Source organism: Leopardus geoffroyi, chromosome X (genome assembly GCF_018350155.1).
Source record: "Leopardus geoffroyi isolate Oge1 chromosome X, O.geoffroyi_Oge1_pat1.0, whole genome shotgun sequence".
Lineage (NCBI taxonomy): Eukaryota > Metazoa > Chordata > Mammalia > Carnivora > Felidae > Leopardus > Leopardus geoffroyi.
In genome coordinates, this window is record NC_059343.1 from 62,707,822 (window position 1) to 62,852,000 (window position 144,179).

Consider the following 144,179-nt stretch of genomic DNA (forward strand, 5'->3'; position numbering starts at 1 on the left):
CACAGCTTCCTAGCTCATTGATAAACTGTGGCCTGAGAACTTTCATGGAACCTCTTTTCCCTCTGCACTTAGTCCCTAATTTATTTCATCATTTCATATTTCTTAAAATGGTATCTGTTTGCTGACAATGCTAAAATTATATCTCTAGCCAAAACTGTTTCTTAAATTCCAGACTTAGATATCCAGTTGCCTCTTCAACATCTCTGTTCAGCCGTAGAATAAACCTCTCAAACTCAACATGTCCAGAACCAAACCAATCTCCTCCATCTTCCAAAAAGAAGGCATAAGCACCCATCCACAGAGAATAAGCACCAATGGCTTAAAGACCACATGAACCAACCCAAAGAATAAAAGGAGTTAGTATAGTGATGAGTAAGACACTGCCCATATCGTTAAAGCCAGGTTCTTTTCCAAAGGGGAAGCTGGACTTTAACTGTCTCCTTTCTTCCCACCAGAGCAATCTGGGAGAGCACAAAAACATTTAATCTCAGGCAACATGCAATTAAAAGTAAATACAAATTCAAAAATGGTTTGTGATATGTTTTGTTTCATTGATAGTTACTGTGAGGGGTAGTGGGAAAATGGAGGTAAGATAACCCCAAAACTGATTATCTTTGTTTAATGACTAGAAGAGGGTGGACTAGTCATAGGGAGGTAAGAGAAGAGACAGTATGAACAGGAAGCAATTAGAAAGGAAAAAGTAAGGATAACCAGACCCTGAATCCCCCTACATCTTGAAGTTCAGGCTCAAGAAAATCCCCAAAATTACCAAATATGGCCTGAGGAGGCAATTGTACCCTCCCCTGCTCTCAAAGCTCTGAACTCTTTCCTTTCATAATGGTCAGCTACAAATAGTCTGGCCCACAGTGTGACTGAACTCTATTTGTAACAGACTCCTGAGCTCTTGTCTTTTTAGAACTGCTCTGTACAGGACATAACCAGTTCAATGAGGTAAGATGGGTTGTTAGAGAGTACTGGACTTTGAAAAAAAAAAAAAACAGTACTGGACTTTGAATCAGAAGACCTGGGTTCAAGGCCCAGATACTTTCTATCTATGAGAACTTACCCCAAGCTTGGGCTTCATTTATATTATATTAAAAATAAGAGGGGGCACCTGGGTGGCTCAGTCAGTTAAGCATCCGACTTCAGCTCAGGTCATGATCTCACAGTTTGTGAGTTTGATCCCCGTGTTGGGCTCTGTGTTGACAGCTCAGAGCCTGGAGCCTGCTTCGGATTCTGTGTCTCCTCTCTCTTACCCTCCCCAACTTGTTCTCTGTCTCTCTCAAAAATAAATAATTGTAAAAAAAAAATTTTTAATAAATAAAAGGACTACATTTGGAGTAATATATCTTCTTCCAAGCCTGTAGGAATCCTTCAGTGTCTCAGTCCCACTACGTGTTTTTACTACTTTCAGTCAGCCCCATTCAGATCTCTGTACTCCACTCCAGCAAATATACAAAAAAGTGAAACTCCTGTAGAAACCACTAGATGTGTGCCTCTCTCATTAAGGTTTAGATATAGAAACCTATTAATTAACCCTCACTCATTTTTAGATGGGGAAACAAGAAACTAAGGCCCAGAAAAGAAATGTAATTTTTCTATTGCCACATAGGAAACTGGTAGCAACAAACATTGCTGCCCAGACTTGAAAGGGAACAATCTGTGAGTGAAGGGTGGTTGATGGGAGCTCTCACAGGAAATGATCAAAGGGCCAACTGGGACATGATAAGGACACAAAACAACATGGAATTAGCCCTTGAATGGGAATGGAGCAGTCCTTCTACCTCTAGTTCTACCTCTGCCACTAATTAGCTGTGTGGCCTTGGATAGGTTCCTTCACCTTTTAGGATTTCAGATTCTTCATGAGTAAAATAAATGACTTGAAGTAAACATTCTCTAAGGATCTATTCCCTACTGTTCATACTCTGTGTGATATGATTCTGAGCTGAGCTCCTTTCTCTGAGCTTGAGTTCCTGATGTGGCTGTTCCCAAGGAAACTTACAGCAGACTGTGAGGATAATAAGACACCTGGATATGTCTTCTCCTTCTTACCTGTTTTCCTTATGGACTCATTCTGAGCCCTAGAGACTCACACTGAAGCATCATCTCATCTTCAAGGCCTTCTCTGACTCCCCAAAGCAGAGTTAATCACAGCTTCTTTTGGGCCACTATGCTTTGTATAAATGCTTCCATAAAGCACTATTTTTTCTAACTTTGCCTTTCAATTATGAAATTAATGAAATCGCTATAAATATGGGAAAGAATGAAAGTTGGGGAATAGGAGATCAAAGCTGCAGTAAAGTGTTAGAAGGTTTAAAAGCTAAGCAGAGGCCTTAACCAGATGAGGGTACAATAGTGAGCCAGTGATAAGAGCAGTTTTGTGCAAAGTGCTCATTAAGGGAGAATAAAGATGTGGAAGTGAGAATGATCCTGAAGTATAAGTGTCTGCCTGTGTGCTGAAAGGGTGGGGGAAATAATGAGAACCCAGACCTGACTTTTTGTGGCCCACACTAAACTACGGGCATTTCATGATCTATTTTATGTTAGATGGACCCAAGTAAAGTCCTCTAAACCATGACAGGTGGTTTTTAAAAGGTGTCTAAAGCAGCTTCAAATGGGAGCATGAAGACAGGCTGGGCAAGGGAATTGGGGACAGGGATAGGACTACTATCAGGTTGCAGTAGGGTCAATATCCCATTTTGCTTTGGACCACTTAAGGGGTAAGAAGGAATGAGAATAGCTGGATCCAAGCCTCTACTCACAATGCACTGTGGTACCTCAGGAGTCAGCTCAGGGATTGCCCTTATACACACATACCCCTGGGAACCCTTAGGGCTTTCACACACAAGGGAAAACCAATCTTCCCAGTAACCTGTGAAAATGTCAGGCAGCTGAGAAACCCCTAAAGAGAAGATTCAGAAAGTATAAGAGGGTTCATGGAATGGCTGGGCACAGTGACCAGCAAAACTTTTGGACTCCTACTTCAGGTGGGCTTGACCTGGTACTGCCAAACAAGACAGAAAAGGGCTTAGTTTGGTTTTGGCCTGACTTCAGAGTGGGCAATAAGTGCCCACAAACAGTCTTCTATGGAGAAAGAAAAAGTTTTCCTCTGGAAAATAGTGGCCTTTAGCACATTCCCTAAAATGACATCAACCAGGGAACAGTGCCAAAAATGTGACTTTCATGTTTCTGCAGCAACAATTTCCTCTCCCTACTTGCTTTTTTTCTTATATGTATAAATAAGAGAACCAGTCAATCGTTCAAAAAATAAGAACATCTTAAATAAACACTTCCAGGCTTTGAAAGTAGTAATTATTATTAGAAGCAGGTGACTATGCCTCTTTAAAATGTTATTTCATGTATCTTTTTTCTGGTTCCTTAAAGGAGATTTATATATGCAGCCATGCTGAACTGAAATAATAAAGGCTGACAAAATGACCACACCAAAATGGATTTTTTTCCTACTTGATTTATTTCACCAACTTTGTGCATGAATATTCCATTTGGTCTGCCCAAAGACTCTTAAGCCAAAGGGCAAGGGACTGGAGGTCATCCAGCCCATGGTGACTGAGAATAGAATCAACCAGGGCAAAGAAGGAGTACAGAAACATCAGGGAAGCCCAGTTTTCTGACTGGCCCACTTTTGTTCAGACTTACCCAGAGTCACCCTAAAGTCTAACAATGAGGGAAAAGTAATATTCATTGTTCAGTATTTGCCCATAACCTCTATTTCCTCACTCTCATTTCCTTAATCTACCTTTCTTCTTGAGCCATAGCATTAACCTAAACTTTGGAAATGATGTATGAGTTACTCCATAACTACCTGGACTGCTCTTTGTTTCCTCTCCACCAATCACTTGCCTCATCAGCTTTCCCAGTATGACAGAGCCTTAAAAAGCGAACCCAGCTACACAGCTCAGGTCTAGTTGCATCATAGGCAACAGCCTTTCACTGTGACCTTTATAGCTGGGGCTATAAAGAGAACTAAAGTTCAAAAATGTTTCTATCTACTCAGGTGGGAGGGGAGGGTTCTGATTTACCTAGAATAGAATGGGCTACTTACAGGTTCATACTTTATGTAAATAGCCTTCTATGCTGCTAAAAGACTTTTGCCCTGTGGCTATTATGTTTAAGCAGTTATCTAGCTGAGGGAGAGCTTCCTCACTCCAGGAGGTGGCAATAGAGATGATAAAATAGAAGTCTCTGTAGTATAAGTCTGGAGTGAAATTTTACTTCACAAAACATGTATCTTCAGTCAGGAGTCAGAGAGCCAAGAAATACCAGCTAAGTGTTTATATCAGTGATTTATTGAAAGTCAAAAACAGGTGAAATTAAGCTGGGGCCAGTTTTTCAGAGTCCTGAGATTCAAGAGCCAACCTAAAAGACCATATATTTTCTTACAGAACTCTGATGACGATATTATCCATTTCTTTAACATAAGGATATCCTTCCAAAATTGTATGAGAATCAAAAGAAATGTTGGAAGTCCTTGGGCCTTGCCAGCATACCAGCTCTAATATGTATTGACTTTGTCTGGAGCCCATCAAAACAACCCATAGGGAAATAGCAGGTACAAAAACCTCAAATATGGCCTGATTCAATTTGTATTTTACAGATTTAGTTAAAGGTTCGAATTGTCATTAGTTCTCTGGACTTAGCCCCTCAGAATAAATGCTCCAATCAAAAGACATAAGGTATTATAATGGATAAAAAAAAAGCAAGACCCATCTATTTGCTGTCTAGAGGAGACCCACTTTAGACCTGAGGACACCTTCAGATTGAAAGTGAGGGGATGGAGAAACATCTATCATGCTACTGGAAGTCAAAAGAAAGTGAGAGTAGCCATACTTAGACAAACAAGATTTTAAACTAAAGGCAGTAGTAAGAGATGAAGAAGGACATTATATAATAATTACAGGGTCCACCCATCAAGAAGAGCTAACAATTATAAATGTTTATGCACCCAGTTAAAAGCACACAAATGCATGAAACAATTGAACACAAAGATAAACAGTCTTATTGGTAAGAATGTGGTAATCACAGGGGACTTTAATACTCCACTTACAACAATGGACAGATCATCTAGACAGAAAATCAATAAAGAAAGAGTGGCCCTGAATGATACACTGGACCAGATGGACTTGACAGATATATGGAGAACTTTTCATCCTAAGGCAGCAGAATAAACATTCTTCTCAAGTGCACATGGAACATTCTCCAAGACATATCACATACTGGGTCACAAAACAGCCCTCAATACATATGAAAGAATTGAGATCATACCATGCACATTTTCAGATCACAATGCTGTGAAACTTGAAATCAACCACAGGAAAAAGTGTGGAAAACTTCCAAATGCATGGAGGTTAAAGAACATCCTACTAAAGAATGAATGGGTCAACCAGGCAATTAAAGAAGAAATTTAAAAATATATGGAAAGAAAACAAGACAAAAATATGGAAACAAATGAAAATGAAAACACAACAGTCCAAACCCTTTGGGATGCAAAAAAAAGGCAGCCCTAAGAGGAAAATACATTGCAATACAGGCCTATCTCAAGAAACAAGAAAAATTCCAAATACAAAATCTAACAGCACACCTAAAGGAACTAGAAGCAGAACAACAAAGAAACGCTAAGGCCTGCAGAAGAACAGAAATAATAAATATCAGAGCAGAAATAAACAATATAGAATCAAAACTTAACAGAAACCCATGGAGGAGGGGAAGGAAAAAAAAAAAAACAAAGAGGTTAGAGTGGGAGAGAGCCAAAGCATAAGAGACTCTTAAAAACTGAGAACAAACTGAGGGTTGATGAGGGGTGGGAGGGAAGGGAGGGTGGGTGATGGGTATTGAGGAGGGCACCTTTTGGGATGAGCACTGGGTGTTGTATGGAAACCAATTTGACAATAAATTTCATATATTGAAAAAAAAAGTAAACATTCCTACCATAAAAAACAAAGAAACAAACAAAACAGTAGAACAGATCAATGAAACTAAAAGCTAGTTTTTGAAAAAATAAACAAAGTTGATAAACCCTTAGCCAGACTTGTCAAAAAAAAGAAGAGAGGACCCAAATAGATAAAATCATGAATGAAATTGGACGTATCACAACCAACCCCTCGGAAATACAATTATCAGAGAATACTATGAAAAGTTTTTGCCAACAAACTGTACAACCTGGAAGAAATGGACAAATTCCTGGACACCCACCCACTACCAAAACTCGAAGGGGAAGAAATAGAACATTTGAAAAGACCCATAACTAGTGAAGAAATTGAATCAGTTATCAAAAACTCCCAAGAAATAAGAGTCCTGGACCACATGGCTTCCCAGGGGAATTCTACCAGACATTTAAAGCAGAGGTAATACCTATGCTCCTCAGGCTGTTCCAAAAAATAGAAATGGAAGGAAAACTTCTGGACTCATTCAATGAAGCTAGCATTACCTTGATTCCAAAACCAGACAATGAACCCACAAAAAAGGGGAATTACAGGCCGATATCTCTGATGCAAATGGATGCAAAAATTCTCAACAAGATACTAGCAAATCAAATTCAACAGCATATAAAAAGAATTATTCACCATGATCAAGTGGGATTCACTCCTGGGCTGCAGGGTTGGTTTGATATTCACAAATCAATCAATGTGATACATCACATTAATAAAAGAAAGGATAAGAACCATATGATTCTGTCAGTAGATGCAGAAAAAGCAATTGACAAAATACAGCATCGTTTCTTAATAAACCCTTGAGAAAGTCAGGATAGAAGGAACATACCTAAACATCATAAAAGCCATTTATAAAAATCCAACAGCTAATATCATCCTCAATGGGGAAAAAATAAGAACTTTCTCCCTGAGATCAGGAACATGACAGGGATGTCCACTCTCACCACTGTTGTTCAACATAGTGTTGGAAGTCCTAGCCTCAGAAATCAGACAACAAAATGAAATAAAAGGCATCAAAATTGACACGAGAATTCAAACTTTCACTTTTAGCGACATGATACTCGACATGGAAAACGCAAAAGACTCCACTAAAAGTCTGTTGGAACTGATACATGAATTCAGCAAAGTCGCAGGATACATACTCAATGTAAAGGAATCGTTTGTATTTCTATACACCAATAAATTAAGCAACAGAAAGAGAAATGAAGAAACTGATCCCATTCACAATTGCACCTAGAACCATGAAGTACCTAGGAATAAATCTAACCAAAGATGTAAAAGATCTGTATGCTGAAAACTATAGAAAGCTGTTGAACGAAATTGAAGAAGACACAAAGAAATGGAAAAACATTCCATGCTCATGTATTGGAAGAATAAATATTATTAAACAGTCAATACTACCGAAAGCAAGCTACACATTCAATGCAATCCCAATCAAAATTGTACTGGCACTCTTCTCAAAGCTAGAAAAAAAATCCTAATATTTGTATGGAACCACAAAAGACCCCGAATAGCCAAAGTAATATTGAAAAAGAAAACCCAAGTGGGAGGCATCACAATCCCAGACTTCAGCCTCTACTACAAAGCTGTAATCATCAAGACAGTATGGTACTGGCACAAAAACAGACATATAGACCAATGGGATAAAATAGGGAACCCAGAATTGGACCCACAAATGTATGGCCAACTAATCTTTGACAAACCAAGAAAGAGTATCCAAAAGAAAAAAGACAGTCTCTTTAGCAAATGGTGCTGAGAGAACTGGACAGCAACATGCAGAACAATGAAACTAGGCCACTTTCTTACACTATCCACAAAAATAAACTCAAAATGGATGAAGGACCTGAATGTAAGACAGGAAACCATCAAAACCCTAGAGGAGAAAAGAGGCAACAACCTCTCTGACCTCAGCCGCAGCAATTTCTTACTTGACACATCTCCAAAGGCAAGGGAATTAAAAGCAAAAATGAACTATTGGGACCTCATGAAGATAAAAAGCTTCTGCACTGCAAAGGAAACAACAAAAGGAAAAGGCAACTGATGGAATGGGAAAAGATATTTGCAAATGACATATCGGATAAAGGGTTAGTATACAAAATCTATAAAGAACTTACCAAACCCAACACCTGAAAAACAACCCAGTGAAAAAATGGGAAGAAGACATGAATAGACACTTTTCCAAAGAAGACATCCAGGTTACCAGCAGACACATGAAAAGATGTTCAACATCAATCATCATCAGGGAAATACAAATCAAAATCCCATCTCACATGGGTCAGTGTGGCTAAAATTAACAACGTATGAAACAACAGATGCTGGTGAGGATGTGGAGAAACGAGAACCCTCTTGCACTGCTGGTGGGAATGCAAACTCGTGCAGCCACTCTGGAAAACAGTGTGGAGGTTCATCAAAAAATTAAAAATAGAGACGACTTCCAGTCAGCGTGGTCTGCATGCCATCTGCGAGTTTCTGACTTTCCTGCTTTCCAGGTAACATATGGCGAAAACCTTATGGAGTAAGTGGAAAAGGAAGATGCATTCTGAAAAGAGATAAAAGGGTGCCCCACACGAACTCAGCAGACTTAAAAGTATTCTTAAAATAGATAATGATGTTTTAATGAAAGATGTTCAAGAGATAGCAACTGTGGTGGTACCTAAACATTGTCAAGAGAAAACTGAATGTGTGGTACAAGATGAAAAAGATGACATGAAGATGGAGACTGATATTAAGAGAACCAAAAAGAGTCATCTAGACCAGCATGGACAATACCCCATATGGATGAACCAGAGACAAAGGAAAAGGCTGAAGGCATAGTGAGAAAAAGGGAAGGGGAAAAGCAAAGCAAAAGCAGTAAAGGCAGCAAAGGGTTTGGCCTGGTAGACTCTTTAAAAACTTGAAAAATCCTACATGGGACAGGTCTTCGATTAGAATGTATATGTGGATTTCAACTTTCATCAGATGAAAAGTGTGTTCCCAGATTTACCTTGGTCTTTCTCTTCAAACCCAACTTAACTCCTCAAATTTGTTTTGGGAGCTTGATAAGATATTTTTTTTGATAAATGAAAGCAACACTGATATTTTAATTGGATGCTGTCCAATGTCCAGGGGTTCTCAGACATCAAAATTCTGTCAAGTGTTACTGTGGTTGTAGTTGTTTTGGTCTCCATACAGATAAAAAAAGATATTATACTGACACATTTGAGCTAATTCAGGTTTAAAGAAAACTTACACAACTAAAAATATTTCAGGGTATCTTATAAGAACTACTTCTTTAGAATTTTGATTTTGTTTAATTCAGAATAAAAGATATTTTGTCTAAAAAATTTTTTTTAAAAGAACTACCCTACGACCCAGCAATAGCACTACTAGGAATTTACCCAAGGGATACAGGAGTGCTGATGCAGAGGGGCACTTGTACCCCAATGTTTATAGCAGCTCTCTCAACAATAGCCAAATTATGGAAACAGCCTAACTGTCCATCAACTGATGAATGGATAAAGATGTGGTTTATATATACAATGGAATACTACTTGGCAATGAGAAAGAATGAAATCATGCCATTTGCAGCAACGTGGATGGAACTGGAAGGTATTATGCTAAGTGAAGTAAGTCAAAGAAAGGCAGATGTCATATGTTTTCATTCATATGTGGATATTGAGTAACTTAACAGAAGACCATGGGGGAAGGGAAGGGGAAAAAATAGTTACAAACAGAGAGGGAGGGAGGCAAACCATAAGAGACTCTTAAATATAGAGAAAAAACTGAGGATTGATGGGGGTGGGGGAGAGGTGAAAAGGGTGATGTGCATTGAGGAGGGCACTTGTTGGGATGAGCACTGGGTGTTGTATGTAAGCAATGAACCACAGGAATCTACCCCAAAAACCAAGAGCACACTTTACACACTGTATGTTAGCCAATTTGACAATAAACTATATTTTTTTAAATAAAGAATAATTCAAGCAATATATATCAGTGATTAAGTGCATGACTTTCATAATCACAAACCTAGGCATAAGCTTCCTTGATGTATGATACAGTGTAAGGTACTCAACCTCCCTATACCCCAGTTTCCTAATTTATATTATGAGAATAATGATAGTACCAATTTAATAAATTTGTGGCAAGGATTGGGCTCCTGGGTAGCTCAGTTGGTTGAGCGTCTGACTTTGGCTCAGGTCATGACCTCATGGTTTGTGGGTTCGAGCCCCGCATTGGGCTCTGTGCTGACAGCTCAGAATCTGGAGCCTGCTTCAGATTCTGTGTCTCTCCCCACCTCTCTTCCCTCCCCTGCCTGCACTGTGTCTCTGTCTCTCAAAAATAAATAAATATTTTAAAAATGTAAAAAAAAATTGTGGCAAGAATTAACAAAACTATATACATGTACACGCATATACCTGTACATACACACACACACACACACACACACACACACTCACACACACACCCCAATTCATGAAGTGCTTGGAACATAGTAAGCAACCAATAAATGGTAACTATAATAATCATCTAGATGATTATCTATTAGGTCACAAAATATATAAAGCTTAACTCACAGACACAATGTAGAACATTATAGATATCAAATGTGATGAATCTATGTCCACGAGGCCTGTATCTGATTTAGCATGCCATCCTACAAGTCCAGCGATAACACTGTTAGCCCCAAAAGAACCAGGTTTGTAAAACTAGAGGTAGTAAAAAGTAGGTTAGGCAAGTCAGGGACACAGATTACATTGCACATCTTACAGATCAGGACTTCCCTATTCTTTATGATGAAAATTACAGTTGTCTAAGTAAGGGAAGTAGAAGAATAAAAGGAATATTTGCAAAGGTTAAATGCAAGAAAGTGCTAACAGGCTTGACCATGGTCTCTTTTTTCCCCGTATGCTGTGCCTTTTATTCCTGTGACTTATTCATTCCACATCTGACAGCCAGTATCTCCCACTTCTCTTCACCAATTTTTCCCAGCCCTCCACTGCCATCCCCTCTGGAAACTATCAGTTCTCTATATTCAGAGGCCTGCTTCTTCTTTTTAGATTCCACTTATGAGTAGAATCATATGGCATTTGTCTTTCTCAGTCTAACTCCACTTAGCATAATACCTTCTAGGACCATCCATGTGTGTCAAATAGCATGATTTCAACCTTTTTTATGGCATATATATATATATATATATCACATCTTTCTTATCCATTCATCTATTGATGGACACTTACGTTGCTTCATATCTTGGCTATTATAAATAATGCTGCAATAAACATAAGGGTGCATATATCTTTTTCAATTAGTGCTTTCATTTTCCTTGAAAATGTCCAATAGTGGAATTATTGTATCATAATGGTATTTCTATTTTAATTTTTTGAGGAACCTCCATATTGTTCACATTGGTTGCACAAATTGACATTTCCACCAATACTATATGAAGGTTCCTTTTTCTCCACTTCCTCACCAACACTTGTTATTTCTTCTATTTTATTTTGCCATTCTAACAGGTGTAAGGTAACATCTCCTTGTGGTTTTGATTTGCATTTCCCTGATGTTTAATGATTTTGAGCATCTTTTCATGTGTCTGTTGGCCATCCATATGTCTTCTTAAGAAAAGTGTCTATTCAGGTACTCTGCCCATTTTTTAATCAGTTTTTTTTTTTTTGTTTTGGTGCTGAGTTGTATAAGTTCTTTATGTATTTTGGATATTAACTCTTTTTAGATGTATCATTTGCAAAAATCTTCACCCACTTAATAGGTTTCCTTTTTGTTTTGTTGATGGTTTCCTTTGCTGCACAGAAGCTTTTTATTTTGGTATATTCCCAATAGTTTATTATTGCCTTCATTTCCCTTGCCAGAGAAGATATAGCTAGAAAAAGTTTGCTACTGCTGATGTCAAAGAAATCACTGCTTATGTTTCTTCCTAGGAGTTTTATGGTTTCAGGTCTTTAATCCATTTGAGTTTATATTTGTGTGTGGTGTTTGAAAGTGGCCCAGTTTCATTCTTTTGCATGTAGCTGACCAGTTTTCCAACACCATTTGTTATAGAGACCGTCTTTTTCCCATTGTATATGCTTGCCTTATTTTTGGAAGATTAATAATTAATCATATAATCATGGGTTTATTTCTAGGCTTTCTGCTCTGTTCCATTGAACTATATGTCTATTTTTTTGGGCCAGTACCATACTGTTTTGATGACTACAGATTTGTAGTATATCTTGAAATCTGGGATTGTGATGCCTCTAGATTTGTTTTTTTGTTGTTGTTAAAATTGATCTGGATATTTGAGGTCTTTTGTGGTTCCAAACAAATTTTAATATTTGTTCTAGTTTTGTTTAAAATGCTGTTGGTATTTTGATGGGGATTTCTTTTTTATCCAACAAGAAGCCATAACTTTATTAATGATAGAAACAGTACAAATTTCAAACCAAGCTTCAGTTATTCTTATGAAACACCAACAAATGATCCTCATTTTCAGATGGTTATGTTGTTAATTCCATAATAGCATTTACAATGTCATTACTGTTGTTCTTCAGGGCTTTGCTCTTGACACATTTGCTTGCGACATGACAAATTCTATGTCCTTAATATTTACACCTGTTCTAAAAACCTCATCCTTTTCACTTTCCTCTTGTACAGTTGGAGTCTGTGTGTTTTCCTGAATGTTGAAGTCAGCTTCACCTTGAACTTTGAATTTCTCAGCAGCTACTAGTTGTGCCTCTTGACATAAATCCAATTACTTGGCTTCCCCTAAAACTATGTAGATATCAGAAGCTGGGTGTTTGTAGACATCTGGTTTTGTGATGACAAAGAGAATATTCTTAGGTTTCTGGACAGTGACTCGTAACCTGTTGAAGACTCAGTTTGGACATAGCCTTCCATGCCTTCTTTTCATTCTGTTGTGCTTTTTCTGACTGGTTCTTCATTGATTTCAGCTGCTGCTGCCAGTTGAGCTTATTGCATATTTGCCAGTGTGGAATCCTGTTCCTCTAGCTATGGTAATGATTCATCACTATCAGATTCTTTTTTTTAATTTTTAAAAAATCTTATTTACTTTTGAGAGAGAGAAAGAATGTGAGCAGGGCAGGAGCAGAGAGAGAGACACAGAATTGGAAGCAGGCTCCAGGCTCTGAGCTGTCAGCACAGAGCCCGACGCAGGGCTTGAACTCACAGTGAGATCATGACTTGAGCCAAAGTTGGCCGCCCAACCGACTGAGCCACCCAGGCGCCCCATCACTGTCAGATTCTGCTCCAGACCCTGTCTCACAGCCTGGATCTGTGGAAACTCCTACTCTGTAGCGAGGTTTTAGGGACTTCACCAGGCATTTTGTGCAGGGAATGCAAAACCAAGATTGCGGCAGAGAGTGAGCTAATAAGGACTTCATTGAATATGTAGATTGCTTTGGGTAATGTGGACATTTTAACAATATTAATTCCTCTAATCCATAAAAATGGAATATCTTTCCATTTTTTTGTGTCACTTTAATTTCTTTCATCAAATGTTTTATAGATTTCAGAGTACAGGTGTTTCACATTTTTTGTTGTTTCAAGGTATTTATTCTTTTGAGGGCAGTTGTAAATAAAGTTGTTTTCTTCATTTTCCTTTCTGCTACCTTGTTATTAATGTATAGTAATACTACAGATGTATGGGTATTTATTTCGTATCTTGCAACTTTACTGAATTAATTTATTACTTCTAGTAATGCTGGTGGAGTCCAGGATTTTCTATGTATAATATAATGTCATCTGCAAATAGTGACAGTTTAAATTCTTCTTTAACAATATAGACACTTCTGAGGAGCCTGGATGGCTCAGTCAGTTGAGTGTCTGACTCTTGATCTCAGCTCAGGTCTTGATCTCAGGGTCATGAGTTCAAGCTCCATGCTGGGCGTGAAGCTTACTTTAAAAAACAATATAGATGCCTCTTATTTCTTTCTCTTGTCTGATTGCTGTGGCTAGGTCTTCCAGTACTATGTCAAATAAAAGCTGTTAGAGTGGACATATTTGTCTCATTCCTGATCTTGGAGGAAAATCTCTCAGGTTTTCACCATTGTGTATGAAGTTAGCTGTGGGTTTTTCATATGTCCGTGGTCTCTCTTTAAGTCTTTAAGTTTTTTCTAGTTCAGGATCTTCTGAAACCTGGACTTAATCTCTTCTACATTATTATCTTATTCTGGTCTAGTGATCATTACTCCATGCTCCCTTTCTGCTACTGCCCAAATCCTCTGCTCTTTACGACAGAAAAACATCTTTAAACTATCACCTAGAGTCACTGTATCCACTACTTTACCTAAGTTTCTAAACTCAAACCCACTCCAATTGGAATTAAAAATTAAAATTCCACTGAAATTATTCTTTTCAAGGTCACTAATGGCATCTATATTACTAATAGGTAGAAACTTCTTTGTCCTTATTCAAGCACTGGGAAGCAATCACTCTCTCTTATTCTCGAAATACTTTTTTCTTTTATCTTATTGTCACAATATTCACCTGGGTCTCTTTTTACCTAACTGGCCTCTCCTCATTTCCCTTACTTATTTCTCTTCCTCTGTTCAATCTCTAAATGTTGGTATGTCTCAGTGTTTGAAACCCCTCTTTCCCATCCACACTTTCTCTCTAGAAAATTTTATGCAGCTGCACAACCATATACAAACCATCTATACGGGGATGGGACTTTTTTAACTATATTCCTGAACTCCAGACTTGTATATCCAACTACTTAATTTATCTCACCACTTGTATATTCAATAGGCATCTCAAACTTAACATACCCAAGCAGAAATCTTGATGTCACAAACACACAAAACCTGATCTTCCTCCAGCCTTTCCCACCGCATGAAATGGTACTACTATCCATCAGGTCACTCAAACAAACAAACAAAAAAGGGAATAAGCCTTGATTCTCTTCTTTTAGTATAGTCCTAAACCAAATCTGCCAGACTTTCCTATGAATTTTTCCTTGAAAGAATATCTCAAATCCATCTATATTCTTCCATATCTATGGCTAATACCCTATCCAATAATTTCTCTTGCCTAGATTGCCACAATAGCCCCCTGACAGGTCTGCATACTTACATTATTACCTCAGTATGGTCCATTCTACAAGAGCAGTGAAGGTCATCTTTTTCAAATATAAGTTAGATTATTTAATTACCCTCCCTAAAGACCTCCAAAAGCTATCTATTACTATCATTTAAAAATCAAAATATTTTAACACAAACAACTAGATCCTATTTGATTTGTTTCTACCCCATTTCATGTCATACCACTACCTCTTTATCACTATGCTTCAGCCATACTAGCCTTTCTATCCCACTGACATGTAACACTCTTAGTTCTTCCTCTGTCTATAAAGATTTTTCCCCAGACTTCACATGGATGGGTTCTTCTAATCATCCAAATTTCAGTTCAATGTCACCTAGTTACTCTATATCATATCACCTTGTTTTCTTTTACCTTAAAACTAATCATTATCCAACATTATCTTCCTTTTTTATTACCAGTCTACTCCCATATAAAACCATAATATAAGCTACACAAGAATAGGGACTTTGCTATCATGTTCAACATTATATTCTCTACCTCTAGAACAGTGTTTAGCAGTTAATAAGCTCCATGAAGTCAGAATTGTGGCATGTTTATCACTATATCTTCATGGCCTGGAAGAGTTCCTGATGTATAGTAAGTACACAGTAAATATTTGTTGAGTAAATAAATAAATAGTGGGAATGAAATAAATATTTGCACAATTAATCTCAGTCTAAGGTTAGCCAAGTTTTGATTTAGACCAATTACTTGTCTTAGGCTTAATACTGTACACAGTGTGAGCCTTGAAAATATTCATAAGATACAAAGAGAAAGTAATCCTGTAGATATCACTCATTCCTTGCTTTAATCATCAATCCTCTTCCGTTTAGAGACACAGGTTCCTGTCTCTCTCTAACACCTCTCTTTTCCATCCATTTTCCTAAAAATTTTTACCCACCCACACAACTCTTACAGACCACTTTTTGAGAATAAGTCCCACATTTTAATTATAATACTAGTTAGCCTTCACATTCAGCTATTACACCTTAGGTGCACAAAATTTCCTAACACCACCCTTGGAGATGAACATTGACCATTTCAGAAGAATCAGTTTAGGATTTTCCTAGGAGTGTCAATGCTTTCAGAATATGCTTGATGCTAAGGAAGATAATACCATTGATGGTTGGATAGAACCAAGGAAATTTTCCACATGCCAAAGAAAGAAAGAAAAAGAAAACACAGAAAAGACAAGAAAATTAGAAGACTGTCATGGAAGCCCAATAACTACATAATATGACTCACAGAAAAATAAAAGAGAAAAAAATGGGGATTAAATAATCAATGAATTTTTTAAATTATTCCAGAACTGAACAATATGAGTTACTGGAATGAAAGGGTCCACAAATTCCTGGTACAATGGGTAAAAATATACCCGCATTGGTGTATAATCATAAAATTGCATACCACTGGGTACAAAAAGACCACAAACTTCTGCAGACAAAAAAAGGTTTTATCTAGAATCAGTATGGTAATGAACTCATCAATAACAGCACTGAGGCTGAAAAACAGTTAAGCAATGCTTTAAAAATTCTAAGGGACATTTATTTCCATCGTGAAACTCTATCTCCTAAAGGACTAATTAAGTGTGAATGCAGAATTTAAAACTTTTTCAGACATTAAAGAATGAAAATAATTAATAAATGCTTTTCATGTACCTTTTCTCAAGAAGCTAATAACAGATAAACCCACTAAAATAAGAGAGGAAACCAAAAACAAAAAAAAAGAGGACCCTAAGTTCACTTTGTCCCATCAGGATAACTAACACAGAAAATGACCCCAAAACTGGCAGAACACAATCACCACAGTTAACTGTAGAGGGGTAGAACAAAAAGGGTAGAATGGGCAGAGACACAGTTTGGAACCAAACTCCTGGTAAGACTAACCACAAACAGGAGGGACACTATAAGCTTTGAGAAGGTAGAGGAACAAACCCTATGTCAGGCAACCCAGACGTGGGGTACCTGCAATAAGAAGATGAATCCCCATAACACTTGGCTTCAAAAACCAGTGAGGCTTAACTTTACAGGTTTGAACAGCCAGCAGGGCTTCACTCTGAGTATTTTAAAAATAAGCAGACTTAGGTCTGGGACAGCCAGAGGGTGATAGGGAACTGAGTACATACTCTTAATGAGACAGTATAATAAACAACCCTTCCAAAATACAGCATGGAATCAGTAGTTTGAAAAGCGCTTGAAATATATGAGGAGATTTATTTACTAAACTCAGGGTGTGCACAGGAAGGGCAGTGATCTTTAGGAGACTTTTCCCAAACGAAAGAGCTGGTGGGCACTATTTCTCTCCCCACCCAGCCTAGATGGCTAGACACCTGTGGGAATTAGCATGACACTCTCCACCTAGCTTGCCAACACCATGTACTCTGCACACTTCATTCTTTTGTGGATTCTACCCATATAAACCACCCCATTTGGCAGTAGTCCATCCAAAGTGGTTCCTGATACATCTTATTCTGCAAGTAGCCATAACAATGACCAGCACCACTCCAAAGTGACTCCTGCCCAGGAAAGGGAGAAATAACCATACACATGAATTCAACTTCAGCCCCAGCAGTGGGTTGGAGGCAAACATTTGATCTGACTGCTACCCCACCCACCAACAGGGGGAAGCACAAGGATAAAGACCTATAGTTGCAGTCATTGCAACCCCAACAGACAGACATCTGATCTAACTGCAGACCATCCTCTCAGGGAACAATACAGGAGAGCACCCTGTATTTTGGTGGCACCAAAGCCCCAGAAAATGAGGTTGAAGGCAGGCATCAGCTTTGACCCAAGTACAGGCCCAGTGTAGCCCAAGACTGTTCCTTAACAACAAAGGGAACAAACTCTGCCAACAGCAAGCAAAGTGGTCCATTGCAGCTGAATGAAGGGAAATATGGTTCAGCCACAATAGTAGAATGCAGACAACTCACATATAGGACACCCCTGAAGCACCCGGTTCTGGTGAACAGGGGACATAATTCTACAGGGAATTTCAGGAACTTTTCTTGGTAAGGTTACCACTTTCAAAAGCAAGAGATATAGCTCACTTTCTTAATACACAGAAACAAACACAGAGAGTTAAACAAAATGAGGAAACAGAGGAATATGTCATAAATGAGGGAATAGGATGAAATCCCAGCACAATAGCCAAATGAAACAGATAAGTAATGTGACCAATAGAAAATTCAACCTACTGTTCTTAATATACTTACTGGACTTGAGAAAAGAGTGGAAAATCTCAGTGAGACCTTCCACAAAGAGATACATCATATTAAAAAGAACGAATCAGAGATGATGAACTCAATAGATGAAATTAAGAATATTCTGCAGGGAATCAATAGTGGATTAGGGGAAGCATAAGAACAAATCAGTGAGCTGGAAGAAAAAGTGCTAAAAAAGCAACCAAGCTGAAAAACAAAAACAAAAAAAGAATAGAAAGTAAGTATAGGTTAAGGGAAGGGTGCCTAGGTAGCTCAGTCAGTTAAGAGTCCAACTCTTGATTTTGGCTCAGGTCATGGTCTCACGGTTCATGAGTCCAATCCCTGCATCAGATTCTGTGTTGGCAGAGCCTGCTTGGAATTCTCTCTCCCTCTTTCTGTGTCCGTCCTTGCCCCTCTCTTTCTCTCTCTCCCTCTCTCAAAATCAATAAATAAACTTAAAAAATTGGTTAAGGGAACTCAACAACATCATAGAGCATAATAACCTTGCCATTATAGTGACCCCAAAAGAAGAAGAGAGAAAAAAGGTGAAGAAAATTTATTTGAAGAAATAATAGCTGAAAATGTCCCTAATCTGGACAAAGAAACAGACATCCAGATCCAGGAGGTACAGAGATTTGCCAACAAGATCAACCCAAATAGGTTCACACAAACATAATTAAAATGGAAAAACAGTAGTGATAAAAAAATAATTTTTAAATTAGGAAGAGAAAAGAAAACAGTTACATACAAGGGAAATCACATAAGGTGATCCACTGATTTTTTAGCAGAAACTTTGCAGGCCATAAAGGAGTGGCATGATGTATTCAAAGTGCTGAAAGAAAAAAAAAACAGCAACCAAGAATACTGTATCCAGCAAGACTATCATTCAGAATTTAATGATAGGTAAACAGTTCCCCACACAAATAAAAGTTACAAGTGTTGATCACACTAAATCAGCCTTACAAGAAATGTTAAAGGAAATTCTTTGAGTGGAAAAATGCCAAAATCAGAAGTAAGAAAATTAAGAAAGGGGAAAACTTCAGTTAAATCGAAACACAATAAAAGTAGTAGATTAATTACTTATAAAATCAATATGGAGGTTAAAGCACAAAAGTAGTAAAAGCAATTATATCTATAAAACTCACTCAAGGGATTCATGAAATAAAAGGATGTAAATATGACATCATATACATAAAATGTTGGGGGAAAATAAAATTTAATGCTTTCAGAATGGGTTCAAACTTAAGCTACCAACAATTTAATACAGACTGCTATATGCATAGGATGTCGTCTGTCAACCTAATGGCAACCACAAATCTAAACCCTATAATATGTATGCAAAAAATAAAAAGAAACGAATCCAAGCATATCAGTAGAGAATATAATCAAAGCACACGGAAAGAGCAAGAGAAGAAACAGAGAACTACAAAAACAACAAAAGAAAACAAATAACAAAATGTCAATAAATACGTATCTAACAAGAATTACTTTGAATGAAAACGGACTAAACGCTCCAATAAAAAGACATAGGGTGACTGATTGCACAAAAAGAACATACACTATATGATTACATTCATACCTGGAATTTAAGAAAAAAAAAATCAGCATAGGGGAAAAGAGAGAGAGAGAGAGAAAACAAGAAAAAGACTCTTAACTAAAGAGAACAAATTGATAGTTACCAGAGCGGAGGAGGGTGGGACCATGGGTTAATAGGTTATAGGGATTAAAAGGTGCACTTGCTGTGACGAACACAGTGATGTATGAAATTGTTGAATCACTATATAGCACACCCAAAACTAATATTACACTGTATGCTAACAAACTGGAACTTAAATAGAAATGTTTTTAATAAATAAATAAATAAATAAATAAGACACAATCATATGTTGCCTACAAGAGACTCACTTCACACCTAAAGAAACATGCAGATTGAAAGTAAAGGGATGGACTTAGATTCCACCCACATCTGCCTAAATAACCCAGAAAACAGCCAGAAGACTAGCAGAATGAACTGTCTGGAGCCAAGCGTAGACAAGAGGTGCAAGGAAGAGGGTAGGAAGGGTGCAGAGATTGTGCACACCACATGGACTGGTGGTAGGGAGCCAGGCGGTGGAGGGGCAGCCCAACCAGCAAGGCAGAGCCCCCAAGTCTGACTTGCAAAAGCGGAGGGGCCAGACCCCATGAGTTCTGACAGCCAGCAGCACTTAACATCTGGAATGTTAGAAGTCAACAGCTCTGCTCCAAGAGCGGGAGGGCGAGAGGACAACAGGAGGAAGAGTTGTTGAGCCTTGGAAGACAGAGCTTGGCTCCACGGGGAATAAAGGTGTTGGCCAGCGCACTCTCCCTCTCCCATTCCCCAGCCGAAATCCCAAAGGGAACCAGTTCCCATCACCAAACTTGCTTGCACCGCACAAACACCTGATGCTGTACTTCTGAGCATCCATCCCTCTGAAGGCTCTGCCTCCCTCCTGGTGCTGCAGGACCCCTCCCGCAGGAAACCACTCATGGCAAAGCAAGCTAAGCCTGCCCCTCCCACCTCTGTGCACCTTGCAGATTCACCCCGGCTAATATGCCAGATCCCATAGAAGCAGCACCACAAGCCTGGCAATGTGTAAGTAGCCCAGACAGGGGCCACACCACTCCACAGTGAGTCCTACCCTGGGAGAGGGGAAGATAAGGTACACACCAGTCTGACTGTGGCCCCAGCGGTGGGTTGGGGACACACATTGGATCTGACTGTGGCCCCGCCCACCAACACAAGTTACTCCAGACAGCTCAGGGGAAGTGCCCCACAATTCTTCGCCACTCCAGGGACTATCCAAAATGACGTAACAGAATTCTTCTCAAAAGAAACTCCAGGAGGTAGTGACAGCTAACGAATTGATCAAAAATTATTTAAGCAGTATAACGAACCATGAATTTAGAATAATAGTAATAAAATTAATCACTGGGCTTGAAAAAAGCATAGAGGACAGCAGAGAATCTATTACTACAGAGATCAAGGGACTACAAAACAGTCATAAGGAGCTAAAATTGCTATACATGAGGTACAAAATAAAATGGAGGCGACCACAGCTCAGATTGAAGAAGCAGAGGAGAGAATAGGGGAATTAGAAGGTAAAATTATGCAAAAAGAGGAAGCTGAGAAAAAGAGAGATAAAAAAATCCAGAAGTATGAGGGGAGAATTAGAGAACTAAGTGATACACTCAAACGGAACAATATCCATATAATAGGGATTCCAGTAGAGGAAGAGAGAGAAAGGTGTTGAAGGTGTATTGAACAAACCATAGTTGAGAACTTCACTGATCTGGGGAAGGAAACAGGCATTGAAATCAAAGAGGCACAGAGAACTCCCTTCATATGTAACTTGAATTGATCTTCTGTGTGACATATAGTGAAACTGGCACAATACAAGGAAAAAGAGAAAATTCTGAAAGCAGCTAGGGATAAACATGCTCTAACATATAAAGGGAGACCCATAAGACTAGTGACGAATCTATCTACTGAAACTTGGCAGGCCAGAAATGAATGGCAGGAAACTTCAATGTGATGAACAGAAAAAATATGCAGCCAAGAATCCTTTATCCAGCAAGTCTGTCATTCAGAATAGAATGAGAGAGAAAGGTCTTCCCAAACAAACAAAAACTGAAGTAATTCATCACCACTAAACCAGCCCTACAAGAAATCCTAAGGGGGATTCTGTGAGTGAAATGTTGCAAGGACCACAAAGTAACAGAGACATCACTACAAGCATGAAACCTACAGATATCACAATGACTCTAAACCCATATCTTTCTATAATAACACTGAATGTAAATGGACTACATGCTCCAATCAAAAGACATAGGGTATCAGAATGGATAAAAAAAACAAGACCCATCTATTTGCTGTCCACAAGAGACTCATTTTAGACCTGAGGAAACCTTCAGATTGAAAGTGAGGGGATGGAGAACTATCTATCATGCTACTGGAAGTCAAAAGAAAGCTGGAGTAGCCATACTTATATCAAACTAGACTTTAAATTAAAGGCTGTAACAAGAGATGAAGAAGGGCATTATATAATAATTGAAGGGTCTGTCCATGAGGAAGAGCTAACAATTATAAATGCCTATGCACCGAATACGGCAGCCCCCAAATACATAAAACAATTAATCACAAACATAAGCAACCTTGTTGATAAGAATGTGGTACTTGCAAGGGACTTTAATACTCCAATTACAACAAAGGATAGATCATCTAGACACAGGATCAATGAAGAAACAAGGGCCCTGGATGATACATTGGACCAGACGGATTTGACAGATATATTTAGAACTCTGCATCCGAAAGCAACAGAATATACTTTCTTCTCGAGTGCACATGGAACATTCTCCAAGATAGATCACATACTGGGTCACAAAACAGCCCTTCCTAAGTATACAAGAATTGAAATCATACCATGCATACTTTCAGACCACAATGCTATGAAACTTGAAATCAACCACAGGAAAAAGTCTGGAATGCAAACTGGTGTAGCCGCTCTGCAAAACAGTGTGGAGGTTCCTCAAAGAATTAAAAATAGATCTACCCTATGACCCAGCAATAGCACTGCTAAGAATTTACCCAAGGGATACAGGAATGCTGATGCATAGAGGCACTTGTACCACAATGTTTATAGCAGCACTTTCAACAATAGCCAAATTAGAGAAAGAGCCTAAATATCCATCAACTGATGAATGGATACAGAAATTGTGGTTTATATACACAATGGAATACTACGTGGTATTGAGAAAGAATGAAATCTGGCCTTTTGTAGCAACATGGATGGAACTGGAGAGTGTTATGCTAAGTGAAATAAGTCATAGAGAGAAAGACAGATACCATATGTTTTCACTCTTATGTGGATACTGAGAAACTTAACAGAAGACCATGGGGAAGGGAAGGAAAAAAAAAAGAGGTTAGAGAGGGAGGGAGCCAAAACATAAGAGACTCTTAAAAACTGAGAACAAACTGAGGGTTGATGGGGGTGGGAGGGAGAGAAGGGTGGGTGATGGGTATTGAGGAGGCTACCTGTTGGAATGAGCACTGGGTGTTGTATGGAAACCAATTTGACAATAAATTTCATATTTAAGAACAAAAAAATTAAAGGGATGGAAAAACATTTATTATACAAATGGAAGTGAAAAGAAACCTAAAGATAACAATACTTATATTAAACAAAACAAACTTTCAAACAAAGACTATAATAAGGGACAAAAAAGGACACCATATAACCATAAAGGGTACAATCCAAGAAGAAAATATACCAATTACAAATACTTATGAACCCAACATGGAAGTATCCAAATATATAAAACAATTAATAACAAGCATAAAGGAACTCACTGATAATAATACAATAATAGGGGACTTTAACACCCCACTTACATTAATGGACAGATCATCTAAACAAAATCATCAAGGAAATCAAACAATTGGCTTTGAATGACACACTGCAACTGATAGGTTTAACAGATGTATTCAGAACATTGCAATCCAAAAGAGCAGAGTACACATTGTTCTCAAGTGCACATGGAACATTCTCCAGGATAGATCACATGTTAGGTTACAAAACAAATCTCAACAAATTTGAAAAGATTGAAATAACATGCATCTTTTCAAACCACAACACTGTGAAACTAGAAATCAACCACAGGAAAAAAATCTGAAAGGCCACAACTACATAAGCTAAATAACATATAACTAAACAATAAATGGGTCAATGAATAAATCAAAGAGGAAATTTAAAAATGCATGTATTGTGGTTTTGACTTGTATTTCCCTGATGATGAGTGATGTTGAGCATTTTTTCATGTGTTGGTTGGCCATCTGGATGTCTTCTTTGGAGAAGTGTTTATTCATGTCTTTTGCCCATTTCTTCACTGGATTATTTGTTTTTTGGGTGTTGAGTTTGATAAGTTCTTTATAGATTTTGGATACTAACCCTTTATCTGATATGTCATTTGCAAATATCTTCTCCCATTCTGTTAGTTGCCTTTTAGTTTTGGGTGTAAATTTAAAAAAATAGAAAATAAAACAAGTTAAAATTAAAAAATAAAAAATAAATAAAATAAATAAAAAATGCATGCAGACAAGTGAAAATGAAACACAACAGACCAAAATCTTTAGAATTCAGCCAAAACTGTTCTAAGAGGGAAGATTATAGCAATACATACCTACATAAATGAGCAAGAAAAAAGAACAAGCAAAGTCCTAAGCCAGTGAAAGGAAGAAAATAATAAAGATTAGAGCAGAAATAAATAAAATAGAGACTAAAAACACCCAATGTAACAGGTCAATGAAACCAAGACCTGATACTTTTGAAAGGTCAAAAAAATTATAAAACTTTAGACAGACTCATCACAGAAAAAAAAGACATAAAGGGGGACTCAAATAAATAAAATTAGGAGGAGAAATAAAATAAATAAAATAAAATTAAGGAGGAAAAATAAAAACCAACACCACCAATATACAAGGGAATATAGGAGAATATTATGAAACAGTATATGCCAACAAATTGAATAACCTATAAGTAATGGATAAATTCTAGAAAGATATAATCTTTCAAAACCAAATCAGGAAATAATAGAAAATTGAAGAGACTGATTACTAGCAATAAAACTGAACCAGTAAGTGAAAAACTGCCAACAAATAGAAGTCCAGGACCAGATGGCTTCACAGGTAAATTCTACAAAACATTCAAAGAGAAGTTAACACCTATTTCCTTGAATTATTCCAAAAAAAAAAAAAAAATGGAAGATGGAGGACAGATTTCAAATTCAATCTACAAGGACAGCATTACCCTGATACTAAAAACAGATAAAGACCCCCCCAAAAAAGAAAACTACAGTCCAATATCTCTGATAAACATAGATGCTAAAATTTTTAACAAAATATTACCAAACCAAATCCAAAAATGCATCAAAAAATCATTTAACATGACCAAGTGGGGTTGATTCCCAGGATACAAGGGTAGATCAGTATTAGAAAATCAATGTGATACATGACACTAACAAGAGAAAGACAAAAGCCACATAATCATTTCAGTAGATGCAGAAAAAGCATTTGACAAACTACAACATCCATTCATGATAAAAATTCTCAACAAACTAGAGTTAGAGGGAATATACCTCAACATAATAAAAGCCATATATGAAAAACCCACAGCTAACATCATGCTCAATTTTCCTCTAAGATCAGGAACAAGGTAAGGGTGTCCACCCTCACCAATTTTAGAAACCCTAGCCACAGCTATCAGACAACAAAAGTATAATAAAATAAAATAAAATAAAATAAAATAAAATAAAATAAAACAATACAATACAATACAATACAATACAATACAATACAATACAGTAAAGAAAAGGCATCCAAACTGGTAAGGAAATTTTAAAACTGTCACTATCTGCAGATGACCTGATACTGTATAGAAAAAAAAAAACTAAAAATTCCACCAAAAACTACTAGAACTGAAAAATGAACTCAGTAAAGTCTCAGGATACCAAATTAATATGCTGAAATATGTTGCATTTCTATACACTAATGATAAAATAGCAGAAAGAGAAACTAAGAAAGCCATCCCATTTAAAATTGCACCAAAAAGAATAAAATACCTAGAAATAAACTTAAACAAGGAGGTGAAAGACTTGTACTTTAAAAGCTATAGCACACTGATAAAAGAAGTTGAAGATAACAAACAAATGGAAAAAAAAATATTCCATGCTTACGGATGAGGAGAACAACTATTGCTAAAATGTCTATACTACCCAAAGCAATCTACAGGTGTAATGCAATCCTGATCAAAATACCAACAGTATTTTTCACATTACTAAAACAAACACTCCTAAAATGTGTATGGAAACATAAAATACCTTGAATAACCAAAGCAATCTTGAAAAAGAAAACAAAACTGGAGGCAACACAATTCCAGATTTCCAGATTACACAGTTATAGTTATCAAAACAGTATGGTACTGACACAAAAATAGACACATAGATCAATGGAAGATAATAGAAAAAAAAAACAGAAATAAACCCATAATACTAGAGCCAATTATTCTTTGATAAAGAAGACAAGAATATCCAATGGGAAAAATACAGTCTCTTCAATAAATGATGTTAGGTAAAGTGCACAATTACATTCAAAAGAATGAAACTATAACGTCTTCTTACACCATTCACAAAAATAAATTCAAAATGGATTAAGGACCTAAATGTGAGATATGAAACAGTAAAAATCCTAGAAGAGAGCAAGGATGTAGTTTATCTGATATCCCCTGTGGCAACATCTGTAATAAAAAAAAAAAGATCTATAGATCTGTCTCCTGGGGCAAGGGAAACAAAAGTAAAAATACACTATTGGGATTCCATAAAAATACAGAAGATTTGAACAGCTAAGTAAGCAATCATCAAAACTAAAAAACAACCTACTGGATGGGAGAAAACATTTGCAAATGACATATCCTATAAAGGGTTAGTATCCAAAATATATAAATAACTGATACAACTCAACACACAAAGAACAAAACAATCCAATTAAAAAATGGACAGTACACATGAGCAGACATTTCTCCAAAGAAGACATACACATGGCTAACAGACACATGAAAAGATGCTCAACGTCACTTTTCATCAGGGAAATGCAAATCAAAACTACAATGTGGTACTACCTCACACCTGTCAGAATGGCTAAAATCAACAACAGGATAAACAAGAAGTTTTGGCAAAGATGTGGAGAAATAGGAACTCTTTGCACTGTTGATGGGAATGCAAACTGGTGCATCCACTCTTGAAAACAGTATGAGGCCTCCTCAAAAAGTGAAAAATAGAACTATCTTATGATCCAGTAATCACACGACTAGATATTCACCCAAAGAATACAAAAACACTAATAATAAGGAACATATGCACCCCTATATTTATAGCAACATCATTTGCAATAGCCAAATTATGGTAGCTCAAGTGTCCATCAATAGATAAATGTATAAAGAAGAGGTTATATATATATGTATATATATATACACACACACACAATGTATATATATGTGTGTGTGTGTAATGTATATATACATATAATATATACATATAATATACATAATAATATAATGTATATATATGTGTGTGTGTAATGTATATATACACAATGTATGTATACATATATATAGTATATAATATATGTGTGTGTGTGTGTGTGTGTGTGTGTGTGTATATATATATATATACAATGGAGTATTACTCAACCATAAAAAAAAGAACAAAATCAGGATACCTGGGTGGCTCAGTCACTTAGGTATCTGACTCGATTTCGGCTTGGGTCATGATCTCATGGTTCATGAGATCAAGCCCAACTTTGGGGTCTGCGCACTGACAACATGGAGCCTGCTTAAGATTCTCTCTCTCCCCCCCTTCCACTCTCCCCCTACTTGCTCTCTCGCTCTCTCAAAATAAATAAGTAAACTTAAGAAAAAGAATGAAATATTGCCATTTACTATTACATACATGGAAGTAGAGAGTACAATGACAAATAAATAAGTCAGAGAAAGACAAATACCATATGATTTCACTCATATGTGGAATTTAAGAAACAAATGAACAAAGTAAAAGAAAGAAAGCATGGAGAGAGAGAAACAAACCAAGAAACAGACTTAATTTTAGAGATCAAACTGATAGTTATCAGAAGGCAGGTGGGTGAGGACATAGGTGACATAGGTGAAATAGGTGATGGGAATTAAAATGTACACTTATCATCATGAAGACTGAGTAATGTGTAGAATTGTAGAATCACTGTATTGTACACCTGAAACTAATACAATGTATGTTAACTTTACTGGAGTTAAAATTAAAAGCTTTAAAAAAAGAAATGCATATGTTTTTCCTCATCCTTTGATTGGCACACAAAGCAATAGATTAGTTTCTTCCAGATGAAGATATTCAGCAGATCAGATAGGTGTCTACGGAGGATAACTGGAATCTTGCCTGAGAAATCGCACTCTGGGAAGAAGTGGAGTCTAAGGAACTCTACCTAGAGGCAAAGGATGATGAAAATGTACCCCAACAGGTCTATTTTAAGCCCTCCCAGAAGGCCTTACGTGTGTGTGTGTGTGTGTGTGTGTGTGCGCTTATTGGCATTGGAGGTAGGAACAGGGAGATCTGAGAATGAAAACACAATCCTTTTGACTGTCAGCAATCCATCTTACCAGAAAGAAAAGGCATTTTTCATCACACACTATCCAATATCAGTCTTCTTTTCCTCACACTTACACAATCCATTTCACTTTTCAGTGCAATGGAGTCAAAGAAGAGGAGGTCAGAATAGATAAGAATAACAACAACAAAATATTGCTTCAGGGAGGATTCAGAAAAAAACTACCTGCTAAGAATATCAGTCAGTATTTTGCCTATTGTTCCTACAGTGGAGAACCTCTGGCTAACTAACATGACCCAGAACTCTAAATGTTATATGGTCCATAGCTTCTTGATACTGAATGCCTAAGCCATAAAAATACAACACAACTCTAAACATAAATCATACTACCATGAAGAACACAAGACATAAGATATCAGGGAAATATATAGTCCTTTTTTGGTAAAGAAAATAAGACCCCTTCATTGCAACCCAAGATTCATAGGAAGAAATAAGGGTTATTTTACCAAAAATTAAAAACAGAAAGGATTTCAATGTTGCATGTGGTTCCGATCCTCAGGTTGGAAATATAACATTGCTTTTTTAATCTAAACATGTTTAGCCTTTACTAAAAATTCAGAGGCGTGCCTGGGTGGCTCAGTTGGTTAAGCATCCAACTTTTGCTCAGATGATGATCTTATAGTTTTTGAGCTTGAGCTCCGCATCAGGCTCTGTGATGACAGCTCGGAGCATGGAGCCTACTTCAGATTCTTTGTCTCCCTCTCTCTCTACCACTCCCCCCTCTCTCTAAAAAATAAATAAACATTAAAAAATTCAGAAATGTTTGCCTCCTTTAAAAACTAGAGTTGCTTTTGTCTTGGATGATGGCAGAGGAGTAGGAAGACCCTAGGCCCAGCCCATTCCGTGAACACAGCTAGATAACTATCAAATCATTCTAAATATGCCAGAAATTGACCTAAAGAATGGCAGAACAAACTTTACAACTAAAGGCAGAGAAAAGGCCACATCAAAGAAGGGAGGAAGTGTAGAGATACAGTTTAGAAGAGAAACAGATTGTGGCCACTGACACGGAAAGGGAGCTGCAGTAATGTACAAGGAAGAGAGACAAACTAACACACAGGGGAGTGCACAGGAACACTGAATCCCCATAGCAATTGGCTTGGAAAATAAGAGGGGCTGAATTACATGACTTCTGGAAATGAGTGGGGTTTAATGCCTGGAGTCTTAAAGGTCAGTGGGTTTGACTGGGATAAAGCCCAGAAAGCATTACATTACTTTTGGAAAAGAGGCAGACAAACAACCCATGGACATACAGTATGGAAACATCAATCTGAAGAGCAACTGGGGCTCATGGTGGGTAGGTTACTTGCTGTTTTTGGAGTGCATCCCAGAGAGGCAGCAGTCATAAAGAGAACCCTCCAGAACTGAGGAAATGGCTGTAACCATTTTGCTCCCCCATATCTCAGCATAACCACAGGGCTACCTGTGGGAAACACCACAGTGCCAACACTCACTACCTACCTTTCTTACCCCAATCCCTGCCCCCCATGCTACAGTGCATCTGCCCTTCCCAGTCACTCTTACCCCAGTTCCAGTATGGTGGGCCTTCTCCCCCAGAACACTGGCCCAAACCACTGCCAACACCATATCTCCAAACCTGAGAGTTTTGCAAGGCCTCAGTACTGGTGGCAGTGGTGACAAGCCTCATTTCACAAGTAGACCAGAGCACACCTAGTACCGCATGCAGACCAGGATCTAAACACTGCCCACAACAAATAAAGAGAGCCTCTGCAGACAAATGGCCTGAGAGATAGAGTGGACAGAACAAAAGAACAAACACATGCAGCAAACATTGGAGACACTCTTAGAACCACCAGGACCAGGGGAACAGGGGACACTACATGGCAGAGCATTACAGGATTTCTTCATAAGACCATTACCCTCAAGAACAGGAGATGTAACTGATTTTCCTAACACACAGTAACAGGCACAGAGACTTACACAAAATGACAAGACAGAGAAATTTATCTCAAATGAAAGAACAGGACAAGACCAGATATAAGTAACATGTCTGAGTAAATATTTAAAACACTGATCATAAGGATACTCAATGGATTTAAGAAAACACTGAAGCTGATCAAAAAGGATTTAAATAATATAACAGAAAGTGAATTTAAAATAATAGTCATAAAATTAATCGCCGGGCTTGAAAACAGTATACAGGACAGCAGAGAATCCCTTGCTACAGAGATCAAGGGACTAAGGAACAGTCACGAGGAGCTAAAAAACGCTTTAAATGAAATGCAAAACAAAATCGAAACCACCACAGCTCGGATTGAAGAGGCAGAGGAGAGAATAGGTGAACTAGAAGATAAAGTTATGGAAAAAGAGGAAGCTGAGAGAAAGAGAGATAAAAAAAATCCAGGAGTATGAGGGGAAAATTAGAGAACTAAGTGATACACTAAAAAGAAATAATATACGCATAATTGGTATCCCAGAGGAGGAAGAGAGAGGGAAAGGTGCTGAAGGGGTACTTGAAGAAATAATAGCTGAGAACTTCCCTGAACTGGGGAAGGAAAAAGGCATTGAAATCCAAGAGGCACAGAGAACTCCCTCCAGACGGAACTTGAATCGATCTTCTGCACGACATATCATAGTGAAACTGGCAAAATACAAGGATAAAGAGAAAATTCTGAAAGCAGCAAGGGGTAAACGTGCCCTCACATATAAAGGGAGACCTATAAGACTCGTGACTGATCTCTCTTTTGAAACTTGGCAGGCCAGAAAGAATTGGCACGAGATTTTTAGTGTGCTAGACAGAAAAAATATGCAGCCGAGAATCCTTTATCCAGCAAGTCTGTCATTTAGAATAGAAGGAGAGATAAAGGTCTTCCCAAACAAACAAAAACTGAAGGAATTTGTCACCACTAAACCAGCCCTACAAGAGATCCTAAGGGGGACCCTGTGAGAAAAAATACCAGAGATATCACTACAAGCATAAAACATACAGACATCACAATGACTCTAAACCCGTATCTTTCTATAATAACACTGAATGTAAATGGATTAAATGCGCCAACCAAAAGACATAGGGTATCAGAATGGATAAAAAAACAAGACCCATCTATTTGCTGTCTACAAGAGACTCATTTTAGACCTGAGGACACCTTTAGATTGAGAGTGAGGGGATGGAGAACGATTTATCATGCTACTGGAAGCCAAAAGAAAGCTGGAGTAGCCATACTTATATCAGACAAACTAGACTTTAAATTAAAGGCTGTAACAAGAGATGAAGAAGGACATTATATAATAGTTACAGGGTCTATCCATCAGGAAGAGCTAACAATTATCAATGTCTATGCGCCGAATACCGGAGCCCCCAAATATATAAAACAACTACTCATAAACATAAGCAACCTTATTGATAAGAATGTGGTAATTGCAGGGGACTTTAACACCCCACTTACAGAAATGGATAGATCATCTAGACACACGCTCAATAAAGAAACAAGGGCCCTGAATGAGACATTGGATCAGATGGACTTGACAGATATATTTAGAACTCTGCATCCCAAAGCAACAGAATATACTTTCTTCTCGAGTGCACATGGAACATTCTCGAAGATAGATCATATACTGGGTCACAAAACAGCCCTTCATAAGTTTACCAGAATTGAAATTATACCATGCATACTTTCAGACCACAATGCTATGAAGCTTGAAATCAACCACAGAAAAAAGTCTGGAAAACCTCCAAGAGCATGGAGGTTAAAGAACACCCTACTAACGAATGAGTGGGTCAACCAGGCAATTAGAGAAGAAATAAAAAAATATATGGAAACAAACGAAAATGAAAATACAACAATCCAAACGCTTTGGGACGCAGCGAAGGCAGTCCTGAGAGGAAAATACATTGCAATCCAGGCCTATCTCAAGAAACAAGAAAAATCCCAAATACAAAATCTAACAGCACACCTAAAGGAAATAGAAGCAGAACAGCAAAGGCAGCCTAAATCCAGCAGAAGAAGAGAAATAATAAAGATCAGAGCAGAAATAAACAATATAGAGTCTAAAAAAACTGTAGAGCAGATCAACGAAACCAAGAGTTGGTTTTTTGAAAAAATAAACAAAATTGACAAACCTCTAGCAAGGCTTCTCAAAAAGAAAAGGGAGATGACCCAAATAGATAACATCATGAATGAAAATGGAATTATTACAACCAATCCCTCAGAGATACAAACAATTATCAGGGAATACTATGAAAAATTATATGCCAACAAATTGGACAACCTGGAAGAAATGGACAAATTCCTGAACACCCACACGCTTCCAAAACTCAATCAGGAGGAAATAGAAAGCTTGAACAGACCCATAACCAGCGAAGAAATTGAATCAGTTATCAAAAATCTCCCAACAAATAAGAGTCCAGGACCAGATGGCTTCCCAGGGGAGTTCTACCAGACGTTGAAAGCAGAGATAATACCTATCCTTCTCAACCTCTTCCAAGAAATAGAAAGGGACGGAAAACTTCCAGACTCATTCTATGAAGCCAGTATTACTTTGATTCCTAAACCAGACAGAGACCCAGTAAAAAAAGAGAACTACAGGCCAATATCCCTGATGAATATGGATGCAAAAATTCTCAATAAGATACTAGCAAATCGAATTCAATGGCATATAAAAAGAATTATTCACCATGATCAAGTGGGATTCATCCCTGGGATGCAGGGCTGGTTCAACATTCGCAAATCAATCAACGTGATACACCACATTAACAAAAAAAAAGAGAAGAACCATATGATCCTGTCAATCGATGCAGAAAAGGCCTTCGACAAAATCCAGCACCCTTTCTTAATAAAAACCCTTGAGAAAGTCGGGATAGAAGGAACATACTTAAAGATCATAAAAGCCATTTATGAGAAGCCCACAGCTAGCATCATCCTCAATGGTGAAAAACTGAGAGCTTTTTCCCTGAGATCAGGAACACGACAGGGATGCCCACTCTCACCGCTGTTGTTTAACATAGTGCTGGAAGTTTTAGCATCAGCAATCAGACAACAAAAGGAAATCAAAGGCATCAAAATTGGCAAAGATGAAGTCAAGCTTTCGCTTTTTGCAGATGACATGATATTATATGTGGAAAATCCGATAGACTCCACCAAAAGTCTGCTAGAATTGATACATGAATTCAGCAAAGTCGCAGGATACAAAATCAATGTACAGAAATCAGTTGCATTCTTATTCACTAACAATGAAGCAACAGAAAGACAACTAAAGAAACTGATCCCATTCACAATTGCACCAAGAAGCATAAAATACCTAGGAATAAATCTAACCAAAGATGTAAAGGATCTGTATGCTGAAAACTATAGAAAGCTTATGAAGGAAATGGAAGAAGATTTAAAGAAATGGAAAGACATTCCTTGCTCATGGATTGGAAAAATAAATATTGTCAAAATGTCAATACTACCCAAAGCGATCTACACATTCAATGCAATCCCAATCAAAATTGCACCAGCATTCTTCTCGAAACTAGAACAAGCAATCCTAAAATTCATATGGAACCACAAAAGGCCCCGAATAGCCAAAGGAATTTTGAAGAAGAAGACCAAAGCAGGAGGCATCACAATCCCAGACTTTAGCCTCTACTACAAAGCTGTCATCATCAAGACAGCATGGTATTGGCACAAAAACAGACACATAGACCAATGGAATAGAATAGAAACCCCAGAACTAGACCCACAAACGTATGGCCAACTCATCTTTGACAAAGCAGGAAAGAACACCCAATGGAAAAAAGACAGCCTCTTTAACAAATGGTGCTGGGAGAACTGGACAGCAACATGCAGAAGGTTGAAACTAGACCACTTCCTCACACCATTCACAAAAATAAACTCGAAATGGATAAAGGACCTGAATGTGAGACAGGAAACCATCAAAACCTTAGAGGAGAAAGCAGGAAAAGACCTCTCTGACCTCAGCCGTAGCAATCTCTTACTCGACACATCCCCAAAGGCAAGGGAATTAAAAGCAAAAGTGAATTACTGGGACCTTATGAAGATAAAAAGCTTCTGCACAGCAAAGGAAACAACCAACAAAACTAAAAGGCAACCAACGGAATGGGAAAAGATATTTGCAAATGACATATCAGACAAAGGGCTAGTATCCAGAATCTATAAAGAGCTCACCAAACTCCACACCCGAAAAACAAATAACCCAGTGAAGAAATGGGCAGAAAACATGAATAGACACTTCTCTAAAGAAGACATCCGGATGGCCAACAGGCACATGAAAAGATGTTCAGCGTCGCTCCTTATCAGGGAAATACAAATCAAAACCACACTCAGGTATCACCTCACGCCAGTCAGAGTGGCCAAAATGAACAAATCAGGAGACTATAGATGCTGGAGAGGATGTGGAGAAACGGGAACCCTCTTGCACTGTTGGTGGGAATGTAAATTGGTGCAGCCGCTCTGGAAAGCAGTGTGGAGGTTCCTCAGAAAATTAAAAATAGACCTACCCTATGACCCAGCAATAGCACTGCTAGGAATTTATCCAAGGGATACAGGAGTACTGATGCATAGGGGCACTTGTACCCCAATGTTCATAGCAGCACTCTCAACAATAGCCAAATTATGGAAAGAGCCTAAATGTCCATCAACTGATGAATGGATAAAGAAATTGTGGTTTATATACACAATGGAATACTACGTGGCAATGAGAAAAAATGAAATATGGCCTTTTGTAGCAACGTGGATGGAACTGGAGAGTGTGATGCTAAGTGAAATAAGCCGTACAGAGAAAGACAGATACCATATGGTTTCACTCTTATGTGGATCCTGAGAAACTTGGCAGGAACCCATGGGGGAGGGGGAGGAAAAAAGAAAAAAAAGAGGTTAGAGTGGGAGAGAGCCAAAGCTTAAGAGACTGTTAAAGACTGAGAACAAACTGAGGGTTGATGGGGGGTGGGAGGGAGGAGAGGGTGGGTGATGGGTATTGAGGAGGGCACCTTTTGGGATGAGCACTGGGTGTTGTATGGAAACCAATTTGACAATAAATTTCATATAATAAAAAAAAAAAAAAACACTGAAAGACATGAGTGAGTCCTTTAACACAGAAATAAGGAATAACATAGCAGAGATAAAGGGCTCAATAAACAAAATGGGAAACATGTGATGGAATGAACAGAAGGCTGTAAGAAAAAGGAATGAATTAATGACCTAGAAGACAGAGTGATGGAAAGTAATCAATCTGAACAAAAGAGAGAGAAAAAATTATACAAAATTAGAATAGGTTTAAGGAACTCAGTGACTCTATCAAATGTAATAACATTGGCAATATAGGAGTCCCAAAAGAATAAGAGAGAGAAAAGGGGGAAGAAAATTTATATGAGGAAATAATAGCAAAAAACTTACCTAATCTGGGGAAGGAAGCATACATCCAAATATAAGAGGCACAGAGACACCCAACAAGATAAACATAAGTGGAGTTACACTAAGATATATTATAATTAAATTGGTAAAATATAGTGATAAAGAAAAAAGTTTTAAAGAAGCAAGTCAAAAGAAAACAGTAACATATAAGGGAAATCCCATAAAGCTAGCAGGCTTCAGCAAAAATTTCCAAGACAGAGGGACTGGCATGACATAAAGTGCAGAATGGAAAACATCTGCGGCCAAGAATATTATAACCAGCAATATTATTATTCAGAATAGGAGAGATAAAGAATTTTCCAAACAAAATCTAAAGAAGTTCATGTAATTAAACCATCCATACAAGAAATATTAAAAGAGATTCTTTGAGTAGAAAGGAGAGACCAAAACTGACAATATTAAGTTATGAAAGACAAAAGCAGTAAAAGTAAATATTTCTGTAACAAAGGAACTCACAAAATAAAATGAGGTAAAGAATGACAACATATACCTAAAATATGAGAAGGAGAGGACGAAATGGGTCCAAACTTAAGGGACCATCAACTTAATATAGACTGCTATATGAAGAAGATGATATATACAAACATAATGGCAACCACAAATCAAAAACCACTAATAGATATTTAAAAAAGGAGAAAGAAATTCAAATATATAAACTAAAGAAAATCAACAAACCATACCAAAGAAAGAAAGACAAGAAAGGATAAGAGAAAATCATCAGAAACAACCACAAGATGAATACTAAAATGACAATAAATACAAATATATCAATAATTACTTTGAATGTAAATGGACTAAACACTCCAATCAAAAGAAAAAGAGGAGACAAAAAAAGAGGGGCAGCTAGATGTATCAGTTGATTAATCATCAAACTCTTGATTTTGGCTCAGGTCATGATCTCACTGTTCATGAAATCGAGCCCCACAAAGGGCTCTGTGCTGACAGCACAGAGCTTGCTTGGTAATCTCTCTTTTCCTCTCTCTCTGCCCCTACCCCACTTGCTCACATGCTCCTTCTCTCAAAAGAAATAAACATTAAAAAAAAAACAAGACACATCTATATGCTGCCTACAGGAGACTCATTTTAGACCTAAAGACATCTGCAGATTGAAGGTAAAGGGATGGAGAAATATCTATCATACAAAAGTCAAAAGAAAACCATAGTAACAAAACTTCTATAAGACAAACTAAGTGTTAAAGACTGTAACAAGAGACAAAGAAGGACACCACATAACAATAAAGGGGATAATCCAACACGAAGATATAATTATAGTCAATATTTATTTACCCATCATAGAAGACCAATATATATAACATAGTTAATAACAAACATAAAGTAATTGATAATTATACAATAATTGTAGCAGACATTTTTTTAAATATGAAATTTATTGTCAAATTGGTTTCCATACAACACCCAGTGCTCATCTGAACAGGTGCCTTCCTCAATACCCATCACCCACCCTCCCCTCCCTCCCACCCCCCATCAACCCTCAGTTTGTTCTCATTTTTCAGAGTTAATTGTAGCAGACTTTAACATGATACTTAATGGACAAATTATCTAAACAGAAAATCAGTAAGGAAACAATGGCTTTGAATGACACACTGGAACAGAGGGAATTAACAGATTCCAAACACACCATCCTAAAGCAGTAGAATACACATTCTTTTCAAGTACACAAGAACATGTTCCAAAATAGATCAAATATTATACCACAAAACAATTCTAAACAAAGTAAAAAGATCAAAGTCATACCACGTATGAATCTTGTCTTTTTTCAAATATTTTTAATGTTTACTCATTTTTGAGAGAGAGAGAGACAGAACGTGAGTGGGGAGGGAGACACAGAATTTGAAGCAGGCTCCAGGATCTGAGCAGTCAGCACAGAGCCTGATGTGGGGCTCAAACCCATGGATGCAAGATCATGACCTGAACCAAAGTCAGAGGCTTAACCGACTGAGTCACCCAGGTGCCCCTGTATGCATCTTTTCTGATGACAACACCATGAAACTAGAAGTCAACCAGAAAAAAAACCTGGAAAGACCACAAATACATAGACGTTACATAACATGTTACTAAACAATGACTGTGTCAAGCAGAAAATAAATGAAGAGATCCTGGGAAGATGGCGGCATACGAGGACGCTGGGCTCACCGCGTTTCCTGCTGATCACTTAGATTGCACCTACACCTGCCTAAATAACCCAGAAAACCGCCAGAAGACTAGCAGAACGGAGTCTCTGGAACCAAGCACAGATGAGAAGCCCATGGAAGAGGGTAGGAAGGGTGGGGAGGCGGTGCGTGCTCCACGGACTGTCGGGAGGGAGCCTGGGCAGAGGGGAAGCCCGCCAGCCAAGCAGAGACCCTGAGTCTGGTTTGCAAAAGTAGAGGGCCCGGACTGAGTGTGTTCTGACAGCAAGCGGGAATTGACATCTGGAAGGTTATAAGCTAACAGCTCTGCTCGGAGAACGGGAGGGCTGGAGGAAACAGGAGGGAGAGTTATTGAGCCACGGATGACAGAGCTCAGCTTGGCGGGGAACAAAGGCCCTCACCAGCGCCATCTCCCTCGCCCATTCCCCAGCCAAAATCCCAAAGGAAACCAGTTCCTGCCAGGGAACTTGCTTGCTGCGCAAACACCCAACGCTGTGCTTCTGTGGATCCATCACTCCAGGGGCAGGTCTGACTCCCTCCCGTTGCCGCAGGGCCTGTCCCGAAGCAGATCTCTGAAGTAAAAGCAAGCTGACCCTGCCCCTACCGCCCACGTGCATCATGCCAATCCACCCCAGCTAATATGCCAGATCCCCAGCACCACAAGCCTGGCAGTATGCAAGTATCCCAGATGGGCCACACCACCCCACACAGAATCCCTCCCCTAGTAGAGGGGAAGAGAAGGCACACACCAGTCTGACTGCAGCCCTGCCAACCAACGCAAGTTATTCAAGACAGCACAGGGGAAGTGCCCCGCAGTCCCGCACCACTCCAGGGACTATCCAAAATGAAGAAACGGAAGAATTCCCCTCAGAAAAATGTTCAGGAAATAACAACAGCTAACGAACTCATCAAAAACGATATAAACAATATAACAGAAAATGAATTTAGAATAATAGTCATAAAATTAATCGCTGGGCATGAAAACAGCATAAAGGACAGCAGAGAATCTCTTGCTAAAGAGATCAAGGGACTAAGGAACAGCCAGGAGGAGCTAAAAAAAATGCTATCAATGAGCTGCAAAATAAAATGGAGACAACCACGGCTCGGATTGAAGAGGCAGAGGAGAGAATAGGTGAACTAGAAGATAAAATTATGGAAAAAGAAGAAGCTGAGAAAAAGGGAAATAAAAAAATCCAGGAGTATGAGGGGAAAATTAGAGAACTAAGTGATGCACTAAAGAGAAATAATATACGCATAATTGGTATTCCAGAGGAGGAAGAGAGAGGGAAAGGTACTGAAGGTGTACCTGAAGAAATCATAGCTGAGAATTTCCCTGATCTGGGGAAGGCAAAAGGCACTGAAATTCAAGAAACACAGAGAACTCCCTTCAGACGTAACTTAAATCGATCTTCTGAACGACATAGCAGAGTGAAACTGGCAAAATACAAGGATAAAGAGAAAATTCTGAAAGCAGCTAGAGATAAACGTGCTGTAACATATAAAGGGAGACCTGTAAGACTCGTGACCGATCTCTCTACTGAATCTTGGCAGGCCAGAAAGGAATGGCAGGAAATCTTCAATGTGATGAACAGAAAAAATATGCAGCCGAGAATCCTTTATCCAGCAAGTCTGTCATTTAGAATAGAAGGAGAGATAAAGGTCTTCCCAAACAAACAAAAACTGAAGGAATTCGTCACCGCTAAACCAGCCCTACAAGAGATAATAAGGGAGATCCTGTGAGACAAAGTACCAGAGACATCGCTACAAGCATGAAACCTACGGACAACACAATAACTCCAAACCCATATCTTTCTATAAAAACACTGAATGTAAATGGACTAAATGCGCCAACCAAAAGACATAGGGTATCAGAATGGATACAAAACAAGACCCATCTATTTGCTGTCTACAAGAGACTCATTTTAGATCTGAGGACACCTTCAGATTGAAAGTGAGGGGATGGAGAACTATTTATCATGCCACGGGAAGGCAAAAGAAAGCTGGAGTAGCCATACTTATATCAGACAAACTAGAATTTAAATTAAAGGCTGTAACAGGGGATGCAGAAGGGCACTATATAATAATCACAGGGTCTATCCACCAGGAAGAGCTAACAATTATAAATGTCTATGCGCCGAATACAGAAGCCCCCAAATATATAAAACAATTACTCACAAACAGAAGCAACCTTATTGATAAGAATGTGGTAATTGCAGGGGACTTTAACATTCCACTCACAGAAATGGATAGAACATCTAGACACATGGTCAGTAAAGAAACAAAGGCCCTGAATGATACATTGGATCAGATGGACTTGACAGACATATTTAGAACTCTGCATCCCAAAGCAACAGAATATACTTTCTTCTCAAGTGCACATGGAACATTCTCCAAGATAGATCACATACTGGGTCACAAAACAGCCTTTCCTAAGTATACAAGATTGGAATCATACCATGCATACTTTCAGACCACAATGCTATGAAACTTGAAATCAACCACAGGAAAAAGTCTGGAAAACCTCCAAAAGCATGGAGGTTAAAGAACACCCTACTAAAGAATGAATGAGTCAACCAGGCAATTAGAGAAGAAATTAAAAAGTATATGGAAACAAACGAAAATGAAAATACAACAATCCAAACGCTTTGGGATGCAGCGAAGGCAGTCCTGAGAGGAAAATACATTGCCATCCAGGCCTATCTCAAGAAACAAGAAAAACCCCAAATACAAAAACTAACAGCACACCTACAGGAACTAGAAGCAGAACAGCAAAGACACCCCAAACCAAGCAGAAGAAGAGAAATAATAAAGATCAGAGCACAAATAAACAATATAGAATCTAAAAAAACTGTAGAGCAGATCAACGAAACCAAGAGTTGGTTTTTTGGAAAAATAAACAAAATTGACAAACCTCTAGCCAGGCTTCTGAAAAAGAAAAGGGAGAGGACCCAAAAAAATAAATCATGAATGAAAATGGAATTATTACAACCAATCCCTCAGAGATACAAGGAATTATCAGGGAATACTATGAAAAATTATATGCCAATAAACTGGACAACCTGAAAGCAATGGACAAATTCCTAAACACGCACACGCTTGCAAAACTCAATCAGGAGGAAATAGAAAGCTTGAACAGACCCATAACCAGTGAAGAAATTGAATCAGTCATCAAAAATCTCCCAACAAATAAGAGCCCAGGACCAGATGACTTCCCAGGGGAGTTCTACCAGACGTTTAAAGCAGAGATAATACCTATCCTTCTCAAGTTATTCCAAGAAATAGAAAGGGAAGGAAAACTTCCAGAATCATTCTATGAAGCCAGTATTCCTTTGATTCCTAAACCAGACAGAGACCCAGTAAAAAAAGAAAACTACAGGCCAATATCCCTGATGAATATGGATGCAAAAATTCTCAATAAGATACTAGCAAATGGAATTCAACAGTATATAAAAAGAATTATTCACCATGATCAAGTGGGATTCATTCCTGGGCTGCAGGACTGGTTCAACATTCGCAAATCAATCAATGTGATACATCACATTAATAAAAAAAAAGATAAGAACCATATGATCCTGTCAATCGATGCAGAAAAGGCCTTTGACAAAATTCAGCAACATTTCTTAAAAAAACCCTTGAGAAAGTCGGGATAGAAGGAACATACTTAAAGATCATCAAAGCCATTTATGAAAAGCCCACAGCAAATATCATCCTCAATGGGGAAAAATTGAGAGCTTTCCCCTTGACATCAGGAACACGACAGGGATGCCCACTCTCACCGCTGTGGTTTAACATAGTGTTGGAAGTTCCAGCATCAGCAATCAGACAACAAAAGGAAATTAAAGGCATCAAAATTGGCAAAGACGAAGTTAAGCTTTCACTTTTTGCAGACGACATGATATTATACATGGAAAATCCGATAGACTCCACCAGAAGTCTGCTAGAACTGATACATGAATTCAGCAAAGTCGCAGGGTACAAAATCAACATACAGAAATTAGTTGCATTCTTATACACTAATAATGAAGCAACAAAAAGACAAAGAAACTGATCCCATTCACAATTGCACCAAGAAGCATAAAATACCTAGGAATAAATCTAACCAAAGATCTAAAAGATCTGTATGCTGAAAACTATAGAAAGCTTATGAAGGAAATAGAAGAAGATATAGAGAAATGGAAAAACATTGCATGCTCATGGATTGGAAGAATAAATATTGTCAAAATGTCAATACTACCCAAAGCTATCTACACATTCAATGCAATCCCAAGCAAAATTGCATCAGCATTCTTCTCGAAGCTAGAACAAGCAATCCTAAAATTCATATGGAACCACAAAAGGCCCCGAATAGCCAAAGTAATTTTGAAGAAGGAGACCAAAGCAGGTGGCATCACAATCCCTGACTTTAGCCTCTACTACAAAGCTATAATCATCAAGACAGCATGGTATTGGCACAAAAACAGACACATAGACCAATGGAATAGAATAGAAACCCCAGAACTAGACCCACAAACGTATGGCCAACTCATCGTTGACAAATCAGGAAAGAACATCCAATGGAAAAAAGACAGTCTCTTTCACAAATGGTGCTGGGAGACCTGGACAGCAACATGCAGAAGATTGAAACTAAACCACTTTCTCACACCATTCACAAAAATAAATGGATATTTATCAAAAAATAAAATGGCTATTACAAAAAATGAATATTTACAAAAAATAAATGGATATTTATCAAAATGGATAAAGGACCTGAATGTGAGACAGGAAACCATCAAAAACCCTAGAGGAGAAAGCAGGAAAAGACCTCTCTGACCTTAGCCGCAGGAATTTCTTACTTGACACATCCCCAAAGGCAAGGGAATTAAAAGCAAAAATGAACTATTGGGACCTTATGAAGATAAAAAGCTTCTGCACAGCAAAGGAAACAACCAACAAAACTAAAAGGCAACCAACGGAATGGGAAAAGATATTTGCAAATGACATATCAGACAAAGGGCTAGTATCCAAAATCTATAAAGAGCTCACCAAACTCCACACCCAAAAAACAAATAACCCAGTGAAGAAATGGGCAGAAAACATGAATAGACCCTCCTCTAAAGAAGACATCCGGATGGCCAACAGGCACATGAAGAGATGCTCAACGTCGCTCCTCATCAGGGAAATACAAATCAAAATCACACTCGGATATCATGTCAAGCCAGTCAGAGTGGCCAAAATGAACAAATCAGGAGACTATAGATGCTGGAGAGGATGTGGAGAAACGGGAACCCTCTTGCAATGTTGGTGGGAATGCAAATTGGTGTAGCCACTCTGGGAAACAGTGTGGAGGTTCCTCAAAAAATTAAAAATTGATCTACCCTATGACCCAGCAATAGCACTGCTAGGAATTTACCCAAGGGATACAGGAGTGCTGATGCATAGGGGCACTTGTACCCCAATGTTTATAGCAGCACTCTCAACAATAGCCAAATTATGGAAACAGCCTAAATGTCCATCAACTGATGAATGGATGAAAAAAAAATTGTGGTTTATATACACAATGGAATACTACGTGGCAATGAGAAAGAATGAAATATGGCCTTTTGTAGCAACATGGATGGAACTGGAGAGTGTTATGCTAAGTGAAATAAGCCATACAGAGAAAGACAGATACCATATGGTTTCACTCCTATGTGGATCTTGAGCCACTTAACAGAAACCCATGGGGGAGGGGAAGGTCAAAAAAAGAGGTTAGAGTGGGAGAGAGCAAAAGCATAAGAGACTCTTAAAATCTGAGAACAAACTGAGGGTTGATGGGTGGTGGGAAGGAGGGGAGGGTGGGTGATGGGTATTGAGGAGGGCACCTTTTGGGATGAGCACTGGGTGTTGTATGGAAACCATTTTGACAATAAAGTTCATATACTGAAAAAAAAAGAAAATAAATGAAGAAATAAAAAAGGACATGGAAACAAATGAAAATGAAAACAAAATGATCCAAAACCTTTGCGATGTAGCACAAACGGATTTAAGAGGAAAGTTTATAGTAATACAGGCCTACTTCAAAGGAGCAAGAACTATTTGAAATAAACAACCTTACCTTGCATCTAAAAGAGTTAAAAGAACAACAAACAAAACCTAAAAACAGCAGAATGAAGTAAATAATAAAGACTGGAACAGATATAAATCACATTGAAGTAAAAAAGAAAACAAGCAAAAAATATAGAAGAGATCAAGGAAACCAGGAATGGGTTGTTTGAAAAAATCAATAAAATTGATAAACCTCAAGCCAGATTTATCAAAAGAGAGAGAGAGAGAGAGAGAGAATGACTCAAAAAATAAAATCACAAAGAGGAGAAATGACAACCAACACTACAGAAATACACAAATTTATAAGAGAATATAATAAAAAACTGTATGCCAACAAATGGGACAACCTACAAGAAATGGATAAATTCCTAGAAACATATAAACTAACAAAACTGAAACAGGAAGAAATAGGATATTTGAAAAGACCAATAAGCAGCAAATAAATTTAAGCAGTAATCAAAACACTCCCAAGATAATTCCTGGACCAGATGGCTTCACAGACAAATTCTACCAAACATTTAAGGAAGACCGGCATGAGGTGGTATCTAACTGTGGTTTTGATTTGTATTTTCCTGATGAGGAGTGACGTTGAGCATCTTTTCATGTGCCTGTTGGCCATCGGGATGTCTTCTTTAGAGAAGTGTCTATTCACGTTTTCTGCCCATTTCTTCACTCAATTATTTGTTTTTCAGGTATGGAGTTGGGTGAGTTCTTTATAGATTTTGGACACTAGCCCTTTATCCGATATGTCATTTACAAATATCTTTTCCCATTCCATAGATTGCCTTTTAGTTTGATTGTTTCCTTTTCAGTGCAGAAGCTTTTTATCTTCATGAGGTCACAATTGTTCATTTTTGCTTTTAATTCCCTTGCCTTTGGGGATGTGTCAAGTAAGAAATTGCTACGGCTTAGGTCAGAGAGTTTTTTTCCTGCTTTCTCCCCTAGGGTTTTGATGGTTTCCTGTCTCACATTCCGGTCCTTCATCCATTTTGAGTTTATTTTTGTAAATGGTGTGAGAAAGTGGTCTAGTTTCATCCTTCTGCATGTTTCTGTCCAGTTCTCCCAGCACCATTTGTGAAAGAGACTGTCTTTTTTCCCTTGGATATTCTTTCCTGCTTTGTCAAAGATTATTTGGTCATACCTTTGTGGGTCCAATTCTGGAGTCTCTATTCTCTTCCATTGGTCTATGTGTCTGTTTTTGTGCCAATGCCATGTTGTGTCTTGATGATTACAGCTCTGTAGTAGGGGCTAAAATCTAGGATTGTGATGCCTCCTGCTTGGGTTTTCTTCTTCAATATTACTTTGGCTATTCAGGGTCTTTTGTGGTCCCATACAAATTTTAGGATTGCTTATTTAAGCTTTGAGAAGAATGTTGGTGCAATTTTGACTGGGAGAGAAAGGAAGGAAAACATTCCAAGCAGTCTCCCTGCTCTCAGTGCAAGCCTGATGCAGGGGTAGTTCTCACAAATAGTGAGTTCATTTTCTGAGCTGAAATCACAAGTTGGAGGTTTAACCAACTGAGCCACCCAAGCACACTGAAACTGGACCACTTTAATTCATTATAAACAAAAATAAATTCAAAATCTATGAAAGACCTAAATGTGAGAACTAAAACCATAAAAATCCTTGAAGAGAGCACAGACAGTGACTTCTCTGACACTGCACAGCAACTTATTTCTAGATACATCCACTGAGGCAAGGGAAACAAAAGCAAAAATAAATGAATGGGACTAAATATAAAAAGTTTCTGCGCAGCAAAGGAAACAGCCAACAAAACTAAAAGGCAACACATGGAATAAGAGATGATGTTTGCAAATGACATATCTGATAAAAGGTTAGCATCAAAACTATATGAAAAAACTGATACAACTCAACAACACCCCTAAAAAACAAATAATCCAATTAAAACTGGGAAGAAAATATGAACAGACATTTCTCCAAAGAAGAAATAACAGATAGTCAACAGACACATGAAAAGATACTCATCATCAATTATCATTAGCGAAATACAAATCAAAACTGCAATGAGATATCTCACACCTGTCAGGAAACAAATAAACAGTAGATATTGGTGAAGATGTGGAAAAGGGAAACCCTCTTGCACTGTTGCACATGTTAATTTTCTATTTCCAAACCAGACAAAGTCAAATACAAGCTGGAAGTTCAAAACAGAATGAGTTTGTGAACAATGAAATGGGGTGAGTGAGCCTCCATTTCCCAAGATGCGTGTATAAGTAGATGTCAAATCTTCCCATGGATATGATACCCTGTTTGATACCTGAAAATTTTCCATTTTTCTCCCATCTCTGCAGCCTAATTTCTCAAATATTGCTGAATAATCAGGTGAAAATTAGGCCCTCTGTGGGCTAATCACTGAGCCAGCTGATGGGGCCCTACGCATACACTCCATCTACAAGGCAATTGGCTTCCCAGGAGGTCTCGTTCCTTTATTAATATCTCACACATTGCCTGGATCAATTTGTGCTGATTGAATTCTAGTTCATTGGATGGAACTAAGGCATACACATGTAAATAACTAGTAAACAAGCTCAATATATGTTGTATTAACTCATTCAACAGGTATTTATGAGCACCTAGAATGTGATCAAATGTGAGCAAGAAAATCATAGTTGCCATTGTGTAGTTTACTTCAGTGACTAACCAAGAGAATAATATGGGAGCTACATTAGAGTGTAACCAGATAAAGACTCTGAGGGAGGTGATAATTGTACTGAGACTCAAAGTATAAGGAAGATTCATGGGCTCCTGGGTGGCCCAGTCGGTTAAGTGTCCGACTTCAGCTCAGGTCATGATCTCACAGTTGGTGGGTTCAAGCCCTCTGTCTGGCTATGTGCTGACAGCTCGGAGCCTGGATTCTGCTTTGGATGCTGTGTCTCCCTCTCTCGCTCTGCCCCTCCACCATTCACACTCTGCTTCTGTCTCTCTCTCAAAAATAAACATTTTTTAAAAAGTAAAAAAGAAGAGAAAAAGAAAGAAAGAAAGAAAGATAGATTGATTCAGGCATGGGTAAGGTGGAATGTTGACTAGTCCAGGCAGAGAGAAACTCATGTGCTAAGGCTTTGTGGTAGAAAGTAGCTTGATGGTTTGAGATAAGGCCAATGTGGCTGGAGCATAGTGGGTCCCAAGGAGAGTGGTAAGGCATGAAGCTAGTGAGATAGGCAGGGGCCAGATTACATAGGGGATCTTTTGACTTTATTCCAAGAGGATGGGAAGACACTGGAGGCTTTTAAGAAAAAAATAACATGACATGGCTTACATTTTAAAAAGATAACTGTGGATACTATGTATAAGATGGATAGTAGATACAATGGATAGTAGCTACAATGTATATGGATTTCTGTATGCAAATATAAGTAGTAAAGTAAGTGTAGAAGCAAGGATACAGTTTATGAAGCTGTTGCAATAGTTCAGGAGATGAAATGATGGTATCTTGGACCAGAGTACTGGCAGTGAAGGCCAAAAAAAGTCAATGGGTTCAGCATTTTACAGGTAAAATCCAGAAAACTTAAAGAAGGATTAGACATAGAGATTAAGGGAAGAGGAAGGGATCAAGGATGACTCCCAGGTTTTTGGTTTGGGTAACTTTAGCCCAGAATCCCCACCCCCTGAAGCAACAAATCTGAACAAGAGAAAGAGCAAGCATTCTCCATAGTCCTCAATAAGAGCCCACAATATTTCTTATTTGTTTTATTTTGCTTTTTCACTATCTGGGTTCTTTTTGAGCTGCTTAGTAACTGCCTACACATAGGACAATCCATTGTCACAATTTTTAGGTCTATAACTTTTCTCTAAGTGTCACCTGTTTACAGGCACTGACAGGGGTCATCTGAAACTAATAACCGATGTTTCATTAGCTCTGGTTCATACCTGCATAATGGAAGACTTCAAGCCCTTGAAAACTTCTCACAAGCATTTCTGGGAGTCCTTGGGGGTATCTCACATGTGTTCACCACCAGTGCTTACACAGTTTAGTATCAAATTCCATAATTAGAGTCATTTTATCCTTTCTGGCTCCAAAATACGAAAAAAAAAAAAAAACCCTGCAATGTGGAAATAAATGCTTAATGTATATGCAAACTTCAATCACCATTACTTTCAATGTTCATAAAAAGTTGCACTACATTTGAAAACAATTTGTGGGTTTTATTTTCTCACTTCACAAGAATTCCCAAGTATGCATGATGATTACTTATAAATCATAGCCAATTGTAAATTAAAGGAGTTTGTTGTAGCCAAATAATTCCAAAAGCAACATTTAAAAAATTTTTCTAATTTTTATTGCAAAAAAATTGTATTTCATGTGTACTATGGATGCATTTTATTATGTTTGATATGATAATTAGTGGAAACTTCAAACTCTAGAGTCCCTAAAGATTTGTAAATGTCCCTACCCACAAGGAATGCCCACAGCTCTTAAAGCTATTTGCAAGTAGCACCTCCTCACTGTCACTGTGGGGAGGTGAGGTTTCTTGCAGGTACTCCAAAGCTGTAAACTTTCTTTTTCCCAAAGCATTTCTGGATTCTCTAGAGTTCTTAGGGCACCAAAATCACACTTTATTGCATACAGGTATAGGGAGAACATCTCTACTTATTGCCACACAGTATTTCTTCTCTGAAACATCTGTACGTTGTGACCCAGTGCCTCTCAGACTCCCATGATTAATCTTCCCCTTCTACATATATATTAGAGTCCATAGAGCTATCTGGTTTTCTTCCCAATCCTATATCCCAACATGAAGCTGTCTTCTCATTCTTCTCTAAACAGCAAAAATAAAATAAATTCTCTGAAGGCGAGGCCCAGCAGTGAAGACCAGCCTTCATGAATAATGGCTTAGGCTCTAGATACTACCACCAAAGATATTTCAAAGGACAAATCATTGCTTTCAACCCACACCAGTCTTTCTTTTTCTGCTGCTTCCACAGCAACTAGATTTTTTCCAGATTTCTGAAGAGGTGTTAGAGACTCTAAGAAGTGGTATGAGCCACTCTTATTCTATAAAAGCAAGGTCACTCTGGGTTGAGATTAACTTCATAGAGGTACTAGGCCTAAATTTGAGAAAAATAAACTATTTATATAGTCTACTATGTAATCTACATACAGCATTCATATACATTGTCTCATCTAATCATCACAATAGCCCTATGAGGTAGTAATAACATTAGTCCCTTTTATAATTTTTTAAAATGTTTATTTATTTTTTGAGAGAGAGATACAAAGTCCAAGCAGGGGAGGGGCAGAGAGAGAGGGAGACACAGAATCCAAAGTAGGATCCAGGCTCTGAGCTGTCAGAACAGAACCCGACTCAGGACTCGAACCCACAAACCGTGAGATCATGACCTGAGCCAAAGTTGCATGCTTAACTGACTGAGCTACCCAGGCACTCCCCATTAGTCCCTTTTAACAGATGAAGAAATGGAGACTCAAAAGGTAAACTGTTTCTCAGCTGAGATCAGAAGATGCTGTAATTTGAGTATACGTCCTCTGACTCTTTTTAGCTGTTTCTATAATATGCTTTGAGCTGGTATAAATGCATTATTAGTGGGTTTAATCCTCTAGTAAGCCCAGTGATTCCCAAATCTGAGTATACATCAGAATCATGTGAAGGACTTTAATGAATATTTAATAAACACAGATTTCTGGGCACCATCCCCAGAGTTATTGATTCAGTATGTCTGGTGTGGGCCTGAGAATCTGCATTGCCAACATTTCCCAGGTGATACTGATGCTGCTTATCTGGGGACCACACTTTGAGAACCACAAGTCTAAGGCCAGGTGCTCTGGATATAAAACCTATTGCTCTCTACACTGCAAGAATGGATACTAATCCATAACCTTACAAAGAAAATATAAGCAGTACTGAAAGCTCAGTGAGTTATTATGCAACCATTAGAAAGGATAATTATGAAGACTGTGTAGCAACACAGAAGATGCTTTAAATATGATGTTAAGGGCTGACAATAAAGAGGATAATAGAAGATTGTTAGACTAAGGTAGTGCCTTCTTACAGCATTACCACAATTCCTAAACCATACAAAGACCCCACTAAAAAGGAGAGCTACAGGACAATATCCCTGATGAACATGGAGGCAAAAATTCTCAACAAAATACTACCAAATCAAATCCAATAGTACACTAAAACAATTATTAACCTCAATAAAACAGGATTTATTTCTGGGTTGCAATGGTGGTTCAATATTCACAAATCAATCAACATGATACACCACATTAACAAAAGAAAGGATAAGAAACATGATCCTCTCAAGAATTCAGAAAAAGTCTTTAAGACAAAATATAGCATCCATTCTTGATAAAAAAAAAATCCCTCAACAAAGTAGGAACAGATGCAACATACCTCAACATCACAAACGCCATATGTGAAAGACCCACATATAGTATTATCCTAAATTGGGAAAAACTGAGAGCTTTCCCTCTATGGCCAGGAACAAGACAGGGATGTCCACTCTTACCATTGTTATTTAGCAGAGTATTGGAAATACTAGCCTCAGCAATCACACAACAAAAAGAAATAAAAGTATCCAAATTAGCAAAGAAGTCAAACTTTCACCATTTGCAGATGACATGATACTGTCTACAGAAAACTCAAAAGACTCAAAACACTGCTAGAACTCATACATGAATTCAGCAAGGTCACAGTGTATAAAATCAATGTACAGAAATCTGTTGCATTTTTATATATTAATAATAAAGCAACAGAAAAATAAATTAAAGAGTCGATCCCATTTACAATTGCACCAAAACCAATAAGATATCTAGGAATAAACCTAACCAAAGAGGTAAAAGATCTGTACTCTAAAAACTATAGAACACTTATGAAAGAAATTGAAGAGAACACAAAGAAATGGAAAAACATTCCATGCTCATGGACTGGAAGAGCAAACATTGTTGATATGTCTATATGACCCAAACTAATCACACAGTTAATGCAATCCCCATAAAAATACCACTAGCATTTTTCACAGAGCTAGAACAATCCTAAAATTTGTATGGAATACAAAAGAACATGAATAGCCAAAGCAATCCTGAAAAAGAAAAGGAAGCATGACGATTCCTGACTTCAAGCCATAATACAAAGCTGTAGTCATCAAGACAGTATAGTACTGGCATAAAAACAGACACATAGATCAATTGAACTTAATAGAAAAAAAAAAAAAGAAATTGACCCGCTATATAGCAAACTAATCTTTGACAAAGCAGTAAAGAATATCCAATGGAAAAAAAAAAGTCTCTAACAAATGGTGTTGGGAAAACTGGACAGGATCATACAGAAAAATAAAATTGGACCATTTTCTTCCACTATACACAAAAATAAATTCAAAATGGATGAAAGACGTAAATATGAGAAAAGAACCCATCAAAATCCTATAAGAGAACACAGGCACCAACCTCTTTGACCTCGGCCAGAGTAACTTCTCACTAGACATGTCTCTGGTGGAAAGGGAAACAAAATAAAAAATGAACTATTGGGACTTCATCAAAATAAAAACTTCAGCACAGTGAAGGAAACAATCAACAAAACTGAAAGGCACTTATGGAATGAAAGAAGATATTTGCAAATGACCTATCTGATAAAGGGTCAGTATTCAAAATCTATAAAGAACTCTCAAACTCAACACCCAAAAATTGAATAATCCAGTTAAGAAAGGGCAGAAGACATGAATAGATAGTTTTCCAGAGAAGACATCCAGATGGCTAACAGACACATGAACAGATGCTCAATGTCACTCATTATCAGTAAAATACAAATCAAAACCATGATGAGATACCACCTCACACCTGTCAGAAAGACTAATATTAACAACACAGGAAACAACAGATGTTGGTGAGGATGCAGAGAAAGGGGAACCCTCTTACACTGTTGGTGAGAATGCAAACTGGTGCAGCCACTCTGGAAAACAGTATGGAGGTTCCTCAGAAGGTTAAAAATAGAACTACCCTAAAATCCAGTAATTGCCACACTAGGTATTTACACAAAGGACACAAAGTACTGATTCAAAGGGGCACATGTACCCCAGTGTTTGGCATTATCAACAATAGCCAAACTAGGGAAAGAGCCCAAATGTCCGCTGACTGATGAATGGATAAAGAAGAGTCAGGGAAAGAAAAATACTATGTGAATTCATTCATATGTGGGATTTAAGAAACAAAACAGATGAACATACGTGAAGGGGAAAAAAAGAGAGAGAGAGAGGAAAGCAAACCATAAGAGACTCTTAAATACAAAGAAGAAACTGAGGGTTGAAGGAAGGAGGTTGGTGGGAGAAGGGCTAAATAGGTGATGGGCATTAAAGATGACACTTGTTATAATGAGCACTGGGAGTTCCATGTAAGTGATGAATCACAAAATTCTACTCCTGAATCCAATATTACACTGTATGTTAACTAACTAGTATTTAAATAAAAATTTGGAACAAACAAAAATAAATAAATAAGAATAGTGCCTCCTTAATTACACATGAACAGGTTTAAAGACATATTGTTGAATTGCAGACTAACTTCTATCACCTTTCTGGGCTACCTTACCCTCTGATTTATTAATCCACATGTGGACGGAATAAGAACATGTGGCAGGAAATAGAAAAGTTTGTGATCAGGCCAAGGTGCTGAAGGGAACACAGAAAAGGAGGAAAATAAGCCTTTCCTTTAAGGAGTTTGTAGTCAAGTTAGGGGTCTGAAAGAGATACATGGGGAAAACTGTGCCAAACACCATTTGTGCTAAAGCTACAAGTGCTAAAGGAATGTAAGGAAACTTATATGGTCTGAAGATGATATGGAGAAGGTAGAAGTTGAGCTTGAATAGTGAGTGGGACTTAAGTAAGAGGATAGTGGGATGGAGTGAGTACTTTGGGGACCAGTAAAGAGACTGTTTTGACTAGAAAATACATGAGAGATGAGTTTGGAAAGGCAGGAAGACACAAGACTGCAAAAAATCCTGAGTGGTAGGCCTAGAATTTGGGGGTTTAGCCTATATGCACCAGGAAGTATTTTTGAGAAGGAAGTTACATGATGAAAGCTATTTTTAGAAAAATTGTCTCTCACAAAACAGACTACAGGGCAGAAGAATGAAAGTAGGAAGACAAGGTAGGAAGTCTTTGCAATAATCCAACTGAGACTAGGAGCAGAGATTCTTTAATTAAACTTATAAATTGATGAAGATTTTATTTTTAATCTTGAAGGATGGAAAAAAATAAAAGCTGTTCTCCCTGGCTGCCTGACTATCTCTGTTCCCAAAAGTACATTTTCTTCATTGCATTTGTAATATACATGAGTTCCTTCGACCAGAGGGTAAACAGGTCATGACTCCTTGCATCTCTCATACCTGGTGCTCAAATGAGATGTGTAACCAACATTTGGAGTCATTCAGGAGTAAGGAAATTCTGACCTCATCAATACCCAGGAGATCAACCCCCTCAAACACATCAATAGATCATTTAGAACAAACAAGTGTACCAAGTTCATGTAAATGTCACTGATTAAAGCCAAAACAAAGATCTTTTACCAAATCCAAACAAGGTGTGGAAATCACACAGAAGATTGATAGCCTAACATGGCAATGCAGTTTTCCTCTCTGCCCAGAGGTCAATGATCTGAAAGACTTCTTTAAGAATTAAGAACTGCAAATTTTTATATACTTCATATGTTTAACACTTATTTTCCTAACAATAGTAGTAATGGCCACTCACAGAGAACACATCTACCACAACCAGTTCGGTTTGTATTGATTGAGCAGCCAGGAAGCACCTACTGTATGTCAAGTACTATACTACATGCTGGGTTTATGGAAAGAAAAAAGGCACGGATTCTGTCCTTCAGGATCTCATAGTAGAAGAAGAAATAGATAAAAGAGCAATGGGAAACTTCTTTACCTACATTACCAGGGGAAGTCTTTTGCAAGGCTCTATAGAAGACTTTGCTAGGTTCCTCCAGCCCAATGAAAAGAAAACCTTAAAACTCTGGCCCTTTTCCACATACATGTAAGAATTTCACGCCTTCAGCTGCAGTAGCTATCTTACATTCACGAGACAATAAGAATGAAGACAAAAATACATATACTGAAAATGATGGAACAGGATGGAAATAATTTAAGCCCTTCATGACATCATTGTGCCAGTGAATAAACCCTAGAACCAACACATCCAAACTTCTTGATAAGTAAACAAAAATGTCCTTATGGTTTAAATAACTGTTAGGGTTTCTGCTACTTGCAGAAGAAAACATTACTAAGTGAGATAAGAATTGACATTTATTGTGCATCTACTATTGGCCAAAAAGAATATGGTGCTTAACATATCTTATCATATTTAATTTAATCCTCAAAACACCACCATGGGATAGATGTTATTGTCACTTCTTTTTTTACCAGTAAAGCTTAAGAGAGGTCAGTGTATTGCCCAAGGCCACAAAACTATCAAGTGATAAAAATAAGATACAAACTCATATATGTCCAACTCCAAAACTCTTTCTTCTAAAAAATGTATTCATAACTATAATACACAATGGAAAATGAAAAGTACCTTAAGAGTTTAGAAATAAAGTGAGTCTTGAGAATTAAACCAAAAAAAATTATTTAAAAACAAGTGAGGGGTATCACAAAGGAAGTAACATTTAAGCTGGACCCTAAAGAATGGGTAAGGTTTTTTTATTTAAAAGGGGAAAATAGGGCAGAAGAATAGCCTGAGCCACTAATTATTACCTCTTGTCGTTATTTTAGTCACATCCCTTTGAGAATCTAAAGACCTTCTCCTCGAGAAAAAAAATCACATATTTCCAGGCTCACAAAGTTTTCCATATAATTTGTATATGTTCGTGGACTGCTTGACCTTCTTCCATTGATGCATAGACTCCATTGACTATAGATTCTAAACAGAAGAAACAACATGAAGCAAGTCACTAAGAAAGGAAAGCATATAAGGCATATGGATAAAGCAGTAAATACAGTTTGGCTGAAGTATAGGCTGCTTAAATATAAGTGGTGGAAATGAGGTTATAAAAATAAATAATAGTATTTGAGGGCCTTGAATGCCCTCTTAGTAAAAATGCACCAGAAGTGATGACATCAGTGAAAATGTCAGAGTAAGGAGTTCCAAGTGTCCATCCCTCCATAGAAACAAAAAAAAAAAAAAAATGAACAGAAACTCTTAGTATCAATTTTTTCAGAACTCTGAAAAATAATCAAAGGCTTATAGAAAAACAAGTAAATGCTGAATCAAGGAAAATGTGATTGGAAAAAGGTAGGAGAGCTTTGAGGCATGTTAACTAAATTTGCCCAACCAGTATTGCCAGTGAAGTAGTTGTATTGAAGATACCAGTCTGCATTCAGGTGTAGACACCTGGTTTCTGGAAGGACAGAGTGGAACATGTTCATAAAAAAAATTGAAGCAGCAGAAAGAAACTAATAAAACAATCCCGTTTACAACTGCACCAAAAATAGTAAAATACTCAGGAAGAAGCTTAAATAAGGAGGTGAAAGACCCGTACTCTGAAAACTATAAAACACTGGTGAAAGAAATTAAAGACAACAAACAAATAGAAGGACATTCCGTGCTCATGGATTGGAGGAATAAATACTGTTAAAATGGTCACACTACAACCAAAGCAATCTAGAGTTTAATGAAATCCCTATCAACATACCAGTAACACTTTTAACATAAATGGAAAAAAACAATCCTAAAACTTGAATGGGATGACAAAAGACCCTGAATAGACAAAGCAATTATGAAAAAGAAATACAAAGCTGAGAGTATCACAGTTCCAGACTTCAAGTTATATTACAGAGTTACAGTAATCAAAATAATATGGCACTGGCACAAAGTAGACACATAGATGAATAGAGAGCCCAGAAATAAACCCACAATTATATGATGAATCTTCAGCAAAGCAAGAAAGAATATCCAATGGGAAAAAGACAGTCTCCAACGACTTATATTGAGAAAATTGGACAGCAACATGCAAAATAACGGAATTGTTCCACTATCTTACACCATACATAAAAATAAACTCAAAATGGATTAAGGGTCTAACTGTGAGACTTGAAACCAGAAAAATCCTAGAAGGGAGTACAGGCAATAATTTCTCTGACATCTGCCCTTGCAACATCTTTCTAGATATGTCTCCTGAGGCAAGGAAAACAAAAGCAAAACTACACTAGTGGGACTACATCAAAATTAAAACCTTCTGCATGGCAAAGGAAACAACCAACAAAACTGAAAGACAACATACTAAATGAGAGAAGATTTTTGCAAATGACTTATCTGATAGTATACAAAACATATAAAGAACTTATAAAACTCAATACACACACACACACACACAAATAATCCAGTTTAAATATGTGAAGAAGACATGAACAAATATTTCTCCAAAGAAGACATACAGATGGCCAAAAAACACATGAAAAGATGTTCAACATCACTCATCATCAGAGAAATGCAAATCAATAGCACAATGAGATACCTCACACCTGATCAGAATGGCCAAAATAAAAAACACAAGAAACAACAAGTGTTAGTGAGGATGTGGAGAAAAAGGAGCCCTCATGTTCTGTTGGTGGGAATGCAAACAAGTGCAGTCACACTGGAAAATGGTATGGAGGTTTCTTTAAAAATTAAAAATAGAATTACCAGAGCAGAGGGAAGATGGCGGCATAGGAGGACGCTGGGCTCACCGCGCGTCCTGCTGATCACTAAGACTCCACCTATACCTGCCTAAATAACCCAGAAAACCACCAAAAGACAAGCATAACGGACTCTCCGGAGCCAAGGGCAGACGAGAGGCCCGCAGAAGAGGGTAGGAAGGGTGGAGAGGCAGTGCACGCTCCACGGACTGGCAGGAGGGAGCCAGGGCGGAGGGGCGGTGCATGGCCAAGCAGAGCCCCCGACTCTGGCTTGCAAAAGTGGAGGGGCCAGAAGGAGTGTGTTCCAACAGCAAGGGGGAATTGACATCTGGAAGGTTATAAGCTAACAGCTCTGCTTGGAAAACGGGAGGGCTGGAGGAAATGGGAGAGAGAGTGGTTGAGCCCTGGACGACAGAGCTCAGTTTGGCAGGGAACAAAGGCGCTCGCCAGCCATCTCCCTCGCCCATGCCCCGGCCAAAATCCCAAAGGGAACCAGTTCCTGCCAGGGAACTTGCTTGCACCATGCAAACACTCAACGCTGTGCTTCTGCGGATCCATCCCTCCAGAGGCGGGTCTGACTCCCTCCCAGGACTGCAGGGCCCCTCCCAAAGGGGATCTCCGAAGGAAAAGTGAGGTGAGCCTGCCCCTCCTGCCCCCATGCACCTTGCCAACCCACCCCAGCTAATAAGCCAGATCCCCAGCACCACAAGCCTGGCAGTGTGCAAGTAGCCCAGATGGACCATGCCACCCCACAGTGAATCCCGCCCCTAGGAGAGGGGAAGAAAAGGCACACACCAGTCTGACTGTGGCCCCAGCGGTGGGCTGAGGGAAGACATCAGGTCTGACTGTGGCCCTGCCCACCAGCGCAAGCTATTCAAGACAGCACAGGGGAAGTGCCCCGCAGTCCCGCACCACTCCAGGGACTATCCAAAATGACGAAACGGAAGAATTCCCCTCAGAAAAATGTCCAGGAAACAACAACAGCTACCGAACTAATCAAAAATGATTTGAACAATATAACAGAAAGCGAATTTAGAATAATAGTCATAAAATTAATCGCTGGGCTTGAAAACACTATAAAGGACAGCAGAGAATCTCTTGCTACAGAGATCAAGGGACTAAGAAACATCCAGGAGGAGCTAAAAAACGCTATCAATGAGCTGCAAAATAAAATGGAGACAACTACGGCTCGGATTGAAGAGGCAGAGGAGAGAATAGGTGAACTAGAAGATAAAATTATGGAAAAAGAAGAAGCTGAGAAAAAGAGAGTTAAAAATCCAGGAGTATGAGGGGAAAATGAGAGAACTAAGTGATGCACTAAAGAGAAATAATATACGCATAATTGGTATTCCAGAGGAGGAAGAGAGAGGGAAAGGTGCTGAAGGTGTACTTGAAGAAATCATAGCTGAGAACTTCCCTGATCTGGGGAAGGAAAAAGGTATTGAAATACAAGAGCATAGAGAACTCCCTTCAGAGGTAACTTGAATCGATCTTCTGCATGACATAGCAGATGAAACTGGCAAAATACAAGGATAAAGAGAAAATTCTGAAAGCAGCTAGAGATAAACATGCTGTAACATATAAAGGGAGACCTGTAAGACTCGTGACCTATCTCTCTACTGAATCTTGGCAGGCCAGAAAGGAATGGCAGGAAATCTTCAATGTGATGAACAGAAAAAATATGCAGCCAAGAATCCTTTATCCAGCAAGTCTGTCATTTAGAATAGGAGAGATAAAGGTCTTCCGAAACAAAAACTGAAGGAATTCGTCACCGCTAAACCAGCCCTACAAGAGATCCTAAGGGGTATCCTGTAAGACAAAGTACCAGAGACATCACTACAAGCATGAAACCTAAAGACATCACAATGACTCTAAACCCATATCTTTCTATAATAACACTGAATGTAAATGGACTAAATGCACCAACCAAAAGACATAGGGTATCAGAATGGATACAAAAACAAGACCCATCTATTTGCTGTCTACAAGAGACTCATTTTAGATCTGAGGACACCTTCAGATTGAGAGTGAGGGGATGGAGAACTATTTATCATGCCACAGGAAGGCAAAAGAAAGCTGGAGTAGCCATACTTATATCAGACAAACTAGAATTTAAATTAAAGGCTGTAACAGGGGATGCAGAAGGGCACTATATAATAATCACAGGGTCTATCCATCAGGAAGAGCTAACAATTATAAATGTCTATGCGTAGAATACAGGAACCCACAAATATATAAAACAATTACAAACAGAAGCAACCTTATTGATAAGAATGTGGTAATTGCAGGGGACTTTAACACTCCACTCACAGAAATGGATAGATCATCTAGACACACGGTCAATAAAGAAACAAGGGCCCTGAATGAGACATTGGATCAGATGGACTTGAAAGATATATTTACAACTCTGCATCCCAAAGCAACAGAATATACTTTCTTCTCGAGTGCACATGGAACCTTCTCCAAGATAGATCACATACTGGGTCACAAAACAGCCCTTCCTAAGTATACAAGAATTGAAATCATACCATGCATACTTTCAGACCACAATGCTATGAAACTTGAAATCAACCACAGGAAAAAGTCTGGAAAACTTCCAAAAGCATGGAGGTTAAAGAACTCCCTACTAAAGAATGAATGGGTCAACCAGGCAATTAGAGAAGAAATTAAAAAATATATGGAAACAAACGAAAATGAAAATACAGCAATCCAAACGCTTTGGAATGAAGCGAAGGCAGTCCTGAGAGGAAAATACATTGCAATCCAGGCCTATCTCAAGAAACAAGAAAAATCCCAAATACAAAATCTAACAGAACAGCTAAAGGAAATAGAAGCAGAACAGCAAAGACATCCCAAACCCAGAAGAAGAAGAGAAATAATAAAGATCAGTGCAGAAATAGACAATATAGAACGTAAAAAAACTGTAGAGCAGATCAACGAAACCAAGAGTTGGTTTTTTGAAAAAATAAACAGAATTGACAAACCTCTAGCCAGGCTTCTCAAAAAGAAAAGGGAGATGACCCAAACAGATAAAATCATGAATGAAAATGGAATTATTACAATCAATCCCTCAGAGATACAAACAATTATCAGGGAATACTATGAAAAATTATATGCCAATAAACTGGACAACCTGAAAGCAATGGACAAATTCCTAAACACGCACACGCTTGCAAAACTCAATCAGAAGGAAATAGAAAGCTTGAACACACCCATAACCAGTGAAGAAATTGAATCAGTCATCAAAAATCTCCCAACAAATAAGAGTCCAGGACCAGATGGCTTCCCAGGGGAGTTCTACCAGACGTTTAAAGCAGAGATAATATCTATCCTTCTCAAGCTATTCCAAGGAATAGAAAGGGACGGAAAACTTCCCGACTCATTCTATGAAGCCAGTATTCCTTTGATTCCTAAACCAGACAGAGGCCCAGTAAAAAAAGAGAACTACAGGCCAATATCCCTGATGAATATGGATGCAAAAATTCTCAATAAGATACTAGCAACTCGAATTCAATGGCATATAAAAAGAATTATTCACCATGATCAAGTGGGATTCATTCCTGGGATGCAGGGCTGGTTCAACATTCGCAAATCATTCAATGTGATACATCACATTAATAAAAGAAAAGATAAGAACCATATATGATCCTGTCAATCGATGCAGAAAAGGCCTTTGACAAAGTTCAGCATCCTTTCTTAATAAAAACCCTCGAGAAAGTCGGGATAGAAGGAACATACTTAAAGAACATAAAAGCCATTTATGAAAAGCCCACAGCTAACATCATCCTCACTGGGGAAAAACTGAGAGCTTTTTCCCTGAGATCAGGAACACGACAGGGATGTCCACTCTCACCGCTGTTGTTTAACATAGTGTTGGAAGTGCTAGCAACAGCAATCAGACCACAAAAGGAAATCAAAGGGATCAAAATTGGCAAAGACGAAGTTAAGCTTTCACTTTTTGCAGATGACATGATATTATACATGGAAAATCCGATAGACTCCACCAGAAGTCTGCTAGAACTGATACATGAATTCGGCAAAGTCGCAGGATACAAAATCATTATACACAAATCAGTTGCATTCTTATACACTAATAATAAAGCAACAGAAAGACAAATAAAGACACTGATCCCATTCACAATTGCACCAAGAAGCATAAAATACCTAGGAATAAATCTAACCAAAGATGTAAAAGATCTGTATGCTGAAAACTATAGAAAGCTTATGAAGGAAATTGAAGAAGATATAAAGAAATGGAAAAACATTGCATGCTCATGGATTGGAAGAATAAATATTGTGAAAATGTCAATACTACCCAACGCTGTCTACACATTCAGTGCAATCCCAATCAAAATTGCATCAGCATTCCTCTCAAAGCTAGAACAAGCAATCCTAAAATTCATATGGAACCACAAAAGGCCCCGAATAGCCATAGTAATTTTGAAGAAGAAGACCAAAGCAGGAGGCGTCACAATCCCAGACATTAGCCTCTACTACAAAGCTATAATCATCAAGACAGCACGGTATTGGCACAAAAACAGACACATAGACAAATGGAATAGAATAGAAACCCCAGAACTAGACCCACAAACGTATGGCCAACTAATCTTTGACAAAGCAGGAAAGACTATCCAATGGAAAAAAGACAGCCTCTTTAACAAATGGTGCTGGGAGAACTGGACAGCAACATGTAGAAGATTGAAACTAGACCACTTTCTCACACCATTCACAAAAATAAACTCAAAATGGATAAAGGACCTGAATGTGAGACAGGAAACCATCAAAACCCAGAGGAGAAGGCAGGAAAAGACCTCTCTGACCTCAGCCGTAGCAATTTCTTACTTGACACATCCCCAAAGGCAAGGGAATTAAAAGCAAAAATGAACTATTGGGACCTTATGAAGATAAAAAGCTTCTGCACAGCAAAGGAAACAACCAACAAAACTAAAAGGCAACCAAAGAAATGGGAAAAGATATTTGCAAATGACATATCAGACAAAGGGCTAGTATCCAAAATCTATAAAGAGCTCACCAAACTCCACACCCGAAAAACAAATAACCCAGTGAAGAAATGGGCAGAAAACATGAATAGACACTTCTCTAAAGAAGACATCCGGATGGCCAACAGGCACATGAAAAGATGCTCAACATCGCTCCTCATCAGGGAAAAACAAATCAAAACCATACTCGGATATCACCTCATGCCAGTCAGAGTGGCCAAAATGAACAAATCAGGAGACTATAGATGCTGGAGAGGATTTGGAAAAACGGGAACCCTCTTGCACTGTTGGTGGGAATGCAAATTGGTGCAGCCACTCTGGGAAACAGTGTGGAGGTTCCTCAGAAATTAAAAATAGACCTACCCTATGACCCAGCAATAGCACTGCTAGGAATATACCCAAGGGATATAGGAGTACTGATGCATAGGGGCACTTGTACCCCAAGGTTTATAGCAGCACTCTCAACAATAGCCAAATTATGGAAACAGCCTAAATGTCCATCAACTGATGAATGGATAAAGAAATTGTGGTTTATATACACAATGGAGTACTACGTGGCAATGAGAAAGAATGAAATATGGCCCTTTGTAGCAACGTGGATGGAACTGGAGAGTGTGATGCTAAGTGAAATAAGCCATACAGAGAAAGACAGATACCATATGGTTTCACTCTTATGTGGATCCTGAGAAACTTAACAGAAACCCATGGGGGAGGGGAAGGAAAAAAAAAGAGGCTAGAGTGGAAGGGAGCCAAAGCATAAGAGACTCTTAAAAGCTGAGAACAAACTGAGGGTTGATGGGGGGTGGGAGGGAGGGGAGGGTGGGTGATGGGTATTGAGGAGGGCACCTTTTGGGATGAGCACTGGGTGTTGTATGGAAACCAATTTGACAATAAACTTCATATATTGAAAAAATACATAAATAAGTAAATAAATAAATAAATAATAAATAAATAAATAAAATCCTTGGTTCCCAGGATTTCAAAAAAAAAAAAAAATAGAATTAGCATATGATCCAGTAATTGCAGTACTTGTTATTTATTCAAAAACTATGAAAACACTAATTCAAAAAGATATATGCACCCTTATGCTTATAAAGCATTATTACAAGAGTAAATGCAATATATATGTGTATATATATATATACACATGTGTATATATATGTGTGTATATATATATGTGTATATATATATATATAAATATATATATAACAATAATAAACATCCATAAAAAATATGAAATCTTGCCATTTGGAACAACATGGATCGAGTACAATGCTAAGCAAAATAAGTTACAGAAAGACAAATAGCATATGATTTCACTCACATGTGGATTTTAAGAAACAAAACACATGAACAAAAGGGGAAATAGAGACAAAACAAAACTACAACAAACCAGACTCTTAAGTATAGAGAACAAACTGATGGTTACCAGAGGGGAAGTGGGTGGGGGTATGGGTGAAATAGGTGAAGGGGATTAATAGTACATTTATCTTGATGAGCACTAGTAATTTATGTAATCAATGAATCACTATATTGAATACCTGAAACTAATATAACACTGTGTGTTAACTCCACTGGAAGTAAAATAACAACAACAACAAAAAGAATTATGTTTGTTGATTTTGACTTCTCTAGGGGCTCCTTGAAGGAATCATGCAAGGACACTTTTTTTTTTCATAATCACTCTTTCAGGCATTAAAGTGGCCCTGTGAAGGGCATTCCTTGAAAAGATAGAAAGGCAAATGAACAAGCTGCTACCACTGGAGGCAAAAATGTACAGCTATGCAAACATTAATATTATGAAATCTTGGCAGGAAAAACTGAAGTTACTTTGGGAAATAAAGATTGTGAAAAAGGTCTTGTGTTCTATAAACCTAAATTTTCTCTAAAAATTAAATTCTATTAATTAAAAATAATAATAAAGGATTAACTAAATGGACTTACCAGCAGATTGAGCACAGTAGAAAAATATGTTACTGAAGTTGAAGATAAATTACTAGCAATTATCTAAACTGAAAGACAAATAAAAATAAAAACAAAAAACAACAAAACTTCTTCATATTAACAATGAATCTAAGTGCTTTCCCAGTCTAGCACAAATGTTCAAAAAAGACCCGAGAAAACCCTTAGCTTTCACTCTGGCTGATCTTTATTTAGCCTCAGTGCAAGCAGGAGATGAAAGCTCAAGTAGACTAGTAAGCAGATTGGCTTAGTCTTAAAAGGGTGCCCCAACGGGCATCTGGGTGGCTCAGTTGTTTAAGTGTCCAACTTCAATCAGGTCATGATCTCACAGTTCATGAGTTTAACGCCCACGTCAGGCTCTCTGCTGACAGCTTGGAGCCTGGATCCTGCTTCAGATTCTGTGTCCCCCTCTCTGTCTCTGCCCCTCCCCCACTCATGCTCTGTCTTTCTCAAAAATAAAATAAACATTAAAAAATAATTTAAAGGGTGCCCCAAGACAAAGCCAATATACAAAGACTGAAACAGTTTTTTTTTTGTTTTTTTAACTTAGGTGTCTGCAAAAATCACACTCAAATCATTATCTGACCACTATCAAAAGGAACAGAGACATCAGAGACCATCCAAAACAAAGAATATTATTTTTTAAAATTAGTTTAAAAAATAGTCATTAAACAAACAAAACTCATGGTAAACAACAATTGCAGATGGAGAAGAATCTCATTTGCACAGTTATAACATTATAATATTCAAAATGTCCAGTTTTATCCCAAAAAAATGAGGCATGCAAAGGAACAAGAAAGTATGTCCTATTAATAAGAAAATAAATAAATAAACTGACAGAAACTATCCCTGAGGAAGCCCACAGATTGTACTTACTACTGGAGGACTTTAACCCCAGTCTTAAATATGCTAAAGGAGCTATAAGAAACCAAAGAAAAAGAATTAAAGGAAACCAGGAGAATGATATCCTAAAAATAGAGAATATCAATAAAGAGAAATAATAAAAAGGAACTCAAATACAAATTCTGGAGCTGAAAACTATAACTGAAATGAAAAATTCACTAGAGGATTTCAACAACAGATTTGAGAAAGCAGAAAAGAATCAGCAGACAGGAAGACAGGGCAATTGAAAATATTCAGTATGAGAAGCTGTAATTAAAAAAAATAAAGAAAAATGAACAGAGCCTAAGATATCTGTGGGACACCATATAGTGTACCAACATATAATATGATAATGGGAGTCCCAAAAGGAGAGGAAAGTGGAGGAGAGAATACTTGAAGAAATAATGTTTAAAAACTTCCCAAAGCTGTTAGACGTCATGATCTACACATATAAAAAGCTCAATGAACTCTGAATAATATAAAAAAGAAAAAAAGGTCCACACTGAAACACACTATAATCAAAGTGTTGAAAGCAAAAGACAATCTTGAAAGCAGTAGAAGTAATTCATCATGTAAAAGGCATAGTCAACAATATTAGCAGCCGATTTCTTAACAGAAACCAGAGACAACTGAAGGAAGTGGGATGACATATTCAAGAGTGCTGAAAGAAAAAAAACTGTCAACAAAATATTTGAAATCCAGCAAAACTATCCCATAAAAAAACAATGAGAAATTAAGGCATTCTGAGGCAAAGCTGAGAAAGTTCATTGCCAGCAAACCTACCCTACAAGAATGCTAAAGGGAATCATTCAGGCTGAAATGAAATGTCACTAGACACTAAATTGAAGCCATTTGAAGATACAGTTGACCCTTGAACACCACAAATTTCATTTGTGCAGGTCCACTTATACACAGAATTTTTTAAAGAGTTGACAGAAAAAGCCACAAGGCATTTATTTACAAGTACCCACCCCAGATTCCATGAAACCAAATTGAAAATGACTGGGGCAGAAGTCACACCTGCTGCCCTCCGAGTACCCAGGGAGGCCTGCTGAGGCCATCAGCGGTGCCGAGGGGCCCTAGACCTGTGAAAGGCTACAGGTAACACCATTTGCCTACGAGGTGGTCACGTTCAACACTCAGGGGTGCCAAATAGGAGGTTGGGCTGAAGTAGAGGAACAGGCCTGGAGGGCAGGAACAGTATTGCACAGGGAGCCCTGTGCCATGGTTCCCCCACCCAACAAGTCCTGTCGAGTGCCTGTAGCCTTCAAGCTCCTCCCAGACCAAGCATACATCCCTTCCTCTGGAAGTATCCTGGGCCCATGGCCTCCCAGAGGCTGGCACATTTATGTGTGCCCACAGCTGCCAATGATCACAGGCTGGTGTTACACCTCCAGGCATATGGGGCAGCTGTACTGCACCTCCAGGCTCTGTCACTTCTCATGGGTATTTTAGGCAGCTACTGATGTTGATCCAAGGCCACCAGGCTATGGAACATCGCCATCCTGGAGCCAGTCCCGATGTTTGCCACCCTTGTCTCAGCTGGCTACACATGGATTTTTTCAATAAATTACATACAGTAATGATAAATGTATTTTCTCACCCTTATGATTCTCTTAATAACATTTTCTTTTTGTTAGCTTACTTCATCATAATAATGCATTACATAATAAAAATAACATATAAAATATATGTTAATTGACTTGTTTATGTTATTAGTAAAGTTTCCTGTCTATAGTAGGCTATTGTTAAGCTTTAGGGGAGTCAAAAGATAGAGCAGATTTTCAACTGCACAGCAGTTGGTGGCCCAACTCCTATGTTGCTCAAAAGTCAACTGTATAAAGAATCCTGGTAAAAATAAATACTCAGGTCAATATAAATGCTAGTATTACTGCATTTATATTGACCTGAGTATTTATTTACTGTATTTGTCATTTTTGTTTCTATATCATTTAGAAGATAAATGCATAAAACAATGATTATAAATCCATATTAAGCAGTATAAAGTTGTAATTAGTGACATTGACAACAAAAAGGGTAACAAACCTATATAAAACAGAGATTTTATACAATAATGTAGCAAAGTTTATACTGTTTCAAACTAGATAGTTATAACTTTCAGTTGTTTCTTTTTTATAATGTTTATTTTAATTCCAGTTAGTTAACATGCAGTGTAATATTAGTTTCGGGTGTGCAATTACGTGAATCAAAGCTTCCATACAACACCCAGTGCTCGTTATAGCAAGTGTACTACCTGATCCCTGTAACCTATTTAATCCATGCCCTAACCCACTTCCCCTCTGGCAACTATAAGCTTGTTCTCTATAGTTTAGTCTGTTTCTTGGTTTGATTCTCTCTTTTTTCCCTTTGCTCCTTGGTTTTGTTTCTTAAATGCCACATGTGAATGAAATCATATGTGACTGACCTTATGTCACTTAGCATAATATTCTCTAGCTCCATCCACATCATTTTAAATGGCATGATTTCATTCTTCTTATGTCTGAGTAATATTCCATTGAATATATATACCACTTCTTTATCTTGTTGATGGACATTTAGGTTGTTCCCATAATTTGTATATTGTTGATAATGTTGCTATAAACATCAGAGTGCATGTATACCTTTGAATTAGTGTTTTTGTATTCTTTGGATAAATACCTACTACTGCAATTGCTGGACTGTAGGGTAGTTCTATTTTTAACTTTTTGAGGAAACTCCATAGGGTTTTTCAGAGTGGCTGCAACAGTTTTCATTCCCACCAAGAGTGAAAGAGGGTTCCCTTTCTCCACATCCATGCCAATACCTGTTGTTTCCTGTGTTGTTGATTTTAGCCATCCTGACAGGTGTGAGGTGATACCTCATTGTAGTTTTGATTTGTATTTCCCTGGTGATGAGTGATTTTAAGCATCTTTTCATGTGTCTGTCAGCCATCTGTTTGTCTTCTTTGGAAAAATATCTATTCATGTCTTCTGCCTTTTTTTAATTGGATTATTTGCTTTTTGGGTGTGGATTTGATAAATTCTTTATATGTTTTGGATACAAACCCTTTATCAGATATATTACTTGCAACTATCTTCTCCCATTCCATAGATTGCCTTCTAGTTTTGTTTATTGTTTCTTTTTTTGTGCAGAATCTTTTTAAAAATATTTTTTACTATTTATTTGTTTTTGCAAGAAAGACAGACAGACACAGTGTGAGCAGGGGAGGGGTAGAGAGAGAGGGAGACACAGAATCTGAAGCAGGCTCCAGGCTCTGAGCTGTCAGCACAGAGCCCAATGCAGCACTTGAGCCCACCAGCTGCAAGATCATGACCTTAGCCAAAGTTGGACACTTAATCAACTAAGCCACTCAGGCACCCCCAGAAGCTTTTTATTTTGGTGTAGTCCCAGTAGTTTATTTTTACTTCTGTTTCCCTTGCCTCAAGAGACATATCTAGAAAGAAGTTGCTACAGCCAATATAAAAGAGATTACTGCCACTGTTCTCCTCTAGAGTTTTTATGATTTCAAGTCTCACATTTAGGTCTTTAATCCATTAGCAAATTGGATTTAACAATACAAGAAAAGAATCGTGATTAAGTGGATTTATTCCAGTGATGCGAGGATGGTTCAACACCTGCAAATCAATCAACATGCTGCACCATATTAACAAAATGAAAGGAAACTAATCATACAATCATCTCAATATATGTAGAAAAAGCATTTGGCAAATTCAACATCCATTTATCATAACTCTCAACAAAGTGGGTATAGAGGGAACATACTTCAACATAATAAAGATCAAATATGAAAAACCCACAGCCAAAATCATACTCAATGGTGAAAAAAATGAAAGGTTTTCCTTTAAGATCAGGAACAAGGCAAGGATATCTGCTATCCACAGTTAACATTTTTATTCAACAATATATTGAAAATCTGAGCCATAGCAATTAGCCAAGAAAAAAATTAAATGCATCCAAAATTGGAAAGGAAGAAATGAAATTTTTAGTATTAGCAGATGACCTGATAGTATATATAGAAAGCCCTAGGAACCCCATCAAAAAATGATAGAATGAATAAACACATTCAGTAAGAATACCAATTAATATAAAGATCTCTTGAATTTTTATACACTTGTAATGGACTATCAGAAAGATTAGTCAAGAAAAAATACCATTTATGATTGTATCACAAAGAATAAAACATCTAGGAATAAATTTAACCAAGGAGGTGAAAGACATGTTCACTGAAAACTATAAGGCATGGATGAAAAAAAATGAAGAAGATACAAATAAATGAAAAGATTTTTGTGCTCAAGGATGGGAAGAATTAATATCATTAAAATGTCCATATTACCCAAAGATATCTGCAGATATAATGCACCCTTGATGAAAGGTCCAATGCTATTTTTTACATGAATATAATAAACAACCCTAAAATTTGTATGAAAACGTAAAAGACCATGTATAACCAAAGCAATCTTGGGAAAGAAAAAATCAGCTGTCAGCATAGAGCCCAATGTGAGCTTGAACCCACGAACCACAAGATCATGACCTGAGCTGAAGTCAAAAGCTCAACACACTAAGCCACCCAGGCGCCCCTCATGCTCTCTGATTTCTAAGTGCACTATGAAGCTATTGTAATCAAAACAGTATGTTATGGGCAAAAAACAGGCACTGAGTTTAATGAAACAGAATAAAAAGCCAAGAAGTAAACCCACACTTATATGGCCAATTAAATTTTGGCAAAGTTAACAAGAATATAAAATGGAAAAGAAACAGTCTTTTCAATAAATACTGTTGGGGAACTGGAAAGCTACATATAAAAGAATGAAACTGGAGCACTATCATACACCATATACAAAAATCAGCTCAAATGGATTACAGTCTTTTAATGTAAGACCTGAAACCATACAACTGATATGGGATGCCTGGGTGCCTAAGTTGGTTAAATGTCCAGCTTTGGCTCATGTCATGATTTCAAGGTTTATGAGTTTAAGCCCCACATGGGATCTCAGCACAGAGCCTGCTTCACATCCTCTATCCCCCTCTCTCTTTCCCTCCCCCACCTCTCTAAAATAAATAAAAACATTAAAAAAACATACCTGGTAATCTCCTTTACATTTGTCTTAGTGATTTTTTAAAATATGATTTCAAAAGCAAGGAAAACAAAAGCAAAAATAAATGAATAGGACTACATCAAAATAAAAAGTATTTGGAGAGCAAATGAAACCATCAGCAAAATGAAAACACAACCCACTGAATGGGAGAATATATCATACATCTGATAAAAGGTTAATCCAAAATATATGAAGAAATACAACTTAGTAACAATAAAATAATAGCTTTAAAAAAGGGCAGAGGATGACATAAACCTATGAGTAAGGAAAATAATAATTCAAGGTGGTGCCCAAATTCTCACTGCTAATGTGAGATTAATTTTTGAGCGGATAATAGCTGCCCCCAAAGGTGACCTGCCTACTTTGCAGGACGTCTGGGAGTCACGATCTGCCCATCTCCCTTTAACACTGAAAAAGTAGAGTGGTACAACAGTAATGAACAAGATTTAGAAGATGCTTATAATAAAGAGGATTAACCCTCGAGGTTTTACAGGCCCAAGGTCGGCAACTCCCACAGCAGCCTTGCACTTGCCTTCACTACTCCCTGTGTTACCTGAAACTTCTAAAGAAAAACATGGGCAGAGGACTGAATAGACATTTTTCCAAAGAAGATATACAGATAGCCAAAAGGGACATGAAAAGATGCTCAACATCATTAATCATCAGGGAAATTCAAATCAGAACCATAATGACATATCTTACACAAGTCATAATGGCTATTTACTTTTTTAAATATGAAATTCATTGTCAAATTGGTTTCCATACAACACCCAGTGCTCATTCCAAAAGGTGCCCTCCTCAATACCCATCACCCACCTTCTCCTCCCTCCCACCCCCCATCAACCCTCAGTTTGTTCTCAGTTTTTAAGAGTCTCTTATGTTTTGGTTCCCTCCCTCTCTAACCTCTTTTTTTTTCCTTCCCCTCCCCCATGGACTTCTGTTAAGTTTCTCAGGATCCACATAAGAGTGAAACATATGGTATCTGTCTTTCTCTGTATGACTTATTTCACTTAGCATAACACTCTCCAGTTCCATCCATGTTGCTACAAATGGCCAGATTTCATTCTTTTTCATTGCCACATAGTGTACCACTGTGTACATAAACCACGATTTCTTTACCCATTCATCAGTTGATGGGCATTTAGGCTCTTTCCATAATTTGGCTATTGTTGAAAGTGCTGCTATAAACATTGGGGTACAAGTGCCCCTATGCATCAGCACTCCTGTATCCCTTGGGTAAATTCCTAGCAGGCTACTGCTGGGTCATAGGGTAGATCTATTTTTAATTTTTTGAGGAACCTCCACACTGTTTTCCAGAGTGGCTGCACCAGTTTGCATTCCCCCCAACAGTGCAAGAGGGTTCCCGTTTCTCCACATCCATCCTCGCTAGCATCTATAGTCTCCTGATTTGTTCATTTTAGACATTCTGACTGGTGTTAGGTGATATCTGAGTGTGGTTTTGATTTGTATTGCCCTGATGAGGAGCAATGTTGAGCATCTTTCCATGTGCCTGTTGGCCATGAAGCAGCATTACTTTGATTCCTAAACTAGACAGAGACCCAGCAAAATAAGAGAACTACAGGCCAATATCCCTGATAAATATGGATGCAAAAATTCTCAATAAGATACTAGCAAATCGAATTCAACAGCATATAAAAAGAATTATACACCATGACCAAGTGGGATTCATTCCCGGGCTGCAGGCCTGGTTCAACATTCGCAAATCATTCAATGTGATACATCACATTAATAAAAGAAAAGATAAGAACCATATGATCCTGTCAATCGATTCAGAAAAAGCATTTGACAAAATTCAGCATCCTTTCTTTTTTTTTTTTTTCAACGTTTATTTATTTTTGGGACAGAGAGAGACAGAGCATGAACGGGGGAGGGGCAGAGAGAGAGGGAGACACAGAATCGGAAACAGGCTCCAGGCTCTGAGCCATCAGCCCAGAGCCTGACGCGGGGCTCGAACTCACAGACCGCGAGATCGTGACCTGGCTGAAGTCGGACGCTTAACCGACTGTGCCACCCAGGCGCCCCAGCATCCTTTCTTAATAAAAACCATCGAGAAAGTCAGGATAGAAGGAAAATACTTAAACATCTTAAAAGCCATTTATGAAAAGCCCACAGCGAATATCATCTTCAATGGGGAAAAACTGAGAGCTTTCCCCCTGAGATCAGGAACACGACAGGGATGTCCACTCTCACCACTGTTGTTTAACATAGTGTTGGAAGTGCTAGCATCAGCAATCAGACATCAAAAACAAATCAAAGGCATCAAAATTGGCAAAGATGAAGTTAGGCTTTCACTTTTTGCAGATGGCATGATATTATACATGTGAAACCTGATAGACTCCACCAAAAGTCTGCTAGAACTGATACATGAATTCAGCAAAGTCGCAGGATACAAAATCAATGTACAGAAATCAGTTGCATTCTTATACACTAATAATGAAGCAACAAAAAGACAAAGAAACTGATCCCATTCACAATTGCACCAAGAAGCATAAAATACCTAGGAATAAACGTAACCAAAGATGTAAAAGATCTGTATGCTGAAAACTATAGAAAGCTTATGAAGGAAATTGAAGAAGATATAAAGAAATGGAAAAACATTCCGTGCTCATGGATTGGAAGAATAAATATTGTTAAAATGTCAATACTACCCAAAGCTATCTACACATTCAATGCAATCCCAATCAAAATTGCATCAGCATTCTTCTCGAAGCTAGAACAAGCAATCCTAAAATTTGTATGGAACCACAAAAGTCCCCGAATAGCCAAAGTAATTTTGAAGAAGAAGACCAAAGCAGGAGGCATCACAATCCCAGACTTTAGCCTCTACTACAAAGCTATAATCATCAAGACAGCATGGTATTGGCACAAAAACAGACACATAGACCAATGGAATAGAATAGAAACCCGAGAATCAGACCCACAAAAGTATGGCCAACTAATCTTTGACAAAGCAGGAAAGAATATCCAATGGAAAAAAGACAGTCTCTTTCACAAATGGTGCTGGGAGAACTGGACAGCAACATGCATAAGGATGAAACTAGACCACTTTCTTACACCATTCACAGAAACAAACTCAAAATGGCAAAGGACCTGAATGTGAGACAGGAAACCATCAAAACCCTAGAGGAGAAAGCAGGAAAAAACCTCTCTGATCTCAGCCGCAGCAATTTCTTACTTGACACATCCCCAAAGGCAAGGGAATTATAAGGAAAAATGAACTATTGGTACCTCATGAAGATAAAAAGCTTCTGCACAGCAAAGGAAACAATCAAAAAAACTAAAAGGCAACCAATGGAATGAGAAAAGATATTTGCAAATGACATATCGGACAAAGGGCCAGTATCCAAAATCTATAAAGAGCTCACCAAACTCCACACCCGAAAAACAAATAATCCAGTGAAGAAATGGGCAGAAAACATGAATAGACACTTCTCTAAAGAAGACATAATGGCTACTTAAAAGACAAGATAAAACCAGTGATGGCAATGATGTGGTTAAAAGGCAACACTTATGCGCTGTTGGTGGCAATGGAAATTGACACAGCTACTATGAAAGCAGGTTTTTCAAGAAATTAACAATAAAGATAGTACTTACGATTGAGCTATTCCACTACTGGGTATCTATTTAAATAAAACAAAAATATTAATTTGAAAAGATATGTGAAATATATATATATACATATGTATATATATATAGGATATATATCACAAAAAATGATATCTTGCCATCTGTGATAACATGGATAGACCTTGAGGGTTTTATTCTAAGTGAAATAAGTCAGAACAGGACAAATACCACATGATTTCTCTTACATGTTTAATCTAACAAGCAAAACAAAACACAATCCCATTTCATAAAAACAGAGAACAGATTGGTGGTCGCCAGAGGGGAGGGGCATTAGGGACATGAAATGGGTAAAAGGGTTTAAGAAGTACAAATTTCCAGTTATAAAATAAATATAGTTGACCCCTAAATACTGCCAATTTGAACTGCATGGGCCCACTTATATACACATTTTTACAGTAAAGTACTGGAAATGTATTTTCTCTCCTTTGTGGTATTTTTAATAACATTTCTTTTCTCTAGCTTACTTTATTATAAGAATACAGTATATAATACTCAGAATAGTACATAATACATGTACAAAATATGTGTTAATCAAAAGTTAATAAACTGTTGATCAACTACCAGTAAGACTTATTGTCAACAGTAGACTATTAGTAAAGTTTGGGGGGAGTCAAAACCTACATGCAGATTCTTGACTCTGTGGATGTCAGGACCCTTAACCCCAAGTTGTTTAACAGTCATGTACATGTAAGTTGTGGAGATGTAATGTATAGCATGAGGAACATAGTCAATAATACTGTATTAACTTTCTGAGGTGACAGGTAGTAATTGGAAATAGTAGTGACCATTTAGCAAAATATACATATGTACACCTGAGACTAATATAACATTGTATGTCAATTATACCTCAAACAAAAATGTTTGGTAAAACAATCTATAGCTGATGTTTCAGGAGAAAGGAGGCCTTTGATTAACTTATCAATTTCTTTAATACTTATCAGTCTATTAAAATTCTTTAGTTTTACTTAAGTCAGTTTTGGCATTTTATATTTTCCTAGGAATTTATCCATTTCACCTAGGTTTTCAAATTATGGCCATTGCTTTTTCATGATACTCTACTAGTTTTACGGTTCTGTTATGTCAAGATTCATTTCCTATTTTTCATTGCATATGTTTTATGTGCACATTATATTGTAAGTTTCACCAGAGATCCATCTATCGTGTTACTATTTTTAAACAACCATAATTTGGTATTGTTTATCTCCAGTTTGATTCTCTAATTTATTTTCTCTTGATCATTATAATTTCTTCTTTTCTTTTTTAGACTTGCCCTATTCCTCTTCTTCAACTTCCTAAATTGAATGTTTACATAATTTAGGTACTATATATGATTTATTTATTTAAAGCTGCATACTTTTCTCTAAATACTGCTTGATCTATCTGATGACTTTTTTAAGATTTTATTTTTAAGTAATCTCTACACCCAATGTGGGGCTTGAACTCACAACCGTGAAGTCACGAGTTGTGAGCTCCACTGACTGAGCCAGTCAGGCACCCCTGTCTGATAAATTTTTGACATGTACTATTTTAATTATCATACTGTTTTAAATATCTATTTATATCCTTTATGATTTTCTTTAACTTAAGCATTAAAAGTATCAAAGGTAGGGGCGCCTGGGTGGCGCAGTCGGTTAAGCGTCTGACTTCAGCCAGGTCACGATCTCACGGTCCGTGAGTTCGAGCCCCGCGTCGGGCTCTGGGCTGATGGCTCAGAGCCTGGAGCCTGTTTCCGATTCTGTGTCTCCCTCTCTCTCTGCCCCTCCCCCGTTCATGCTCTGTCTCTCTCTGTCCCAAAAATAAATAAACGTTAAAAAAAAAATTTAAAAGTATCAAAGGTATATTTAGTAATATATAATTTAATAAACCAACACATGTGATTTTGTTGCTATTTTTTGTTACAAATTTCTTATTAAATTATTGTCAAAAAGTAATCTGGACGATAGTGACCCTTTGGAGTTTTCTGGGGTTTTATTTATGGCTTAGTACATTATTGCTTTTTATGGATATTCCCTATGTGCAGAAAAAAAGTCTTTACTGGTCGTGTGTGGAACTTTCTATAAAGATAATCGTTTAAGTGTATTCTATTTATTGTTCAAGTCGTCAGTATCTCTACTTTTTATGTTTGTTTTAAATTTTTTCTATTTGAAACAATTCTAGATTTACAGAAAAGTTCCAAAGATGATATTACAGAGATTACCCATATACTTTTCACTCAGTTTTTGTTAAGGGTAGCATTTTATAAACAAAACACATTTATCAAAACTAGTAATTGGTATAACGCTACTAACTAAACCACAAACTTTATTCTGTTTTTTTCCCACTAAAATCTTTATTGGCCTCATGACCCAATCAGAAACACCATATTGCATTCAGTCGGCATATCTCCTTAATCTTCTCAAATCAGTAACACTTTCTTAGTCTTTCCTTGTCTGTCGAGACCTTGACAATTTTTTAAAAGTACCGTCCAGGTATATTACAGATTGCCTGCCAGTTTGGATTTTTCTGATATTTTCTCATTTCTTTGATGTTCCTTTCTCAATACTTCCTATCAGAGGGTAAATGCTAATCTTGGGGCGCCTGGGTGGCTAAGTCAGTGGAGTGTCCGACTTCAGCTCAGGTCATGATCTCATGCTTCGTGAGTTCAAGCCCTGCATTGGGCTCTGTGCTGGCAGCTCAGAGTCTAGAGCTTCCTTCGGATTCTGTGTCTCCTTCTCTCTCTGCCCCTCCCTTACTAATGCTCTGTGTCTCTCTCTAAAAAAAAATAGGTAAACTTTTAAAAAATTATGAAAAGTAATGTTAATCTTGATGACTTGGTTAAGGTGGAAAAAAATGTTAATCTTGATGACTTGGTTAAGATGATTTCTGCCAGATTTCTCCACTATAAATGTTCTCTTTTTCCCTTGACATTTACTTTTCTTTAAAAGTGTCTAAGTTCAGCTAAGTCTAGCCTACAGTTGAGTAATATGGAATTAAGCTCCATTGTCTGAAGAAAAAAGTATAATAGAGTTTTGAGGAATATGTTAAAACTACCAGAGTAATTAATAGACTTCAGTAAGATATACTTTGAGGCTATGCCGATATATCCAGTTTCTCCCACTAATTTAAGCTTTCATGAGTGAATTTTGCCCTCAGAAATTATTACTGTGATATTATACTGCTGGTTTTCTATTTGTCTTTTTTCTACATGTATTTATTAGAATTATTTGCTAAGAAACTATTATTTATTATTTATTGATGAATTCAATCATTTTTCATATCAGCAAGATATATGGTCATTTTCCATTAGAATATAGCATAATACTCATATTTGTTTATAGCTCAAGTATTTCCAGATTTGGCCATGGCAAGCTTTCATGTTGGATCCTGTGTCCTTTGGACATGTCCCTATCTCTGCTTAGTATTTATCTGCTTGGCCATTAATTTTCTCCCAGTTTTATTGAGACATAATTGACATACAACATTGTGTAAGTTCAATTTGTACAGCATAATGACTTGACTTATATTTATTATGAAATGACTACCTCAATAAGTTTAGGTAACATCTATCTTCTCCTAGACATACAAAAAAAGAAGAAAAAGAAAACAATAGTTTTTCCTTTTAATGAAAATTCTCAGATTCTATTCTCTTAACCAATTTCACATATGTCACAAAGCAATGTTAACCATAGTAACATACATTACATTCCTAGTACTTATTTCTTTTATAACTGAAATTTGTACTTTTTGACTACCTTCATCCCATTCCCCGTCCCACCACTGCTTGCTTCTGGTAACCATAAATCTTTATTTTTTAATTTGTATTTAAATTCCAGTTAGTTAGCATACAGTATAATGTTAGCTTCAGGTGTACAATTCAGTAATTCAACAGCTACATAAAACACCTTGGACTCATCACAACAAGGGCAATCCTTAAACTCCTCGCCTATTAACCCATCCTTCCAGCCCACTGCCCTTCCCTCTGTTAACCATCAGTTTCTCCTCTATAGTTAAGAGTCTGTTTCTTGGTTTTCCTCTCTTTTTTCCCCTATGATCACTGTATATTTTTCTTAAATTCCACATATGAGTGAAATCATATGGTATTTCTCTGTCTCTGACTGACTTATTTTGCTTAGCATAATAATCTCTAGCTCCATGCACATCATTGCAAATGGCAGGATTTCATTCTTTTTCATGGCTGAATAATATTCCAATGTAAATATATACTACATCTTTGTCCATTCATCAGTCAATGGACATTTGGGCTGTTTCCATAATTTGGCTATTATAGATAATGCTGCTATAAACATCGGGGTGCATGTTATCCTTTTGAATTAGTATTTTCATGCCCTTTGGATAAATACCTAGTAGTGCAATTTCTAGATAGTAAGGTAGTTTTGTTTTTAACTGAGCTACCTCCACGCTGCTTTCCAGAGAAGCTGCAGGAGTTTGCATAATCACCAGAAGTGTAAGAGGTATTCCCTATTTCCACATTCTCACCAAGAGCTGCTAAAGTGTTGTTACTTTAGCAATTCTGACAGGTGTGAAGTGATATATCATTGTAGATTTTATTAGCATTTCCCTGATGATCACTGATATTGAGCATCTTTTCATATGTCCCACTAACAGTGTAATAGAGTTCCCTTTTCTTCACATCCTCGCCAAAACTTTTGTTTCTTGTGTTGTTGATTTTAGCCATTCTGACAGGTGTGAGGTGATATTGTAGTTTTCATTTGTATTTCCCTGATAACGAGTGATGTTGAGCATCTTTTCATGTGTCTGTTGGCCATCTTGTCTTATCTTCTTTGGAAAAATGTCTATTCATGCCTTCTGCCTATTTTTAATTGGATTATTTGTTTTTAAGTGTTGAATTTTATGTCTTTAATATATTCTAGGTACTAACCCTTTATCAAATATTTTAGTTGCAAACATCTTCTCCCATTCCGAATATTGACTTTCCGTTTTGTTGATTGTTTCCTTTGCTGTGTAAAACCTTTTATTTTTTTGATGTAGTCCCAGGGATTTATTTTTGCCTTTGCTTCCTTTGCCTCAGGAGACATATCTAGAAAAAGTTGCCACAGGAGCTCTCAAAAAGTTACTGCCTATCTCCTCCAGGATTTTTATGGTTTCAGGTCTCACATTTAGGTCTCTAATCCATTCTAAATTTATTTTTGTATGAGATATTGTATAAAGGGCTAGAATAAAAAATATATAAAGAACTCACCAAACTCCACATCCCAAAAAACAAATAATCCAGTGAAGAAATGGAAAGAAGACATGAATAGACACTTTTCTAAAGAAGACATCCAGATGGCCAACAGACACATGAAAAGATGTTCAACTTCACTCCTCATCAGGGAAATACAAATCAAAACCACACTCAGATACCACCTCATGACATTCAGAGTGGCTAAAATGAACAAATCAAGAGACTACAGATGCTGGAGAGGATGTGGAGAAACAGGAACCCTCTTGCATTTTTGGTAGGAATGCAAACTGATGCAGCCACTCTGGAAAACAGTGTGGATGTTCCTCAAAAAATTAAAAATAGATCTACCTTATGACCCAGCAATAGCACTGCTAGGAATTTTCCCAATTGATACAGGAGTGCTGATGCATAGGGGCACTTCTACCCTAATGTTTATGGCAGCACTTTCAACAATAGCCAAATTATGGAAAGACCCTAAATGTCCATCAACTGACCAATGGATAAAAAATATGTGGTTTATATATACAATGGAATACTACTTGGCAATGAGAAAGAATGAAATCTGGCCATTTGTAGCAACATGGATGAAACTGGAGAGTATTATGCTAAGTGAAATAAGTCATACAGAAAAAAACATTCCATATGTTTTCACTCTTGTGTGCATCCTGAGAAACTCAGCAGAAGACCATGGGGGAGGGGGAGGGGGAAAAAGTTACAGAGAGGGAGAGATGCAAACCATAAGAGACTCTTAAAAACTGAGAACAAACTGAGGGTTGATGCAGGGTGTGGGAGAGGGGAAAGTGGGTGATGGGCATTGAGGAGGGCACGTGGTGTCTTGAGCACTGGGTGTTGCATGGAAACCAATTTGACAATAAATTATATTTAATATAAAAATAAATGAATAAAAATTACATGGAAAAAATGAATTTATTTTTGTATATGGTGTGAGAAACTGGTACATTTTCATTATTTTGCACGTAGCTATCCAGTTTACCCAAAACCATTTGTTGAAGAGATATTGTTTTTCACATTGGATTTTCTTTCCTGCTTTGCCAAAAATTAATTGACTCTAATTGTAGGTTTATTTCTGGATTTTCTATTCTGTTCTATTGATATTTTTGTTTATTTTTGTGCCAGCACCATACTATTTTGATTACTTCAGCTTTGTAATATAACTTGAATTCAGGAATTATGATGCTTACAGATTTTTTTTCCTTTGCAAGGTGACTTTGGCTATTCTGGATCTTTTGTGATCCTATAAAATTGGAAGACAGTTTCCACTAACTTTGAAATATGTTGGTATTTCAATGGGGATTGCATTAAATGTGTAGATTGCTCTGGGTAGTATAAACATTTTAACAATATTTATTCTTCTAACCCAGGAGCATGGAATGTTTTTTCCATTTCTTTCTATCATCTTCAATTGCCTTCATCAGTTTTTTACAGTTTTCAGAGTACAGGTCTTTCACCTCTTTGGTTAGGTTGATTCTTAGTGTCTTATTGTTTTTGGTGCAGTTGTAAATGGGATTGTTTTCTTAATTTCTCTTTCTTCTGCTTTATTATTGCTCTATAGAAATGCAACAGATTTTTCTACGTTGATTTTGTATCCTGTGACTTTACTAAATTCGTTCATCAGTCTAGCAGTTTCTTGGTACAGTCTTTCAGGTTTTCTACATATAGTATCATGTCATTTGCAAATAGTGAAAGTTTGACTTCTTCCTTGCCGATTTTGATGCTTTTTTAAATTTTTGTTGTCTGATTGCTGTGGCTAGGACTTCAAGTACTATCTTGAATGCAAGTGGTGAGAGTGGACATCCCTGTCTTATTCCTGGCCATAGAGGAAAAGCTCTCAGTCTTTCTGCATTTAGGATGATATAAGCTGTGGGTTTTTAATTTATAGCATGTATTATGTTGAAGTATGTTTCCTCTAAACTGACTTTGTTAAGAGTTTTTATCATGAATGGATGTTGCATTTTGTCAAATGCTTTTTCTGCATCAACTGAAATAATCATATGGTTCTTATCATTTCTTTTATTAATGTGATGCATCAAATTGATTTGCGACTGTTGAACTACATTTGCAACCCAGAAATAAATCCCACTTGATACTAATGAATTCTTAAAAACATTTTTTACATTTATTTATTTTTGAGAGACAATGAGAGACAGAGCACAAGTTGTGGAGGGGCAGAGAGAGAATGAGACACAGAATCTGAATCAGGCTCCAGGCTCTGAGCTGTCAGCACAGAGCCCAATGCGGGGCTCAAACTCATAAACCTGAGATCATGACCTGAGCCGAAGTTGGACGCCCAACCGACTGAGCCACCCAGGTACCCCTAGCCAATGATTTCTTTAATGCTTTTTTGGATTTGGTTTGTTAGTACTTTATTGAGAATTTTTTCATCCATGTCCATCGGGGATATTGGCCTGCAGTTCGTTTTTCGTGGTGTCCTTATCTGTTTTTTTTTATTTATATATTTAAATTCAAGTTAGTTAACATAGAGTGTAGTATTGGTTTCAGGAGTAGAACCCAGTGATTTATCACTTACATGCAACACCTCATCCTAACAAGGCCCTCCTTAATACCCATCGCCCATTTAACCCATCCCTCCATCCACCTCCCCTCTAGCAACCCTCAGTTTGTTCTATTTAAGAGTCTCTAATGGTTTGCCTCCCTCTCTGTTTTTATCTTATTTTTTCTTCCCTTCCCCTATGTTCAATGTTCATCTGTTTTATTTCTTAAATCCCACTGATGAGTGAAATCATATATTTATCTTTCTCTGACTGACTTATTTTGCTTAGCATATTACACTCTAGTTCCATCCACTTGTTGCAAATGGTGAGATTTTATTCATTTTGGTTGCTGAATAATATATATATATATATATATATATATATATATATATATATATGCCACTTCTTTATCCATTCATCAGTCAATAAACATTTGGGCTCTTTCCATAATTTGGCTATTGTTGGTAGTGTTGCTATAAACATTGGGGTGCATGTGCCCCTTCAAATCAACATTTTTGTAGCCTTTGGATAAATACCTAGTAATGAAATTGCTGGATCATAGGGTAATTCTTTTTAATTTTTTGATGAACCCCCATACTGTTTTCCAGAGTGTCTGCACCAATTTGCATTCCCACCAAAAGTGCAAAAGTGTTCCCCTTTCTCTGCACCCTCACCAACACCTGTTGTTTCCTGAGTTGTTCATTTTCGCCTTTATGATAGATGTGAGGTGGTATCTCATTGTGGTTTTGATTTGTATTTCTCTGATGATGAGTGATGTTGAGCACCTTTTCATTATCTGGTTTTGGTCTCAGAGTAATGCTGGCATCACGGACTGAAAGTGGAAGTTTTCTTTCCTTTTATATTTTTTGTAATAGTTTGAGAAGAGTAGGTATTAACTCTTCTTTAAATTTTTGATAGAATTCACTTGTGAAGCCATCTGGTCCTGGGCTTTTTCTTTCTTTCTTTCTTTCTTTCTTTCTTTCTTTCTTTCTCTTTTACATTTTTTAGTGTTTATTTTTCAGAGACAGAGAGCAAATGGGGGAGGGGCAGAGAAATAGAGAGAGAGAGAGACAGAATCAGAAGCAGGCTCCAGGCTCAAAGCTATCAGCACAGAGCCCAATGCGGAGCTCAAACCCATGAACTGTGAGATCATGACCTAGGCCAAAGTTGGATGCTCAAGTTGGAGCCACCCAGGCATTCCCCTTTTTTTTATTACTTATTAAGTTTCTCTGCAGGCTATCCATATGTTCAAGTTTTCTATTTCTTCATGTTTCGGTTTGGGGAGGTTACATATTTTTAAGAATTTATTCATTTCTTCCAGATTGTCCAATTGGTTGGCATATTGGTTTTATTAATAATTGTCTTATAATTATTTGTATTTCTGAGGTGTTAGTATTTCTCCTCTCTCAGTTGTGATTTTATTTATTGGAGTCCTTTGTGTTGTCTTTTTGATAAGTCTGGCTAGAGGCTTATCAATTTTAATAATTTTTCCAAGAACCAGCTCTTCATTTCATTGATCTGTTCTATTTTTTTTTTAGTTTATGTATAATTCATTTCCATTCTAATCTTTATTATTTCCCTTTTCTTCTTCTGGCTTCAGGCTTCATTTGTTGTTCTTTTTCCAACCCCTTTAGGTATAAGGTTAGGTTGTTTATTTGAGATTTTTCTTGCTTCCTCAGGTTGGCCTGTATTGCTATATACTTCCTTCTTAGGACCTCTTTTGCTAAAACCCAAAGGATTTGGACTGTTGTTTTCATTATTTGTTTGTTTCCATTTCTTTATTATTTCTTCTTTGATTTTTTGGTTGACCCATTCATTGTTTAGTAGCATGTTGTTTGGCCTTCATGTAATTGTGGTCTTTCCAGAATATTTCTTGTCGTTGCCTTCTAGTTTCATAGTGTTGTTGTCAGAAAAACTGAATTGTATGTCTGCAATCTTTTTTTACTTGTTGATACCTGCTTTTTGACCTAATATGTGATCTATTCTGGAGAATGATCCATGTACACTTGAAAGAATGTGCATTCTGCTGTTTTAGTATGGACCATTCTGAATATAACTATTAAATCCATCTGGTACAGTGTGTCATTCAAGGCCACTGTTTCCTTCTTCTGTTTAGATGATCTGTCCATTGATGTAAGTGGGGTGTTAAATTCCCTTATTATTGTATTATTATCAATTAGTTCTTTTATGCTTGTTCTTAATTATTTTATATATTTGGGTGATTTCATGTTATGTGCAGAAATACTGACAATTGTTTTATCTTCTTGTTGGATTGGCACTCATTATTATATAGTACCCTTTTTGTCTCTTGTTATGGTCTTCTTTCAAAGTCTAGTGTGTCTGATATAAGTATTGCTACTTTGGCTTTCTTTAACATCCATTTACATGATAAAAGTTTCTGCATCCCCTCACTTTCAATATACAGGTGTCTTTAAAACTAAAATGAGTCTTTTGTAGGCAGCACTTAGATGGGTCTTGTTTTTATACTTTCTGACACACTATGTCTTTTGAGTGGAACCTTTAGTCCATTACATTCAAAGTAATTATTGACAGATATGTATTTATTCCCATTTTATTATTCGTTTTGTGATGGTTTCTGAAGTTTTCTCTGATCCTTTCTTGCTTTTTTCTTTCATGTTTTACTGGTTTTATTTAGTGATATATTTGGATTTTGTTCTCTTTATTCTTTGCATGTTTATTAGTGGTTTTAGATATATAGTTAACATTATGTTGACATATAATCTCTTCTGCAAATAGTCTATATTAAGTTGATGGTTATTCAAGTTTGAACCTATTGTTTTCTCCTCTCCTCTCCTTGATTTAGGTATATATTATTATATTTTATATCCTTTTTTGTATGAGTTTCTGACTGCATTTTACAGAAATATTCATTTTTACCACTTTTGTGTTTCCTGTCTTTACACTATCACTTTTGGTCTCCCCTTTTCACTCAGTGATACTCCTTTAATATTTCTTTCAGGCCTGTTCTGGTGGTCATGAACTCCATTAGTTTTTGTTTGCTTTGTTTGGAAAACTCTATCTCTCCTTCTGTTCTGTAGAGTATTCTTGGCTGCAAATTTTCCCCTTTCAGCACATTGAATATACCATGCCACTCCCTTTGCCCTGGAAAGTTTTTGCTGAAAAATCCTCTGATAAATTTATGAGGTTTCCCTCATATGTAAGTGTCTTCTTTTGCCTTGCTGTTTTTAAGATTTGTTCTTTGTCACTATATTTTTCCATTTTCATTGTAATATGTCTTGGTGTGGATTTTCTTTTGTAGATTTTGTTGGAGGTTCTATGTGCCTCCTGGAACTAGATATTTGTTTCCTTTACCAGATTAGGGAAGTTTTCAGTTATTATCTCATCAAATTTTCTTCCCCCTTTCTCTCTTCTTCTTGGACTTTTATAATGCAAATGTTATTATTCTTGATGGAGTTACTGAGTTCCCTAAGCTTATTCCCATGTTCATAATTCTTTTTTCTCTTTCGTTCAGCTAGATTACACTCCATTATTCTGTCTTCTAGGTCACTGATTCGTTATTCTTCTTCTAGCCTGGTTTTTGTCCCATCAACCATGTTTCTGACATCATTTATTGAGCCCTTTATCTCTGATATGTTATTCCTTACCTCTGTGTTAATGGTCTCACTGCTGCCTTCCATACTTTTCTCAAAACCAGTGAGTATCTTTATGATCATTACCTTAAATTATCTATTAGGCATGTTACTTATATCTGTTTCACTTAGGTCTCTTACTGTGGCCTTGTTCTATTCTTTCAAATGGGATAAATTTCTGTCTTCTCATTTTGTGTAAGTCCCTTTGCCCACTTCTGTCTGTTAGAAAAGTCAGCTACATCTGCTGCTCTTGAAGGGAAGATGTTATGAAGAAGAGAACCTGTAGTGCCCTGCAGTGTAGTGTTCCCTGATCCCCAGCATTTGGTGCTTCATGGAATATCTCAAATATATGTTGCATTGCATGTGCTCTGCACTTGTGTCTTGGCCACTTTGTCTCTCAGTCCAGTCATTTGCAGTGGCTTTTTCAATGTTGTGGACAGTGTTTTTTCCCTTACCTGAATGTGATGAGTTTTAACTACCTGTCTTCTTGTCTGCTTGTGAAATGAGAACTGTTGCCACATCTGCTGGACACTAAGGCCCTGCAAAAGTCCCAGGTTGGGAGATGCAGTTTAGGCTGGGGTTTGGGCCATTATTCAGGGGGAGAGGGCCAGACATGCTAGCTCTGAGGCAAGTATGACTTGGAAAGGTGTTTCCACTGGAGTGCAAGTGGTGTGGCTTGGCGTAATCAAGCTAAGTATCAAGTGTGGGCACTCTCCTGGTTCCTGCAGGCAGTCCTGTGCTGCTTATGCTTATGTTTATGCTTATGGACAGGGAGTAAAATAGCCCGTGCCTGTTCCTTTGTTCCTGGAGAGGTCTCTCTAAGATTGTTGCCTTTCTGGGACACTCTCTGAGAAGAGCAAATAACTTCTCCACTGTGTAATCAAGGCACTCTTCATATTCCTTTTTCCATACTGTGTGTCCATGGGCTGTTTCTCTGCATCTCTCCAAGAGTAGTGAAATGCCCTCCAGGCTCTCCCTGAGTCAAGTTTACTGACCATTAAAATTCTACACTTTAAATTTTTCAGAAGATGATGAAGCAGCATGGAGACTCTAGCTTGATTCATCCCTGAAATGCAGCTAGATCACCACCAAACCATTTTGCACACCTATGAAATTGATCTGAGTATTAACACAACAATTTGCATACCTTGAGCCATAGAACTTGGCATATACATGGTGTGCAGAGGTGAACTGGGAGAGAGAAAAGCTGCGGAGGGTAGGAAGTTGTTTTTGCAGAGAGAGGGCAGAGAAAATCAAGGAGGAGAGTGTGGCAAATCAGGATTGTGAAAGAAAAGCACTCCCCCTGAAAGTAGCTGGAGAGAAAGACCATGAATACTTGGAGATTAAACAACATCCTACTAAATAATGAAAGTGTTAACCAATAAATTAAAAAGTAAATTAAAAAGTACATGGAAGCCAATGAAAATGAAAACATGATAACCCAAAACCTCTGAGATGCAGCAATGGCAACTATAAGAGTAAAATATATAACAATCCAGGCCTTCCTAAAGAAGGAAGAAAGGTCTCAAATACACAACCTAACCATACACCTAAAGGAGCTGGGGAAAGAGCATTAAATAAAACCCAAAACCAGCAGAAAAAGGAAAATGATAAGGATTGGAGCAGAAATTAATGATATCAAAATTTAAAAAGAACGAATCAATGAAACCAGGAAATTGTTCTTTAAAAGAATTAACAGAATTGATAAACCCCTAAGCAGACTGATCAAAAAGAAAAATGAAAGGACCCAAATAAACAAAATCACGAAAGAGGAGAGATCACCACCAACACTGAAGAAATACAAACATTAATAAGAGAATATTATGAGCAATTATATGCCAACAAATTGGGCAATCTGGAAGAAATGGAAAAATTCCTAGAAACATATAAACTACCAAAACTGAAACAGGAAGAAATAGAAAATTTGAGCACACCCATAACCATTAAGAAAATTGATAATGGTTATGTCATCAAAAATCTCCCAACAAGAGTCCAGGGCTGCATGGCTTTCCAGGGGAATTCTACAAAACATTTAAAGAAGAGTTAACACCTATTCTTTTGAAGCTGTTCCAAAAAAGAGAAGTGGAATGAAAACTTCCAAATTCATTCTAGAGGCCAGCATTACCTTGATGTCAAAACCAGACAAAAACCATGCTAAAAAGGAGAATTACAAACCAATATCCCTGATGAAACTCAATGCCAAAATTCTCAACAAGTCACTAGCCAACCAGATCCAACAATACATTAAAAGAATTATTCACCAAGATCAAGTGGGATTTATTCCTGGGATGGAGGACTGGTTCATTATCTGCAAATCAATCAATGTGATACATCACATTTTTAAAAAACAAATGATAAGAACCACATGGTCCTCTCAATAGATGCAGAGAAAGTATTTGACAAAATACAGCATCCTTTCTTGATAAAAGCCCTCAAGAAAGTAGGGATAGAAGTATCATACCTCGAGATCATAAAAGCCATATATGTAAGACCCACCACTAATATCCTCAATGGTGAAAAGCTGAGAGCATTCCCCCTAAGGTCAGGGACAGAACAAGTATATATACTCTCACCACTGCTATTCATCATAGTGTTGGAAGTGCTAGCTTCAGCAATCAGACAACACAAAGAAATAAAAGACATCAAAATCAGCAAGGAGGAAGTCAAACTTTCACTCTTTGCAGACAACATGACATTTTACATGGAAAACCCAAAAGACTCCACCAAAAAGCTTCTAGAACTGATACATGAATTCAGCAAAGTCACAGGATATAAAATCAATGTAAAAAAAAATGGTTGCATTTCTATACACCAATAATGAAGCAACAGAAAGAGAAATCAAAGAGTTGATCCCATATATGATTGCACCAAAACCCATAAAATACCTAGTAATAAACCCAACCAAAGAGGTGAAAAATATATACACTGAAAACTATAGAGAGCTTATGAAAGAAATTGAAGAAGACACACACAAAAATGGAAACATTCCATGCTCATGGATTGAAAGAACAAATATTGTTAACATGTTGATACTACCCAAATCAATCTACATATTCAATGCAATACCTATCAAAATAACACCAGAATTCTTCACAGAGATAGAACAAACAATCCTAAAATTTGTATGGAACCAGAAAAGACCCTGAATAGCCAAAGCAACCCTAAGAAAGAAAATCAAAGTCGGAGGCATCACAAGTCAGACTTCATCTGTATTACAAAGCTGTAATCATCAAGACTGTATGGTACTGGCAAAAAATAGACACATAAATAAATAGAACAGCATAGAGAACCCAGAAATGGACCCACAAATGTATGACCAACTCATTTTCAACAAAGAAGGAAAGAATATTCAATGGAAAAATATAGTCTCTTCAGTAAATGGTGTTCAGAAAACGGGAGAGTGACATGCAGAAGAATGAACCTGGACCACTTTCTTACACCATACACAAAAGTGAACTCAAAATGGATTAAAGACCTAAACGTAAGACAGGAAGCCATCAAAATCTAGAGGAGAAAACAGGCAACAACCTCTTTGACCTCGGCTGCAGCAACTTCTTATTTGACATGTCTCCATAAGCAAGGGAAACAAAAGCAAAAATGAACTACTGGGACCTCATCAAGATAAAAAACTTCTGCCCAGAGAAGGAAACAATCAACAAAACTAAAAGGCAACTGATGGAATGGGAGAAGATATTTGCAAGTGACATATCAGATAAAAGGGTTAGTATCCAAAATCTATAAAGAACTTATCAATATCAACAATGAAAGCACAAATAATCCAGTGAATAAATGGGCAAAATATATGAATAGACACTTGTCCAAAGAAGACATCCAGATGACTAACAGACACATGAAAACATGCTCAACAGCACTAATCATCAGGAAAATACAACCACAATGAAATATCAGCTCACACCTGTCAGAATGGCTAAAATTAACAACGCAGGCAACAACGTATGTTGGCAAGGATGTGGAAAAAGAGGAACCCTTTTGCACAGCTGGTGGGAACCCTTTTTGCACAAACTGGTGCAGTCACTCTGGAAAACAATACAGAGGTTCCTCAAAAAATTAAAAATAGAACTACCCTAGGACTCTAGGTATTTATCCAAAGGATACAGGAGTACTGTTTTGAAGAGGCACATGCACCCCAATGTTGTTTTTAAATTTTTTTTAATCTTTATTTTTGAGAGAGAGAGAGACAGAGACAGAGTGCGAGTGGGGAAGGGGAAGAGACAGAGGGAAACACAAAATGTGAAACAGGCTCCCGGCTCTGAGCTGTCAGCACAAAGCCTGACGTGGGGCTGGAACTCACGAACTGAGAGATCATGACCTGAGCCAAAGTCAGACACTTAACCAACTGAGCCACCCAGGTGCCCCTACACCCCAATGTTTATAGCAGCACATTGACAGTAGCCAATGTGTGGAAAGAGCCCAAATGTTCATCGACTGATGAATGCATAAAGAAAATGTGGTATATATATATATATATATATATATATATATATAATCAACAACGTGGATGGAACTAGAGTGTATTATGCTAAGGTAAATAAGTCAGTCAGAGAAAGACAAATATATGACTTCACTCATATGTGGAGTTTAAGATACAAACCAGATGAAAATAAGGGAAGGGAAGCAAATCTAATATAAAAACAAATTGGGAGATAAACCTTAAGAGACTCTTAAACACAGAGAACAGTCACCAGAGGGTTTTGGGTGGGGGAACAGGCTAAATAGGGTATGGGCATTACGGAAGGCACTTGTTGGAATGAGCACTGGGTGTTATACATAAGTGATGAATCACTGAATTCTATTCATGAAATCATTATTACACTGTATGTTAACTAGGATTTAAATTTTAAAAATATATTAAAAATTATTTACATGATGGCTGGCATATTATAAGTCTGTTAAAATTTTCTATTTCTTCCTGTTTTAGTTTCTAGGAATTAATCCTTTCTTCCAGATTGCCCATTTTGTTGGCATATAATTTTTCATAATATCCTCTTATGATGGTTTGCATTTCTATGGTGTTGGTTGTGATCTCTTCTCTTTTATTAGTGATTTTATTTATTTGGATCATGTGTCTTTTCTTTTTGATAAGTTTGAGTAGGGGGTTATCAATATTATTAATTCTTTCAACAAACCAGCTCCTAGTTTCATTTATTTGTTCTATTGTTTTTTTCTATGTCATTTATTTCTGCTCTAATCTTTATTATTTCCTTTCTTCTGCTGAATTTTATTTTCTGTTCCTTTTATAGCTCCTTAAGATGCAAGGTTAGTTTGTGTATTTGAGACTTTTCTTGCTCCTTGGGGTAGACCTGTATTGAGGTACACTTCCCTCTTAGGACTTCCTTTGCTTCATCCCAAAGTTTTTTGTCTGTCATGTTTTCATTTTCAATTGCTTCCATGTATTTTTTATTTCTTCTTTAGTTTCCTCATTACCCCCATTCATTCTTTAGTCTCTATGTATTTGTGGTCTTTCCAAATTTTTTTTTTCTTGTGGTTGACTTCAGGTTTTATGGCATTGTGATCAGAAAATATGCATGGCATGATTTCAGTTTTTTTTGTACTGATTGAGGCCTGGTTTGTGACCTATTATGTGATTTGTTCTGGAAAATGTTCCATGTGCACTCAAAAGGAGTGTGTATTCTGCTGCTTTCAGATGAAACGTCTGAATATATGTTTAGTCCATCTGGTCCCGGGTGTCACTCAAAGCCACTGTTTCCTTTTTGATTTTCTGCTTAGATGATTGCCCCATCACTGTAAGTGGGGTGTTAAAGTTATCTACTATTATTTTATTATTATCTATGAGTTTCTTTTGTTTGTTATTAACCAATTTATATGTGTGGTTTTCCAAGTTGGGAGCATAAACATTTACAACTGTTAAATCCTTTTGATGGATAGACACCTTAGTTATGATATAATGCCTTCTTCATTTCTTGTCAGTCTTTCTTTTAAAATCTAGATTGATAGAAGTATGGCTACTCCAGCTTTCTTTTGGTGTCTGTTAGCATGATAAATTGTTCTCCATCCCCTCACTTTCAATCTGCAGATATCTTTAGGTCTCAAATGAATCTCTTATAGGAGGCATATAGATGGTTCTTTTTTTTTTTTTTATCCATTCTGATAGTACGTATGTGTTTTGATCTGACCATTTAGTCCATTTACTTTCACAGTTATTATTGAAAGATAAGAAGTTAGTGCCATTGTGTTACCTGTAAAGTTGGTATTTCTGGTGATGTTCTCTTCCTTTCTAGTCTTTATTGCTTTTGGTATTTTTTCCCTCACTCAAAGAGTCTGCTTTAATATTTCTTGCAGTGCTCATTTAGTGGTCATGAACTCCTTTAGTTTTTGTTTGTCTGGGAAACTTTGTCTCTTCTTCTATAACAGAAAACCACAAACAAAATGGCAATATTAAATCATTCCCTATGAACAATTACTTTAAATACAAGTGGATTAAACCCCACAATCCCTGGAAGAAAGGATTAAAAAAGAAGATCCAAAAATAGGCTGTTTATAAGAAATTCACTTTAAATTTCAAGATATAGGAGAAGATGATGGTGGCCAAGTAGGATCCTAGGCTTATCTCAGCCCACAAACGCAACTAGATAACTATCAAGTCACACTAAATACCTCATAAATCGACCTGAAGACTGACAGAACAAACCCCAAAAAACTAAAGAGAGACAAGAAGCCACATTCAAGAAAGTAGGAAATGTGAACACATATGGTTTAGGGAAGAAATGGATCATGGGTGCTCAAGAGGGGAGGTAGCTGTGGTCATGGAGAAGGGTGTAATAGAAAGGAGCATACAGAGGAGTGCACAAGGAGAACATTTCCCCAAAGCCATTGGTTTGGAAAATGAGAAGGGCTGAATTTCATGAGTTGTTTCAAACAGCAGGGCTTAAAGTCTGGAGACTTAATGGTCAGCAGGTTTGTCTGGGATAAAGCCTGGAAAGCACAGCCTTATTCCTGGAGAGAAGGCAAGAAAACAACTTGGGGGCATAGAGTGTGGAAACAGTGATCTGAAGAATGCCCGGGGACCACAGGAGGGAAATCATTCACTATTCTAGGAGAATTTCAGTTAGCAACAACACTCACAGAGATGCCTTACTGGATACAAGGTGATGGCTGGTGCCATTTCCCTCCCCTGACCTTCAGCATAAGCACAGGGCCACCAGAGGAAAGCGGTTCAGCATGGACACTGGCTGCCTAAATTGTTTACACCAATTCTCACCTCACTGTGCTCTGACGGGACTGTTTTTTTCAGTCAAACTCAGTCTCAGCACAGCGAGCCCCTCCCCTGGAAGACTAGCACAAACTTCATCCCCCATCATGTATCATAACCAGAGAGTTCTGCATGGCCTCAGTTCTAGTGGAAGTAGTTTCAGGTCTCATTTCACAAGCATACCAGAGCACACCTTATCAAAACTTGCCACGTTTGGACCAGGGACAAACTTCCCACAGCAGGCAAAGAGAACTTCTGCAGATGACTGGCCAAAAAGATAGAGCAGCCTGAACACAACAGCAGACCACAAACGGTGCACACCAGAGACACTCTCTGAAGCTCCAGGCCCTGGGCAGTACATGACTTCTTCTTCAAAAGGCCATTACTTTCAGGAGCAAGAGACATAACTGGCTTTTCTAACACAGAAAAGAAGGGAGAGACTTAGATAAAATGGAAAGCCAGAAGAATTTATCCCAAATGAAAGAACAAGGTAAGGCCACGACCAGAAAACTAAGAAAAACAGATGGAAGTAACATGCCTGATGGAGAATTTAAAGCAACAATTATAAGAATATTCACTGGGTTTGAGAAAAGAATAGAAGACATCAGTGAGACACCACAGTGATAAAAGAGTTTAAAAAGAATCAGTCAGGGGGAGGAGTTAAGATGTCAGAGCATTAGGGGGCCCCTATGCTTGCCCCATTCCTTAAAACAGCTAGATAAATATCAAATCATTCTTAACACCCAAGTAATCTATATGAATGCTGAGAGAAAAATTGCAGTTTGTTCATGGAAGGTAGGAGGTGTAGAGACATGATTCTGGGAAGAAAAGAACCACAGGTTCTGTAGAGCAGTGGGAGCCTTGATCACAGAGAGAGGAAAGAGAAACAGAGAGAAGGCATTGTGCAGGGATTGCACAAGAGAAACACTTCCCCAAAGCCATTGGCTGGGAAAACTATAGCGGTTGATTATTTCAAGATTTTACAACCAATGGAGCTCAAATATGGAAGCTTTAGAAGTCTGAGCCACAGGTGTGTGGAGCCTGGTTGGCATACTGGTGCTCCTCTAGGGAAGGAGGACAGAGACCCTGGGGTGGACAGAGTGATGTGAGGACCCCATTGGTTGCACTGGGAGAGACAGCTCCCCTTCTTAGAGTGCATTTGGGAGATGTGGCATGGCCTCTCAGAAATAAAGAGCTAGTGGGTGCCAATGTGCTGCTCCAATCATTGCCATAGGAACAAAAGCCCCTGCTGATGGCAGCAAGCTGGGTGCCAGCTTTTTGCTGGGCTTTACCATAAACTCCAAGCCCCTGTGTGATTCTACAACTTTTTGTGGAAAAAACCATCACCAGCTACAGCGTGATGAGACCCTCCCCCAGAGGATCAGTGCATGTTTGTGCCACACAGCGTCCATAAAATTTGGAATTTTGAAACCCAGCCATTATGCCTGAGATAAAACACAGGAGTACTGTGCCATGTGACAGGCAAACAGCTTGGATACAGACAGGGTAAAGGTAGAGATCTGACAGAAGCTGTGGATACAAGAAGAGACATTGTTCAGAAGGAATAGAAAATATGAACAGATCCATAAACAGAAAAGAAATTCAATCAGTAATCAATAATCTCCCAACAAATAAAACTCCAGTTGGGAAAATTGGACAGACATGTAGAAGAATTAACCTGGGCCACTTTCTTACACCATACACAAAAATAAACTCAAAATGGATGAAAGACCTAAATGTAACAGGAAACCATCAAAATCCTAGAGGAGAAAACGATCAACAACCTCTTTCACCTCAATCACAACAACTCATTAGTGGACTGTCTCCAGAGACAAGGTAAACAAAAGCAAAAATAAACTATTGGGACCTCATCAAGATAAAAAGCTTCTGCACAGTGAAGGAAACAATCAACAAAACTAAAAGGCAACCGATGGAATGGGAGAAGATATTTGCAAATGACATATCTGATAAAGGGTTAGTATCCATGATGAGCAATGACTCAAGAATTCTTAATAAGATACTAGCAAATTGAATCCAACAGTACTTTAAAAGAACTATTCCAGTCGGTTGGGCTTTGACTTCAGCTCAGGTCATGATCTCGCAGTTCGTGGGTTCAAGCCCCGTGTCGGGCTCTGTGCTGGCAGCTTGGAGCCTGGAACCTGCTTCGGATTCTGTGTCTCCCTCTCTCTCTCTGTCCCTCCCCCACTTGCATTCTGCCTCTCTCTCTCAAAAATAAACATTAAAAAAAATTTTTTTAATTATTCCACACAATCTAATGGGATTTATTCCTGGGCTGCAGGGGTGCTTCAATATTCATGAGTCAGTCAACACGATGCACCATATTAATAAAAGAAAGGGAAAAAAACATATCTTCTCAATAGATGCAGAAAAAGCATTTGACAAAGTACAGCCTCCATTCTTCATAAAAACCTTCAGCAATGTGAGGATAGATGGAACATACCTCATCATCATAAAAGCCATATATGAAAGACCCACAGCTAATATCATCCTCAATGGGGAAAAACTGAGAACTTTTCCCTAAGGTCAGGAACAAGACAGGGATGTCCACCCTCAGCATTGTTATTTAATACAGTACTGAAACCCTAACCTCAGCAATCAGACAACAAAAAGAAATAAAAGGCATCCCAATTGTCAAGGAAGAAGTCACATTCCCATCACTCCCATATGACATGAGTGACATGACATGTTGAAAACCCAAAAGACTCCACCAAAAAATTACTAGAACTGATACACAAATTGAGAAAAATCAGTGTACCAAAACCTGTTGCCTTTTCTAGACACCAATAATGAAGCAGCAGAAAAAGAAATCAAGGAATAGATCCCATTTGTAATTGCACCAAAAACAATGATACCTAGGAATAAACCTAACCAATGTGGTAAAAGATCTATATTCTGAAAACTACAGAACACTAATGAAAGAATGGCACAATGGCACTAATTGATGATGGCACAATGAAATGTAAAAACATTCCATACTCAATGATTGGAAGACAAATATTGTTAAAATGTCAATATTACCTAGAGCAAGCTACACATTTAATCAAATCCCTATCAAATTACCACCAGCATTTTTCCCAGAGCTAGAACAAACCATCCTAAACTTTTTATGGAACCACAAAAGACCCTTAATAGACAAATAAATCTGAAAATGAAAACTAAAGCTGGAAGCATCATGATTTGGGACTTCAAACTATATTACAAAGTTACAGTCATCAAGACAGTATGGTACTGGCACAAAAACAAACATAGATCAATGGAACAGAATAGAAAACCCAGAAATGGGCCAACAACTATATGGTCAACTAATTTTTGACAAAGCAGGAAAGAATATCCAATGGGGGAAAAAAAGACAGTCTCTTCAACAAATGGTTCTGGGAAAATTGGACAGCAACATGCAGAAAAAATGGGCTGAGCCAGCTTGCACGCCACACACTGGGTATTCTCTTCTTCCTGTGCTGGTTAGCTATGGAGGCGGTGAAGACTCTGAACCCCAAGGCCGAGGTGGCCAGAGCTCAGGTGGCACTGGCAGTCAACATTAGCACAACCCCGGGGGCTGCACTACGTGCTGAGTACCAACTTGAGGACTAAGGGCACCATGAAGATGCTTGTTTCTGGTGCTGGAGACATCAAGCTTACTAAATATGGCGATGTGCTGCTTTATGAAATGCAAATTCAACACACAGCAGCCTCCTTAATAGCCAAAGTAGCAATAGCCCAGGAGGACATAACTGGTGACATAACATTCAATGTCCTAATCATTGGAGAACTACTGAAACAAGCAGATCTCTACATTTCTGAAGGTCTTCATCTTAGAATAATAACAGAAGAATTTGAAGATGCACTGGAAAGGGCACTTCAGTTTTTGGAACTAGTCAAAGTAAGCAAAGAAATGGACATAGAACACTTCTAGATGTGGCCAGAACATCTCTACGTACTAAAATGCATGCTGAACTTGCTGATATCTTAACAGAGGCTGTGATGGGTTCCATTTTGTCCATTAAAAAACAAGATGAATCTATTGACCTCTTCATGGTTGAGATCATGGAGATGAAACATAAATCTGAAACTAATACAAGCTTAATCAGAGGTCTTGTTTTGGACCATATGGCACGGCAATCTGATATGAAAAAAAAAGAGTAGAAGATGCATACATCCTCATGCATGCATACATCCTCATGCAATGTGCCATTAAAATATGAAAAACAGAAGTGAATTGTGTGTTTTTTACAAGAGTACAGAAGAGAGAGAAAAACTCGTAAAAGCAGAAAGAAAACTCATTGAAGATAGAGTTAAAAAAAATGCTAGAACTGAAAAATAAAGTTTGTGGTGATTCAGATAAGGAATTTGTTGTTAATAGTCAAAAAGGAATTGACCCCTTATCCTTAGATGCTCTTGCAAAACAAGGCATAGTAGCTCTGTGTAGAGCTAAAACAAGAAATACGGAAAGGCTGATTTTTGCTTGTGGTGGAGTAGCTCTAAAAATTCTTTTGTTGACCTAAATCCTGATTGTTTGGGACATTCAAGCTTGTCTATGAGTTTACATTGTGAAAAGAGAAATTCACCTTTATTGAGAAATGTAACAATCCTCGCTCTGTCACATTATTAGTCAAAGGACCAAAAAAGCATACATCATTCAAATCAAAGATGCAAAAGAGATGACTTGAGGACTGTTAAAAATGTTACTCATGATGGCTGTGTAGTTCCAGATGCTGGTGCAACGGAAGTAGCAGTGGCAGAATCCTTGATTAAATATAAGCCCAGTGTAAAGGGCAGGGTCCAACTTGGAGTGCAAGCACTTGCTGATGTATTGCTCATTATTCCCAAGGTTCTTGCTCAGAACTCTGGTTTTGACCTTCAGGAAACACTAGTTACAGTTCAAGCAGAACAGTAAGAATCAGGTCAACTTGTGGATGTGGACTTGAACACAAGTAAGCCAATGGTAGCAGCTGAAATAGACATATGGGATAACTATTGTGTAAAGAAACAGATTCTTCATTCCTGCACTGTGATTGCCACCAACATTCTCCTGGTTGATGAGATCATGCAGCTGGAATGTCTTCTCTAAATGGTTGGATTGAAGCTTTCCTTGTGTCATCGGTATCATTAAGACTACAGGGTGATCCTAAGAATATAGCTATGGAATTTTCGTCCAAGCTTCAAATGATTTTCAAAAGCATTTTCTTTTTCCATATGAAAAAGAAAACATTGGCACTCAAGTTCTGAAATTCTGAAATTATAATTACAGTATTTTTTAAAATTTCACTGCAGTGCACACACATTAAGCAGGCTGTTTTCACCCAACGGACAGGATGTTTTGCTTTAGCTTCAGTGATCTAAAAGTATTATATTAGACAAGTGTACGTTATCTACCTTGTTATTAAATGTTCCTTGAGGGGCGCCTGGGTGGCGCAGTCGGTTAAGCGTCCGACTTCAGCCAGGTCACGATCTCGCGGTCCGTGAGTTCGAGCCCCGCGTCAGGCTCTGGGCTGATGGCTCAGAGCCTGGAGCCTGCTTCCGATTCTGTGTCTCCCTCTCTCTCTGCCCCTCCCCCCGTTCATGCTCTGTCTCTCTCTGTCCCAAAAAAATAAATAAAAGTTGAAAAAAAAATGTTCCTTGAAAAAAAACTTTAGTGGTTTAATAATTTCTTCTAATGGATGATTTTCAATTTATCCAATAGCTCCCTACTGTCACACTTGTAAGTTTTTATGCAAATATAAATAATACTTAAAGTAACTTAAGATTTTGAAAGCATCCATGTTTCTTTAGTATAAATTCCTATGAGTAAAACTATTGGATCATTTGTTTGGACTTTTAATGCTTTTGAAGTACCTTTGCTAAAATGCTCCCCAGAAAAGTTGTACTGGGCAGAAAAATGGGTGAAGTATAGGCAAGGGTGTTGAATAAACTGAAAGTATGAAGACAGAAAACTATAAATAGAGGAGACAGAGGTAAAAACACCATTAAAGGCATGGGGGTTAGAGGATAGGAGATTTTCACGTAGAATGTGTTTTCACACTCCTGCACCCGTGCTTATCCTGAAATACCCATCCATCCCAAACTCTCCAGTGCCATCTTTCTCTCACCCAAGTTACTGATCTTTCCCATCTGTTTCCATAAAATTGTTTTCATAGTTGGTATATCTCCACAGCCCTTGACAGTGAAGTTGTGTGCTGCAAAGCTTTGTATTTTTGAGGCTTGGCAGTTACCTACAATGAATGTGCAATAAATGTTAAAACGAAACCTTTAAAAAAATGCAGAAAAATGAAACTGGACTGCTTTCTTCCACCATACACCAAAATAAATTCAAAATGGATGAAATACCTAAATGTGAGACAGGAAACCATCCAAATCCTAGAGGAGAACATAGGCACCAACATCTCTGACCTTGACTGTAGCAACTTCTTACTAGATATGTTGCCAGAGTCAAGGGAAACAAAAGCAAAAATGAACTATTTGGATTTCATCAAGATAAAAATATTCTGTACAGCAAAGGAAACTATCAACACGACGAAAAGACAGCCTATGAAATGACATATATGATAAATGGTTAGTGTCCAAAATCTATAAAGAACTTATAAAACTCAACACGCCAAAAAACAAATAATCCAGTGAATAAATGGGCAAGAGACATGAATGGACACTTTTCCAAAGAAGTCATCCAGATGGCTAACATACACATGAAAAGATGCTCAACATCACTCATCATCAGAGAAATACAAATCAAAACCACAATGAGATACCACCTCATGTCTGTCAGAATAGCTAAAATTAACAACTCAGGAAACACCAGATGTTGGCAAGGATGTGGAGAAAGAGGAACTCTTTTGCACTGTTGGTGGGAATGCAAACTGCTGCAACCTCTTTGGAAAACAGTATGGTGGTTCCTCAGAAATTTAAAATAGAGCCTCCCTACAACCCAGCAATTGCATAACTAGTTATTTATCCATAGGATAAAAAATGCTGATTTGAAGGGGTGTGTGCACCCCAATGTTTATAGCAGCACTACAAACAATAACAAAAGTATGGAAAGAGCCCAAATGTCCATCAATTGATGAATGGAGAAAGAATATATATATATAATCACTCAGCCATCAAAAAGAAATCTTGCCATTTGCAATGACATGGAGGGAGCTAGAGTGTACTATGCTCAGCAAAGTAAGCCAAAGACAAATACCATATGACTTCACTCATGTGTGGAACTTAAGTACCAAAACATATGAACATAGGGGAAGGGAAAAAAGAGACAGAAGGAAGCAACCATGAGACTCTTAACTATAGAGAACAAACTGAGAGTTGATGGATGGAGGCGGGAGGGATATGGGCTAAATGGGCAATGGGCACTAAGGAGGGCACCTTAATTGTTGTGATGAGCCCTGGTGTACTCATCCCAATGAGTGTCCTCCTTAATACCCATTACCCATTTACCCCATACCCCCACCCAAGACCCCTCCAGGAATCCTGAGTTTGTTCTCTATATTTAAGAGTCTCCTGTGTTTTGTCCTCCTCCCTGTATTTATATTGTTTTTGCTTCCCTTCCTTTATGTTCATGTTTTGTACCTTAAATTCCATATATTCATGAATTCATATGATATTTGTCTTTCTCTGACTAATTTCACTTAGCATAATAAACTCTAGTTCCATCCATGTTGTTCCAAATGGCAGGATTTCATTCTTTTTGATTACCCAGTAATATTCCATTATATATATATATATATATATATATATATATATATATATATATCACATCTTCTTATATGTATAATATATAATATATATTTATAATATATAAAATTTATAATATTAATATAATTATAATAAATTATAATTTTATATAATATATAATACATTATATATAATATATATTACATTATAATTATAATATAATTAATATAATTAAATGTATAATGTATAATTTATATAATATATATAATTATATAATATATAATCATATGTATATGTATATATCACATCTTCTTTATCCAGTCATCTGTCAGTGGACACTTGGGTTCTTTCCATACTTTGGCCATTGCTCATAGTGCTGCTATAAATATTGGGGTACATGTGCTGCTTCAAAACAGCACACCTGTATCCTTTGGATAAATACTTAGTAGTGCAATTTCTGGGTTGTAGGGTAGTTCTCCTTTCAATTTTTTGAGGAACCTCCATACTGTTTTCCAGAGTGGCTACATCAGTTTGCATTCCCACCAGCAAGGCAAAAGGGTCCCTCTTTCTCCGCATCCTCGTCAACATCTGTCATTGCCTGAGTTGTTAATTTTAACCATTCTTACAGGTGTAAGGTGGTATCTCATTGTGGTTTTGATTTGTATTTCCCCGATGATGACTGATGTTGAGCCTCTCTTCATGTGTATGTTAGCCATCTGGATGACTTCTTTGGAAAAATGTCTATTCATGTATATTTGCCCATTTCTTCACTGGATGATTTGTTTTTTGGGTGTTGAGTTTGATAACTTCTTTATAGATTTTGGATACTAACTCTTTATCTGATACGTCATTTGCAAATATCTTCTTCCATTCCATCAGTTGCATTTTAGTTTTATTGATTGTTTCCTTCACCGTGCAGATTTTTATCTTCATGAGGTCCCAATAGTTCATTTTTGCTTTTGTTTTCCTTGCCTCCAGAGACGTGTTGAATAAGTAATTGCTGCTGCCAAAGTCAAAGAGGTGTTTTCTTGCTTTCTCTTCTAGGACATTAATGGCTTCCTGTCTTACTTTTAGGTCTTTAATCCATTTTGCGTTTATTTTTGTGTATGGTATAAGAACGTGGTTCAGGTTCATTTTTCTGCATGTCCAGTTTTTTCAACACCGTTTGCTGAAGAGACTGTCTTTATTCCATTGGATATTCTTTCCTGCTTTGTCTAAGATTAGTTGGCCATATGTTTGTGGGTTTATTTCTGGGTTTTCTATTCTGTTCCATTGATATGTGTGTCTGGTTTTGTGCCAATAACATACTGTCATAATGATTACACTTTCATAATACAGCGTGAAGTCTGGAATTGTGAGGCCTCCAGCATTGGTTTTCTTTTTCAACATTATATTAGCTATGCAGTCTTTTTTCTGGTTCCATACAAATTTTAGGATTGTTTATTCTACCTCTGTGAAGAATGTTGGTGTTATTTTGATAGGGATTGCATTGAATATGTAGATTGCTTTGGGTACTATTGACATTTTAACAATATTTGTTATTCCAATCCATGAGAATGGAATATTTTTCCATTTTTTGTGTCTTCTACAATTTCTTTCATGAGGTTTCTATAGTTTTCAGTGTACAGATTTTTCACCACTTTGGTTAGGTTTATTCCTAGGTATTTTATGGTTTTGGCACAATTGTGAATGGGATCAATTGCTTGTTTTTTCTTTCTGTTGCTTCATTATTGGTGTATAGAAATGCAACTGTTTTCTGTGCACTGATTTTATACTCTGTGACTTTGCTGAATAGGTCAATTCTAGCCATTTTTGGTTGAGTCTTTGAGTTTTCCATGTAGAGTAGCCTGTCATCTTAGAAAAGTAAAAGTTTGACTTCTTGGGGCGCCTGGGTGGCGCAGTCGGTTAAGCGTCCGATTTCAGCTCAGGTCACGATCTCGCGGTCCGTGAGTTCGAGCCCCGCGTCGGGCTCTGGGCTGATGGCTCAGAGCCTGGAGCCTGTTTCCGATTCTGTGTCTCCCTCTCTCTCTGCCCCTCCCCCGTTCATGCTCTGTCTCTCTCTGTCTCAAAAATAAATAAACGTTAAAAAAAAAAGTTTGACTTCTTTGACTGTTTGGATGCCTTTTATTTCACTTTGTTGTCCAATTGCTGAGGCTAGGACTATGTTGAATAACGATAGTGAGAGTGGACATCTCTGTGGTGTTACCCTTAGGGGGAAGCTCTCAGTTTTTCCCATTTGAGGACGACATTAGTGGTGGGTCTTTCACATATGGCTTTTATGATATTGTGGTATGATCCTTCTATCCCTACTTTCTTGAGGGTTTTTATCAAGAAAGGTGTATTTTGTCAAATGATTTCTCTGCATTTATTGAGAGAATCGTGTAGTTCTTATTCTTTCTTTTATTAATGTGATGTATCACGTTGATTTGGAGATATTGAACCAGCCATGCATCCGAAGTATAAATCCCACTTGGTCATGGTGAATAATTTTTTTAATGTATTGTTGAATCCAGTTGGCTAATATCTTGTTGAGGATTTTTGCATCCATGTTCATCAGGGAAATTGGTCTATAGTTCTCCTTTTTAGTGGGGTCTTTGTCTGGTTTTGGAATCAAGGTAATGCTGGCTTCATAGAGTTTGGAAGTTTTCTTTCCGTTTATATTTTTTTGGAACAGCTTCAAGAGAATAGGTGTTAACTCTTCCTTAAATGCTTGGTAGAATTCCCCTGGAAAGCCATCTAGCCCTGGACTCTTGCTTTCTGGAAGATTTTTGATTAGTAATTAAATTTCCTTACTGGTTATGGGTCTGTTCAAATTTTCTATTTGTTCCTGTTTCAGATTTGGTAGTGTATATGTTTCTAGGAATTTGTCCATTTCTTCCAGATTACTCATTTTATTGGAATATAATTACTCATAATATTCTCTTATTAATGTTTTTATTTCTGTTGTGTTGGTTGTGATCTCTCCTCTTTTATTCTTGATTTTATTTATTTGGGTCCTTTCCTTTTCCTTTTTGATCAAACTGGCTATTGGTTTATCAATTTTGTTAATTCTTTCAAAGAACCAGATTCTGGTTTCATTGATCTGTTTTACTGCCTTTTTGGTTTTGATAGCATTAATTTCTGCTCTAGTCTTTATTATTTCCTGTCTTCTCCTGGTTTTGAGTTTTATTTGCTGTTCTTTTTCCAATTCCTTAAGGCGTAAGGTTAGAATGTGTATCTGAGATCTTTCTTCCTTCTTTAGGAAGGCCTGGATTGTTATATACTTTCCTCTTATGACCATCTTTGCTTCATCCCAGAGGTTTTGGGTTGTGCTGTTATCATTTTCACTGACTTCCATATACTTTTTAATTTCTTCTTAAACTGCTTGGTTAGCCCATTCATTCTTTAGTAGGATGTTCTTCAGTCTCCAAGTACTTGTTACCTTTCCAAATTTTTTCTTATGGTTGATTTCGAGTTTCATAGCGTTGTGGTCTGAATCTGCATGGTATGATCTCAATCTTATTGTACTTACTTAGGTGTGACGATTTGTGTCCCAGTATATGGTCTATTCTGGAGAATGTTCCATGTGCACTGGAGAAGAATGTATATTCTGCTGCTTTAGGATGAAATGTTCTGAACGTATCTAAGTCCATCAGGTCCAGTGTGTCATTCAAAGCCATTGTTTCCTTGTTGGTTTTTTTATTAGATGGTCTGCCCATTGCTGTGAGTGGGGTGTTGAAGTCTCCTACTATTATGGTATTTCTATAGATGAGTTTCTTGATGTTTGTGATTAATTTATATATTTGGGTTCTTCCACATTTGGCACATAAATGTTTACAATTGTTAGGTCTTTTTGGTGGATAGACATTTTGATTATGATATAATGCCCTTCTGCATCTCTTGATACAGTCTTTATTTTAAAGTGTGGATTGTGTGATATGAGTATGGCTACTCCGGCTTTCTTTTGCTGAGCATTAGCACAATAGATTGCTCTCCATCCCCTTATTTTCAATCTGAAGATATCCTGGGTCTAAAGTGGGTCTCTTGTAAACAGCATATAGATGGATCTTGTTTTCTTATACATTCTGTTTACCTTATGTCTTTTGATTGGAGCATTGAGTCCATTGACGTTTATTTTTTTTATTATATGAAATTTATTGTCAAATTGGTTTCCATACAACACCCAGTGCTCATCCCAAAAGGTGCCCTCCTCAATACCCATCACCCACCCTCCCCTCCCTCCCACCCCCCATCAACCCTCAGTTTGTTCTCAGTTTTTAAGAGTCTCTTATGCTTGGGCTCTCTCCCACTCTAACCTCTTTTTTTTTCCTTCCCCTCCCCCATGGGTTTCTGTTAAGTTTCTCAGGATCCACATAAGAGTGAAACCATATGGTATCTGTCTTTCTCTGTATGGCTTATTTCACTTAGCATCACACTCTCCAGTTCCATCCACATTGCTACAAACGGCCATATTTCATTTTTTCTCATTGCCACGTAGTATTCCATTGTGTATATAAACCACAATTTCGTTATCCATTCATCACTGGATGGACATTTAGGCTCTTTCCATAATTTGGCTATTGTTGAGAGTGCTGCTATAAACATTGGGGTACAAGTGCCCCTATGCATCAGTACTCCTGTATCCCTTGGATAAATTCCTAGCAGTGCTATTGCTGGGTCATAGGGTAGGTCTATTTTTAATTTCTGAGGAACCTCCACACTGCTTTCCAAAGCAGCTGCACCAATTTGCATTCCCACCAACAATGCAAGAGGGTTCCCGTTTCTCCACATCCTCTCCAGCATCTATAGTCTCCTGATTTGTTCATTTTGGCCACTCTGACTGGCCTGAGGTGATACCTGAGTGTGGTTTTGATTTGTATTTCCCTGATAAGGAGCGACGTTGAACATCTTTTCATGTGCCTGTTGGCCATCCGGATGTCTTCTTTAGAGAAGTGTCTATTCATGTTTTCTGCCCATTTCTTCACTGGGTTATTTGTTTTCGGGTGTGGAGTTTGGTGAGCTCTTTATAGATTTTGGATACTAGCCCTTTGTCCGATATGTCATTTGCAAATATCTTTTCCCATTCCGTTGGTTGCCTTTTAGTTTGGTTGGTTGTTTCCTTTGCTGTGCAGAAGCTTTTTATCTTCATAAGGTCCCAGTAATTCACTTTTGCTTTTAATTCCCTTGCCTTTGGGGATGTGTCGAGTAAGAGATTGCTACAGCTGAGGTCAGAGAGGTCATTTCCTGCTTTCTCCTCTAAGGTTTTGATGGTTTCCTGTCTCACATTCAGGTCCTTTATCCATTTTGAGTTTATTTTTGTGAATGGTGTGAGAAAGCTGTCTAGTTTCAACCTTCTGCATGTTGCTGTCCAGTTCTCCCAGCACCATTTGTTAAAGAGACTGTCTTTTTTCCATTGGATGTTCTTTCCTGCTTTGTCAAAGATGAGTTGGCCATACGTTTGTGGGTCTAGTTCTGGGGTTGCTATTCTATTCCATTGGTCTATGTGTCTCTTTTTGTGCCAATCCCATGCTGTCTTGATGATGACAGCTTTGTAGTCGAGGCTAAAGTCTGGGATTGTGATGCCTCCTGCTTTGGTCTTCTTCTTCAAAATTCCTTTGGCTATTCGGGGCCTTTTGTGGTTCCATATGAATATTAGGATTGCTTGTTCTAGTTTCGAGAAGCATGCTGGTGCAATTTTGATTGGGATTGCATTGAATGTGTAGATAGCTTTGGGTAGTATTGACATTTTGACAATATTTATTCTTCCAATCCATGAGCACGGAATGTCTTTCCATTTGTTTAAATCTTCTTCAATTACCTTCATAAGCTTTCTATAGTTTTCAGCATACAGATCCTTTACATCTTTGGTTAGATTTATTCCTAGGTATTTTATGCTTCTTGGTGCAATTGTGAATGGGATCAGTTTCTTTATTTGTCTTTCTGTTGCTTCATTGTTAGTGTATAAGAATGCAACTGATTTCTGTACATTGATTTTGTATCCTCCAACTTTGCTGAATTCATGTATCAGTTCTAGCAGACTTTTGGTGGAGTCTATCGGATTTTCCATGGATAATATCATGTCATCTGCAAAAAGCGAAAGCTTGACTTCATCTTTGCCAATTTGATGCCTTTGATTTCCTTTTGTTGTCTGATTGCTGATGCTAGAACTTCCAGCACTATGTGAAACAACAGCGGTGAGAGTGGGCATCCCTGTCGTGTTCCTGATCTCAGGGAAAAAGCTCTCAGTTTTTCCCCGTTGAGGATGATGTTAGCTGTGGGCTTTTCATAAATGGCTTTTATGTTCTTTAAGTATGTTCCTTCTATCCCGACTTTCTCAAGGGTTTTTATTAAGAAAGGGTGCTGGATTTTGTCAAAGGCCTTTTCTGCATTGATTGACAGGATCATATGGTTCTTCACTTTTTTTTTTTTGTTAATGTGATGTATCACGTTGATTGATTTGCGAATGTTGAACCAGCCCTGCATCAGTGGAATGAATCCCACTTGGTCATGGTGAATAATTCATTTTATATGCCATTGAATTTGATTTGCTAGTATTTTATTGAGAATTTTTGCATCCATATTCATCAGGGATATTGGCCTGTAGTTCTCTTTTTTTACTGGGTCTCTGTCTGGTTTAGGAATCAAAGTAATACTGGCTTCATAGAATGAGTCTGGAAGTTTTCCTTCCCCTTCTATTTCTTGGAATAGCTTGAGAAGGATAGGTATTATCTCTGTTTTAAATGTCTGGTAGAACTCCCCTGGGAAGCCATCTGGTCCTGGACTCTTCTTTGTTGGGAGATTTTTTGATAACCGATTCAATTTCTTCGCTGGTTATGGGTCTGTTCGAGCTTTCTATTTCCTCCTGATTGAGTTTTGGAAGCGTGTGGGTGTTCAGGAATTTGTCCATTTCTTCCAGGTTGTCCAATTTGTTGGCATATAATTTTTCATAGTATTCCCTGATAATTGTTTGTATCTCTGAGGGATTGGTTGTAAAAATTCCATTTTCATTCATGATTTTATCTGTTTGGGTCATCTCCCTTTTCTTTTTGAGAAGCCTGGCTAGAGGTTTGTCAATTTTGTTTATTTTTTCAAAAAACCAACTCTTGGTTTCGTTGATCTGTTCTACAGTTTTTTTAGATTCTATATTGTTTATTTCTGCTCTGATCTTTATTATTTCTCTTCCTCTGCTGGGTTTAGGCTGCCTTTGCTGTTCTGCCTCTATTTCCTTTAGGTGTGCTGTTAGATTTTGTATTTGGGATTTTTCTTGTTTCTTGAGATAGGCCTGGATTGCAATGTATTTTCCTCTCAGGACTGCCTTCGCTGCGTCCCAAAGCGTTTGGATTGTTGTATTTTCATTTTCGTTTGTTTCCATATATTTTTTAATTTCTTCTCTAATTGCCTGGTTGACCCACTCATTCGTTAGTAGGGTGTTCTTTAACCTCCATGCTTTTGGAGGTTTTCCAGACTTTTTTGTGTGGTTGATTTCAAGCTTCATAGCATTGTGGTCTGAAAGTATGCATGGTATAATTTCAATTCTGGTAAACTTATGGAGGGCTGTTTTGTGACCCAGTATATGATCTATCTTGGAGAATGTTCCATGTGCACTCGAGAAGAAAGTCTATTCTGTTGCTTTGGGATGCAGAGTTCTAAATATATCTGTCAAGTCCATCTGATCCAATGTCTCATTCAGGGCCCTTGTTTTTTTATTGACCATGTGTCTAGATGATCTATCCATTTCTGTAAGTTGGGTGTTAAAGTCCCCTGCAATTACCACATTCTTATCATTAAGGTTGCTTATATTTATGAGTAATTGTTTTATATATTTGGGGGCTCCGGTATTCGGCGCATAGACATTTATAATTGTTAGCTCTTCCTGGTGGATAGACCCTGTAATTATTATATAATGCCCTTCTTCATCTCTTGTTACAGCCTTTAATTTAAAGTCTAGTTTGTCTGATATAAGTATGGCTACTCCAGCTTTCTTTTGGCTTCCAGTAGCATGATAAATACTTCTCCATCCCCTCACTCTCAATCTGAAGGTGTCCTCACGTCTAAAATGAGTCTCTTGTAGACAGCAAATAGATGGGTCTTGTTTTTTTATCCATTCTGATACCCTATGTCTTTTGGTTGGCGCATTTAATCCATTTACATTCAGTGTTAGTATAGAAAGATACGGGTTTAGAGTCATTGTGATGTCTGTGTGTTTTATGCTTGCAGTGATGTCTCTGGTACTTTGTCTCACAGGGTCCCCCTTAGGATCTCTTGTAGGGCTGGTTTAGTGGTGACAAATTCCTTCAGTTTTTGTTTGTTTGGGAAGACCTTTATCTCTCCTATTCTAAATGACAGACTTGCTGGATAAAGGATTCTCAGCTGCATATTTTTTCTGTCTAGCACACTGAAGATCTCGTGCCAATTCTTTCTGGCCTGCCAAGTTTCAAAAGAGAGATCAGTCACGAGTCTTATAGGTCTCCCTTTATATGTGAGGGTACGTTTATCCCTTGCTGCTCTCAGAATTTTCTCTTTCTCCTTGTATTTTGCCAGTTTCACTATGATATGTCGTGCAGAAGATCGATTCAAGTTACGTCTGATGGGAGTTCTCTGTGCCTCTTGGATTTCAATGCCTTTTTCCTTCCCCAGTTCAGGGAAGTTCTCAGCTATAATTTCTTCAAGTACCCCTTCAGCACCTTTCCCTCTCTCTTCCTCCTCTGGGATACCAATTATGCGTATATTATTTCTTTTCAGTATATCACTTAGTTCTCTAATTTTCCCCTCATACTCCTGGATTTTTTTATCTCTCTTTCTCTCAGCTTCCTCTTTTTCCATAACTTTATCTTCTAGTTCACCTATTCTCTCCTCTGCCTCTTCAATCCGAGCTGTTGTCATTTCCATTTTGTTTTGCATTTCATTTAAAGCGCCTTTCAGCTCCTCGTGACTGTTCCTTAGTCCCTTGATCTCTGTAGCAAGGGATTCTCTGCTGTCCTGTATACTGTTTTCAAGCCCAGCGATTAATTTTATGACTATTATTCTAAATTCACTTTCTGTTATATTATTTAAATCCTTTTTGATCAGTTCATTAGCTGTCGTTATTTCCTGGAGATTCTTCTGAGGGGAATTCTTCCTCTTGGTCATTTTGGATAGTCCCTGGAGTGGTGAGGACCTGCAGGGCACTTCCCCTGTGCTGTGGTGTATAACTGGAGTTGGTGGGCGGGGCCGCAGTCCGACCTGATGTCTGCCCCCAGCCCACCGCTGAGGCCACAGTCAGACTGGTGTGTGCCTTCTCTTCCCCTCTCCTAGGGGCGGGATTCACTGTGGGGTGGCGTGGCCCGTCTGGGCTACTTGCACACTGCCAGGCTTGTGATGCTGGGGAACTGGCGTATTAGCTGGGGTGGGTAGGCAAGGTGCACGGGGGCAGGAGGGGCAGGCTTAGCTTGCTTCTCCTTAGGTGATCCACTTCAGGAGGGGCCCTGTGGAAGCGGGAGGGAGTCAGATCCACTGCTGGAGGTTTGGCTCCGCAGAAGCACAGAGTTGGGTGTTTGCGAGGAGCGAGCAAGTTCCCTGGCAGGAACTGGTTCCCTTTGGGATTTTGGCTGGGGGATGGGCGGGGGAGATGGCGCTGGTGAGCGCCTTTGTTCCCCACCAAACTGAGCTCTGTCGTCCGGGGGCTCAGCAGCTCTCCCTCCCTTTGTCCTCCAGCCTTCCCACTTTTGAGCAGAGCTGTTAACTTATGACCTCCCAGACGCTAAGTCGCACTTGCTGTCGGAACACAGTCTGTCAGGCCCCTCCACTTTTGCCAGCCAGACTCGGGGGCTCTGCTTGGCCGGCGAGCTGCCCCTCCGCCCCGGCTCCCTCCCGCCAGTCCGTGGAGTGCTCACCGCCTCGCCGTCCTTCCTACCCTCTTCCGTGCGCCTCTCATCTGCGCTTTGCTCTGGAGACTCCGTTCTGCTAATCCTCTGGCGGTTTTCTGGGTTATTTAGGCAGGTGTAGGTGGAATCTAAGTGATCAGCAGGACGCTCAGTGAGCCCAGCGTCCTCCTACGCCGCCATCTTCCCTCTCTCCTTGCCAAAATAATTTCGAACTGAGCTTTGGAACATTTCAGGCCTGACATGGAATGCAGTTTTTACACAAGCTGCCACAGGGCACTGCTCTCCACGTGCTTTCTTTCCTGACCACTCTTCAATTAAGAAGTGTGTTATTCCCTTTCAGCCAGTAAATTCTGTGGTTTCTTGTCTTGTGGTTCAGAAGTCCGATTTCACAGCTTATCTTCCGTTAGATGAAAGTGTTTACGGTGTGTCTGGAGCTGGAGTAAGTTCCTGCGGGTGCCCAAGAGCAGGGGCCTCCTCTCTCCTCTCATTAATTTGCTGATGCCTAACTGCACTGACACAGTGGTGAGATACCAGGGAGAAAGCTCCAGTGACGTTTAGAGTGAGTACTGAAAGATATGAATTTATTGCCATTATGATGGTTGTAGAGATAGAGTTTCTGGTGGTGTTCTCTGGTCCTTTCTAATCTTTGTGGCTTTTGATATATATATAATATATATATATATATATATATATATATATAATATATATATTATATATATTGATCTGTATATATATATGATCTATGTATATATATATAATATATATATTATATATATTATATATATATATATATATATATAATATATATATATCTTTTCTCCCCTCAGAGAGTCCCCCTTAAAATCTTTCGGGGCTGGTTTAGTGGTCACAAACTCCTTTAATTTTTGTTTGTCTGGGAAACTTTTTATCTCTCCTTCTATTTTGAATGACAGCCTTGCTGGATAAAGAATTCTTGGCTGCATACTTTTCTGATTCAGCACACTGAATATATCCTTCCACTCCTTTCTGGCCTGCCAAGTTTTTGCGGATAAGTCTGCTGCAAACCTGATCTGTCTTCCCTTGTAGGTTAGGGACTTTTTTCCCTTGCTGCTTTCATGATTCTTTCCTTGCCTGAGAATTTTGTGAATTTGACTATGATATGCCTTGTTGATGGTCGGTTTTTGTTCAATCTAATGGGGGTTCTCTGTACTTCCTGGATTTGGATGTTTGTGTATTTCCCCAGGTTAGGAAAGTTTTCTGCTTTGATTTGCTCACATAACTCTTCTACCCTTATTTCTCTCTCTTCCTCTTTTGGGACCACTATGATTCTGATGTTGTTCCTTATTAATGAGCCACTGATTTCTCTAATTCTTAAATCGTGCTCTTTTGCCTTAATCTCCCTCTTTTTTTTCTGCTTCATTAATCTCCATAAGTTTGTCCTCTATATCACTGATTCTCTGTTCTGCCTCATCTATCCTTGCCGCCGTGGCATCCATCCATGATTGCAGCTCAGTTATAGCATTTTTTATTTCATCTTGACTAGTTTAAACTTCTTTTATCTCTGCAGAAAGGGATTCTAATCTATTTTTGACTGCAGCTAGTATTCTTATTATCCTGATTCTAAATTCCAGTTCAGACATCTTGCTTGTATCTGTTTTGGTTAAATCCCTGGCTGTCATTTCTTCATGCTCTTTCTTTTGGGGTGAATTCCTTCATTTTGTCATTTTGAAGGGAGAAAATGAATTAATGAGGTAGAAAAATTTAAATTTATAAAATTAAAATTACAAAATATTAAAATTAAAAATTAAACACACACACACACAAATCGAATAGATGATGCTAGATCTTGGGTGTGTTTTGGTCTGGGTGTCGAAAATCGTTTGACAGATTAGAGAAAAAAAGGAAGGGGGAGAAAAGAAAAAAAGAGAAAATCGTTTGAGAATTTGAAAAAATGAATACCCTGAAGTAGACTAAATGAGATGATGTGGGTAAATTAGAATTTGAAAGAATATACACAAAAGTAAAGAATATAGTAGAAAAAAATTAAAGAAAAATATTTTTAATAAAAATTAAAAATAAATATGAATGCTTTCTTTTTCTGTATTCAAGAAAAAAGAAAAGAAATGAAAAAGAGAGAAAAGATTAAAAAAGAAAGAAAAAACAAGGAAATTGTTTGAAAATTTGAGAAAGTGAATACACTGTAGTAGAGTAAAATAAAATGATGAAAGTAAAATATAATTTGAAAAAAATTACATAAAAGCAAAAATACAGTAAAAAATTAAATAAAAATATTTTAATAGAAGTTTAATGTAAAAATGAATTTTTTCTCTTTCTGCATTCAAGAAAAAGAAAAGAAACAAAAAAAAAGAAAAAGAAAAAAAAGAAAAAGGAAATTGAAAATTTTAAAAGGTGAATACACTGAAGTAGACTAAAATAAAATGATGGAAGTAAAATAGAATTTGAAAAAGTTTACACATAAGTAAGAAAATAATAATAAATATTAAAGAAAAATATTTTTAATAAAAATTGAAAATAAAAATGAATTTTTTTCCCTTTCTGTATTCAAGAAAAAGAAGTGTAAAAGAGAAAAAGAGAGAAAGAAAGAAAGAAAGAAAGAAAATAGAATAGATGAACCTGCTAGCAGATTGAAGTAGGATTGAAATTACTTCGTTTTCCTCTAGAAGTCAGTTTCTGTAGTGCTTTATAGTCCATAAACTAAGCCATCGGTGAGACTTGTGTTCTTGGGAGTGTAGTTGGTCCATTTGGGCAGGACTCAGTGTAACAGCTCCGTTCTCCGCTAGATGGCACTGCTAACGTACTGGGGTGGATTGTTGTGGCACTCGTAGGTGTGTATTCGCATGCACAGGAGTGGTTAAAATGGCACCACCCAGCTACCCAGTCTGTTGTCCCAAATCATCAATCGCACACCCATCCTCTGTCTTCAGCTCTCATCCACTCCCTGCTTTTTCACTCTCCATGACCAGGCCCCAGGCAGTACCTCTGTCCCAAGTTCTGTCTCAGATGTGGCTATTTTCCCCGGCCCCTTACTTCTGAAGGACTGCGGCTTTGAACCATTCCACCCCTCTGTGGGAGGGTCTCACCAAGCAATGGCCCAATGAGCAATGGCCAAATGTCAGCTGCACCCAGGGTCTTGCTGGACCCTGTTGCTGACGGTGCCTCGAGACTATGGCCAGGTGCCGGCCCGCCCCAGAAAAAGTTCGTGAGATAGTGTAGCAGCAGCATTTCAAGGATTATGGAAGATCACAACACACATCTGGCACCAGGCTTCACCCTTAATGACCTTGTTCCAGCACCAGCGAATGTGGCCATTTTCTGGGGTCTGCTGGGATCAGTTGGCTTCAACTGTCTCTACCAAATGTCCTTCCAGGAGTGGAACCATTTTTCCCCGTGTGGCCTGAGACCCCCCCAGACCCCACTCAGCTCCTGAGGATTCACCCTTCCCACCAGAGCACCACCAGGTATCAATCTGTGGAGTTGCAGCCTTTGCACTCCCCTTGTTTACAGTCTTAATGGAATTTAAACCCTCTCGTTTATCCTTTCTCCCTTTTTATTTTAGTCCCTGCAGCTGTTTCCAATTTTCCACTTTCTCTCCAGCTGCTCTTGGGGAGGGGTGCTTTTCCCATATTCTACCCCCCTCACCAGTCTCCATCCTCTCTCCACCCGCAAAAGCGTTCCTTATCCTCAGCGGCATCTTGCTCCCCAATTTCACCTCTCCACGTTGTGTACCTTCTGAATTCTGTGGTTCAGGTTGTACAGATTGTTGTGTTAATCTTCAAATCATTTTCTAGGTGTGTAGGATGGTTTAGTGTTGGTCTAGCTGTATTTCATGGACACAAGACAGACAAAAAACTTCCATGCTGTTCCACCATCTTGGCTCCTCCCTCTGTTTAGATGTTCTATCCATTGCTGTAGGTGGAGTGTTGAAGTCCCCTACTACTATGGTATTATCATCAATGAGTTTCTTTATGTTTGTGATTAATTTATTTGTATATTTGCAATCTTACACATTGGGGTCATAAATATTTATAATTGTTAGGTCCTTATGGTGGAAAGACCCCTTAATTACGATATAATGCCCTTCTTCATCTCTTTTCACAGTCTTTATTTTAATTTTTTTAATATTTATTTATTTTTAAGAGATGGAGAGACAGAGTGCAAGTGAGGAAGGGGCAGAGAGAGAAAGAGAGAGATACAGAATCCAAAGCAGGATCCAGGCTCTGAGCTGTCAGCACAAACCCTGATGCAGGGCTTGAACCCACCAACTGTGAGATCATGACCTGGGCCAAAGTCAGACGCTTAACCACCTGAGCCACCCAGTATTTATATTAAAATATATATTGTCTGATATAAGTATGACTACTCTGGCTTTCTTTTGGTGACCATTACTAGCATGATAAATGGTTCTCCCTCCCCTTATTTTCAATCTGCACGTGTCTTTAGGTCTAAAATGGGTCTCTTACAAACAGCATATAGATGGATCTTGTTTTCTTATCCATTCTGTTACTTTATGCCTTTTGATTGGAGCCTTTAGTCCATTGAAATTTAGAATGAGTACTGAAAGATATGAATTTATTACCATTGTGTTGCCTGTAGAGTCGGAGTTTCTGGTGGTGTTCTCTGGTCCTTTCCAGTCTTTGTTGCTTTTGGTCTTTTTTTTCTTTTGTTCCATCTTTTCTCCCTTCAGAGTCCTCCTTAAAATTTCATGCAGGGCTGGTTTAGTGGTCATTAAATCCTTTAGTTTTTGTTTGTCTGGGAAACTCTTTATCTCTCCTTCTATTTTGAATGACAGCCTTGCTGGATAAGGAATTCTTGGTTACATATTTTTCCAATTCAGCACGTTGAATCTACCCTGCCACTCTTTTCTGTCCTGCCAAGTTTCTGTGGATAGGCCTGATGCAAACCTGATCTGTCTTCCCTTATAGGTTAAGGACTTTTCCCCCCTTGCTGCTTTCATAGTTCTTTCCTTGTGTATTTTGTGAATTAGACTATTTTATGCCTTGTTGATGGTCAGTTTTTGTTTAATCTAATGGGAGTTGTCTGTGCTTCTTGGATTTTGATGTCTGTGTCTATCCCCAGGTTAGGAAAGTTTTCTGCTATGATTTGTTCACATAAACCTTCTACCCCCTTTTCTCTCTCTTCATTTTCTGGGACTCCTATGATTCAAATGTTATTCCTTTTTAATGAGTCACTGAGATCTCCAATTCTTATATTGTGCTCTTTTGCTTAGCTTCTCTCTTTTTTTCCCGTTTCATTATTCTCCCTAATTTTGTCTTCTGTATAACTGATTCGCTGCTCTGCTTCATCCATCCTTGCCTCCATGGCATCTCACTTATAGCATTAATTTCATCTGGATTAGATTTTACTTCTTTTATCTTCACAGAAAGGGATTCTATGCTTTTTTTCAACCCCAGCTGGTATTCTTACTATCGTGGTTATTAATTCTAGTTCAGACATCTTGCTCTTATCCGTGTTGATTAAGTCCCTGACTGTCATTTCTTCCTGTTCTTTCTTTTGGGGTAAATTCCTTCATTTTGTCATTTTGGAGGAAGAAAAAGAATTAATAAAACAGAAAATAAAAATTAAAAAATGAAAAACAACATGAAAACATTAAATAAAGGAAGCTAGATCCTAGGTGTGTTTTGGTCTGATTGTTGGAAGAAGTTTTATAGAATAGAGGAAAAAGGAAAAGAAAGGAAAAGGAAAAAAAGTAAGAAGTTTAAAAATTTAAAAAGATGTATATAATAAAATAGAATAAAATGAAATGATGGAAGTAAAATAAAATTTTAAAATTTACAAAAAATAAAAATATTGCAAAATAATTTTTAATTACAAAAAATATTTTTTTTCTCTTTCTGTATCCAAGAATAAGAAAAGAAAAAGAAATGGGAAAAAAATGGACCAGCAAGCAGAATGAAATCTGAATGAAATTACATACAATTTCCCTTAGAAGTCTATCTAGGAAGCACACTATAGTCTGTACTAAGTACTAAGTACTAGTACTAGTACTAAGTACTAAATAGTACTAAGAAATAGTCTGTACTAAGCCTGTACTAAGCAGGAAAGACTTGTGGTGGTCCTCTAAGTCTTGAGCTTGGTTGGTGCATTTGGGCAGGGCTTGGTGTAATGGCTCCATTCTCCACTAAGTGGCGCTGCTTAGCTTAGCTTACTAGTGTGTATTGGTGTAGCACACATGTGCATGTAGTGTTTGTGCATGTGTGGGAGAGGTGAAAATGGTATTACCAAGCTTCCCAGTCTCCGGTATCAGAACTCTGCACTCTCACCGACCAGCAACCAAGCAACCAAAGACAGAGAGGGAGATACAGAATCCAAAGTAGGCTCCAGGCTCTGAGTTGTCAGCACAGAGCCTGATGTGGGGCTTGAACCCACCAGCCATGAGATCATGATCTGAGCAGAAGTCAGACACTTACCCAACTGAGCCATCCAGTCTTTATTTTAAAATCTAGATTTTCCCCACTTCTACTCTGTTCATGTCCAAGCTGTCAGCCCACCAGCCGACACTTCCCTCCTGAATTATATCTCAGGTGGGGCTGTGTTTCCAAACCATTCACCTCTGAGAGCCCTGTGGCTTGGGCCTGCTCTGACTCTCTGGGGAAGGGTCTCATTGAGCAATGACCAGCTGCCTTCTTGCCCCACAGAAAGTTTGTGGTATGGCAATGCAGCAGAGGTTTAGAGATGATAAAACACAACACACATCAGGTACCAAGAATCACTGCCCCCTGGCATTTTTGTTACAATACCAGCAAACATGGCTGTTCTCTGGGCTCTGCTGGGACCTTTGCCTGTGGGGAGGCCATATGGCCTCTACCAAATGCCCTCCTTGCAGAGAAATTGCCTCTCCCTGTGTGGCCCATGGACCCCTCAGACCTCACTGCCTGTTCCTGATGAGTCGTCCTTCCCACCAGAGCACTGTGAAATACTGAGCTCCAGAATTTCTGACACTGTTTTCCCCTGTTTATAGACTCCTAATGGTATTGAAACCCTCTTCTTTCTCCTTTCCTGTTCAGTCACTTGTGGGTGTTCCCACTCTTTCTCTTTCTCTACAGCTACTTTCAGGGAGAATGCTTTTCCTGGATGCTCCTCCTTTTCTCTGTCATGTGTCCAAAAATACAGCCCCCTCTACTCCTCTCTCACCCAGTTTGCCTATCTGTGCCACATACCTGCCAAGGTCTGTGGCTCAAGTTATGAAGATTGTTGGGTTAATCCTCAGGTCAATTTTCTAAGTGTGAAAAATGGTTTGGTGCCAATTTATCTGCATTTCAGCGACGAGAGAAGCTAAGAACTTCCATGCTGCTCTGCCATCTTGGCCCCTCCCTTACCTGTTGTTCTCTTTTTTAATGAAGTCTTTATCTGGTTTTAGTATCAGGATAATGCTGGCCTCTTTGAATTAATTTGGAAGTTTTCCTTCCTTATTTATAGTTTGGAATAGTTTGAGAAGAATAAGGATTAATTCTTCTTTAAAGAATTAATTCAACTGTAGAATTCAACTGTAAAAGCATCTTGCCCTGGACTTTTGTTGGTATATATGTTTCCTGGGGCAAAGGCAACAAAGGTACAAATAAAGTATTGGGACTACATCAAAAGAAAAAGCCTCTGCACAGTGAAGGGAACAGTCAACAAAACTAAAAGGCAACCTACAGAATGGGAAAATATATTTGCAAATGACATATTGAATAAAGGGTTAGTATCCAAAATACATAAAGAATTTTTAAAACTCAACACCCCCCAAAAAATGAATAATCCAGTTAAAAATGGGCAGAAAATATGAATAGACATTTTTCCAAGGAAGACATACAGATGGCCAACAGACACATGAAAAGATGCTCAATATCACTCATCGTCAGGGAAAAATAAATCAAAACTACAATAAGATATCATTTCACACCTGTCAGAAGAGCTAAAATCAACAACACAAGAAGCAACAAGTTTTGGAGAGGGTGTGGAGAAATAGGAACTATGGTGCACTGTTGGTGGGAATGCAAACTGGTGCAGCCACTGTGAAAAACAGTGTGGGAATTCTTCAAAATTTAAAAATAGAATTACTCCATGATCCAATAATTTCAAAAACACTAATTTGAAGTGATACATGCACCCTTATGTTTATTGTAACATTATTTACAACAGCCAAATTATGGAAGCAGCCCAAATGTGTACTGATAGATGAATGGATAGAGAAGATGTGAGACATATATATATATATATATATATATATATGTGTGTGTGTGTGTGTGTGTGTGTGTGTGTGTATGTGTGTGTGTGTGTAATTCAGCCATAAAAAATGAAATCTGTCCATTTGCAACAACATGGGTGAAGGTAGAGAGTATAATGCTAAGTGAAAGACACCAGTCAAAAACAAATACCACATGATTTCACTCATATGTAGAATTTAAGGAGGAAAACAAAGGAACAAAGGAAAAAAGAGAGAGAGAGACAGAGAGAGTGAAACCAAGAAACAAGTTATTAACTATAAAGAACAAATTGATGGTTACTAGTGAGTGGGAGGGGATGGGGATGGGTAAAATTGGTGATAAGTATTAAATAGTACACTTATCATAATGATCACTGAGTAACATATCAAATCCCTATATTGTACACCTGAAACTAATATAACACTGTATGTTAACTACTGGAATTTTAAAAACTTATTTAAAATTATGCTAAATAAAAGAAGGCGTATACAAAAGGTCACATATTGTTTGATTTCATTTACATGAAATATATGGCATAAGTAAATCCTTTGACACAAAGAGAATTAGTTGTTGCCAGGAGCTGAGGGGACAGGAGAATGAAAAATTGTTATTTAATGGGTATGGATTTTCTTTATATAGTGATGAAAATATTTTGGAACTAGATAGAAGTTATGTTTGCACAACATTGCAAGTTTACTAAATATCACTGAATTGTATACTTTAAAATGGTTAACTTTATATTATATTAATTTTACTTTCATTTAAAAAAGTAAAGCATCAGAAAAACAGAGTGTTAGAGAGACTCAGTCATCCTAAGGACCTCTGATTTATCCAAACATTGAAAGATCATGATTTATAAACAGCAGAAATGTGGTGGGAGATTTCAGGATTGAAAATCTACAAATCAGGATTCTGACTCCACTATTAATTAGCTTCATGAACTAAGGCAGGTCTTATAACATCTATGAATATCAGTTTTTGTGTTTTCAAAATAAGAAGTTTCAAATTTGCTTCTCTTATCATAAAAACATTTCAGAAGTGTCACCCACAAAAAAAAAGAGTTCTATAAAAGATGCTTACACACAAACATACCATACAACCTTATGGTCTTGTTGGGAGAAACAGAATGAGTCAATGGGTGGGAAAAGCACTTGATGTTAAACGGATAGCTGAATTTAAAATAACCAAATTTGATTCATTCAGAAAGCAATTATTTAGCACCTATTATATGTCAATGTGATAGACACTAAGGATATACAGATAAGTAAGCACTATCTTTTCAAAAGCCATCTAATCTAGTGGGGGAGACAGGTAAACAGATAGTTACAGTACGACTAAGAGAAATGATATAGAAATTGATAGGATGCTCTGTAATCACACAGGTGTACCACCTCACTCATTCTGAAAAGATTTATCTTTCCATATGAAATAATAGAAAAGCAAGTCCAGGGGCACCTGGCTGGCTCAGTCAGAAGAATGAGTGACTCTTGATTCTGGGTCATGAGCTCAAGTTCCACGTTGGATATAGATATTACTTAAAAATATTATTTTTGTTTCCCTTCCCTTATGTTCATCTGTTTTGTCTCTTAAAAGTCCTCAGAGAGGGGGGATGGGCTAAATGGGTAATGGGCACTAAGGAATCTACTCCTGAAATCACTGTTGCACTATATGCTAACTAATTTGGATGTAAATTTTAAAAAATAAAAAATTAAAATTAAAAAGATAAATACATAAAAGTAAAATATCAAAAAATAAAATAAAATATTTTTATTAAAAAAAATTAGCCAGCCAAAATAATGAGTAGGGAATGTCTGATCCAAGAAGATTAAGACAAAACAAATAGACTTACAAATACTTTAAACAAAATAGTGTCTGTAGGGAACTTTAAGCAGTTCACTGTTACTGGAACATGAACAACACAAGGAATGGCAACAAACAAGGCTTATGAAATAAGCAGGGCCAACATCATGAAGAGCCTTGTGGGTCTTCAAAGGAGTTTAACTTTATCTTAAGGGCAATAAGTAGCCATTGGAGGGTTTCATGTACCCAGAATGCCATAATCAGGATTATATTTTAACATTATTTTGGCAGTATGGAGGATCAAGTGGAGGAGCCCAGTTTAGAAGCAGGAACATTGTTAGGAGATTACCACAGTAGTTCAGATATGAAGTGATGAGTGTTTGAATTAAGGCAGTGAAAATAGAAAAAAGTGGATGAGTTTGAAATATTAGGAGATCAAAACCAGTAGGACTTGCCAGTCGACTTGGATCTGACAAGTAAGAAAAGGAAGTGATTCAAGGATGACTGTAGTTTCTAGATTGAGTGACTGGATAGATAATGGTGCTACCAAGTGAAACTGAAAACTCAAGAGTACAATCTTTTTTTAGAGATAATATGATGAGTTCCACCTTGGACATGTTAACATTATGGTGCCTATGATGCACATCCAGGTGACAGCTTGGAAATTGTAGCTTAGAGATGAAGTGGGGTACATAGATTTGGGGATATCCAGAATATAAGTGGTAGTTGAAACTTAAAGAGTGGCTGCCTCAGGAGGATATACCAGATGTTCTTTGTAGAATCTTCTGTATACAATATTAAGAGTCCTTTATGATTCCTCTTCTATTGCCGTTACTTTGAAGGAAACCTCCTATAGAAGTGGAAGTGGTAAGTTTTAAGAAAGAACTGAACTGAGTGAAAATAACCACCTAATGAGTCATAAATGGAAGACTGTTCTAGATAGGAAGGAAATATAGGCAAGAAAAAAGTAAGTGTAAGATCTGGCAAAACTGGTCTATAGAGTTGGTCAGGTATTGGGACCAGTATACAAAACTCAAACCAGGCCATTTAGGTCTTGATGTTGATACAGACAATACTTCTCCTACCATTGGCCCGCTGTGTTGACACCAGATGCTTCTACCTTGTGGTTCATGACTGGAACTATCAGTGCAGTGACCTAGAAACTATATTTAGAAGGCCATGTGCAAATTTCTCTGCCATTCCTTCACATGAAGGAAATTCACTTGGTTTATTTTTTGAAAGTCTAGACGGAGTGTGAAGTAGGTTTCTAATTTTGCTCTGCATAAATTAAGCATAAATTAAGATCTTGTTTGGTCAGAATGACTAATGCCCCATTTTTCCAGAAGCTCCACTCTATTCTCTGGGGTGTTTAACCTCTACTTATTAGGTTATTTTGTTAGCCAGGGGCTCACACTGTGCTTTGCTCTCATTACTCTGCCACTCCCATGGACTAGCTGCTTAAAAAACCAGACAGTGATCTCTGATTCACTTTTCCACCAATTCTATTCATATCTCTTCATTGCCTTTAGGTAACATGACCAAGCACCCCAAAACAGATGTCAAAAGCCATGTGTACTACTCTGGAGTAACAAGTTCCTCCCAGGCCCTGGAGACAGGAAATCCAGCTGTAAGACCTCTCCTTCTGGCCTCACCCAGCAATGGCAGTATAGTTGGGGATATAAAACCCTAAAATACTGGCTCTCATGGAGTACTTTGAGCATCAGCAAGGCTGGCCCTATTTGAAGGCAGAGCAGAAAACTACATACAAGTGATTTTCAGAGGAACCAAAAGGCCTCACTCTCCCAAAACATCTCTATTCACCTACCTACACTCTAGTATGCTTGGATTCACTCCTTTTGGTTAACAAACTGTGCCTCCAAAAATGTTCCAGAGGTAAATTGATATAGGAAAGGGGCTCACAACTAAGTATTACATTACCTAGATTCTATCCCCATTTCTGCCATATGAACTTGGGCAAGTCTCTTCCCTTTTCTGGGCCTCGGTTTCCTCAATCTACTTCATAAGTAGAGAACAGATGAGATGATGTCTAAGGGTACTTCTGACCATAAAATTCTATATTAATTTGACCAAAGCTCAAACATAAATATCACCTTGCAGGGGCTACCATTTAATTTTTTAGTATTCATTAATCCATTTGTTTGAATTGACTATATATGTCACTGGGAAAAGAGCCAGGGACATGGATAGGTCACATAAGGGGTCCCAAAAACACAGATACCCCTCATGGAAACAAATCCTGAAAGGGCAACCGGAGATTAAAAAGGTCTCATCTTCCTTTTTCTCTGGTTGTCTTATTCCCATCTCACCGTCCTCTATTCCCCACCATTGATCATATCAGCTGGAAGAAGGTAAAAACCAGATAGAGGGTATAGAGACACATTTGGGAAGATAGGTATGACCATCCAGGTTGAGGCAGCAAGACAAAATCCTAGATTATTTTCTAAAGAGGTCCAGATTGAGGACTTATATACAGCAACCCCAGGGTGCGCTACCTTCGAGAATCAGATGGTGGTTTTCCCAAAGGGAAATGATGGTGTTTTCAGAGGCTTAGGAAAGCAACCACTATGTGGTCTCTTTTTTTAGAGAGGAATGAAAGATGAGAGCTTAAAATCCCAGATACTCTACCCTGGATGACAGAGGGAAGGGGTCCTATAATGATAAGTGAGGCTAACATTTATAAGCACTTACTATGTGTCAAGTAATATTCTAAGTGCTTCATACAAATTGAAACAATCCTTATAACAATACTAAAAAGCAAGTGCTATTATTATTCCAATTTTATAGATGAGGACACTGAAGCACAGAGAGGCTAAGTAATTTCCTTAAATTTATACAGCAAGGAAAGTGTAGGTCCTGGATATAAACTCGGACAGTCTGGCTTCAGGTCTTATGTTCTTAACCAAACTATAGAATGTAAGTATATTTTCTAATGTTACAGGTCAGAGCTGGTAAGATCCTTAGGGACAATTAAATACCATCCCTTTATTTTATACATGAGGGAACTGAGCCTGAGAGAAAAAGGAACTTGTTGAATGTCAAACAGTGAACAAGTGAAAATATAGGAGAGCTAGAGCCAGAGACCTGATCTGCTGACTCCCAACCAGTGTTCTTTCTACTATTGCTTCTGATCCTTTGTTTGATCTCTCACTTGAACTGCCTCCCAGCTGACATTGCCGACTTGGTCATTCCTACACTTTATCTGACAAGAGTAGAGGGGCAGACACTTTTGTAGTACTTTTTTTTAAAATATAAATGAAACTAGATCTGGCTCCAATCAAGCATTTTCCAAATGATTAGGTCCCTAAATTCCAATATCACCTCTGTGGGAGTTACTGATAGAATATAAAACTAATAATTTCCATCCATAAAGACATCAACACCCTACCATGCCAAGGCTCAAACCTTCTAAGCAGATGAGTGTTCAATGATGTATGAGGCCTGCCTTGTGCTCATACAGATCCATGGATTAAAATCTGAACTTTTGTGAAAACCAAACTGGAAAAATTTTGGCTGATCCATTGAGAAGTGATGAGTAGAGCTTGTGAAAGTGGAAAATACTGTTGGGCAGTGGGCTCTGGATGTAGTGAGGTTAGACTGGCTTATAATGCCAACAATGTGAGCTGGCCAGTGGCAAAGAGATAGACAGCCTAAGTTCTCCCAAGGCCCAAGCTACTCTTCTTTTGGTATGGAATTGTTAATGGCTCACTGACTCAAGTGTTGAATTTCACAAAGCCATCTTCCCCACCCAATTCCTCACTCCAACCTTCCAATGGATGTGGGAAACAAAAGTCTCCAGTATAGATGGAAAGTTTTAAATGCCTCTTGTGAGTTGAGCCTTCAACCCACATTAGGCAGTCTGTCCATTACCCCATTCTTTTATAGGCCACTGGGCTAAGCACACAACACTGAGTCTAGTGAAGCAGGGCACCCTCCCTGAGGGTGTGAGATTGGGGTCCAAGAGCTTTGGAAAGTCACAAGAGTCAAAGAGAAACCTTTTTCATACAGGGTAGGACAGTGATATCAAGAAGTTGATTGATGTCCCAAAGCAGTATTAGAACCACTTTCTATCTCATTCAGATTTTTTACTGTATAGGCTTGGCACAAATCCTTCCTACAATAAAGGTGGAAGAAGTGGCTGATTGTGAAACAGGTGTGAAGAGAAATACAAATAATGCTCACTGCATTCACTCACTCATTTATTCATTCATTTAACCAGGCAACCACTATTATTTACCTACTATGTGTAAAGTATCATGTAAAAAAGATATATATAAAGCAAAGGCTCATTCTTTCAAACTTACAAGCTTACATGCACAAGGATACATGGCATATACACATCCCCAAACACTACTGAGTTGCACATAGAAAAGGTTTTTAAATTGTATAAAGGAGATAAGGAAGATAGGAAGATGGTGGAGTGAGAGAACCCTAGAGAAAGCCGTGAAGATGTCAGAAGAGTAGAGTGACCCTAAGCTTGCTTCATATCTCAAAAACAGCTAGACAAATATCAAATAATTCTCCAAGAAATTGATCTGGAGACTGAGAGAAAAAGCTACACAGTTACATGTAGAAAAAAAGACCACTTTATGAAAGGTAGGAGTTGCGGGAAGTTGATTTGGGGAAGAAAAGAACCATAGGTGCTGTGGAGGGGATGGAGCCCTGAGCAAGGAGAGAGGAGTTAGAGAGAAATAGAGAAAATGTGAAAAAAAAAAAGGATGAAAACATGCACAGGAAAACTATTCCCCAAAACCACTGACTGGGAAAACAAGAGGGGTTCAATACTGCAAGTTTTTTTATAAGTAGCTAAGGACTAAAGTCTGAAGTTTTAGAGGTCCATGCAATCCATACGGTTGTACCTGACATGCTTAGTGGTGCTCAAGTGAGGAAGGAAGACAGACACCCAGGAGCAGGCAAGATGGTCTAAGGATCCCTTGGGTTGTATGGGAAGAACAAGTTCCCCTTGTGGAGTGCATTTGGGAGAGGGAGCACTGTTCCTCTGAAGAGAAAAGACCTTGAAAGCACCACTGAGCTGCCTCATTCACCAGTATAGGAATAAATACGCTGGCTGAGGGCAGCAAGCCTTGGTGCCAGGTTTCTGCTGTGATTTACATAGACTCCAAGCTGCAGCATGGTCACAAAACCATTTTCTTGGACAAACTGGCACCCAGACACAGTGAAACAAGACTTTCTCCCAAAATATCAGCACTGACCCCAGCTGCAGGGGTCTCTGAAATTTGGAGTTTTGAAACCCAGCTGAAACGGAGGTAAAATACAGGAGTACAGTGCTGCCTGGCAGGCAGACAGCTCTGACACAGGGTGAAGGCAGGGATCTGACAGAAGCCAGGGACATGGGGGTGGAGGATTTTTTGTGCTTCTATGAAGGCTCGCTGAGGAATTGCAGACGTGAGCTCCCCAGTCCAGTGATAAGAGAGCAAGGCGATGCCATTTTCCCCTCTACCCATCATTACCGATGGACTTCAGTGAGCAAAACAGCACCAACAGGAGGATCTGGAGCCAGGATCACAAAACTCTTTATCCCTGAGTCTCGCAGGTGCATCTTCACTAGGGCAAGTCAGCCAGATAATCAGTGCAAAAGACCCTACCCCCAGAAGAACAGCAGAAACCCCTCACATGCATCAAGTCTGCTGATCATAGAATGCTGCGGAGGTTCAGCTCTACAGGAAACAATATCTAGCTTCTTTGTTTTTTTTTTTTTAAAGAGATTAAAGCAAATTTTATTTTATTTTATTCTTTATTTTCTTTATTTGATTTTTTAAATATGAAATATACTGTCAAATTTATTTCCATACAACACCAGTGCTCATTCCAACAGGTGCCCTCTTCAATAACCATCAACCACCCACCTCTCCCTCCCACCCCCCATCAACCCTCAGTTTGTTCTCAGTTTCTAAGAGTCTCTTACGTTTTGGCTCCCTCCCTCTCTAACCCCTTTTTTTTTCTTCCGCTCCCCCATGGTCTTCTGTTAAGTTTCTCAGTATCCACATAAGAGTGAAAACATATGGTATCTGTCTTTCTCTCTATGACTTATTTCACTTAGCATAACACTCTCCAGTTCCATCCACGTTGCTACAAAAGGCCATATTTCATTCTTTCTCATTGCCACGTAGTATTCCATTGTGTATATATACCACAATTTCTTTATCCATTCATCAGTTCATGGATATTTAGGTTCTTTCCATAATTTGGCTATTGTTGAGAGTGCTGCTATAAACATTGGGGTACAAGTGCCCCTATGCATCAGCACTCCTGTATCCTTTGGGTAAATTCCTAACAGTGCCACTGCTGGGTCATAGGGTAGGTCTATTTTTAATTTTTTGAGGAACCTCCACACTCTTTTTCAGAGCGGCTGCACCAGTTTGCATTCCCACCAACAGTGCAAGAGGATTCCCGTATCTCCACATCTTCACCAGCATCTATACTCTCCTGATTTCTTCATTTTAGCCACTCTGACTGGCGTGAGTTGGTATCTGAGTGTGGTTTTGATTTGTATTTCCCTAAGGAGGAGTGACGTTGAGCATCTTCTCATGTGCCTGTTGGCCACCTGGATGTCTTCTTTAGAGAAGTGTCTATTCATGTTTTCTGCCCATTTTTTCACTGGATTATTTGTTTTTCCTGTGTGGAGTTTGGTGAGCTCTTTATAGATTTTGGATACTTGCCCTTTGCCCTATATGTCATTTGCAAATGTCTTTTCCCATTCCTTTGGTTGCCTTTTAGCTTTGTTGATTGTTTCCTTGGCAGCGCAGAAGCTTTTTGTCTTCATGAGGTCCCAATAGTTCATTTTTGCTTTTAATTCCCTTGCCTTTGGGGATGTGTCAAGTAAGAAATTGCTACGCCTGAGGTCAGAGAGGTTTTTTCCTGCTTTCTCCTCTAGGGTTTGGATGGTTTCCTGTCTCACATTCAGGTCCTTTGCCATTTTGAGTTTGTTTTTGTGAATGGTGTAAGAAAGTGGTCAAGTTTCATCCTTCTACATGTTGCTGTCCAGTTCTCCCAGCACCATTTGTGAAAGAGACTGTCTTTTTTCCATTGGATTCTCCTTCCTGCTTTGTCAAAGATTAGTTGACATACTTTTGTGGGTCCAATTCTGGGGTTTCTATTCTATTCCATTGGTCTATGTGTCTCTTTTTGTGCCAATACCATGCTGTCTTGATGATTACAGCTTTGTAGTAGAGGCTAAAGTCTGGGATTGTGATGCCTCCTGCTTTGGTCTTCTTCTTCAAAATTACTTTGGCTATTCGGGGTCTTTTGTGGTTCCATACAAATTTTAGGATTGCTTGTTCTAGCTTTGAGAAATGCTGGTGCAATTTTGATTGGGATTGCATTGAATGTGTGGATAGCTTTGGGTAGTATTGACTTTTTAACAACATTGATTCTTCCAATCCATGAGCATGGAATGTTTTTCCATTTCTTGGTATCTTCTTCAATTTCCTTCATAAGCTTTCTATAGTTTTCAGCATACAGATCTTGTACATCTTTGGTTAGGTTTATTCCTAGGTATTTTATGCTTTTTGGTGCAATTGTGAATGGGATCAGTTTCTTTATTTGTCTTTCTGTTGCTTCATTATCAGTGTATAAGAATGCAACTGATTTCTGTACATTGATCTTGTATCTGCTGACCTTGCTGAATTCATGTATCAGTTCTAGCAGACTTTTGGTGGAGTCTGTCGGATTTTCCATGTATAATATCATGTCATCTGCAAAAAGTGAAAGCTTGACTTCATCTTTGCTAATTTTGATGCCTTTGATTTCCATTTGTTGTCTGATTGCTGATGCGAGCATTTCCAATACTATGTTAAACAACAGCGGTGAGAGTGGACATCCCTGTCGTGTTCCTCATCTCATGGGGAAAGCTCTCAGTTTTTCCCCATTGAGGAAGATATTAGCTGTGGGCTTTTCATAAATGGCTTTTATGATCTTTAAGTATGTTCCTTCTATCCCGACTTTCTTGAGGGTTTTTATAAAGAAACGATGCTGAATTTGTCAAATGCTTTTTCTGCATTGATTGACAGGATCATATGGTTTTTTTCTTCTCTTTTATTAATGTGATGTATCACATTGATTTGCGAATGTTGAACCAACCCTGCAGCCCACGAATGAATCCCACTTGATCATGGTGTATAATTCTTTTTATTCTTTTTAATTTTTTTAACGTTTATTTATTTTTGAGACAGAGAGACAGAGCATGAACGGGGGAGGGTCAGAGAGAGAGGGAGACACAGAAACTGAAACAGGCTCCAGGCTCTGAGCTGTCAGCACAGAGCCTGACGCAGGGCTTGAACTCACGGACCGCGAGATCATGACCTGAGCCGAAGTCGGATGCTTAACCGACTGAGCCACCCAGGCGCCCCTGTATAGTTCTTTTTATATGCTGTTGAATTCAATTTGTTAGTATCTTATTGAGAATTTTTGCATCTATATCCATCAGGATATTGGCCTATAGTTCTCTCTTTTTTTTTTTTTTTTTTTTTTTTTTTTTTTGCTCGGTCTCTGTCTGGTTTGGGAATCAAAGTGATTCTGGCTTCATAGAATAAGTCTGGAAGTTTTCCTTCCCTTTCTGTTTTTTGGAACAGCTTGAGAAGGATAGGTATTATCTCTGCTTTAAATGTCTGGTAAAATTCCCCAGGGAAGCCATCTGGTCCTGGACTCTCATTTGTTGGGAGATTTTTGATAACTGATTCAATTTCTTCATGGTTATGGGTCTGTTCAAGTTTTCTATTTCTTCTTGTTTGAGTTTTGGAAGTGCGTGGGTGCTGAGGAATTTGTCCATTTATTCCAGGTTATCCATGTTTTTGGCATATAATTTTTCATACTATTCCCTGATAATTGTTTGTATTTCTGAGCAACTGGTTGTCATAATTCCATCTTCATTCATGATTTTAACTATTCGGGTCATCTCCCTTTTCTTTTTGAGAAGCCTGGCTAGAGGTTTATCCATTTGGTTTATTTTTTCAAAAAACCAACTCTTGGTTTCATTGATCTTCTCTACTGGTTTTTTAGATTCTATATTGTTTATTTCTGCTCTGATCTTTATTATTTTTCTTCTGCTGCTGGGTTTGGGTTGTCCTTGCTCTTCTGCTTCCATTTCCTTGAGGTGTGCTGTTAGATTTTGTATGTGGGATTTTTCTTGTTTCTTGAGATAGGCCTGGATTGCAATGTATTTTCCTCTCAGGACTGCCTTTGCTGCATCCCAAAGCGTTTGGATTGTTGTCTTTTCATTTTCATTTGTTTCCATATATCTTTATATTTCTTCTCTAATTGCCTGGTTGACCCATTCATTCTTTACTAGGGTGTTCTTTAATCTCCATGCTTTTGGAGGTTTTCCAGACTTTTTCCTGTGGTTGATTTCAAGCTTCATAGCATTATGGTCTGAAAGTATGCATGGTATGATCTCAATTCTTGTATACTTATGAAGGGCTGTTTTGTGACCCAGTATGCGATCTATCTTGGAGAATGTTCCATGTGCACTCGAGAAGAAAGTATATTCTGTTGCTCTGTGATGCAGTTCTAAATATATCTGTCAAGTCCATGTGATCCAATGTATTATTCAGGGCCCTTGTTTCTTTATTGACCATGTGTCTAGATGATCTATCCATTGTTGTAAGTGGAGTATTAAAGTCCCTTGTAATTACCACATTCTTATCAATAAGGTTGCTTATGTTTGTGATTAATTGTTTTATGTATTTGGGGGCTTCCGTGTTTGGTGCATAGACATTTATAATTGTTAGCTCTTCCTCATGGACAGACCCTGTAATTATTATATAATTCCCTTCTTCACCTTTTGTTACAGCCTTTAATTTAAAGTCTAGTTTGTCTGATATAAATATGGCTACTCCAGCTTTCTTTAGACTTCCAGTAGCATGATAGATAGTTCTCCGTCCCCTCACTTTCAATCTGAAAGTGTCCTCAGGTCTAAAATTATTCTCTTGTAGACAGCAAATAGATGGGTATTGTTATTTATCCATTCTGATACCCTATGTCTCTTGGTGGGAGCATTTAGTCTATTTACTTTCAGTGTTATTATAGAAAGATATGAGTTTAGAGTCATTATGATGTCTGTAGGTTTCATGCTTGTAGTGATGTCTCTGGTACTTTGTGGTCCTTGCAACATTTCACTCACAGAATCCCCCTTAGGATCTCTTGTAAGGCTGGTTTAGTGGTGACGAATTCCTTCAGTTTTTGTTTGTTTGGGAAGACCTTTATCTCTCCTTCTTTTCTGAATGACAGACTTGCTGGATAAAGGATTCTCTGCTGAATATTTTTCTGTTCATCACATTGAAGATTTCCTGCCATTCCTTTCTGGCCTGCCAAGTTTCAGTAGATAGATCCGTCACTAGTCTTATCAGTCTCCCTTTATATGTTAGAGTGTGTTTATCCCTAGCTGCTTTCAGAATTTTCTCTTTATCCTTGTATTTTGCCAGTTTCAGTATTATATATCATGCAGAGGATCGATTCAAGTTACGTCTGAAGGGAGTTCTCTGTGCCTCTTGGATTTCAATGCCTATTTCCTTCCCCAGATCAGGGAAGTTCTCAACTATGATTTGTTCAAGTACACCTTCAGCCCCTTTCTTTTTCTTTTCCTCTTCTGGAATTCCTATTATACGATTATTGTTGCACTTAATTGCATCACTTAGTTCTCTAATTCTCCCCCTCATATTCCTGGATTTTTTTTATCTCTCTTTTTCTCAGCTTCCTCTTTTTCCATAATTTTATCTTCTAATTGACCTATTCTCTCCTCTGCCTATTAATTTCTGAGCTGCGGTCATCTCCATTTTTTTGTGCCTCATTTATAGCATTTTTTAGCTCCTCATGACTGTTTCTTAGTCCCTTGATCTCTGTAGTAATAGATTCTCTGCTGTCCTCTATATTTTTTTCAAGCCCAGCGATTAATTTTATGACTATTATTCTAAATTAATGGTCCGTTATATTGCTTAAACCGTTTTTGATCAATTTGTTAGTGGTAGTTACTTCCTGGAGTTTCTTTTGAGAAGAATTCTTCCGTTTCATCATTTTGGATAGTCCCTGGAGTGGCGTGGAACTGCGGGGCACTTCCCCTGGGCTGTCTGGTGTAACTTGTGTTGGTGGGCAGGGCCACAGGCAAACCCGATGTTTGTCCCCAGCCCACCGCTGGGGCCACAGACTGGTGTGTACCTTATCTTCCCCTCTCCCAGAGGCAGGACTCACTGTGGAGTGGTGTGGCCCATGTCTGGGCTACTTGCACACTACCAGGCTTGTGGTGCTGCTTTGATGGGGTCTGGCTTATTAGCCAGGGTGGGTCCGCAAGGTGCACTGGGGTGGGAGGGAAAGGCTTAGCTCACTTTGCCATCAGTGGTCCCCTGTGGGAGGGGCCCCGCAGCAGCAGAAGGCAGGCAGACCCATTGGAGGGATGGATCTACCGAAGCACAGTGTTGGGTGTTTGCGCGGTGCAAGCAAGTTCTGTGGCAGGAACTGGTTCCCTTTGGGATTTTGGTGGGGGGATGGGAGAGGGAGATGGCACTGGCCAGTGCCTTTTTTCCCCACTGAGCTGAGCTCTGTCATCCAGGGCTCAACAACTCTCCCTCCCGGTGTCCTCTTGCCCTCCCATTCTCCGAGCAGAGCTGCTTTAACATTCCAGATGTTAAGTCCTGCTGGCTGTCAGAACTCATGCAGTTGGGCCCCTCTGCTTTTGCAAGTCAGACTCGGAGGCTCTGCCTTACCAGGCGGGTTGCCCCTACACTGCCCCGGCTCCTTCCCGCCAGTCCGTGTAGCGTGCACCACCTCTCCGCCCTTCCTACCCTCTTCTGTGTGTCTCTTATCTATGCTTCGCTCCGAAGAGTCCGTTCTGCTAATCTTCTGGCAGTTGTCTGCAGGTGGAATCTAAGTGCCACCATCTTCTCCAGTCCTTTGTGTTTTTTTATACAAAAAAGTAATTTTTTCTTTTCTTCTTTTATTATTATTTTTATTACTATTTTTTTAGATCAAGCTTCTTAACGAGCAGAACAAAATACACCTAAGATCTAGCTTCCCCCCTCCTTTTTTTTTTGGCCTCCAAAATGACAACATGGAGAAAATCACTTTAAAGAAAGAACAGGAAGAAGTCATGGCCAATGATTTAATCAATACAGATATAAGTAAGATATCTCAGCTATAATTTAAAACAACAATTATAAGAATACTAGCTGGGCTTGAAAAAAAGCACAGAAGGCACTAGAGAATCCCTAACTGCAGAGATAAAAGAACCAAAAACTAGTCGGGCTGAAATTAAAAATACAATAACCAAGATGCAGCCCTAATAAATACCATGACAAAGAGTATGGACAAAATAGAGCAATGAATCAGTGATATACAAGATAAAAAAATATGGAATATAATGATGCTGAATAAAAGGGGAAAGAAATGCATTGGACCATGAATGTAGACTTAGAGCATTCAGTAACTCCATAAAGTGAAATAACATTCATATTATAGGAGTCCCAGAAGAAGAGAGGGGAAAAGGGGAAGAGTGTATATTTGAGCAAATTATTCGGGGAATTTTCCCTAGTTTGCCAGCCAACACCAAGACATATCATAATAAAATTTGCAAAATACAGAGATAAGGAAAGAATCCTGAAAGCAGCAAGGAAAAAAGTCTTTAAATTACAAGGGAGTACAGATCAGGTTTGCAACAGATCTTTCCACAGAAACTTGGCAGGTCAGAAGGGAGGTGGCATTATATATTCAATGTGCTAAAGGAGAAAATATGCAGCCAAGAATACTTTATCCACCAAGGCTGTCATTCAGAATAGAAAGAGAAATAAAGAGCTTTCCAACAAACAAAAACTAACAGAGTTCATGACCATTAAATGAGTCCTGCAAGAAATATTAAAAGGGAATCCTTGAATGAGGAAAAAAAGACCAAAAGCAACAAAAACTAGAAAGGAGAAGAGAACACCACCAGAAATACCAACTTTACAGGTAACACAATGGCACTAAATTCATGTCTATCAATAAATACTCTGAATGTAAATGAACCAAATGGTCCAATAAAAAATATAAGATATCAGAATGGATATAAAAATGAGACCTATATATGCTGCATACAAGAGACCCATTTTAGACATAAAGACACATGAAAATTGAAAGTGAAGGGATGGAGAAACATCTATCATGTTAATGGATGTCCAAAAAAAAGCTACAGTAGTCATACTTATATCAGACAAAATCTATTTGAAACCAAAGACTGTAACAAAACATGAAGATGGGCACTATATCATACTAAAGGGACCTATGAATCAAGAATATCTAACAAGTGTAAATATTTATACCAAACTTGAAAGCACCCAAATATATAAATCGTTAACAAATATAAAGACATTGATAATAATACAAAAATAGTAGGAGGCTTTAACAGCTCATAACAATGGACATATCATGTAAGCAGAAAATCCACAAGGAAACAATGGCTTTGAATGACACACTGCATAAGGTGGATGTAACAGATATATTCAGAACATTTTATCCTAAAGCAGCAGAAAACACATTCTTCTCAAGTGAACATGGACACTGTCCAGAATAGATCACATAATAAGTCATAAATCAGTCCTCAAGTACAAAAATATTGAGATCATACCATGCATATTTTCAGACCACAGCACTATGAAACTTGAAATCAACCACAAGAAAAAAATTGGAAAGCCCTCAAATACATGTAGATTAAAGAAAATCTTACTAAAGAATGAATGGGTTAACCAGGAAATTAAAGAAAAAATTTAAAGAGTACATGGAAGTAAATGAAAATGAAAACAAGACAGTCGAAAAATTTTTGGGATGCAACAAAAGTAGTCATAAGAGGGAAGTATATTGTAAAACAGGCTTATTTCAAGAAACGAGAAAGGTCTCAAATATACAACTTAACCTTACACCTAAAGGAGCTAGAAAAGGATCAGCAAATAAAGGATAAAGCCAGAAGAAAAAGGGAAATGATAAAGATTAGAAAAGAAATAAATGGTATAGAAACAACAACAACAGTATAACATATCAATGAAACTAAGAGCTGTTTCTTTGAAAGAATTTTAAAAATGGTTAAACCCATATCCAGACATTAAAAAAGAAAATAGAAAGGATCCAAATAGATAAAATTACAAATGAAACAAGAGATATCACAACAAGCACCATACAAATACAATTATAAGAGAACACTATGAATTTTTATATGCAAAAAATAAGGCGATCTGGAAGAAATGGATGAATTCCGAGGAATTTACAAACTACCAAAACTGGAATAGGAAGAAATAGAAAATTTGGAAAGACCCATAACCAGCAAAGAAATCGAAGCAATAATCAAAAATCTCCCAACAAATAAGAGCTCTGGGCCAGATGGCTTCCCAGGGGAATTCTACCAGACATTTAAAGAAGAGTTAATATGTATGCTTCTCGAACTGTTCCAAAAAATATAAATGGAAGATAAATTTCCAAACTGATTCTACAAAGCCAGCATTATGAGAATTTCAAAACCAGACAAAGACCCCACTAAAAATGACAATTACTGGACAATATCCCTGATAAAAATGGATGCAAAATTTCTCAATTAAAAAAAATTGAATTCAACAGTACATTAAAAAAATTCTTCACCATGATCAACTGGGAATTATTCCTGGATTTCAGGGGTAGTTCAGTATTCAGAAATCAATCAATATGATACATTACATTAATAAAAGAAAGGATAATTACCATATGATCCTGTCAATAGATGCAGAAAAAGAAGTTGACAAAATACAGCATCCATGCTTGATAAAAACCTTCAACAAAGTAGGGATAGATGGAGCATACCTCAACATCATAAAGATTATATACAAAAGACCCACAGATAATATCATACTCAATGGGGAAAAACTGAGAGCTATCCCCCATGGCAGGAACAAGATAAGGATGTCCACTCTTACCATTACTTTTTAACATGATACTAGAAAACTTAGCCACAGCAATCATACAAGAAAAATAAATAAAAGGCATCCAAATCAGCAAGGAGGAAGTCAAACTTTCGCAATTTGCAGACATGTTACTCTATGTAAAACCCCAAAAGTCTCCACCAAAAATTACTAGAATTTATACATGAATTCAGCAAAGTTGCAGGATACAAAATCAACATGCATAAATCTTTATATTTCTATATACCAATAATGAAGGAGCAGAAAAAGAAATAAAAAAATAGATTTCATTTAAAATCGCACCAAAAACCATAAGATACCTAGGAATAAACCTAACCAAAAATGTAAAATATTTGTACTTTGAAAACCATAAAACATTTATGAAAGTAATTGAAGAAGACACAAAGAAATGGAAACGAATTCCATACTCATGGATAGGAAGAAAAAAATCATTGTTAAAATGTCTATACTACCTGGAGAGAGGGAGGGAAGATGGCAGCGTAGGAGGACGCTGGGCTCACCGGGCGTCCTGCTGATCACTTAGATTCCACCTACACCTGCCTAAATAACCCAGAAAACCGCCAGAGGATTAGCAGAACTGAGTCGCCGGAGCCAAGCACAGACGAGAGGCCCACGGAAGAGGGTAGGAAGGGCTGAGAGGCGGTGTGCGCTCCACGGACTGGCGGGAGGGAGCCGGGGCGGAGGGGCGGCTCGCCGGCCAAGCAGAGTCCCTGAGTCTGGTGGGCAAAAGCGGAGGGGCCTGACGGACTGTGTTCCAACAGCAAGCGCGACTTAGCGTCTGGGAGGTCATAAGTGAACAGCTCTGCTCGGAAAGCGGGAAGGCTGGAGGACAAAGGGAGGGAGAGCTGCTGAGCCCCCGGACGACACAGCTCAGTTTGGTGGGGAACAAAGGCGCTCGCCAGCGCCATCTCCCCCGCCCATCCCCCAGCCAAAATCCCAAAGGGAACCAGTTCCTGCCAGGGAACTTGCTCCGCGCAAACACCCAACTCTGTGCTTCTGCGGAGCCAAACCTCCGCAGCGGATCTGACTCCCTCCTGCTGCCACAGGGCCCCTCCTGAGGTGGATCACCTAAGGAGAAGCGAGCTAAGCCTGCCCCTCCTGCCCCTGTGCACCTTGCCTACCCACCCCAGCTAATATGCCAGATCCCCAGCATCACAAGCCTGGCAGTGTGCAAGTAGCCCGGACGGGCCACGCCACCCCACAGTGAATCCCGCCCCTAGGAGAGGGGAAGAGAAGGCACACACCAGTCTGACTGTGGCCCCAGCGGTGGGCTGGGGACAGACATCAGGTCTGACTGCGACTCCGCCCACCAACTCCAGTTATACACCACAGCACAGGGGAAGTGCCCTGCAGGTCCTCACCACGCCAGGGACTATCCAAAATGACCAAGCGGAAGAATTCCCCTCAGAAGAATCTCCAGGAAATAACAACAGCTAATGAGCTGATCAAAAAGGATTTAAATAATATAACAGAAAGTGAATTTAGAATAATAGTCATAAAATTAATCGCTGGGCTTGAAAACAGTATACAGGACAGCAGAGAATCCCTTGCTACAGAGATCAAGGGACTAAGGAACAGTCACGAGGAGCTGAAAGGCGCTTTAAATGAAATGCAAAACAAAACGGAAACCACCACAGCTCGGATTGAAGAGGCAGAGGAGAGAATAAGTAAACTAGAAGATAAAGTTATGGAAAAAGAGGAAGCTGAGAAAAAGAGAGATAAAAAAATCCAGGAGTATGAGGGGAAAATTAGAGAACTAAGTGATACACTAAAAAGAAATAATATACGTATAATTGGTATCCCAGAGGAGGAAGAGAGAGGGAAAGGTGCTGAAGGGGTACTTGAAGAAATAATAGCTGAGAACTTCCCTGAACTGGGGAAGGAAAAAGGCATTGAAATCCAAGAGGCACAGAGAACTCCCTTCAGACGGAACTTGAATCGATCTTCTGCACGACATATCATAGTGAAACTGGCAAAATACAAGGATAAAGAGAAAATTCTGAAAGCAGCAAGGGGTAAACGTGCCCTCACATATAAAGGGAGACCTATAAGACTCGTGACTGATCTCTCTTTTGAAACTTGGCAGGCCAGAAAGAATTGGCACGAGATTTTCAGTGTGCTAGACAGAAAAAAAATGCAGCCGAGAATCCCTTATCCAGCAAGTCTGTCATTTAGAATAGAAGGAGAGATAAAGGTCTTCCCAAACAAACAAAAACTAAAGGAATTTGTCACCACTAAACCAGCCCTACAAGAGATCCTAAGGGGGACCCTGTGAGACAAAATACCAGAGACATCACTACAAGCATAAATAATACAGACATCACAATGACTCTAAACCCGTATCTTTCTATAATAACACTGAATGTAAATGGATTAAATGCGCCAACCAAAAGACATAGGGTATCAGAATGGATTAAAAAAAACAAGACCCATCTATTTGCTGTCTACAAGAGATCATTTGAGACCTGAGGACACCTTTAGATTGAGAGTGAGTGGATGGAGAAGTATTTATCATGCTACTGGAAGCCAAAAGAAAGCTGGAGTAGCCATACTTATATCAGACAAACTAGACTTTAAATTAAAGGCTGTAACAAGAGATGAAGAAGGACATTATATAATAGTTACAGGGTCTATCCATCAGGAAGAGCTAACAATTATCAATGTCTATGCGCCGAATACCGGAGCCCCCAAATATATAAAACAACTACTCATAAACATAAGCAACCTTATTGATAAGAATGTGGTAATTGCAGGGGACTTTAACACCCCACGTACAGAAATGGATAGATCATCTAGACACACGATCAATAAAGAAACAAGGGCCCTGAATGAGACACTGGATCAGATGGACTTGACAGATCTATTTACAACTCTGCATCCCAAAGCAACAGAATATACTTTCTTCTCGAGTGCACATGGAACATTCTCCAAGATAGATCATATACTGGGTCACAAAACAGCCCTCCATAAGTTTACCAGAATTGAAATTATACCATGCATACTTTCAGACCACAATGCTATGAAGCTTGAAATCAACCACACAAAAAAGTCTGGAAAACCTCCAAAAGCATGGAGGTTAAAGAACACCCTACTAACGAATGAGTGGGTCAACCAGGCAATTAGAGAAGAAATTAAAAAATATATGGAAACAAACGAAAATGAAAATACAACAATCCAAACGCTTTGGGACGCAGCGAAGGCAGTCCTGAGAGGAAAATACATTGCAATCCAGGCCTATCTCAAGAAACAAGAAAAATCCCAAATACAAAATCTAACAGCACACCTAAAGGAAATAGAAGCAGAACAGCAAAGTCAGCCTAAACCCAGCAGAAGAAGAGAAATATTAAAGATCAGAGCAGAAATAAACAATATAGTGTCTAAAAAAACTGTAGAGCAGATCAACGAAACCAAGAGTTGGTTTTTTGAAAAAATAAACAAAATTGACAAACCTCTAGCCAGGCTTCTCAAAAAGAAAAGGGAGATGACCCAAATAGATAAAATCATGAATGAAAATGGAATGATTACAACCAATCCCTCAGAGATACAAACAATTATCAGGGAATACTATGAAAAATTATATGCCAACAAATTGGACAACCTGGAAGAAATGGACAAATTCCTGAACACCCACACTCTTCCAAAACTCAATCAGGAGGAAATAGAAAGCTTCAACACACCCATAACCAGTGAAGAAATTGAATCGGTTATCAAAAATCTCCCAACAAATAAGAGTCCAGGACCAGATGGCTTCCCAGGGGAGTTCTACCAGACGTTTAAAGCAGAGATAATACCTATCCTTCTCAAGCTATTCCAAGAAATAGAAAGGGAAGGAAAACTTCCAGACTCATTCTATGAAGCCAGTATTACTTTCATCCCTAAACCAGACAGAGACCCAGTAAAAAAAGAGAACTACCGGCCAATATCCCTGATGAATATGGATGCAAAAATTCTCAATAAGATACTAGCAAATCGAATTCAACGGCATATAAAGAGAATGATTCACCATGATCAAGTGGGATTCATTCCTGGGATGCAGAGCTGGTTCAACATTCGCAAATCAATCAATGTGATACATCACATTAACAAAAAAAAAAGAGAAGAACCATATGATCCTGTCAATCGATGCAGAAAAGGCCTTCAACAAAATCCAGCACCCTTTCTTAATAAAAACCCTTGAGAAAGTCGGGATAGAAGGAACATACTTAAAGATCATAAAAGCCATTTATGAAAAGCCCACAGCTAACATCATCCTCAACGGGGAAAAACTGAGAGCTTTTTCCCTGAGATCAGGAACACGACAGGGATGCCCACTCTCACCGCTGTTGTTTAACATAGTGCTGGAAGTTCTAGCATCAGCAATCAGACAACAAAAGGAAATCAAAAGCATCAAAATTGGCAAAGATGAAGTCAAGCTTTCGCTTTTTGCAGATGACATGATATTATACATGGAAAATCCGATAGACTCCACCAAAAGTCTGCTAGAATTGATACATGAATTCAGCAAAGTCGCAGGATACAAAATCAATGTACAGAAATCAGTTGCATTCTTATACACTAACAATGAAGCAACAGAAAGACAAATAAAGAAACTGATCCCATTCCCAATTGCACCAAGAAGCATAAAATACCTAGGAATAAATCTAACCAAAGATGTAAAGGATCTGTATGCTGAAAACTATAGAAAGCTTACGAAGGAAATTGAAGAAGATTTCAAGAAATGGAAAGACATTCCCTGCTCATGGATTGGAAAAATAAATATTGTCAAAATGTCAATACTACCCAAAGCTATCTACACATTCAATGCAATCCCAATCAAAATTGCACCAGCATTCTTCTCGAAACTAGAACAAGCAATCCTAAAATTCATATGGAACCACAAAAGGCCCCGAATAGCCAAAGGAATTTTGAAGAAGAAGACCAAAGCAGGAGGCATCACAATCCCAGACTTTAGCCTCTACCACAAAGCTGTCATTATCAAGACAGCATGGTATTGGCACAAAAACAGACACATAGACCAATGGAATAGAATAGAAACCCCAGAACTAGACCCACAAACGTATGGTCAACTCATCTTTGACAAAGCAGGAAGGAACATCCAATGGAAAAAAGACAGCCTCTTTAACAAATGGTGCTGGGAGAACTGGACAGCAACATGCAGAAGGTTGAAACTAGACAGCTTTCTCACACCATTCAGAAAAATAAACTCAAAATGGATAAAGGACCTGAATGTGAGACAGGAAACCATCAAAACCTTACAGGAGAAAGCAGGAAAAGACCTCTCTGACCTCAGCCGTAGCAATCTCTTACTCGACACATCCCCAAAGGCAAGGGAATTAAAAGCAGAAGTGAATTACTGGGACCTTATGAAGATAAAAAGCTTCTGCACAGCAAAGGAAACAACCAACAAAACTAAAAGGCAACCAACGGAATGGGAAAAGATATTTGCAAATGACATATCGGACAAAGGGCTAGTATCCAAAATCTATAAAGAGCTCACCAAACTCCACACCCGAAAAACAAATAACCCAGTGACGAAATGGGCAGAAAACATGAATAGACACTTCTCTAAAGAAGACATCCGGAGGGGCGCCTGGGTGGCGCAGTCGGTTAAGCGTCCGACTTCAGCCAGGTCACGATCTCGCGGTCCGTGGGTTCGAGCCCCGCGTCGGGCTCTGGGCTGATGGCTCGGAGCCTGGAGCCTGTTTCCGATTCTGTGTCTCCCTCTCTCTCTGCCCCTCCCCCGTTCGTGCTCTGTCTCTCTCTGTCCCAAAAATAGATAAACGTTAAAAAAAAAAAAATTAAAAAAAAAAAAAAGAAGACATCCGGATGGCCAACAGGCACATGAAAAGATGCTCAATGTCACTCCTTATCAGGGAAATACAAATCAAAACCACACTCAGGTATCACCTCACGCCAGTCAGAGTGGCCAAAATGAACAAATCAGGAGACTATAGATGCTGGCGAGGACGTGGAGAAACCAGAACCCTCTTGCACTGTTGGTGGGAATGCAAATTGGTGCAGCCACTCTGGAAAGCAGTGTGGAGGTTCCTCAGAAAATTAAAAATAGACCTACCCTATGACCCAGCAATAGCACTGCTAGGAATTTACCCAAGGGATACAGGAGTACTGATGCATAGGGGCACTTGTACCCCAATGTTCATAGCAGCACTCTCAACAATAGCCAAATTATGGAAAGAGCCTATATGTCCATCAACTGATGAATGGATAAAGAAATTGTGGTTTATATACACAATGGAATACTACGTGGCAATGAGAAAAAATGAAATATGGCCTTTTGTAGCAACGTGGATGGAACTGGAGAGTGTGATGCTAAGTGAAATAAGCCATACAGAGAAAGACAGATACCATATGGTTTCACTCTTATGTGGATCCTGAGAAACGTAACAGGAAGCCATGGGGGAGGGGGAGGAAAAAAGAAAAAAAAAAAAAGAGGTTAGAGTGGGAGAGAGCCAAAGCATAAGAGACTGTTAAAAACTGAGAACAAACTGAGGGTTGATGGGGGGTGGGAGGGAGGAGAGGGTGGGTGATGGGTATTGAGGAGGGCACCTTTTGGGATGAGCACTGGGTGTTTTATGGAAACCAATTTGACAATAAATTTCATATATTATAAAAAAAAGAATTTCTATACTACCCAAATCAATCTACATATTTAATGCAATCTCTATCAAAACGCCACCTGCACTTTTCATAGAACTGCAACAAATAATCCTAAAATTTGTATACAACCACTTTGTATACAACCATATAGCCAAAGCAATTCTGAAAAAGGAAAACAAAACTAGAGGCATCACGATTGATTATTTAAAGCTATATTACAAAACTGTAGTCATCAAGACAGTATAATACTAGTATAAAATAGATACAATGAAACATGGAACAAAATAGAAAACCCAAAAATGGACTCACAACTATATAATCCACCAATCTTTGACAAAACAGGAAACAATATCCAATGTAAAAAAAAAAATGCAGTCTCTTCAACAAATTGTGTTGGGTAAACTGGACAGGAACAGACAGAAGAATGAAAGTGGGCCACTTTCTTACACCATACACACACACGCACAAACACACACACACACACACACACACACACACACAAATTCAAAATGGTTGAAAGACCTAACGGTGAGACAGGAAAGCATCAAAGTCCTAAAGGAGAACACAGGCAGCAACCTCTTTGACCTCAGACAGAGCAACTTCATACTAGGCACATTGCTGGAGGCAAGGGAAATGAAATAAAAATGAACTAATGGGATTTTATCAATATAAACAGCTTCTACACAGCAAAGGTGCAACAAAACTAAAAAGCAACATATGAAACTGGAAAAGATATTTGCAAAAGACATATATAATAATGGATTAGTATCCAAAATCTATAAAGAACTTCTCAATCTCAACACCCAAAAAACACATAAGCCACTGAAGAAATGGGCAGAAGATATGAATAGACACTTTTCCAAAGAAGACATCCAGACGCTTAACAGACATAAAAAGATGCTCAACATCACTCATCATCAGGAAGATACAAATCAAGACCACGTTGAGATATCACCTCACACCTGTCAGAATGGCTAAAATTAACAACACAAGAAACAAGTGTTGGTAAGGATGCTTAGAATGGGAAACCTCTTACGCTGTTGGTGTGAATGCAAACTGGTGCACCTACACTGAAGAACAGCATGGAGTTTCCTCAAAAAACTAAAAATATAACTAACCTATGATCCATTAATTTCACTACTAGGCATTTACCCAAAGATCACAAAAGTACAGATTCAAAGGGGTACATGCATCCCAATGTTCATAGCAGCATTATCAACAATAACCAAACTATGAAGAGAGCCCAAATGTCCATCTACTAATGAATGGAGAAAGAAGATATATATATATATATATATATATATATATATATATATATATATATACACAATGGAATATTACTCAGCCATCAAAGAGAATGATATCTTGCCATTTGCAATGATGTGGATGGAGCTAGAATGTATTATGCTAAGCAAAATTAGTCAATCAGAGAAAGATAAATACTATATGATTTAATTCTTAAGTGGAATTTAAGAAACAAAACAGATGAAGATATGGGATGGGGTAAAAGAAGAGAAGAGAGGGAAAAACAAAATAGTCTCTTAACAATAGAAAACAAATTGAGGGTTGATGGAGGGAGGTGAGTGGGAGATGGTTTTAGATGTGTGGTTGGTATTAAAGAGGGTAATTGTGATGAGCACTGGGTGTTATATGTAAGTGATGAATCACTGAATTCTACTCCTGAAACCAATATTGCACTGTGTGTTAACAAACTAAAATCTAAATACAAATTAAATTACATTTACTTTAAATTGAAAATGTCAGTAAGTGCATATTTATCAATAATTACTCTGAATGTAAATGGACCAAATGCTCCAATCAAAAGACATAATGGGATAGAGTGGATAAAAAACAAGACCCATTTATATGCTGCCTGCAAGAGACTCATTTCAGAACTAAACACAGTTGCAGATTGAAAGTGAGGGGATGTAGAAACATTTATCATGAAAATGGGTGTCAAAAAGAAGCTGAAGTAGCAATACTTATGTCAGACAAAATAGACTTTAAAACAAATACTGTAACAAGAGACAAAGAAGGACACTATATAATAGTAAAGGGAACAATCCAACAAGAAGATACAACAACTTTAAATATTTATGCACCCAACATGTAGCACCCAAATACATGAAACTATTAAAAACAAAAATATAGGAACTAATCAATAATAGTAGGGAACTTTAACACCACACTTACATCAAAAGACAGATGATCTCATCAAAATCAACAAGGAAACAGTGGCTTTAAATGACTCGTTAGACCAGATAGATTTAACAGATATATTTGAGATCATTCCATCCTTAAAGAGCAGAATGCACATTTCTTTCAAGTGCACATGGAACATTCTCCAAAACAGATCACATGTTAGGCCACAAAACAAGTCTCAACAAATTCAAAAATATCAAAGTCAAACTATGCATTTTTTTACCACAACGCTATGAAACTAAAAATCAACCACAAGGAAAAATATGGAAACCACAAATATATGGAGGTTAAATAACATGCTACTAAACAATGAATGGTTCAAACTAGAAATCAAGGAAGAAATCCTTGCAGAGATTTGAAGATGCAGAGATTTGTACATGCAGAGAAATGAAGATGAAAACACAATGGTCCAATATCTTTAGGATGCAGCAAAAACAGTTCTAAGAGAGAAATTTATAGCAATACAGGCCTACCTCAAGAAGCAAGAAAATGTCAAATAAACAACCTAACCTTATGCTTAAAGGAGTTAGAAAAAGAAAAACAAGCAAAACCAGAAACCAGCAGTAGGAAGGAAATAATAAGGATTATAGCAGAAATAAATGATACAGAAACTTAAAAAAACAATAGAACAGATCAATGAGACCAGGATCTGTTTCTTTGGAAAAAATAAACAAAATTAATAAACATTAGCCAGACTCATAAAAAAAAGAGTGAAATGACTCAAATAAACAAAATCAGAAATGAATCAGGGGAAATAACAACCAACACCAAAGAAATACAAAGGATTATAGGAAAATATTATGAGAAATTATATGCCTATCATAGGACAACCTAGAAGAAATGGATAAGTGCCTAAAAACACAAAACCATTCTAAAGTGAATCAGGAAGAAATAGGATATTTGAACACACCAATTACAAGCAATGAAATTGAATCACTAATGAAAAATCTCCCAGCAAACAAGTCTAGGACCAGATTTGCTTCAAAGGAGAATTCTTCCAAACATTTAAAGAAGAATTAGTATGTATTCTTCTCAAAATATTCAAAAAATAGAAGATGAAAGAAAACTTCCAAATTC

The 144,179-nt window shown here is 38.0% G+C and overlaps 1 non-coding gene and 3 pseudogenes across 1 annotated transcript; 3 read left to right on the top strand and 1 right to left on the bottom strand.

Annotated features, from left to right (window-relative positions):
• The first annotated feature begins 8,385 nt into the window (after positions 1-8,385).
• LOC123594505 lies at positions 8,386-8,840 on the top strand (annotated as a pseudogene).
• Positions 8,841-12,415: 3,575 nt separating this feature from the next.
• Positions 12,416-92,169, bottom strand: LOC123594380 (annotated as a pseudogene).
• On the top strand, positions 69,865-70,015 carry LOC123595590. The gene has a single exon (XR_006711263.1). It is a non-coding gene; the product is annotated as a U12 minor spliceosomal RNA (small nuclear RNA).
• Positions 92,170-95,294: 3,125 nt separating the features above from the next.
• On the top strand, positions 95,295-97,084 carry LOC123594888 (annotated as a pseudogene).
• Positions 97,085-144,179: the final 47,095 nt, after the last annotated feature.